Source organism: Acanthopagrus latus, chromosome 11, assembly GCF_904848185.1.
Source record: "Acanthopagrus latus isolate v.2019 chromosome 11, fAcaLat1.1, whole genome shotgun sequence".
NCBI classification, from domain to species: Eukaryota; Metazoa; Chordata; class Actinopteri; order Spariformes; family Sparidae; genus Acanthopagrus; species Acanthopagrus latus.
Genome location: NC_051049.1, coordinates 20,737,860 through 20,876,326, shown reverse-complemented (window position 1 = coordinate 20,876,326; position 138,467 = coordinate 20,737,860). Strand labels below are relative to the sequence as shown.

The window sequence follows — 138,467 nt, the reverse complement described above, 5'->3', positions numbered from 1 at the left end:
ATGGAATCACCTCAATAACACAAATACCATTTTATTTTCTGGTTCTCTGACTTATTCTCCTGCCCGTTACAGGAATGTTTTAATAACCAGGGTCACTGTTCTCACAAGCTTGTAATCATAGAATGACTGATCAATTCACAGAAATACATTCAGAAAAAAAACAACTTATCAGCACAGACAAACTCTGATGATAGACAAACTCTGATGATAGAGAGTGATGCCAAAGTTGCCTTTTTTCTGCTGGACTTGAAAAAGTAACATTAAGGACTACAACCATGGATGTTTTTTCTCCAACTGAGGATATAAAATGCATATATAAAACAAAGGGCAGCTCTGCAGGTCATCATTACATTATGTGACATACTGTATATGTAACGAGTTGGGCACGTACAGTACCGTCTTGTCTTTGACTCTGTGTGTGAAGGTCGAGGGGCTGCATTTCACTGACCTACACATTCAAAACAAGAAAGTAAGCGTCACAGCACACAAACAGAACCAGCAACTGTGTTTAGGACCTGAGACAACAAATTATTAGCAATTATCAACTTAAAACCTGACATGATGTCTAGGCTTTGTGCACAGAGAAAATTAAGAGATTCAGCTCAGACAATTTCAGTTGCAAAAATATTCACAGTTCAAACATTAGGAAGAACGTTACATTGCACAGCAGCAGCTTTGAATAAACAATCAGCCTATCTTCTTGCAGTCAGGCTGTCTCCAAAAGTGTCCCGTGCCAGGCCAACAGTTTAAGGCTGCAAAAGCCTCTACTTGCATACAAGCCCCCAGCAAGAGCACCAGACTTTGAAGCCAACTTTTGTAGCGACCAAACTGTGAAATTACAATCAATGTTACAGCAATGTAATGCTAAATTGATGGACTGCTCTTTTAACTCATTGCATCATTGAGTCAAATGAAGATTTTTCTGTTAATACCCTCGAATTCTCAGTCTATATTTGTTGTCGATTGCTGGTAAAAATCTATGTACATGATCAGTGAACTCAAGTGGGTCAGTGCCAGTGCTTCTCGTGCGGTGGTGGCCGGCGGCAGCTCCCAGTTGACCCCAGTTCCTGCCACCTGCAAGGCGTCACGTAACTCCAGTCTCGGATCACGGCCTCTACACCGGATCTGGTTCCAGAGAGGTCCAGAAGCGGTCAGAGGGAAAACACTCACTGAAGTCTCCTGATCTTCTCCCACACCAGGGCCCACGGCCTGCTCATGCTCATTACACACACACAAAGCAAAATGTGCTCCCCTGCTCTATCTCATAGACCAGGACCTGAGCATGCCACACATTGATGCACAATGGAATAATAACACTCACCCTCAGGCAACTGACATTGAGGAAAACAAATAATGTGCACACACAATTAGGTCATTTTCATGCCATGGCGGGCCACGTCTCTGGCGGGGAATCGTACGCCTGGTCTTTTGAAGTACAAGACAAAGATTATGAGATTGGGGAAGAACTGTCTATCAGGTTCAGTTGAGATGACAACTGATGCACATGACTTAATTAATTTAATGTCCTCGCTTCTGTCTGTGGTTTTGTGTTTAAAACTCGAGTCGTCCAGCGTGACGGGAGAAAGTTAATGTGCTCTCTCCATCAGTTGTGAGAAATATGTGAATGGATGGGAAAATGTAGCTTGTCATTGTCTGTGACTAGAAGGGATGACACCCTGCGGTCTGATTAACCACTCTGTGCTGCTGGTCACGTCAACATTCTTCCACCGTGTTTGTATTGGAGCGGGTCCCCTAGAAAAATAGCTTTCCTCCTCTGTTGCGCTGCCAGCCAATACTGCTGACACAAGGTTTCCTGCAGGCTGTTGGACAGAGCGCTAAGCTTCACACCTCATATACAGTAAAAATGTCTTCATGCATCGTTTCCTGGCAATGTGTAAATCAGCAAGTGGAAAGCTTTAGGGACGTGCAGCCACCTTAAGGGTCCTTTCCTCTTCTATACACGGCATGTTGCATGTGTTGTTAGTAATTCAAAAATCAACAGAACGTAATATTAACCCTCATGTTGTGTTCCGGTCAAATCTGACCGTGTGTGAAAAATGTACTTATATTGATCAGACTGACCTAAGAGTCCATGACTTTGTCCACAAAGAGGATTTCAACACACAAAATAAATAGTATTTATTTACATACAATTTTGTGTATTTTATTAAACTTTCGTACACTCTTGGTGTTCCCGGTCAAAAATGACCAGTCATTAGAAATGAATGGGGGAGACTACATTTAGTGTAAAAAACTGATCTCAGGTACATCCTCATTTGTCATATGGACACACACACACATGCCAACACACACACACACGCACACACACGCACACACGCACACATGCGCGCACACACACACACACACACACACACACGCACACACGCACACATGCGCACGCGCGCGCACACACACACACACACACACACACACACACACACACACACACACACACACACACACACACACACACACCTTGGGTCCCAGGCAACCACCATGGGAACCTTAGCCCAGTAGAGTCTCTCTCCCGCGGGAACATCACCTGTTCTCATAAAGTTGCAGCATTGTTTCAATAATATTGAACTTTTCTCACAGCTTTGGTAGCCTATATAAATGCTTTTTTGAGGCCTTGCTCACAGTTCATTGTGTGGCAGCACCATGGCATGTCGATATACCATAAGTGAGGATATTGATTACATATGTGATCACCACACTGGTGAGGAGGAGAGAGGCCAGGAAACTGGCAGTGAGGACACTCCTGTGTCCTGCTGTCCAAAGAAAAGGAAACATGTGCTCTGATGACAACTCTGCACAGGGATGCTGCTGTGATCACCAGGGAGGACAAGAAACCCAAGAAAGCCATCCTGGATTACAACAAGAACAAAGGCAGAGTTGACAACCTTGATAAGGTATGTTGATTTTTATTTTTCATGTACATCTTTCTATCATCAGATTGTTTGAACTGCACTAAAAAAGTAAGACTTGGTTTTGGTGGAGTACACATTACATTTATGAACAACACTGAGTCAGTTCTTTCCATTTCAATATGATACATGAGGTATCATTTGAATATATTCATGATTTTATCTACTTTGTGCACATTTGCAGGTTACTGGCACATACTCTTGTCAGAGGAAGACACGTTGGCCCATGGTGGTGATATTCAACATGTTAGACGTGTCAACATACAACACATTCGTGCTGTGGATGGAGCTCAATCCAAGATGGAAGCAGGGGAAAAACATCTGATAGAGTGATGAATATTGTAATGTTGTTGTTCTTGTTAGTTGTTCTTTAATGTATTAAGACATTGATCTTGTAATATTGTGAAATTGTTTTGGGATAATTTCCATTATACACAAATAAAATATTCCGGTCACTTTTGACCGGGAACACGACTGGTGTTACTTTATGTGACTATATAAAAAAATGAAATGGTTTCAAAACAAATGTCCTTGGTAAATTTGACCCAAAGTAGTCTGTGATAAACAATATACTATGTTTCATCTGATTATTTTCTTATAGTCAAAATAATCCAGAAATTATGCTTTTTAGAACTCGAATTCAAGATGTATACGGTCAGATCAGTGAGGTATATAGGCCATAAATAACAAATAGAAGTTCAAAACTTGTAATGTTCACAAGAACTGAAGTTGATAAAAAGATCTAACACAACAAATAGTGATAATTATGTATTTTTACAGTTTTTATGATGAGTTTAAATGGAACGGTCATTTTCGACCGGCAACACAAAATTGTTTAACATGAAACGAACACAACATGAGGGTTAAAAACAGAAGCAGTGCACAGAAACTGTTGCTGGTAATTTGTGTTGTGGTGTTACTTAACAACACTCTTACTTTGCCCTCAGGAATAAAGACAGATCATCATCTAATTATCAGACCTACCCCGAAATAGAAAGTGAAGGGTTCACTGAGAATCCATGATCTGCTCCTCTTCGGTGATTTATCTCACTGCAGCGTATCTGCGAACCAGGAGCTCATACCATGCTGCCATTCAGCATGCAAATCTCCTCAGCACAAGAGTCTACATGTTTTATCTGATATACTGAAACGCAAGGGCTCAGAGTGCTTTGTGTGTGTATGTGTGTGTGTACTGTAATAAAAGGCATTTTTATCAGTTCTTATGAAAGTGCCATAAAATGACTCCATATAGCTTGTTCAGCAAAATCCAAGTCTCCACAAGACCTGAGATCACAAATTGATTTGATGTTACCACCAGTGATGAGCAGTCAAGCTCATGCTCGAACTTCAGACAGGTTGCGGGTTAAAAAAAGGTGTAAAGGACATCTCCTCAAGTCAATTAAGGATCTTTGGGCTTCTAGGGATTTTTTATGGGGTTTTTAAGGTTGTTCCTTAAAACACCCTGCTTTCCATCAGCATGAGGCTGAGAAGATAATGACTGAATTTTTGGTTTGAACTCATCCTTTAAAAGAGGTCGCTGACTCTGCAAGCCACAGCTCCTCTGGCAGGACACTTCAGCGCTCTGACTGCAAAAGCCCCGCCACCTTTTGTCTCGAGCCGGGTCTCAGGAACAGTCATTAAAGCCCTGGCCCAGGATCTGAGGCTGCGCCCTGGCTCACAGGGATGCAGCAACTCAGCAGTGTAGCTGGGAGCTTAACTGTGAAGTGCGTTAAGTCAAATCTGACAATCAATGCTAAATCTGAGCGGCAACCAGTGAAGAGAGGCTAAGTCTTCTATTATGAAAAGTTTAAAGCTGAACAGTTGTGTTTCGTAAGCTGAAAGCATGGGATCACTGAATAAAATGTAGCACAATAATCTAACCAAGATGAAATAAAGGCATGGATGGCATAACTAGTCTCATATCACGCCTACATTCAAATATCTGTGGGATGTGGGAGGTTAAGCAAACTCTGATTTCTTAACAGCAGTCTGTTACTGACTTTCAGAGGAGGAACAAAGAAGTCAGTCTGCCATCATGGGTAAATCTATGTTGGATTGCCCCCAACACTTTTACAGAAAACTGATACTCTTCTTCTAAACTGCTTTATTTTAACCAGTTTTTACCACCTGAACTGCTATGTCTTCACTCAGGAAGGAAAAACGTGTCTGCTCGTGAGGTATCTATCAAACGAGTTTTTGGGAAAAAGGAACAATCACAATGGAAACAAATGAAGTGAAAATGACAACAGCCTCACAGCTGATTTATGAGAGACGCGCTCCATTTCCTGGAAGCATTTGTTAGTGTCAAACATTGAAGTCAGTTGGCATCAAAATAGTACATCAAAACAACAGTGCAGCTTTGACTAAGAATTTTTAAATAACCCAAGACAAAACACAGACTGAAGAAGTAAAACATCAGTGAAAAAATACTGAAACAGGAACACACTTTATGTATGCTATATGAGATCAAAAGAGTCAAGATCAGCCACTTAGTTCAGTGTGAATATCGCTACTACAGCACATTCTGCGAATGATAAACTGTTAGTGAACATACATGTAACCTGCAAGTATAATGCACACTAGCAAGTAACTGAAACCGTAAACTAATTTTCAAGTATTAAGTTTAAGTGTCTGAGGTCATTACTGTGACAATAACTTATAATACAAGGAATCTTTCAATAAATAGACACAACCACAGACTTTTGTTCTTGATAGCCAGCCATAAATACACAAAATCTCCTATTAAAAAATCTACTGTCCACTTTCTCATATAAATATAGGAAAATAAATATAAAAATAAATAAATAAATAAATACATTTATAATAAAGGGGGGGGGGGGCGGCTGTAGCTCAGCGGGTAGAGCAGGTCGACTAGTGATCGAAAGGTCGCTTGTTCAAATCCCGGCACCGGGCAAGGCTGAGCTGCATGTTGAAGTGTCCTTGAGCAAGACACTGAACCCCACATTGCTCATCAGTGAGGGCCCTGCGATGAGCTGGCGACTTATCCAGGGAGTACCCTGCCCTCGCCCTGAGGCAAGGCTGGGATTGGCTCCAGCAGCAACACCCCGTGACCCCACGGAAAGGGATAAGCGGTTACGGACAATGACATGACATGACATTTATAATAAAGTTAGAGAAAATAATACAAATCAGAGCTCAGTAGTCCTTTCTTTTAGAATGACTGTGGGGTTGATATCACTGCCGCGCGAGTGGGATGTGCTCGAGTTGATGATCATGGAGCCCGTCTCTTTAACATCAGGCACGTGAAAGGATGCCACGGGACAGGGCCCCTTCACGTTATTGCAGACGAGCCTCTGCAGGGAGGCAGTGTTGATGATGTCGAAGCCCACGGTGCCTCCGAACGTGCTCGGCTTCCAGTACTCCGGGGAGCAAATGGGGTTTCCCATCAAGCCTTTGAGGGAGAAAGGGGCCCCCATCTCCACCATTGTTTCTCCAAAGATGGCGTTTTCCCTGGGTTTCTCCACCAGCAGACCCGGGTAGAGCTCCACGGCGTCGATGTGTCCATACATCTCCTCCAGCACTGCGGCCATTTCTTTCTCTCCTGAGGAACATAAGGAAGGGGTTGGATTTAGTTTTGGTCTGGCCTCTCTGTCTCACTCACTCAGCAGCTGCAGAGTTTGCCGCTAGTCTAAATATGAGCTCAGTGTTTTGACTGATCCAGATCCAGCAAATGAAAGATAAACTCAATCTCTCTTCTTGTTTCTGCAACTTCCTTCCTCTTTTTTCTCCAACTTAATATTTCTCTGTCCCCATATATCACAGTTAGTTTTTTAATCAACATTAAGTCCTCCTTTCTTGTGAACTTTTAATCCCCTCCTCTAAAGCAGGAGGCCTCACTTGTCTGTTTATGTCTTGCCCTCTTGTGATGACAATCTGCTTACACTATCTCAAGATGAAATGGACATCTGGTTCTTAAGAGTCATGCAAATGAATTCCTAACCTTTAAAAGCTGCTGGGGAAGAAAAGTGGGTCCAAACCATTTCTTTAACAATAAGTAATCTCTGACATCAGCTTCGCTCTGGGCGTGTTTCTCAAGCTTGCTTTAACTTCCTGAACAATTCTATTAATAACAGAAAACATCATTTGGGCTGAGGCAACATTTCCTTTCACCTCATGTTAATATCAATCTGTTCATTGCTCTTCAACCTTTCACCTGCAAGTATTAGGCCTGGTAAGTCATCTTGACTTTGTCTCACCTGTCATGTCTTCAAAGGAGCTGTAGGGCTTCATGGAGAATCGCTTCCTGTAGGCATTCAGAGACTGGTAGCGCATCTGTCTGCTATTTTCAATGGATTTAATGGCCACGTACATGATAGGTCCTGGGACATTTCGGCCACCGGCGACCTAAACAAATGAATGTAAAGTTAGTAAATCTGCCTCAAAGCGATCACAGTGTTACTAAATCTAAATTGAAATGCTGCGACAACAGCTCAAACCGTTCTTACCCGTCCGGCGATCTGCTTGGAAAAGGACTCCACGAGGTTGCTGATGCCGTGCTCAGTCACGACAGACGTGTTGAAGACGAACTGTTTGTAGTTGTATTCTTTCTCCTCGATGTGGAAAGTGTCAGGCATCAGCGGGTGCCAGTGGTACAGGGTGTTGAACTCGGACGCGATGCGGTTCTGGTACTGGAAGCGCTGGTTGAACAGCAGCTCGGGGTCGAACTTGAGCTTGAAGTTGTAGCCGCTCAGGTGCTGCACGTAGTCCTCGATGACAATCTTGATGGTCTCGCCTGCAGGACAAATGATTCAAGATTTTAATGTAATGTAGTTATGCATTGCTTTTTGTTATTTAGCTTGGATGTTTCAGCTATGATGTATGCGTTTAATGCTAAGAATAAACTTTTGAGTGTCTTAAGAGACATCTTGTGTCTAGCAGAAAGCTTTTTCAATCAGTGAGAAGAAGAGGTCATTTTAATAGTTTCTAAGTATCCATATCAGACTCAAATTATTGTTCTGATTTAATGTAACCGTTTGTAGACGTGCAGTGAAGTCCCGCAATAAAATAAACATTTCCTCTTCCTCACATCTTTCAACACAGCAGCGCTCTAATTCCCCACTGTGTGCAACGTGCTTTGCAAGTAGATGATTACCAAAATAAAAAGTACAACTTCCCCATTTTCTCAATTCCCACGGTAACTTCAATAGCACCATTACAAATGCATCACATGCCTTTCGTGTTATTATGCCTGCTTTCATTTCCCCGGCCAAACGTTTTCAAAACTTTTTTGTGGAGCTGTCAAGCCTCTCGTAAACTCACCGATCAGAATGAGGCGCGTGGTCTGGAAGAGCCTCTCGTCGTCCCAGTCGGGGTGGACCTCCTTCAGCACGTCGCACACCCGGTTGTGTTCCCGCAGCCAGATGGTGGCGTACATCATCAGGCCGGGGACCAGGCCGAATGCCTCGTGGCCGACGGCGAAGCGGTGGGAGTCGGGAACGTGGGGAGGGTAGTGCATTTCTGCGCCAACTTCCTTTACCGTCGGGGGATACATATCTCCGTCCAGGATCTGCAGAGTTATGCAAGAGAGGAAGCAACTGTTAAGACACTTTGTGTGGGCTGAAGTGGTCGGCTGTTTAAAGTGCAGCTGTCTCTGCTCATACCTGGTATCTAAGCTTGCCATCCTTGAAAAGTCTGAGCTTGTGTTGCCTGACCAGGCTGTCTCCGTAAATGTGGCTGAGGTCAACCTGAAAGCACAAAGAGTTTGCGTAGTTAGTAAATCATTCATTCACAGGTTGCCTCTAGTTCCCGACTCAAATCCGACTGTTGCTTGAGATCTGCTGCGCTTACCCCGTGGCCCTGGGCTACAGTGAAAGCAGGTCCTTTCTTCATATCAGATTTGAAGAACTGGTGGGTGAAATGCTGTGCGAAGAATGCAAACATCAGGCTGGTGCCCTGTGGATCCGGGATGAACTCTCTTCTCATGAGAAGCTTCTCAGCCAGTATCTTAGCATCAGGTAGCTCCTTTTTACCTGGGCAGGGGGGGAAATGAACATACAAGATTATAACCCAGGATGAGCACATTTAGGTGACTCTGAGTTATAATGGCAGTTTACTTTCACTGTAAATTCTTAAAGCTTGATCAGGGTAAATTCTGAGAGGAAAAAAAAAAAATGGTTTCGTGTTCTTTAGTTTTGGCTTGCTGGGGCATGTTGTGCTGTGTTCCCTCAGCACAGATCAACTCTCTTAATCTGGCAGAGGGGATCAATTCATTGTGATGTAATGGGGCCAAGGCGCTCTTGCTCAGTATACAAGAATCTGAGAAAACTGGTTCTCCTGAGGCGGTGAAAGCGAACTCACCTTCTACTCCCATAGGGGTTGGGCAATCCTCGGGCACAGGGGGGAGGGTGCGCGTATAGTAGGAAAGGTTGGAATAGGCTTCCCAGCTTTTGTAACCATAATCCGCATTGAAAGTTGGAGGACTATCAATCATGTGGGACCGAGCTAGGGAGAGAGAGAAAAAACACCATTTAGTTATTAGTAAAGGAAAAAAAAAACACTCCCACTGGTTCTGTACAAATTGTTTGATTTGTTACGAAGCAGTCTCCAGAAATTGTTCTCATTTTGCCTTCAGGTAGAAACACTTACATGTCAACACATATCTCATGATGGCATCCCTGAGAAACGAGATGTTGTTGATGATGTTCCAGAAGCCCTTGAAGTGGGTGAGGATGTAGTGGACAGTGTTGGGGGAAGGCTTCAGGGAGATTTTGAGCCAGGTGAGGAACTCAGCTATAAAAAAAAAAAAAAAAAAAAAAAAAGGAAATGAATTATTAAACAAAGCAGGGCGACAAATGCATCGTGATTTTAGTTTCACCTCATGTGAGTCTTTCAGACTTACGCTTTGTGCAGTTTTGTCCAGTGAATCCCGTCCGCGTGCAGTCACACTCGTAATCATCAGCTCCGAGCGCGGTGCAGACGCCCCTGTTCTGGCATGGCTCTGAGCAACATATGTTACCTGTCACAGGTGACAACAGGCGGTTATTAGAGTTCACTTCCTCAGACACCAACACTACTCTCTTAGAAAAAAAGCCTCAAGCATAACGGGATCACACATCCCAGGACAAACCAAGACATAGTTTCAGTGTCATTATAATTCTGAAAAATTATAAAAATCCCTAAACGAATAGAAAACTTAAGACATGTTAAGAAACGGCACTTCTTCCTCTGTCTTCTGTTCAAGCTTTCAGAGTTCTCAGTGTTCTGTTTTCTCGACTTACCGGCTTCGCAGACAAGAAAGCCCAGCGCCGGGAGGAAAACCAAGAATGTGAGTCTGTTCATACTCCAAAGACTTTGTCGGACCGTCCTGTGCTTCCGTTCTCTCTCCTCCGCAGTGTGTCGCTCTGAAGCGCTGAGGGCGTTTGAACGTCGGAACCTGCCAACGGAGCACTTTTATATTGCTGGCAGAACTGACGTCATCGCTTCCAGTTGCAGAGGCGATACTGTCTTATGAGTACAGCCGAACCAAGATAATCGATTTAGTAACGGCCCACTTCGAGGAAAAAACTTTTCTTTCACAATCAATTTTTTTTTTTTTTTTAGTATTTTTTTTAGTTGGATTATGGTTATGTGATGTCAAACGGCTATTTTCTGGCAGTTTGAAATCTTCCCTGGTCCCCTCCTCCTCTCCCTTCTTTCAGTCGAGATCATTTAAATCAGTTCATCACAAAGAGTCTGGAAAACTTTCCCAGTCAGATTTGTCTCTCCGTGAAACAGGCACGTTTTGAAGCATTAATTCACATTATTGCATGTCTCTCAGGTAGGCTGCTGTGGAAATCGGCCAATTTCAAATGAATGTCCGCTCAATGCTTTGATTTTACAGACTCTATTTCCACAAAATGACGACCGTCGTTCAAGATAATTGTAGGCTATAATTTAATTTGACGACAGAGAACTGCCGCCTGTATAATATGTATCTGTATTCATGACATACATAATATAATATGTATATAATATGTCACCTGTATACATATCCATATAAACATGAAGAGGCATTTAACATGTTTGATTTATTTTATTCATGATTAATCACCTGCTAATGCAGTTTCTTTTCGAGAGATGTGGTAAGATGAATATTATTAAAATGTCATGTTTGTGTGAATTATTACTTAAAAGGCGTTCAAAGGCAAGAGACTCCTCACTGAATGAACCCAGTCAAACCCCAGAGAGCCTCCTAATCAATAAAGACTTTAGGCAGGATGACCAGCAGATCAGACCTAAAGGTGAATCTTTGTCCAACATGCTGTCTTTCGACCCAGAGCCACGCTCTTTACTCCCGCCTGTCGGACTCTGTTGCGCACTGGAGCACATTTGGAGAGGTGAGGTGGAGGGGGGAGTCGTCGGCCGCGCGTTCTCCCGCTGAGTTAAAAACTATGACTCTCGTCCGGAGTTTTGCGTAACTCTTTCCCGTCTGCCGTGGATTTAAAACTAATATTTAAAGTTATTTTTGGCGTCTCCGTGTAGTTTGTGTTTGTAAGACTTTCCCACTCAGCTTGAACTCTGCGATCCTCCTCACTGCCGCGAGCGCGTACTGCACATCAGCCGACAAGCACCTCCTCCAGCTCCAGTCCTGCGGTGGTGGAAAAGATATATTCGATCAGCATGACACGTTTTTCAGGATTTGTGAGTTGATTGCGCTTTCCGACTGAGGTATGTTTCCATTCTCCTTTCTTTACAAGCAATAGTGTTGCGTGCTTCTTGCAAAAAAAGGGGGGGAGAGCAGTTTGTAGAGTTAGTTCGGTGCCAGTGGCTTGGCGTCTTCGTGAACACTTTACGCAGCTCAGAATATAAGGAAACTGAAAACGCGCTGTTGCCAGCTCCTAGAGAACAATAACGCATTCTTAATCCAATCGCCAAAAGCCCGAATTTAACGAAAAACGCGACGAGTCAGAGCGAAGAGAGCGGGTTTTGTTGTGTACGAGAGTGGAGTCTTCACGCTCATGAATAATGATCCGATTTCGTGTTTTGGAACAAGGCGAACAATGTGTCGTGTTCTGCGTTTACATAACTGCACACTCAGATCTTACACTACAGACTCTGTTGCCTGACATTATCTGAAGCATTAACAATTATCTGTCATTGACTGTTGTAATCTCACACCATCAGGCCTCGTCAGATCTGACCTTGTTCCGAACAGCGAATAAGAATCAGGCAAAACCTGTTTATACTGGCCCTGTAGCAAGTGCTGAATGAAGCCTAGATTCCGGAGACTGTAATGACCCGTCTCTTTTAGGAAAACCGGTGATTCACGGTGGCATAGTTTAACTTTAGAGTCTCAGGCAGGACATCACTTTTACAGGAGAGTTACTGACTCTAAAAACCTACAATTATCCAGCACAATTTGCATAACGTGTGTCTCTTCCACATGTCGCGTCCCTAGTATGAAAATGTGGAAGCCTCTGGGTTGTGTTGGCACACACACACACACACACACACACACACACACACACACACACACACACACACACACACACACACACACACAGCCTTCGTGCATGCACTCTTTGTGCGCTGCAGAACAAGGGCAGAGTGAACTGGCATTTTCAACAACAACAAAAAAAAGAAAACAAAATTGGACCACTGATCCAAACTACGTGACCAGTCCTGTGAACGCACGGACTCCCTACGTGCGCCCAGTCCCCTCAGTAATGATACGCTTTGGTGAACAGCTGAGAAAAGACTCGCTGACCTTGATGTGCTTTCACCAGCACACACATACACACACACACACACACACACACACACACACACACACACACACACACACACACACACACACACACACACACACACGCTGTTTCTCTCTGCATGCAAATGTCTTATCAGCATATGTGTGTGTTCACCAGAAGCCTCAATGTTGCTAAAAATACCGCCTCTTCTGCAAACACACCATCGTTGCTGAGTCAAATCAGCCGCATTCAACATGAGAGACGCATCTCCTTCTTACTGTCATCTTTCGCTTTCACATGTATGAGGTGCGCTCACACCTGCGCACACATGAAAGGCTGCTACAGGCCCTGTCCTCCTGTCATGGGCTTGTGTCTCACCACACTTCCCCTTGATGCAAAAGGTGTCTCTAATAGCTGAGCTGTGCCTTTTAGAAGAGGTAGCTTCATCCTAACTCAAGAAGTTACAGTAATTATTAAAGGAGACTTTTCATGCATCGTGTAATCTGATTATTTGATTCCGATGATGTCACTCAGTTGCATTGTGGGTAATGTCAATGCAGTCCACAGGTCAAGCATTGTACTTAGGTAACACTTTTGAACTCATTACTGACAGTTTCAAAACAACAAATTGAACCTTACAGGAATATCTCTTTTTATTCCATGCATTCCACTGAGTGACATCGCTAGAGGCAATTTGTCAGATTACATGCAGTGTCCTCTGGAGCCACAAATGGCCCCTTTTGCTACATATGCAGTAGCACTCCCCAGGACCTGTAAACACACTTTATTGTGTACATTTGTTGGAATTACCCTCCAATAGTGTGTTTTAATAGTCTGTTAAAGCGGTACTCCTTAATTTGCACTGATGACACCTTTTTTGTTCCATCTTTCAGGCTTCTACGCTCCAGTTCTTGACTGAGATGTCCTCCTGAGTCCTGTCTTGATAACTGCTTTCCTGAGAAAAACTCAGCTGACAACACAAAATGGCTAACAATATAATCGTGAGTATTGGTTTGATGTCCTGAAGGTGCAGTAAAATGGGGTCAAGCTTAAACAAAGATTGTAATTGATTTAATTATGGTGCAAATTGTTCCATTGCGTGCCTTGGTTTACTGGTGACTCAACAGTACAATAGTATAAATTTGACTGCTATTGCTCCAAAGCAAAAAAACAAACAACTGACGCAGATATCGCAGCAACAGCACAGCTCTTTCCATTACCACTGCAGCAGGTTTCAGGCAGCTAGAGATTTCCATGAGATAATCTATGTGATCGCTGAATTCTAAGTTTAAATCAAAAGTAGGTTACAAACCAGGTACTTGTGTCTCTCATGAATGGTCACACCTCAAAACTACAGTGAGTACTACCAGATGTCAAAAAAGAAAAAATGCAAACCATCTTCTGTTCTTATTCCAACATGTGGGTTCAGTGATGGATATCTACGAAGGACAAAGGCAACACTGTTTGCCTTTAAATACGCCCCTATTTTAACTTCCGACAGTGGAGACAATAGTGAAAACTCTTAACAATATTTGGTCACACTTTAAAATAAAGCCTGCGATTTACAGTGTAATTTCATCGTATCAACCAGGTATCAATAACATACTCACCAAGATTCCTACTGGTACTTAAGTGTAGGTATCGTTGCAGAAAACAAGACTACAGGATGCAAGGGAGAAACATTTTTAGAGGAGAGAAGAAATAAATAATGACTGTTCTTTTGCAAAGGCTGGTTATCTTGCAGGGTACAGTATCAGGAACAAGGTGTGTGTGTGTGTTGTGATGATATAATGTGTTATTTTATGCAGCGATGATTTGCCACCAAAGCTGTGGGGGTTCAGAAAGAAAATTTGAGAATATCCCCCAAAGCATTCTCAAAACAGCTACTGAAAAATACATATAGATTATAGATTATGTTTTCAAAACGATGACAAGTACTCTCACCAATGCTAGAATGATTTAGTTTTAGGTCAGGAACCTAAAAGAGATGGAGAACAAATCTTGAAATGTACCAGTAACAGTAACAACTTCCACAAAATGAGATATTAAAGGTTTTAATGCGCTGATATTGGATCAGTACTTATTATCGGCTGATATGCGAAGTTCATGCATTGGAATAGGTATGTAGAAGGGAAAAAAACACTGATATTGATATTTCATCATGGCAGTTACCAGTTTCCCAAACAGAAATGATGCTATTATAAAGTATACGGTTGTCCCACTTCACCTACATTTAAGTCCCAGCGGGATCTGTATTTTATTGGTACTTGATCCATACAACAAAATGACACTTTAAATCATAAGTTTTGCTGAAACTCGGGACAACAGTTTAATGTAGACCTGCCAAAAGTCAAGATATTCTCATACCCACATTTGTCATGCGTCATGGGTTATTGTCTAGATACCCTTGTGATTTGTGTTTGTAATCTCTGTTATCGCTGTGGTGGGACTGATTTTCCCACGCAAGATGAGGAAGCCAAACCGAGCTTTGTGAATGTTGTGCTACAGGTGGAACAGCAATTTTCTCACAAGTTCACCGTGACAGTGGTTCGAGCTGAGAGTGTCACCAAGGGAGCGCTGGGTGACCTGTGTGAGTCTAAATATATCCTCTTTTTTGTCCCTATTCATGTGACTTTAACATAATTAATTACCATGTTGCATGTACTGTATGTAGAACTGAATCAACTGTGTTGTTTGAATGTGGAGAAAATGCCCGTCAGTATAATTTTAAAACAACATGAACTTTTTACAAAAACATGAGCAGGGGGATACTGCGGGATTCCTGCTAATCAGTAACACTGTTGAATGTGCGTGTGCAGTGGACACCCCGGATCCATACGTGGAGCTGTTCATCCCAACTGCCCCAGAGAGCAGAAAAAGGACCAAGCACATAGACAACAACATCAACCCAAAATGGAACGAGACCTTCAGCTTCATATTAGACCCCAACCAACAGAACGTCCTGGAGGTTAGACCTTTATATCACAGTATCATCACAGAAACTATGATCAGACTGTTTTTTCAAAATTGCGTTAACATTCATCATTGTAGAACATCTTGATGACGGGTCGATAGCTGACCTTAAACACATCTTGAACTGTTTTAATCATTCAGCTGCTCATGTTTACTCCACTCAGTTAACATTAATGGACGCCAATTACGTGATGGATGAGACACTTGGAACTGCGTCCTATGACATCACCAAGCTCAGAGTAGGCCAGACGAAGATGGAGTCTTTCCTCATTGGCAAGGTGAGACATTCAAACCCAGCAGGGTCTTTGGTAGTTTCATCATTAAAAAATCATCTTGCACATGCTAAGCACCGACAGGATATTCTTTGCAATTCGAGGTTCCACAAAGGAAACTGAAAAATATGAAGAACAATTGCAAGAAAATATGCAAATGACATGTCATATTATTACAATCCAGTAAATATGTTTATAGATTTGATGAATCCAGAATATAATGTGTGTGTATGGAGATGAGAGTGTGCGAAAACAAGAGCTGGAGAGTTTTGGTGGTTAAAGATGAACAGATGAATTAAGTGATGAAGTTTTAAACAAGTGTAAAACGATTGATTCCATTTTTTCTACATCGAAATATTTGGAAATTGAAAAAAGTTTTAAGTAACCATTACTATCCTCCATACATGTTATTTTATACATTATTGATTTTGTTTGTGACACTATGTGTTTGCCCATTAAATCAGCTCCTTCTTTACTGGACAAATATCATTGTTTTGACAGGCAACCAAAGTATACTTAGAGATGTCGCTGGAGATCTGGTATGTATCCCCATCAGAGTCAAAAACTCATTAGTTTTACATTAAATTTTGGTTTTAAGTAATACTAATTATATATAAATGACTGTGCGTACTGTATGTGTGTAGCAGGTTTAAGAATACTCAGGAATTTACCTGGAGACTTATATTTAGATCAAGTTTCTGACTCAGTAATAAGAGGATACTTGTGTAAGATAATATGAGGTTATAGTGCGTCATAATTCCCATGAGCTCACTGTATAGGGGTAAGTGGGGGGATTTAGAAATCCCACGCATGCCTGAAGGGTTACTAGAAATAGTGAGTAAAATGGTGAGAGTCAATGACTGTGGGTCTGTGCTGGTGTGTTTCACGTCAGGCCACCCCGAGGCTGATCTTATCTGACCTACAGAAAAGTTTCGACAGTGTTATTTACACAGGAAGACCATATCTTCTATCTGCGTTTCAGCAGGAACATAAAACAAGAGTTATGGTGTGCCTTCCCACGATAAATTTGTCTTACTAAACTTTATTTCCATCATACGTTTCTTTCAGTACCAAGCTGGACCTGCGGTTCAGCCTGGCTCTGTGTGACAAGGAGAAGCAGTTCAGACAGACCCGCAGGGAGAGAGTGATGCTGGGCATCAAGAAGCTGCTCGACATGGAGAAGCCTCGTTTCCTCCCCAGCTCTCCTGACGAGGTGGGAACAGAGCTGAAACTGCTTACACTCATTCATTCATGTGCACCAAGAAGTGATAGTTTCATCAAGCACACAGTTTGTGTGACTTTTACCTCACATCATAAAGGGCTGTAGTATTTAATGTTTTTTTTTTTTTGTCTTTCCTGTGTCTACTGTGGGCTGACAGGAAAGCTAAAAATGGATTAAACATTAAAGTTTCAGCATGAATTTTCAGTTTTTTGATAGAGGAAGAGTCAGATGCTATCTAAATATGCTTCTTTGCTTCTTGCTAAGAGTTGCTTGCTGCTATGTGATATGTGTTCATCAAATGCAAAACTAAAGGTTAAAGCTATAAATTTAGCCTGATGCTATGGTTAGCATGAATACTGGAAACAGCTTATTTGGCTATGTCAAAACATTTGGGTTGACCTACATATCTAAAGCTCTCTGTAAACATTTTATGTCTTATTTATCTTTAACAAAAACAACATTTTTATGTTCATTTTTAAATGAAGCAAAGCTACAACCAGCAGCCGTTAGCTTTATAAAGCACCTAATGGTTCTACAATTCCCTAATGAACATGTTATCTCTGATTTGTTTAAAGTACAAAAACAAAGTCCACACAGATGGACTGCAACCAGCAGACATTATGGTATTTGCTAATGTCTGTTGCACAAAGATTGTCTGTTACCATCAAACATAACTGGGCCACCTGTTTCCTCCTGATTCCAGTCTTTATGCCAGCTACATTATGTAGCTATGACACTGAGCGCAGGCTGTCGGTGCTCTGTTTACACTTTTACTGCTAGCCTGCTAGCCTGCTAGCTCGCAGCTCGCCCATGCTGCTGTCAATATAAAGTTGTTTAGCGCGGACGTATTTTTGTACGCTAGCAAATTAGCAATTGTGGCAAACACAAGTTTATGATAATTAGCCTACATATTTTGTTCAGCAAAATAATATTCACAGATGCACACCACTCGAAGCAGAGATCAAATCACTAGAAGTAAAAAGCTAACCCATGGCTATTAACTGACTACACTGCGGTTGCATGACATAAATGTCTCACGACGTAATTGTAAAAACGGACAAGTGGGTAGGTGAGTCTCTGTGTTTTGCATGGCGACATGAAATGTCCATGACAACCTCTGTAGAAAGACACGTAAACTTTACTATTCAATTGGGTGACATTAAATGATGCATTTAATGGCGCAGAACAAAACGTGTAATCATCTTTTAAAGCCTGTGGTGACCACAGACCAGGCATATAACCAATAATCAACTTAAAGACCTCGTAAACTTTCAGCTGAAGGAACCAGATGTGCAACAATGTTAACCGATTTACAAGTTTTAGGATTACAAGCTACACCGCTCCTTTGTCATGTTCAGCTTTTCAAAAGCCTCACCTCCACCCCAACAGCCGCCTGCTGACATTCTTCAAAGTAGAAAAAGTTAATAGGATCTATCCTCGCTCCGCACTGTGCCAAGCTTGGCATTTTCTTGTGGGGAGCAATTCAGTCAGAGTCTAGACGCCAAATACCGATGCAATACATATTTTACACTCATATAATAATACGATGCACATAAGGTAGCTGGCCAATCTTGCTGGAGCCTCTCAACATTGAACACGCATATAGGAATGATGGGTGTGACATGTGTGCGCACTGTGGCATCTCTCATTCTAATACAGATTCACTCTTATGATATGTAACATTTACTTGCGAAGAAGGAAACAAATGCAAATCTTTGAGATCTTTCCGTACTGTAACTCAACTGAGACTTGCTGCCTCGCTAAATTCAGAGCCGTCATGCATTTTTCACACGTTGCGCGCTCAGCTCCTAATAACACTTTGACATTTCTCACACTGGGAAGCAAACTGTTCAGTAAGCCCCCCCAAAAAAGCTCTCCGCTCTGAGCTCAGCGAAGTTTTTATTTTCCTTGCCACTGTGGTTTTGGCTTGATGGCACTGGGGTTGGCTGTCTTCTACAGCCAGACCCGCTCATGTCTGACTTGTACCGGAAGCTCCAGAGGAATGAGATAACCAGCTTCTGCCTGTGACTGCGCTACAGCGGCCCTCGGCTCCCGCTCCAGGAAGATTTTTCGTGGGATTTTATCAGGGTAGTCAGAAGTGACTATGACCCCACCGCAGGGTCTGTTTCTCTGCAGAAAGGAAGCGATGTGTCACAATGAGAATTTTGAAATAGTTGAAAATCCGAAGGCTCAAGTTAAAAATGTTTCAAAGGCGTGATGCAACTGGCATGGCACCCTTACTGGATGGAGGCACAGGAGGGAAGTTACTCAACCTGAAAGAATGAATGCAAGATTCATACTCTAAGCTGTGTAGTATATAATTATAAGATTAAAGATGCCTCTGCCGCCTCCGTCTTCTTCACAGCATGACTCTTTGGTTTGGGCATTACAGGTGCCAGTGATTGCCATAGCGGGCTCAGGAGGTGGTTTCCGTGCCATGGTCGGCTTCTCGGGTGTGATGAAAGCCCTGTTTGAGTCTGGGGTCCTGGATTGTGCCACATACATCGCCGGCCTCTCTGGATCCACTTGGTCAGCTTTTATTTTTTGTTCTCTCCTCTCTTTCTACACCTTCTCTTTCACTGACCCGTTCCTTCCAAAAGACACTTTTTATCTTTCCTCTTTGTTTCTCTGGTCCTTTCTTTCTTTCCGACTGAACCTTAGTGTTGCCGCCTCCCCTCTCTGGCAAACATTTCTGCTTTCCTCTGCTGGTATGAAGCATCCAGCGAGCACCTCTGGTTTATTTCAGTCGCCATCTTCATTTTTACGGAATGACTGAATGGATTTAACTTCCTTACAAGTAAAGTACCCCCTATATAAACATGGCACAACCCCGAGTGACTTTTTTAGCATGTATTTAATGTTCTGACAACATATCACATTGTTTTTTTTTCTCTTTATCAATGTAGGTACATGTCCAGTCTCTACTCTCACCCAGACTTTCCAAATAAAGGCCCAAAGGACATCAACAAGGAGCTGATGAACAGAGTGAGCAGTAACCCGCTGAGGCTGTTGCTCCCCCAACACATCACCAACTACATCCAGGCCCTCTGGACCAAAAAGGCCACAGGACAGCCTGTTACCTTTACCGATATCTTCGGTATGCTCATAGGAGAGACGCTTATACCTGCGGTAAGAGCCTCCTGACAGCTGGGCTTTGTTTTAATGCAGATGGGATTCCTTATTTCTCTGTCTCATTTTTACTCACCACTGTGTCATGTGTGGTCTGACCTCCTTTTTCCCGAGAGTTCATGTTTCATTTCCTCTTTTCTTTTTTTGAACTTTTGACATCCCCGTCAGCTTTTTTCATTGTGTGCGCTATTTCTCTCCTTACTTTCTTTCTCAAAATTCCACGTAACCATGACACGCATGATTTGATGAATTGCTGCCTCCAGTGCCTGCGGAGTGCGAGTGTAAATGATTCACAGACTGTGTTTCCCTCTACCAGAGGATGGACATCAAGCTAAGCAGCATCCAGGAGAAAATAAACCAGGCTCAGAGTCCCCTTCCCCTCTTCACGTGTCTGCACGTCAAGCCAGATGTTTCAGAGCTCATGTTTGCAGGTAGATATGTTGTGTGTCTTGTGTGTGTATCCTCATGTCAAATGATGTCTTCCCTCTACGCCACGTCCCTCCGAGATCTAATTTGCATGTGTAATGAATAACTAGAAATGATCAGATAAGTTTGACTAAATGCAAAATAACCAGTCGTTACTCATGTCTTTATAATACTGCTCTGCAACCACGTAGTGTTGGTGTCGCTACGCATCGGCTGTGCAACCTAATGACGGCCAAGTGACACATCAAGGAACTGAGAAGGGTGCACAAAGGCATGATAGACTCTGGGTTTGTTCCGTGTTGTGTGTACTTCCTCATGGTTGATGAAGCCAGCATAGAAACTGTACACAACGCTTCAGTGGAACAGACATTGCAATAAAAAATACAAAAAAGGAACCAAAAAAAGTCTCCATAACATATCAGTGAGTATACACTATGTGTTGGCTTCAGTGACGAAAACGCTCATATTACATGATGTCCTCTTGAGGAACTCTCTGGAGCTCTTCTTAAAACAATGAGTAGGAGAATGACTGAGCATGTTTTAGCTTTGAGCTGCAATCACAATGAAATCTTCATATTCTCATTCATTGGATGACAATTCACGCTTAATTTGTTCCTGTGTGGTACTTAAAGATATTTTTGTCCACTGTAGTTGGCACGCTAATTAGCTAGCCCTGTCCCACGCTGTCTCTTAATGCCATTTTGTACTGCAAGAGGCGATAGTTTAATAGCCCCCTTTAGTTTCAACTGGGAGATGTAATAACCATAAGTTCACTTCTAAGTCTATCAAGTGAACAAAATAAAGTCACAAAATGTATATAATAATATCCTTACTGAGCAGAAAAATTGTAGCCTCTGTGGAGCACCTCCTTACTCCATCCCCTCTCTTCAAACTGGCACCTGTTGCTCTCAGAGGCTGTGTTTAGTCCCAGTCTGATGTCAAGCCTCGTGCGCTGGGAGGTCAGTAAATTTAGCTCCATTGACTGCAGTGGAAGTTGCTCAATTTTATGTTGAAAGAATGACAAAACATCAAGTTTTGAACTGTGTGTGATCAGACATAAGCCCATGAATCCCAAGAAAATAGTGCTAGTGATATTGAAAGACACAGAGAGAAAATGTAGACAGGGCTGGAATAACCCCTTGTGGGCCCTTTATTTCAGATGACTAATTCTGGTTCGTTTGTTGGTTTTCTAAATTCAATCCAGAAGTCTTTTTTCAGATTTTTTTTTTGAGAAATAAAGCAGACACTGCCACTAGATAGCGCACTTCTAGAGCACCAGCATCTCAGACTAAAACAAATACTAAAACAAATACATACACACAAGGCAACTGACCACACACTGTTCACAAGACTTAAATAAAACTGTAAAATCAGAGAGTGTCGACTGAATATAAATCGAGTACCACACAGTCTATTTCTTGCTCCAAATGTTCAGCTGTAATATGAGAACGTTTCTTACCAGGGCACCATATTGTAAACCAATGTTTGGAGGAGAGAGAGGGACTTACATGCACCGACATGATACCATGCTATCGCTACCAAAACATAGAGCACAGAAGCTTAGATTACAACACAGGGCAGTGAGGAGGAGAATGCCATTTCTCCACTATATCTTTACATTGCAAATAGCTCATGCTAAAAAAAATCAACAGTAATGTTTTTTTGGGGCATGAGGGAACACTTTGCCCAGGTTATTGAAGTGAGAGTAGTCATCTTCTCCAAGGCTGCCAAAAGGAAACATTTTTTATATTCAGTGCCTCTGTTTTTAAAATGTGATTTGATCATTTCTTTCATTTTATTGCAATAACTGTGTTTATCGGTGGTAAATCGTGATCTAGTGCACAAATACACACTGACCACACAGTGAGCAGTGTGGTCAGTGCACTTGGTGACTGTAGTGGCAACACTGGTTCCAAAGACGTGTTATATTCCTTGTGAAAATTAACATTGAGGTTTCCACCCGCAGACTGGGTGGAGTTCAGCCCGTACGAAATTGGAATGGCGAAGTACGGCACCTTCATGACGCCTGACTTGTTTGGAAGCAAGTTCTTCATGGGTACGGCTGTCAAGAAGTACGAGGAAAACCCCCTTCATTTTCTGATGGGTGAGGAAAAACGTTTCTCCTCTACGACACTCACCACAACAGTCTGACCATTTACCGTGAGTGAGGCCTCTAACAGGATTTTTCTACTGTGTCAGGTGTGTGGGGCAGCGCCTTCTCCATTCTGTTCAACAGAGTGCTGGGAGTCAAAGACACAGTTGGTGGCAGCACCATGGAGGAGGAGTTAGGTAATCTTTCTCTGCTTCTCTTTCGACAGTGTGTTTTGTTTGATTGATGAAAAATGTCGCCGCAAGGTTCATTTAGAGGCTGTTGGGTTGCTTTCCATTATATCACAAGATCTTTATGGGCAGATGGAGTTAGCTCAGATGCTCAATTTTTTTTGAGCAAAAATTAAATACACACTATTTCACTTTTGCAGCTTCCATTAAAGAACAGAAGATGTAGTTTGATGACGTCTTGAAGCAGTGTGGAAACTGGGAGTTACAGTAGTGTCGCCTTTGTTGCGCATTGCCAAATGAAAACACATTGGACTTGACACAAGAATTTTTGATTACGATACTTTTAGTCATGTTCGCTGGCATCCGTCTCGGCTCTCTGACGTATCATCAGGCGTTTCCTGTGTTTACCTGCAAGTTATGGTGTCAGGCAACCAGATGAAACACACGATTACCTTGATAAACTCACAGGAGTCCCCCACGGTCTGAGCATTGTTGGAACCAACTCAACAAAGTATACAAGAAAGGTCTCGTGGTTTAAGACACTTTACTGCATATATCTCACATATTACAGCTCTAAGGTCTGGACATCTCTGTTTGGTCAGATTTGAGGTTGAGAGTTCATTTCTGAGCTGCTGATGAAAATCATGTGATATGACTGAAAGCTACCTGACAGCTGCCAAATAGACAATTTGATTATATTTTTACCCCCAAGTGATTAACTTTCAGTCTTTTGCCAGTTGTCGATCAATAAAAAGAATTGAAAATCAAAATAATTCACAATGTCGCAGACTTTTTAATACGTTTGGGGTAATAAATGTACCTGCATTTATGTTAATACAAACACATGTATATAATTAGATTATTCCACGGAAGAAAATTAATTTCAAATGTCCGAAAAATCATCCTAACAGTACATGTGACAATACATGGCATAACAATAATACCATTGTCTATGGTCTGTGGTGATTTCCTGATAAACTATAATGGAACACCCTTCTAATGAAAATAAAAATAAACAACTCAACATTACCTCTGTTCAGTGTGTGTGTGTGTGTGTGTGTGTGTGTGTGTGTGTGTGTGTGTGTGTGTGTGTGTGTGATGTTACCACAGTGATGGGAAAGGTATCAGCTTTTTTATGACTATCCTGACAGCTCATCGAATGTTTGTCTTTGGTTGAACGCATTTGTTTAGGGTGACCTTTAAAACAATCAGACACACTCTGACAATGCTTTGGTTGTCAGAAAGTTCAGAGAACATCTCCACCCAGTTGAAGAATGCATTAGTTTGTCAGTTACATTGCATTGCTCTCGAAGATAAACAATAGGCGGCGAATTCGATAATGTCACATAGCTTCACAAAGCATTGTGTCCCAGCATTGATAAATGGGTTTAATATTCGTGCTTTTTTAAACGGTAACCTGATGAGTGAAGCTGCGTTGTGTCTTACAGAGCAGATCAAACCACAGCACATCGTCGGAGAGGACAGCCTGGACAATGACGAGGAGCCACGCAAAGGTGAGCGAGGATATGCATGATTCACACGAGGTGAAAGCAGACACCACATTGTGCGGTATGAATGCATTTGCTATGGTGCAATACAGATGTGTGACTTAGAAAGTTGTCGGTAAACATTTTGACACAGTGTTAGGTGTGAGAGTAAGTTAACGCCTTCACACTTTTTTTTTTTTTTTTTTGTTTAATTCTCTTGCTAATGTTTCCGTTGGCATCTGCTAGCATGACTCAGTAACTACAGAACAGCCATAGTGGCTACTGAAAGAGTGCTGATGAACTCAGCTTTCACTTTGAACCCCTCTGGTTTAATGATTCTGCTTAGAATTTGTGATTATGATGTACAAGCGGAGTTTTAGGAAGTAAAGTAAGTCTTTGCATGTGTGAGCTTTAGCTGGAAGTGAAATAATGGCAAATTATAAATAGAAAGAGGATGAGAGGAAGGAAGAGGAGTGGCTTGGTAAGATGAGTGACACACTTTTATCATAAGTTTGAATGCTTATTTACACAGAGGCCATAACAAAGATATTTTCATCCATGGAAAAATTTACATATTGTTACCTTTTATGTTGTTAGGGTGATTTTGTTGGCAAGCAGTTGCCTTTTCATGCATCCAGTAGTTACAGAGAACATTATCATTAATTTGGAGTCAATGTAAGTCCAGTATTCACTGTCTTTTTGGTCACCACCAACCACTGAGGGAAACATCTGGCTTTTCACTGAAAACAGCTGCCAGCTGCTGCTGGAAATGATGCTGGATTAGCTGTGGGGGAAAAAAAAACAGGAAAGTTGCAGTTACAGCCAAAAAATGAGACAATAATTGCCCTTGCTGTCTTTCCATGACTCTAAAATAGTTTAAATCTTTTGATAATATGTAGGAACAGAAAACCATCTGAAGGAATACAATTATTAATATACAATAAACCTTTTGAATGTTTTGTGTGCTGGGATTTTTGTCATCTACATGTTTTTTGCTTTGAATTTTTTGGCTTTTAAGTAGCTTCAGTTGATTAATTTGCATTTTAGTTGCAAATTCTCCCAGGTTTCTGACAGACGAAGACTGTTTCCTGAGCCACAGTTAAATTTTTTTGTTACACACAATTTGACGATATTTTTCTCTGTCGTTATCCTGATGCTCAGGTGGGACAGAGAACCAGGAGGCCGAGGACGAGTACCATCGCACGGCTCAGGCTAGCTGGGTTCAGCGAATGTTCACGTCGCTCTTCAGCGACTCCGCTTTATTCAACACAAGAGAGGGCCGAGCCGGGAAGGTGCCTGAATATGTTCATTCACACAAAACCGTGAAATTGCACAGAAACCCTGCATGTGCTCCAGCTGCATTCTCATTGCACTTTTCCTATATTCAAATTCATAACAGTGTGCATTTTTTTTTCTGTCCATAATCAATCGCACTTTGTTCCCAGGTTCATAATTTCATGCTGGGCCTGAACCTGAACACCAACATGCCATTCTCACCAGTCAGTGAGGTCACGTGCCAGGCCACCACACCTGATGAGGAGGTGGACGCCGTCACTGGTAAGATGGACAAATGATTGTCAGAACTCATTGCTTCTGGAATTGATTTTGGCATCAGTAAAGGAAATGAAAAATAGCACAGGACAATATGTTTACACATTGCAGTTTTGATTCTCAGACTGCAGAATACGATAGGTGGACTAGCTGGGCCACTCGGGTAAAAGGAGGAAAGCTTTTTGTGCCGCGGCCCCAAGGGGTGCCCATGGAGAGCCACAAAAATCATATTTATAATTATATAAGCAACTGAGATTTAGAGCCAAAATACTCTCAATACTTGTACTCAATGTCGAAATATCAAAAGTGCTCCCTGGGCAGAGAGATTCACTGGTACTGATTCACTGAGCCACATGACCTGCACATGTATCGAGATGCCAGTACAGGAGCAGAAAAAGATGAAACTGACAAGGGCTTTATACCTTCAGGCTTTTTTTTTTTTTACGTCAGATCGGAAAGCTGCACTCAGAAACCTAACGTTACAGCTAACGTTGCTAGCCAAGAGATAGCTAGCGTCAGTGAAGGAGTCTCCACTGCCTTTGAGAACGAGGACGTCGATGATCGTGAAAACGTTTTGTGTGTATTAATGCATCTGAGAGAGAAAACGAGAGAGAGAGAGTATTTTCTGTTGGGCGGGCTTTTTGTTTACTGATATGAAAGGTGCGGTTCGAACAATTTTCAAATACCGAAATACCCAGCCCTGCTTCCACTGAACATGTACTGTAGGTGAGTCACTTGCCAGTTAAAAGTGTCAGGTCGGGTCATGTGGAACAAAGACTTAGGAGCCGACAAAGGAAATGTCTAGATTATGTTCTTGCATCATATATTTCATGCAGTGTTATTTTCTCAGATCCAGACGAGTTTGATCGTATTTACGAGCCTCTGGACGTGAAGAGCAAGAAGATCCACATAGTGGACAGCGGCCTGACCTACAACCTCCCCTACCCTCTCATCCTGCGGCAGCAGCGAGGCGTCGACCTCATCATCTCCTTTGACTTCTCTGCACGACCCAGCGACTCCAGCCCGCCATTCAAGGTCAGCTTCTGACTCTTTTTACAGTGATAAACTGTGAAAAATGACCCGTATTAGCAGGGAACCATGAGCTAATGTTTCCTCATTTGTGAATGTGTGCCGCAGGAACTTCTGTTGGCAGAAAAGTGGGCTCGAATGAACAAGCTCCCATTCCCCAAGATCGACCCCAAAGTCTTTGACCGCGAGGGCCTGAAGGAATGCTACATCTTCAAACCAAAAAAAGGCGAAAAGAACTGCCCGACCGTCATCCACTTTGTCCTGGTTAACATCAACTTCAGGACATTCAAGGCACCTGGTAAGTATGTGCATATGTTTAGAGTTCCACAGCATGTCTGAGAAGGAAAATATGCCAAGGCTATTTATCTTATTATTCTAATAATGCTGGTTTACCGTCCGGGTGCATGAGGCCCCTCTTCCTCGAAATTGCTCACTGGAATTCAACCGTATTCAGTCAGCAGACAGTTTTTTCCGTTAAGCATGAAGTTGGGCCCCTCATCCGAGTGACCCCAGTAAAATAAAAAATTCTGCTCGGGGTCACTGTGGTCTCATGGTGGGAATGGTGTGTCTGACTAAGAGCGTGCCGGCAGTTCACTGAGTGTGAGTGTGTGCAGACGTGGACCACAGTGTGTTCAGTGTTTTATGACCCGCTCGGGTGAATTATGGTTCCTTCAGGAGCCAGGTGCTGATAGGGAATCTCTCGTTCCAGTGGGAGAGCTCTGTATGTAAACAGGCCATATATCATGAGCCATACAAAGACATACTCACACCGCTTATGTACATCTCTGCCCCTGCCTCTTTACATTCAGTAGATCATCATCCCACATGCTTCCGCAGTCTGTTTATGGATGTTACATTAGCTTTTTGCACTCAAACCAAAAGACATCAGGAGGAAATGATACCATAAATGGACTTCCTGTTGTTTCCCTACTATATGCTTGCATTTTCCATACTTCTCCCTGCATGTGGCCCCTCAGCTATACAGGAAACTACATTTTTGACATCAGAAATAGTCCACGTATTAATACAGAGGAACGTTTAAAGGAACTACTTAAAGTTTGAGTAGAAAAGCAGAAATATACTGTACCATATAGTACAAAAACAAAGCTAACTCACCATTTATATTGGCTTAAAAGCCAAACCGGTAAGGAATAAAACTTACCTTCACAAAACAATCTCATCTATCAATTAAATCCAAACCATTTTTTTGGATTGTTTCCTAGGTCACGAGTGAACTTCGATACTTATCCATGGACCTGGAAAAAAAATAGAAATTGGAAAAACTCACAGACAGGGAAACTCTAGCTGCATATAACATGACGTGAAGTCTCCAAAAAACCTGATACATAGGCCTTGAGCTGCTCTTAATGAGATCAACTCAACATTTATCTTACTCTTTTGTCTCTAATATCAACTCTGTTTTCATCCCTGTAGAGTTAACTTATTGGGTTGCTTGTTTTATTTCTTAACAGGTGTTCCTCGAGAGACCGAGAAAGAGAAAGAGTTGGCTGATTTTGACATCTTTGATGACCCAGAGTCACCATTCTCCACTTTTAACTTCCAATACTCCAACGAGGCCTTCACCAGACTCCACGACCTGATGGAGTTCAACACACTCAACAACCTGGAGGTCAGTTCTGCCCCTCTGATTTGTCTACAGGATGCAAAGTGTATGTAGATAAGGCTGCTTACCTCAAACAACAGGAAACAGTAGTGATGTAAGTTGCAGTTTGTAAAACAGATGAAGGGGTTAAAAAGTGACTCAGAACTTGTGAAGTGGTTTCCCTTAACGCCTCCAGTCATTCATTTTTAATCTTGATTCATTCTGTGTGGTCACTACACATATATCAGATTATTGGGCAACATCAAACATTCCAAATCCCAAAGGCCCGACTAAGACCGGAAAATGCAAGTCCTGTCTAGCTTACAGTAGGTGTGTTACTATGAGAGGTCCTACTGACTTTCACTCACTGTATCTGAGTCACTTCCCTACTGAGAAAGGATTTAATTGTTATGCAACTTCTTTGATTACCAGGTAGGTCATTTGGGCGAGACAGATTTATACTTTCTGTATAATTCTCTGAAACGTTTTGGCAGAAGCACTAACAAGTTGAAAATACACATTCCAGCTTGATGTCACATCCATCAAGTTGCATTGATATGTGAAAGAAATCTTCCCAGCGACACCAAAGTGATTCATTTAGTGTTAATTCGGTACACTCCTCTGCACAAGACTTCCAGCGAGTTTTGGCATCCTGCTCTGTTTTATATTTAAAGTGGTATCACTCGGTATCGGGATGTCAGACAGTCCACCACTTTAGTAACGATAGCAACAGTAATGATAAAATATAAATATATCAAATGAAAGAGGATCAAAACTCAGAGCGAGATTAAAGATCCTCCTTTTCTTTACATTTTTTTTAAAGACTTTTTTTTTTTTTTTTAAATAAAGTGATGTTGGAAGAAACATGACTGAAAAACAAAGGTGTGAATCCAATCAAACATCCAAATGTCAACAGCTTGAACCTGAATCCTGGATGTTGAGGTGAAGAGGTCTCTGTAACAACGCTCACACATCACTCTCTGATTTCACGTCGCTTGGTTAGAGACCCGTTAGTCCATCATAAACCTAACCCTGGGTTTGCATGCCTCTTAACCCAACTCGCTTCCTCCCTCCGGTGGGCCTGTTGGTCAAGTTGGATGGTCAGAAGAAGCCATGGGCAGTAACCATGTCTAAGCCTGCTGCTCTAAATCTAGAAACTGTGTTTTATTCTCCAATGGTGATAAATGCATTTCTGTCATAGATAAAACTTGCTCCAGCAATAAAGCAGCAAAAAAAAGTGAAGAAACTTAAATGCTGTGAAACTGACGGAGCTACTCATCGCTGCACCACATTGATGACACAATACAGTCTGGGGCTTAGGATTTAATCCCCTGTATTTTTTCCCTCTAGGTGATCAAAGAAGCCATCAAAGAGTGCATCGTGGCCAGGAAGGAGAATCCCTCGTGCCTCTCCCAGCCCTTCTCCCTCAGTGAGATCCCGAAAAGGAAGTTTCTCAATAGAGATCCTCGAGTAAAACCCTGGAATCATTTGGGAAAGGATACCCAGTAGCCTGATCTAAGACTATTGATAAAGCAGATTATTTTGTAGATTTTGTCTGAAAGTAAATCATTTTCTTTTTGGAAAATGCTACCGTGTCGATCCCTTTTCTGTATTTTTTTAACCATACTTTAAGTTGTGTAACGAACCTTCACGGTTACTTGTAGAAGCATTATAATTGCATTCACATACAATGGATAGAGAATCTCCATCTGGTTTCATGAGCAGGATGTGGCTGCTGGGAAAAACTGTTGACCACAAACACCTGACGTCCGCCTTTCCCTGCCACACCTATGAAACACTGCAGCGTGACTGGATCGATACAGCAACCTTCGGCTCTGTTGCAAAACAACAGGAGGTTGTTTGTGAGCGTTTTTTTTTTTTTTTCTTTTTTGCTCCTGATAGTAACTGAGACTCTTAACGTGCGCTCTCTCTTGGTTGTTCACATTTGAAAGAAATGTCACTTTTCTGCGTTTCTCCTCCGGTTGCCACATTCACGCTTCATGCGGAAACCTTGTGGCTCCAGCTCATGCGGTCTAGAGACAGAGCTGCATTTGCACCTTCCCCGCAGCCATGCTGTTACTGAGTTTTGCATGGAGCTCTGTGAATGCACTGTGAGAAGCCTCGACTGTACTGCACTCTGAACCATATTTAACACGCGACTGCGGAGCATCCAAAAAAATGTGTTTTTTCACTCACCGGATAGCTCGTCTAAACATGTAATCGTGTTCGAAAACATGGAGGAGAAGCTTGTAACCATTGGTTTTGTTTAATGACAACTCCTACACACGCCAAGTGCGCCCCGTCTGGATACCTCAAACATCTCAGTGATGTTTCTCCACCTACAGAGAAGGAGCACTCCCTGCTCCCCTGGAGGGAGTGTCTCATATCAAAGCCACCATGTTGGAAAAACAAAACTTGATACCATAGTAACGTTCTGCTCTCCCCCTCTCTCTATCTTTCTCTCTCTCCACTGGGATAAAGGTGTGTTTAGTTTCCTGTCCATGTTCTTTCAGGCTGCCATATAAGATACAGCCACAAGTTTGTTTTTCACCCCCCACCCCCTGCAAACCCAACTTGCAGCAGGACTCCTCGAGCAGCCCCCGCACAGCAGAGTGGAGCGTAGGTCAGAGCGAGGGGAAGCTGGGCGTATCACAAGACCTGCTCACAGCTGAAAACGGTGGCTCTCAGCGGCACTCAGTGGAATTTTACACACTACACCTACACCTGCAGCAGTGGAAGCCTGGAATCTGACACACTACACCTATACCTGCAGGGGCCCAAAGGCTGCACACAGAACAGTGGAATTTTACACTGAAGCACCTCCGGCCCTATACGCTCAGGTTTTGTGTTCTGTGGTCTTGCTGCAGGGATTCACGACCAGTGAACCTTTGCAACTTGCCTATATGGTTATTATTTTTGTTCCCTGCAAGATCATTTGTATGTTTTTGCATGTTTTCCGTGCCTTAACAGCATTCTCTTTGTGTTTGGGGAAAACATTTACTCTGTTTTCATTTATTTAATACCACTCTTGTGTCTTAAGTTGAGTGAGCTGTCCGTACTTTTTGAGCCAAAACCAGAAGTAGATAACGAGTGCAAAGTGGCGCCTATTAAGTCTAATAGGAATTGCTCGCCTTGCGGGTTTGCTCGCTGGTTATGCGGCCCAGCGAATGCACGCAAGGAGAATTTCACCTGCTGGCCCCGCCTGTTGTTTTCTGCTCTGCCGTTAGACTTTACATTGTGATGACATCATGTTTCTTCTTTTTTTTTTAAATCACTTTGCTTGGCTCAAGCTAGGTTGTAAGAATATAAAAACTTCATAGATCAAAAATGTATAACAGAAATAGTCCATACATTAGTCTTGTTTGCAGTTTGAGATGTGCTGTCAGCAGTTTTACAGAAGTGTCTGATAACGGTGCTCTTTGGGAAAAATGCTTATTGGACTGCGAGGGAAGTTTTCCCTGCAATACCGTGAGCGGCCTCTAGGCAAAATTGAAAGTAAGGCTGAGTGGCGCCCTTGTATCTGGTTCCCATAATATAATTCAGGCTACATTCATTAGCTCAGCATAAAGACCGCTAACAGGGACCAGCTAGCCGAGCTTTGTCCAAATGTACAAAAGCTGAAAATGGTTAGCAATAAAAACAAGATGAAACCTGTGAGGAGCTTTAGAGGTGCTGACAGGCAGATTTTCTAAACTTTGGAGACATCCAGTCTGGCTGTGTCCTTTTGTCTTCAGTCTTTAAGCTAAGCTAAGCTAGCCAGCCGCTGGCTACAATAGATAGGGGTGACAGTAGAATCAACTGTTTGTGCAAAAAAACACGCACAAGCATATCTCCCAAAATGTTGAAATACTCAAAGATTACGCAAAGAAACAAGCATGGATCATTTTATGAAGACGTCTGGTCGAACTCTCTGAGCTATCCTGTTACATTTGTTTTCGTAGCATATGGTTAGTTGACGTAGAAGCACACAAGCTGTAGAAATTTTGTTTTTCTCATGCTCTTTTGAGATGTTACATTGTGATGATCTTTGATAATGTTTACAAATGTGTCAGATGCTAAACAGTCAGTTCTAGGGAATCAAGACATGTATAGAACTACTCCTCTGGTCATTAACTGTTTGTATTATAACTGGCAAAGCATGCCATGCGTAATATAATGTTTATGTGCATCTTACAAGGACCATAATAAATGAGAGAACTTACCTTGTGTGTAATGTCAAATATTTAACACCCTTCCTTCTTCCTTGAGACCCCCCGCCTGAAATAATGACGCTGCTGAGGAAAAAAGTGCTGGGTCACAGCTACAACATTTTCTGTTCCCTCTCTTTTTTTTTAAATAGATATCAAATGTAAGTTTTAGTCCGTGTTAGACTGTAACTGTGTCCACAGAGATGAGAAATTTGAGTGTTTGTTTCCTGGCTGTCTGACTGACAAGTCATCATATCACTTTCAAGAGACATATTTTGCCCCCAGTGATGTTATTTCATAACAACATCCGCAAATGAATACCTGAAACACAGTATGTCTTTGTGTCCTGTTTAGAGCCGTAATATTACAAATATAAAGAGTCATAAAGGTGCAAATATAAAGATATCAATAATTAAGGTCGAGTGTTAAGAAGTATGTTTACTCAAACTTAACTTGAGTATTTCCATTTTGAGCTAGATTGTACTTTTACTACACTACAGCTCAGAGAAGAATATTGTACTTTTTCCATCCATCCATCATCTGTACACATTATATGTACGCCGCTTAACGATCTGCAGGGTCGCGGGGGGGCTGGAGCCTATCCCAGCTGACTTAGGGCGAAGGCAGGGGACACCCTGGACAGGTCGCCAGTCTATCGCAGGGCTTATTGTACTTTTTACTTCACTATTTCACAACTTTAGATTAAATGCTTTAATTGAGTTGTCATGACTCACACATGTGGTGTTTGACAATTTAATAGATCATTTTTCAAGTCGATAAAGTCGCAGTTTGTCATAAATCTAATGAAATATAAGGCTGTGAAAATACGTAATAATAAAAACTACACAGCCAACAGTCGCATTAGTGACGTCGTCCTGTTGAAAGGTCACCGGAACTTAAACATTGTGGAGCTGCTCCGGTGTATTAGCAGCTTGTAGAACTGGCCATCTTCCCTTTTATGTAATTTCAGTTGTCAGTATGAGTTGGCGGCCATGTTGGTGTTGGTGACGTATGTTGTGCCAGACAATGTAATTCACTGAGCGGTTTAACACAAAACCATTTGATATTTTACTTTATCTACAACAAAATGTGACTCTATTGACCCGAAAAATCATCTTTTAAATTGACAGATGTCATATGTGCAGATCATTTCACAGTTCAAACTGGTCAAAAAATTGTTTGTCTCTCTCCATCCACCACCATACACAGTATTTCTGAAACAGGCTCCCACTGGGGTCCACCAGGAGGGGCGTGACCGCGTCTCTCCACTGCCTAAGTCGACTCCATGTAGAAATTGGCATTTTAATGCGATTTGGCACCCCTCACAGACGCTGAGTGTAACACCACTGTCGTAAACACAAATCCAGGGTCTGTCACAACTTGTCAGTCGTAATGTAGGTGCTGACTACAACCAAAACTCATCACATCATGACAACGTTATGTGTTGGTAACTTGTCGAAGTAAACATGTATGTAACGCCGTGATGCTACACTCTTGCTGAAGTTACAGAGCGCAGAAACAAGTTATAGGGGGACCGAGGGTCGGAGACCGAGGCACCATTCGCCCTGTCACAAGACACTGCACCCTCAGAATCATTTTGAAGCCGTCGCTTTAAGGTCTAAAAAGTACAAGTACTCTAAGTACAGCATTCGATTCAAAGCGTTTCCTCATATCAGGGTCCTCCTACACCGTCTATACTTTGACTGAAGTAAAAGTTCTGAGTACCTCCCCTGACTCACATCAGTTACACGGGATCAAAAATCTTTGGTGATTATGTTTCCGTCGCTGCATTCATTGTCCCAAGTATGCATTGCGTCACAGCGTGTCGCAATCATGTGATTACTGCACGATTACTGAGAGAAATCCAGAGGGAAAGAGACTAAACAAACTGCAGAAAGGTCAGTTTTACTAGCACTGAGGAGGAGTACCCAGCCTTGGAAAGTAGTTGCTTAATGTCTGCAGAGGGGAGAGAATAACGCTGATAATGTTGTTAAAGTTATCTTGGTTTTGGTTGGGAGGCCACAAATTTGTAAACCTAACCTGTTTGAAAGATTAGGGCGATGACAAGGCAAGCAGAGTCCAACAAAGAGACGCAACTGGCTGCCTTAGGGAACGTTGAGGTTGAAGGATTCTTTTGCGCTTGACTCATACCGTGTCAAAAAGTCTTCAGTTTCCTTCAGTTTTTGTCATTCTTTTCAAAATATGTTTCCATTAAGAGTAAGAAATGTCTGTTCTAAAGTAAATTTAAAAAATAGTCAGGTTCAGTGTGCTCTCTAATGGTTAATTAGCTAAAATGATAAAATAACAATGATAATAAATAAATAACAGACAGGGGTATCCTGCTAAATCTTTGGTTGTCTGTCAGTATCTAAGATTTCTGGTGCCTCCACAAAACAATGGTGGTGAGGGGGATTTTGTTTCTGTTGTGTGTTTCCAGCTTCCTTCTCTCTTCTTGAGAAACCATGTCACTGTCAAGGACGGGCTTTTCTGGAAGTTGTTTCTGTGGAAACTTCTGAATCTTGTTTTTCAAACTCGATGGGAACGTTTCCACAACAACTTCAGTCCATTGTGTTGTGGCTGAGACAGATCCAAACCAGTTAAATCAAAACTAGATGCCAGTAGAGTCAATAATAATAATTTAAAAAATGAATCAGTATTAGGTTTAATCTTGCATCATATCCTTCAGTCAGGAGTCTGTTTCATTTTAAAAGCACTTTTTCATTAACATGTTATTGTTGTTTAGTTTGTTGGGTAGAATTTTTGGTGGGGCTTTTGAGTTTTGGAGTGGAAGCAGAAATCTCAGGGTTGATACACAAAAATGACATAAAACAAAACTTTTCATCCTTACCTCGAGTTTTGTAGTTTTCTTAACTGATTTTGACATTTTGAGCACCACTGATAATATTTCTACTCATCTCTATGGGGATAGAGACCTGTACACTCATGTTAAATTCTGCAATTTATGCATAACAAAGACTTTATCTTATTATATTTTATTGTTGATAGCTAAATCAACTATAGCTTTGGCCATATTACGTCTTAATTTTGTCATGACTTATCGTATTTCATTCAAAAAATCTTTTCGATCTTCTCGATGGAGGCAATTGCCTTCTTGTCTTGTTTATAAATGGTTGAATCTTTGTGTTTCGGAAACAAAAGATTCTGTCATAGCTTGCTGTGAAACACAGATTTCTTTTTATTTCAAAAATAGTGAGATTCAATTAAAATGTTAATATCAACAAAACATTGTATTTCAAACCTCGAGTTTGATTTGGACTTAAATCTCACTAAAACTTAAATCTACTGAGCTTTAATTCCAGCTACAGCAAGTCTCCTCATCTGCCAAAACCATCTGCATGGATGGACACAACTACAGGTAATCGAGAAAAATGTGATTTGGTTGAACTGTACCTTTAAACGCAGGTGAAATTGTGCATTTCATATGCCATGAATTCAACTTTTCGTGTCTTTAATTGGCAGTTCTTTTTTTTTAGCACCACTCCAGGCAGGACCCTTAGGGTGCCTTGTCGTGTCACCTCATATGATGACAGCCTGAGACATCACGTTATCTTAACCTCAGCGTGCTGCTGTGACGATACAAAAACAACAAACCCAAAGCACTTTCACCTCCAGAGAGCAGGAAGCCACACACAGCTTCTCCCGGCCTGCAGACCTGCTCCAACGCAGCACCCGCTAATTCATTACATTCCCCAATTAAGTCATCATCCAAGAGCAATATTCCTCTCATGTGAAAGTACTAATTATGTGCTTAGGATACTTTGCTATGGTGTTAGGCCTTTTTTCTCTGGCACGGAAGCACCTGGCCCAGCGCCCCGCACATCTCGAGTCCGCAGATGGCTCCTGAGAGGCTTCATGTGCCTGTCTGTCTTGGTGTGCAGCGTACAGAAGGAGGGGAAAGTGAAATATTGAAAATTTCCAGGGCTTGCTAATTTGCACATTCACGTGAGGGTCATGTATGTGCCTGCATCCTCGCCTTTTGATGTGCTGAGTCATTCACATAGCACAGACGGGTTGGGGCACTCCACAAAGCTCGCAGTGAGGACACTCATGACCAACGCACGCAAGGCTTTTTTTTTTTTTCTGTTTTAGCGCGCGTGTGTGTGTATGTGTGTGTGTGCAGGGGGTTTGAATAAGAATCTTCTGTGTCACGGTCAACCACTCGTGCTATTATGTTATTCAACTTTACATTTCCATACAAAGTTCCAGTGCAGGGAGCAGCACATTCTCACACTTTTCTGAAACAGACCAGTTGCCGCCTTCCCCGGTCACTTCTGTCAGATGTGTGCGTGCGTGTGTGTGTCTGTGTGTGTGTGTGTGTGTGTGTGTGTGTGTGTGTGTGTGTGTGTGTGTGTGTGTGTGTGTGTGTGTGTGTTGAAAGGAATGGGAGGCCCTCAATGGGAAATACATTAACTGCTGTTATCCTTTCTCCTCCTGAGGCAGGGGGCCAGCAGTCTAGACAGCACAGATAAGGAAATTAAAAATTCCACTTCCAATAAAAAAAAAAGAAAAAAAGAGGCATCGTTGAAGCAGAGGTGTGTCCCACTTGCCTCACTTCCCAGAAATGGCCCGTGTGTGCGTTATGAGCTAGTTTCTATTGGTCAGGATCCACACCGATGAATTGTGTCCCCCGTTACCCATGGCAACATCACAGGACTCCCAGCCAGAGTTTAACATGAGCTCATGAGTTCAAGGAGGAGACCATTGGAAGGCGCCGGAGCTGTGCAGGCATTTGTCTTCTTGCAGCTCGACAAGCGGAGACGTCTGTTTGTGTTTATTCGAAAGTCTGATTCAGATAAAGATGCGTGTGTGAGTGAGCGACGTGGAAAGTGTGTCCGACTTCCTGGAGAGAGAGAGAGAGAGAAAAATGCACTTTTCATGTGACGCAGAAGAAACGCTGACGTCAACGGAGCTGATGCGGTGGTCTGTGGGATGACTGGCAGGTTAAATGAATGTTAAATGATTACAGTGCTGTGAAGTGGTCAGTAGACAAAGTGACTCAACACACACGCACAGTTTGGACTCCAGCCGTTAAAAAAAACACATTTAATCAGTGGACAGTGGAGCGGTTGCATGTGGGTCCCATCAGAGTGCTCTTACACATTCTTGCATTACCCCTGTGTGTGTGTGTGTGTGTGTGTGTGTGTGTGTGTGTGTGTGTGTGTGTGTGTGTGTGTGTGTGTGTGTGTGTGTGTGTGTGTGTGTGTATGTGTTTGCATTGTTTAGTTTGTGCCAAGCACCAACAACTCCGGAGGTGGGCAGTTTCAGGAGAGGCTCTGTGAATGAAAGTGAACACTTTTACATTAGTTACCAGAGGATCAACAGAATATTCAAAATACATGACTTACTTTGGGATATTTTTTACTGCTAAAAAATCCTAAATGGCCTTAGGATGGAGCATTTTTATGTATTTCTTGAAATCTAAAGTTATGCCAAACAGTAATCTAAGGCCATCTTGGCTCGACCGTAGAGTCATGAAGTGCGAGGGAGGGGTGAGGGTCTCAGGGGAGGCCCACGGTCTCTCTTACTTCATTCCTGAAACCTTCCTCCATATCACAGTCAAGCTGAATGACACCATGTGGAAATCTTTATATGGATCATCATCATGATGGTTTTCAGTCGTACATTTCAGCATCATTTTACTCTTTGCTCTCAATGTGTCTGAAATTTGTTCCGGCGCAGAAAGTTTTATAGGAGTTTTTCCATTCTTTTTACACATTACACAATTCCTAATGATCCTCTTAAAATAACTTCTTAAAAACCTTTACAGAAATTTATTGTTTAGCTTGCAGTTTTGTCTTGGAATGATTTAGGCAGTATTTTATTGGATGTAACTAATTTGACAATAAACTTGGAGTGAAATACATTTTTCTGACTCACATTTGTGTGTTTTGTGACTGCATTTTACATGTCATTTTTTCATTTATTTAAAATTCAATTATTTAGTAATATATCAGTTTTTGTTGTGTTTATTTGTCATTGTCAGAGTTTTTTTTACACAAACAGTAAACTTTGCTAATGACCCATCAGTGGTTGTTGAAATGATTTATTTGTGTTTGAGAAACTTGCCTAATTTTAAGGCTAAGTTTTCGTATTTTTTGTGTGTTTAAAATATAATAGACAGAAGAACTACGGATCACAATGGACCAGAATAACACATAAATCCTACGATAAATAACATTAGTGATTTGTTAGCATTTGTTGTTCTTGAACTAAGCTACGATATCTTGTCCTTAAATTCCCTGTCTGGAAGAGTTTTCAAAGACGGCAAAGTGTGTGCTTTGGTAAGTAATTAAGCTTATGCATTTGTGATCACAGTTCATATAAAATAAATACATTTATAAATGCAAGGTGATAAACCAAAGTCACATCCTTGGTAATAACTGAGAGATTCCTTTCAAATACACCACATCAAAATCAAACTACTGCGAAAATCTATTAAAAAATGAAATACATTGAGAATGTTGTTGTAGTTTTATATGTCTGGATGAATGACGTAGGTTCTAAAACAATAAATAAATATAAATAAACAATAAAACAATATTTAGGTAATTATTTACAGAGATACAATTTGCAGAAAATAAAGTTTTAATGGAGGAAAATTAAGAACATTTTTTATGCATGCTCTTTTAAAAAAAAAATAGTATTTGACATAAATATTCATCAGATATGTGTGTTTGTTTACAAATATGTGTTCTTGCTTTCAGTCATTTTTCATCATTATTTATAAACTGTTGTAAATTAAATTGCCAGATTCATTCTTTCTTTCTTTCGTTCTTTCTTGTCAGACAGGTTGGTCATCTTCACCTTCCTTTTGATAAAATCAAACATGGCCTGCACTCCCTCAGATATCATGTTGTACAGATATGATATTCGTATTTGTATCAGCCTGAAGGCTTCTTGACCTCTCCCGACACATCTGTTACTGTTTTTTAATAACCTGATTTATCTGATTTTATCAAGTAAAGCATAGACATTTTTATTTATCTTATTATTTATGTATTTCATATATTCATATTTTATTTCATGTCGTTTTATTGGTTATGTCTTTCTGGCTCCATAAAATGTGTTCACTATGACGACACAGTAAAACGGTTAATTTAGTCAGTATGCTGCGTTCACGGACAGTGGTTTCATCTCTTGTGTTTGATCGCCCTCTAGCGGCCAGAAACATGCAGTACCGACAGCGGGCTGCAGTGTCAGATTTCGTCCACCAGGAGGCGATGTCGGGTAAAACGGAAGCACAAACCGCACAGAGAAAAAAAGGGTGAGGAAGTCAGGAAGCAGCCCGCCTGTGAGGTGACAGCCGCGTCGAAGAAAAGCGCTGTAAAGCAAAAAAAGCAAAAAGGCCGGACTCGAGCTTCAACTCTGGTCCCTTTCGGTTAAGTATAAAACGCCCAAACCGCCGCCGACATGTCGAAGAGCACCATGTCCGCCCGCTTCAGGCGAGTGGACGTGGACGAGTACGACGAGAACAAATTCGTGGACGAGGAGGACGGAGGAGAAAACCAGCTGGGTCCCGACGAGGCAGAGGTGGACTCCCTCATCAGGCAATATCCTTTACGATGATTAGCTAGCCTGCGTGTTAGCATGCGCGACCTGCTGATGAGAACAACAGTCTGAGCGTGTTCAGGCCGGCGCTTTATCCGCTGGTTCACTCTTTTCTGCCTGCGTGTGTTTGCTGCTGCTGCTGGCTGTTTCAATGGGCGTTCAGCGACTAGGCCGGTTACTGTCCAGACTTGCCTGACAGTCACATTCCAGGGATGTCAGCCCCAACACAGAGGCGACTGTTAGCTAGTTTTACGTTTGTGTAATACAAGTTCAGCATTTTATCTTCTAAAACATTTTATTAACCACAGTGACTCCAACTACTCTCAACTTTATCTTGATTTTGGTACCTGAGCTCAGTAAGGGTGTTGCAGAAGCAGAGGATTGTTTCCGGAGCAGGAAACCTGTTTTCTCATTAATCCAACTCTCATATTTTAGTGTATATATGCGTGTAAAGAGGCTTTTGCTGTGTTGGAGACAGTGTGCAGTCTCATATGCCTTATAAGGCACGAAACTGCTCCACTTCCTCATTGAATAGGAACAGTCACCTCCCACCTGATGTTGCAGTGGGGGAGACTTAAAGGACAAGTTCACATTTTTATCCAGTCCCTTCCTGTATGCTCAGTATATGAGCACGAGCACAGTACTGCAACTATGAAAGGTACTTGCCTGCATTAAATAGCTTCTGCTGAATTTCTAGCGGATGTTTTTGCTAGGTGCAGAAAGGTAAACAGACTGAGGGGCCAAAAGCACCACTCGCAAATACCTGCTGTATACATTGTTATACAACAACAACAAAATCCCAGCTAAAACATTACTGTGATTCTTTTTGTTTTTTCTTGCTAAAAACCTCTGGAGAGCCAAATTAAATCTTTTGAGCTTCAGCCCAAGGGCCCCTCTTAATGCTGCCCTTTGTGAGAGTGTGGAATGTGGTTTTTGTCAAGTTGCATAAAGATATAGGGGTCGACCGATACAACCTTTTCAGGGCCAGTTGCGATTGTTAGAAATCAAGGACACTGAAAAACGAATTGGGGTTGATATTCATTTGCAGTAAAAAAAACAACAAAACAAAACAAAACAACAAGCAATGATTGAATAAATCTACGTAGATTTGACTTAAGTGCTGTTCTTAAGTCCGATTTTTAGGGACTTTACTTTCCTCTTTCTGCTGCTTTATATACTTCATCAACATCCTACCTCATACTTCCTCTCCACCACATTCATTTGATAAATTTAGTTACTAGTTACTTTGCAGAATCATATAATTAAGTGTGTATAGGCTGTTAATTGTGACATTTTACCAATCAGATATGCTTGTGGGCGGGACAATATGAGAGAGGATGCTGATTCAGAGTGAAAGTATCACATTTTTTATTTATTTTTTAAAATTATTTATTTATTTATTTATTTTTTAGCGGCAATCAGACAGAAAGATTGCCCATACAGATAATTGGAAAAATGCCGAATACTGGGTAGTAGTCAGAAGCTAATACATTAACACAGACATTTGGGAAGCCTTGCCACTGGTCTCATGAATTATATTTGGTCACATTTGTCCCCTGCTGTGCTGCGTTGCATCCTTAACCCTCCCTGCACAGGAAATCTGATGGAGGCTCTACACGCAGTTCTGAAGAACCCACCAATCAACACAAAGAACCAGAACGTCAAGGTGGGCTTGGTTTTTAACTCACTGACTTACTTGAGAACATTTGTGAGAAGAGGGTCCTTGGACACATGCAGTATAGTAGAGATATTCTCCGTCTGATGCACATGTAGTAGCAGAGCTTGTGTATTGTCAGAGGAGAAAGCAACAAAAATCTTGGTCCAGTTTAGGTCAGGAACAAGTTTTGCTTTAACTTTTATGAAGTGCAAGTTTGTTTGACTTCATTGCTCATATATATCTAACAAATTGGCAGTGCTATAGAGGTCTCGAACTAGCTTGTAATTAACTGAACTCTGTAACAACACTTCTCTTCCCGTTTCTTTTCTTTCAGGATCGTGCAGAGGGTTTGGTGCTGAAGGTGCTCAGCGCCTTTAAGAGCAGCGACATTGAGAAAGGGGTTCAGTCCCTCGATAAGAACGGCGTGGACCTGCTGATGAAATACATCTACAAAGGCTTCGAGAAGCCGTCGGAAAACAGCAGCGCAGTCCTGCTGCAGTGGCATGAAAAGGTAAATAGTTACACCTCACTGGGGGAAATGTTTCCTGAACATCCTCCAGTCATAGTTTTTATTTTTAATGCCCCTGCATCTGTGCACGGTAACATTACATATACATGTAGCTTCACATCACTTGTGTTACTGTATAAATTATAAATGTGGTTGTTTGTGCATCATTTTTACTTTTATTCTTGTGCAAACCTTAATCATATGTTCTAAACAGAAGTAATTAACAAGGATTGATGACTGATCTGGTTAATATTGTCAGTCTTGGCTCTGATGGCATCTGATGACATCAGTGCATCCCTCAGTGGGTTTGGGATAGACAGATAAAACTGACTTGACACGAGGGAGAAGCTGACATTTGAGATGATAGTGATGAGAAGGTTTTAAATGTAGGTCTTATGTCCAAAGACATGGCCTTTTTTGTAAATGTGGATAATTGAGGATGTGTTAGAAATATAAAAGTCACTGATGTTGTTTCCTCTGTAGCTTCAGATAAAAATAAAACACATGTTTGGAGTCCTGTTGAGACTGTAAAGAATCTGTTTCTGTTGTGAAAACCAGCCTGACTGTATTTCTCCTCCTGTGTCTGCAGGCTCTGGCAGCTGGAGGAGTGGGCAGCATCGTCAGGGTGCTTACAGCGAGAAAGACTGTCTAAAAGAGGAAGCAGAGGATCAGTCCACTCCACATCACCAACAGATACAGGAGGACTGCCTCAGTACTGTACTGTTCATGTAACCTAACAGATAGCATAGTGACTAAAGAACGACTCATTTTTAACCTGGTGTTGGGTCCTGCTGTATAGGCCAGACTGGAGAAAAGTAAATCAAATGTGGGTCACATCAGGTTAAAAAAAGGGTTTTCTTCTTTCTCTCTATGCACGATCACAGCCTACTAAATTGTATTCCTCACAGGGTGCTACAGATGACTTCACATGTCCGTGCTGCGTCCCTGATCTATTAACAGAACGCCCCACATCTCTTCACGTCACTCCTGTACAGTCTGCTCTCACGCTGTACACCAGTGGTTCCCAAAGGACCTCTCCATGCCTCAGAAAATCATAGGACATGTGATGAGAAGTCCAAAAAGGTTTGGGAACCACTGCTATACACAGTACGTACACACACATAGACAAACACAACAGACTCCATTTCTCGCTGCGTATCCTCCGCTGACTTCCACGCAGACGGTTTCAGCTTTGCTTCTCTCAGGAAAACTCTGTGTTTGTTTTATCCGTCGTTCTCTCGTGTTCTCTCAGCAGCAGAGACTTCCTGGTGGAATGAAAGCCTGACTCTCTGTCAGTAAATCCCCTCATTGCCTCTCGATATTACACTTTAGCTGCGGGAGGCTCCTGAAAAGCACAGTCACAGATGGAGGGTGGTGGATTTGCTCCCGGGGGTCGCCACGCTTCCTGAGGAGTGGGGGTGGGGGCGGTGTCATCCATCCATCCTCTCAGCACTGCCTGCTGCCCCAGTTAAGGATTATTACCCACGATGCATCTCCACCACTGCTCTATTAATCCCGTTGTACTGTTCCTCATATTGTTTCTCCCTGCTACTGTACTGGTTCTGTTCCTAGGCGCTGCTCTCAGAAAAATGAGGCTCCTTTCTCCAGTTGCTTTTTTATTTTGGTGTTCCACAGAAAATTAATCTCGGATTAAATGTCCTCCAATCCCTACTTAATGAAAATTAAAACCACTGCTTAAAAGGTTTGACAATACTGGGAGAGACTAAAAGAAGATGATGAATATTTGTGTGTCTGCAAATGGAGAGTGAATTTAATGTGATTTAACAAAAAAATATATTGTTTGCATGATCCCACTTTTGAGAGTTTTCGCAAACATTTCATACCAGTCTTCAGTACATGTTAATGGTTAATGTCTCCTCTGGAAAAAACATTTTTTCATTTTTGCATTTATTTTTTATTGAACCCAAGTTTAAATTGACACTTGATCATTAAAACAAATCTCCACACATCCTGATCTGTCTGGCAGTATGAAGCTATTCTAGATCGAGAAGGAAAACTGGAAGGGTCAGAAAGTTTTATCTGCCTCATCAGGTAGATTACATCTATTGCCAAATGATTTATCTTTCTTTTACTGGAAATGATGTAGCTTATGTTGATGATTTAGTTGCCATTGTGTGTTCTAACAACAAAGTGGTGGAGTTATGACTTTAAACAGTTTAAATGAAACAAAAAACAAAATAAAATGTGTTGCGGTTCAAAACGTCGCTCTTAAAAATCGAGCAACCTTTCTCCTCAGACTTAGTGACGTATGCGTAGTGATGAAGAGGAATTCAGTTCTAGCTTCACGTTATGTTCCTCATCTACGATCGAACGCTTTCAATGAATTTCTCTATCGATGTTGCTTTTTTTTTTTTTTTCTAAAACACAGTGGTCACCACAGTTGTGTTTTACTCATCAGTTGATATTTAGGCATGACTGTTTCATGTCTGAATACTGTCATCAGTGATGATGCATCCAGACATTAGACTCCTTTTTCTAATGCAGTATCGTCTAGTTTTACATGAAAACAAGAAGACCAGTCTGGTTTCTTCCTCTGCTTCATGTGTTCCTGGTCAGAGGCTCTCTTCTCAGCGAGGGCGAGAAGACGAGGGAGCATACCAAACTGATGTACAAACTGCCTTACTCAATATTCCTTTTTTATGTTTGTTCTTTTTTTGAAAAAAATAAAAGGTATGAATGCTGATCATTACTTTGTTGTGACTCTGACACAAACACACATGCACTCACACACACACGTATGGTGAATACAAGCCAGGCCCTTTATGAACCACTCTTAGATCTCCAGCCACACCACTAAATGCCACTAAATCTTACAAAGCAGAACTTTGAGGGAAAACTTTGCATATCAGTCCCTAAAAACCCTGAGAATAACACCTTCTGGGACATGTTTTAGAGTGTACGTTATCAGGAATTAATGGATGATGTTGTGCAGACAGTTGGTTCAACAACAAACACATTCAGAAAACGACAGGACAGACACAAGGTAAATCCTTTGCTCTAACTGGCTAATCCATAGTATCACCAAAGATTACACTTTGATGTAAGTAGCCTGAAAAATGTGTCTTGTTTCTGTCATTAAAATATGTGTGGCTCGTCAGAGTAATCTTCTTAGTTGTATAATCCCGACCCAGATGTGACATGTTTGCTGTCATGTGCAGTAGTGCTGCAGACACACATTATGCTCATTTTCAGTGTATATTCATTTATTACATTTTTATTACAAAATGGATACAATAAGTACAGTATTACAATACATTATGAGAAAAACAAAACATATGTACAAGTCATAAAAATAAAATACATCTTGGTATCAACTATAGGATGGAGCAGTGTGGCACATTGATGATGTAATCAGTGTAATGTGTGGATAGGGTTTCTATGCGATGCACTAGTGTGTATGACAGGCCACTACCTGAGGATGTACAACATGTGACTCTCAAGTTTCCTAACGCCAAAATGAGCACCGTATCTGAACAGTCACACTTTAGTGACTGATGACACAAAGGGCCAAACAAAGGTGGGAACTGCCCGTTTTTCTCGTTCAAGCACTTCCCAATAAGTTAATAATAGTTAGATGTAAATAAAAAGGCTCGTTAAGATTTCTTGAGTAGGGTTTAAGCCTACTTTCTGAGCCAGAGGTTGATGCTTTGGCTTTCAGGAGCACAATCTTGTTGATCTCATAAATAAATCTGAAGGGGCCAGGGGAAAATAACAAAGCAAAATATCAAAACATTTCAATTAAATTGTCCTGACAGACTGACGCGAGGGTTCCAGGGATTTAAGCCAATAAATAGCCAGTTTCATCCAAGTCTCCTGTTAACCTCCAGTGGCCTCTTTCCACTTTGAGTTTGCTTCCTTGTGTCTTCAGGGCTGTGTGCACTCACCGGCCTCTCTCACACTCAACACAAAGTCTTTTTTTCTCAGTATTTTTTACTGATGTGGCAACATTTCCAAAACCTGTATCTGCTCACTCGTCTATCTCAGTGGTGCCACATGTGGAGGACACAAAGTCATCAGCGCACCTTTGTCTCGTGTCATTTAAAGTGCTCTCAGTACGGGTAGGCAGAGACGGCGATGTAGACGATGAAGGTCGTCTGGTACTCGATGCCTCCGTCTTCACTGTAGGAGAGGGCTCGGACCTTCATGCGGTACGTGTGGGGCTCTCGTAGCGCCCGTGTGGTGAACAGCACTCCCTTCAGGTTCTCATCTCGCAGGGCGAAAGGTAACGTGACGTCCTCGTCCACCACTAAGAAGGAGGTTCTGGGGTGCATGACTCCGTCCTGCGTGTAGGCCACCAGTCTGATGAGGTCCTGGTTGGCAGCGATGCCGAAGGGGAGAGACAGCAGCTTGTACTCCAAGGCGTAAGGGCTCAGGGCACACTCCAGGTCATTTGGTGGGCAGTTCTTTAAGCAAAACCTAGAACATAGACAACAGATTTGAATGCAGTATAGTGTGGAGAAGCAGAAAAACAAAATGTTTTGTCTAAAATAGAGTACTTTATTACTTAAAGGGATTGCAATGTCTACCTAGTGTATATAAGGTTTATTTTTTAGCAAATTACTTCCAAACCAAAACTGTAGATTACAAGCTTCCTTGTGTAAGAAGAGTATGGTACATACGTCTATAGTCTTGGTTTTTAGAAAAAGAAAATAATGTATACACAGTGTAGGTGAAAGGAATTCAGTTTGTTACATCTGACATTTCCATATAGGATGTCTAGGTAAACCAAAGATGTGGTTGTCAACTGAGGAAACAGCCCCAATGATCCCTGTTTTTCTGTTCTGCTGGGGTGGCAACAAGAGTCTGAACACCAATTGTCCCCAAACGTCTGTACCAAAAAAAACAAACAAAGCGTGTTTCCTTGTTTTAACAAACAACCACATGCTAAGAAAAAGAACAAGGAGACTTGTGTGCAGTGTATAGGGATTGTAGAAAAAAAGCCCAAAATGTGAAAGTGAACAGAGCAGAGGAAAAAGTTAGCGGTGTGTATATGTTGTCCATCTGTCTGAGATATGTATGTTATAGGTCACAGTGCGTCAGTCACTAAATGCTGCAACTCCTCTGTTGTTTCCCAACTGCTGGAATAGTGAACAGGTTCACCCCTGAAGCTTCCAATGGTTCCACGAGTTATATACCAACAGTGCTTCGCTTGAAACCAGGCTTTGGTTTGTGGTCACATTTTTTTTGGCTTTGTTGTGTTAATCCCAACTGTGATTTAAGAGCAGTTCTGTGAAGGTTTACCCTGTGGCTGGATCCCTCTGGTAGTTTGGCGGACAGGGTGTGTCGATACACTGGTAACTTCCTCTCATGTTAAAGCACATCCGGTTCGCTCCACACTGGATGTTCTGCTCCAGGCACTCGTCGACATCTGTACATACAGCAAACGGCTCGACATTATAACAGTACATGTTACAATTAGGTGATGGTGACGGGAGGACACAAGAAGTAGCTGGGGGCTCTCACCTTGACACGTCTTTCCATTGGTCATGAGGCGGTAACCAGCAGGACAGAGACACCTGTGGCTGCCCGGTGTGTTCATACACTCATGCTGACAGGCATCCCTCACCTCACACTCATTGATGTCTGTTAGTGTCACATAGATGCAGACACACACAGAATGAGAGAGAGAAAGAGAAAATCATCAGACACATTTTTGAAGGACAGTTTTGGATTTTAGAAGTGGGGTTGTAGGGGGTATTTATCCATATTCAGTGCATTACCTGCAATGCAGCCTGACTGTGTTTCAACACGTTATAATAACACAAACTAACTAACCTGTCGAGGCAGCAACTCCTGTGTTCAGTGGAATGAATTATTTGGGTTTTTTTTTTATCAAGAGAGTCTGGTGGCTTTCCCTGTCATCAGGACAGTCTGATGGTAAAGCTGTGAAATATTCTGTATTTGTTTGTTTCCTACACAGGTACTCAAGCTACTTCTCCACACTGACTGCATGCTGACTGCCAGCTACTGTAAGTAATACACTGACCTCATACAACCCCATTTGAAAAAAACAAAACAAACTAGCATCTGGGAGGCAAAAAGAGACAGTTTCTCTATTAACTTCCATCCTCTCCCTCATCTCAACCCTGCCTGTCCTCCATAGTTACCGAAGCAGGAGCCACCTCTGGACTCAAACCCCTGCTGACAAGCAAGGAAGCCCTGCTGTGAGGAATTTATAGAGGTGTCTCTACGACTCCGGCTCCTCAAACGCCCCCTTTCGTTGGCTGTGTAGGAGTTGAAGCTCTGAGAGGCCAAGTTGTGGTACACCTGCTGGTAGGAGCGCTCAGAAGACGACTGTGAACTTCGGTAGCCGTATGAGTAACTTTCATAGCTGGGCAGACGCTCCAGACCAGCACAGGATTTGCCATCACCCAGCAGGTGGCGCCCCGGTGGGCAGGTGCACTTGAAGCTGCCAGGTGTGTTGATGCACTGGTGGGCACAGGGCTGTGGCAGCCGCTCACACTCATTTATGTCTGCCCTCAGCACAAAGAAAGACCAGCACCAAGAAAAGACAAAAAAGTGGTAGATAGAAAGAAGGAAGGAGGGAGAAAAAGGTGCAAAAGTAATGAAGAAGAAATGAAAAAAATGAGATGGTGCAGGTCATGAAAATAGAGGAATGAGATGAGAATGAGAGGAAACAAAGGGTAAATGTCAATTACCCCACTGTACAACAATACATTTCCATGAAAATGTATTGGGTCTATAAAAATATTTAGTCTGAATGAGAGAATGTTGTCCTCTCATATCATATAAAAGAAGAGCTTCAAATTTAATTCTCACTCTAGTTAATATTTTCTAGAGGAAATGATATCAAATATAATACCAACGTACAATGTTAATGATGTCACAAGGGGAACATTGAGTGAATGCCATTACAAAGCAACTCCAGGGTATAGCCAGATCCAAACATAGAGGTAACAGTTTGAAAAGTCAGAATTGGAAGAAAGTGAAAGGAAACAGAGTGACAGACAGAGCTGTGAGGTTGTGGTGCTGGTCTTTTTATGGTTGATGTTTCAAAGAGGGACACACTTTCGTTTCCCTTCCTCAGTGATCCTTTCTTGCCCTTTATCTTACATCTTTATGTACGGTACGTAAGTCGACGTCAAGCTTCGGAGGACCTGATACCATGCATTGAATCTTTGCAGGGCCTTTGTGCTTCATGTTAAGAGTTAGTCAGCAGTTTTATTTGCAGCATTTTAGAGATGTAAGCAAGCACTGGTGGGGCATGAATGTCTGTACTACATTGCAGCTGACAGCAGAGTTATTTTAGACTTAAAACAGGAGTGAGTCACTGACACAAAGAGAGAAGTTTGCTGGCAGAAGCAAGCAAGCTGAAGGGAAGCGTGAGTTAAGAGCGGTGCAAAATGTTTCACTTTTTCATTGCTTAACATGCTGTATGCTTTAGCAAATATCCACAACTAAACAGCTTTACACACCATCACCTGTCTGATAATGGCAAATGAAGCCCTTTATATTTAATAAAATACTGGACTGTGTTTAATTTTTGAGAATGTTTTGCCTGTTGAGATGACAGGATAAGAGGGGTGAACATACCGACACAGGGACGTCCCACCCCCTGAGATCTGTAGCCACGTGGACAGGTGCAGTGGTAGCTACCTCTGGTATTCTCACAGATCTGATTGTATCGGCATAGATGAGTTCCATCTCTGCACTCATCGATGTCTACAAGAAGGCCACACATGAAAAATGTAATCACAGTGGAAAATATCTCCCAGTTAGTTTTTTTTTAAATTCATTTATTAGTAATTCAGTAAATACTACATACACAGAAATACTGTGAGTACTCACCTACACATGTCCCATTAGCACCTTTGGTCATACCATTGGGGCACAGATCAATACAGGTGTACCCCCCGCGTGTGTTTTTACACTGCTGATCTGATCGGCAAACCCTCTGTCTGCACTCGTTAATATCTGGTGATGACAGAGAGAAGAGAGGAGGTTAAATCCAGAGCTAGCTTTGAGGACATTATTTCAGGCGTGGCCAAAACTAGCAGCCTTTTACTCTGAATAACATATATAACACATATAAAGCTTTATATGAATTATTTGGCTGCATCACCTATACAGCGTCGATTCCTGATTTGGAAGCCTGGCTCGCAAGCACATCGGTAGCTGCCAATCGTGTTCAGACAGTGTTGATTGCACGGATTGGACTCCTGACACTCGTTCACGTCTGAGCAATAAAGAAGACAGCTGTCAAAGTTTGTTTTAAGCAACAGTTATAACAAAGGCTCAATAAAGCTTGTTGATGTACCTGTGCAGCTGAGACCATCCATTGTCCTCCTGAAGCCCCGCCCACAGCGCATGACACATCGGTAAGAGCCAATTGTGTTCTCACAGTCCTGTCCATCGTGGCACACGTTCCCGCCCAGTGAACACTCATCAATGTCTATGAGAACGAAGAGCCTTTAATTATTTAAGCCTGTCTGTGTAATAGTGATGCTGACAGCAATGAGTCTGACTGGTGTATGAGTCTGCGTCGTATACCCTGACAGGTTCTGCCGTCAGCTGAGATGGTGAGGCCCCGGGGACACGAGCAGTAGTAGGTGCCCATGGCGTTGTGGCAGGCATGAGAGCAGGGGTTACCCACCTCACACTCGTTCTCATCTGAAGCACGTAAAGAAGCATAAACAACAACAACATTTCTAACAACCAGAGTAGACTTAACAACACAATAGCAGTGTTTTTAGTCTAAACACATCTGAAGCTAACTTTTGACATTTTTGCAATAAAAAGGGAAATACGAATTAGGTATGATTGAAGCATATATGTAGGCTAGAGTAGCAGACTATGCAAAGTGTACATTGGTGAGATGATGGCAGTATAGGCTACGTAATGCATGGCTGTGATAAACAGAGTAGCATAAGTAGAATTCGCAAACTGTAAACGAAACCAGCTGTTTACAGACAGCCAATAAACCTCAAAAATCAAAACCAAAAATAAAACAAATCCTTGGTGGGAATTAATCTGGAAATGAGAATTTTATAGAAATATCTGGGGAGAGTCTACAGCACACAGAGCTTCCCAATTTGCCAATAGAAACATGCCTCAATGGTAAAGTTCTGCTGTTGGACACACTCTCAAATCATTTATAGTCCACTCACAGTGTCTTTAAAACCAACTTAACTGACTCTCACTGAGGTATATGACTCTCATATGGTACAATGAACAGTACCTGCACAAAAGGGTCCAGCAGACACCAATGTGAATCCCTGAGGACACTGGTTACTGCGATCTCCTGCAATCAAGTGAACATTTCATCATTAAATCTAGATTACATTTACAACATAAACATGCACAGAAAAGGAGATTAGATTTAAAAGGCTGACTTGATGATGAAGCAATAACATAGGAAAACACACTTGATATTACGTTAGTTGCATTGTTCATTTAATCTTGTGTCTATGGTTAAAATATCATTCCCACATTCAGATCTTTCACAGACCAGTATTCTCACCCTTAGAGATACTAGCTTGGATGCTATACTCCAACATCTCCTCCAGGGGGTGGTAGAGAGCGCTGATGGCTGTAGCGTGCAGCATCTCTACAAGGTAGGGCATCTTGCCCTTGGACAAATCGTAGGAGATGGTGTGGTTCCAGGAGTAGGGCACGCTCTCCCTGTCGATGCTGAACATGCGGGTAGACAGTGCGTACAACTGGCCAGGGCCCGTCTGGATGTAGTCCTCTGTGTAGTCCTGAGTCCATCAAAGTGTACATGTGAGACACAGCATTCTGACACGTTTCAGCTCATTTTCTAGAAATCATGGATACTATAATTGATATGTGATTTTGGGTAAAAAGGCTAAAATAGTAATACCTATAACTACCAAAAGGACACACTAATAATCTGCATATCTTATTTATTTACCTTGATGCTGATGTCAGAATGTGAGGGCAGCTGCAGGATGTGTCCGTTCACCACGATGTCCAGTAACAGTGCTCCATCTGAGTCCAGACCTCTGGCAATGTGGGTCATCCTCAGGATCTCACCTATCATGTTCCAATTACGCCACAGATGTTCGCATTAAAATCATCACATCAACATTTTTGCTATTTTACAAATAGATTAAACCCACACAGTGTATTTATATAAATAGCTGTATAATAACAAAAATGCACTAAGGTAAGTTTAAATATATACACTGCCAGTGCCTTTATTTCTAAACATAATCCATTTTTCCCTTTTTTCAGTTAAATTTTCGTTCTTCCTGGTCATTTTCTTGAAGGTGAAACACACCCTTATGCTGCTGCACTAAACTGAATTTCATCTACAATGCACAGCTTATCTTATCTTAACTCTGTAAATGTCCATAGTGTTGCACACACATATGATGCCATTCTTCTCTTGAAATCATGATGTTCAGTTCCTCTTCCCACTTAAGTAATACATAAAATATAAAGTTGAGCCTGATTTTCTAGTAATCCTCAATGTTTTCTGATATATGAAAAAGGCCTGTCCATTCTTACCTGTGGCAAACTCCACCTGTGTCTCTCGCCTGAAGACGCCTCCTGTTAGTGTGTAGCCATTGACAGCCTCTCCTACTTCCTGTGCAGTGGTCCAGTAGATGGGGTTCAGGATTGAGATGAGTTTTCTCATTGCAGGACCTTGAAATAAAAGGATGAAAATTAGCGGATTTCAGGTATTATGAGATTTATTAAGAATGTTCAGAAGAATAAAATCTAAAAGTAGAAGACTTAAACATGAAACGGCTGAAAAGCTGACCTAATGTCCGTGGTACATTAGTAATAGTCGCCTTAGTGATTCTGCCGCCGGTCTTGCTGTCTGTGATGGTGGCATTAAGGATAGCAATGCCAAACTCGATATCATTGATGTTCCCTATGATGCTCCCTCGTGCCTTCTGAGGCCCACCTGACAAAAAGAGAAGGTATTTGAGATTGCTTCCAGCGCTGCGCTCGACTGCACAAATAAACAATGTATATATATGTATGTATATACAAATATATACATACACACAGACACAGACACACAGACACAGACACAGACACACACACACACACAGACACACACACACACACACCAAAATGTCTTACCTGGGCAGGCCTGGGTGTTACACCTAGACAGCTGGGAGGAGTCTCCTGGACATGGCCGACCACTGTTGCTAGGGGATGGACTGTTACAGAGACGGACACGGGTCCTCTCTCCTCCCCCGCAGGATGCAGAGCACTCTCCCCACGGCTGCCATGAACCCCAGTTACCATCAACTGCAAACATTTAGCCCAAAAACGCAGAATAAATACACAGTTTGTGGGGTGAAAGAAAACACGCTGCTATCTTTCACTTTACAAAGTGATTTTTTTCTGTCTTGGCCCATGTTACTCACCCTATACATGTGGTGAATTAAATGTGAAGTGCTTGAAAGGTTAGTTATTTTCATTCAGGGCATCTACTTTTACACTAAAAGGAGCCTCTATACTTCTAGACTTGTTAGACCCTGACACAGTCTCAGACATGCTGACTCACCAGGACAGTTGGCTGTGCTGCATCGCTGTATCTGTGTATCTGAACCTGCACATGCTCTCCCACCATTGGCAGGTCTGGGGTTGTCACATGTCCTGTAGCGCCTCATCTGACCTCCATTGCATGTTTTGCTGCAGCTGCCCCAGCTGCTCCACGGACCCCAGTTACCACTGACTGAAAGAGAGAAAGTCAACAGGTACAGTCATGGGAAGAAACCAAGATGCAAGACAGATATTTTTTAAAGACATAGATGACCAGATATATACATATAATGATATATAATAGTTAAGATCCTGAATTTGTAAAGTTTATCTAGTGAGTATAAAAGTGAATGTGACTCACTGGGGCAGGGGTCACTGTTACAGAAGTCAATGTGCACGTCGTTGCCTTCACACTGCCTGCCACCATTTTGGGGGGCGGGGTTGGCACAGAGGCGCCTTCGCTGTCTGGTCCCGCCTCCACATGAAACACTGCAGGCTCCCCAGCTCACCCAGGATGACCACTTTCCATCCACTGGAGGAAACGAAAAAAGAAGAAGCAGGAGCATCAGTGACTTTGAAACTGTAGGAATCAAATTTGAATGGAGAGTAAAATCCTGGCGTCCTCACCTGGACAAGGTCTCTCCTTGCACACTTGTGTTTGGGTGTCTGAGCCCTCACACTGCGGTCCATCGAATGCTGGAGGAGGGTTGTTGCACAGACGGATTCTGGACTGCGTACCCTTACCACAGGTTTCACTGCATGGGCTCCATGGTAGCCAAGACCCCCAGTTACCTGCCACTGCAGGACCATAAACAGATAAGTCAACAAAAATAACAATTTTAAGGTACGCGACTTGAGTTTTGCCAGTTGACATTTATTTGATAGCTATACATTGAAGTTAGTTTACTGATAATGATTTTATACACAAAAATATATGTAAAGATCTTATCATTTATCAATATCATTTGTCATTAAAGGTTAGAATACATAAAGTAGTTAGAATCTGCATTAAAACAACCTTTAAAGGTGTCATACACATTAATATAAAATATACAACATAACACACAATTTTCTGTCCTAAGTATATTTTACTGATTATACTCATGTACTTGTAAATGAATAAGATAATAAATACTGGACATTTACTTGTAACAGAATATTTTCATACTGTGGCATCACTGATGTTACTTGAAAATGTATCCTTTACTCACCTGGACAGGGTCTGACACTGCACATGATGACCTCCACTGCCTTCCCCTCACATGGCCTCCCTCCATGCTGAGCTGGAGGCTTACTGCAGGTCCGGATCCTGGTTCTGTTGCCCTGACCGCAGGTACGAGAGCACTCCTCCCAGAGAGACCACTCTGACCAGTTACCATCCACTGTGGGAACAAAAGGATGTTTGCACATAATCACCTTTACAAGTACTGAAAGAACAGTGTGAATTGTCTGCATTTGATTCTTCAAAGCACACTCACCTGGACAGGGCTTTCCCTGACAACTACGAGTCTCTGCATTTGATCCCGCACAATGACGCCCTCCATTGGCAGGTAGAGGATTGTTACACTGTCTCAGCCTCTTCTGGGACCCGACACCACAGGACACACTGCAAGGACCCCACTCTGCCCACTCTGAGTAGCCTCCATGAACTGGAAAACAAATGAATGCATGTTGACACACCATGTATTTAGACATTTGAGCAGAATAATTGTTTGTTTTTGTTTTCTTCTTTCTCCACTTAGTGAAACTTGATTTTGAGAAAGATGCATTTTGCCATGCTTTCTTGTTAATTTAAACAACACTTACTACAGGTTCAAATGGAAGTTGCCTAAAATATGTTTCTAATACTGTTCTGTATGTCCAGCTCACCTTGTACAGTAAGAGTGACCCTGACCAGCACCGATCCTAGCAGATTTCTGGCCACACATTCATATTCAGCCGTGTCCTCCTTCTGAGCACTGCTGATCCTGAGTGAACCGTTGGACAGGGTGGAGAAGCGGTCATTGCCTAAGAGGGGGCGGCCCTGGCGCGACCACTCCACCATGGGGGTAGGCTCACCCTCTGCCTGACAGTTGAGCACAACTGTGGTGCCAGCATCCACCACCGTATCCACTGGCTCCACTATGATGGTGGGTGCACCTGGAAGAAAGGTAGAGCCATAAAATTTTACACATCAAAAGCAATAGTTTATGTCATCAACTGCCAGATTGTATGCTTAATAGGGCTTTACACTCAAACAGACACTTACTCTGCAAAGTAAGCGTGACACTCCTTTCTACCACTCCAGCGTCATTAGTTGCAACACACATGTAGTTGCCTGCATCTTCACTCTGTGTGAAATTCATTGAAAAACACATATCAGTATTATATTCAAGTAAGTTTTTACATACTTAGGTCCTTGACATAACATAAAAACTGTTTATTAACATCCTGCTGACAATATTTGTTCATCTTGGAATATTTAAATAAAATCTTTAATGTACTGCACCTTTCAAAGACTCAATCAAAACATAGAGATTAATCTTAGGCCACCTTTAACTTTTCATTAGCATACACATAAGATTGTCTCACTCTCATGTTTTTCCTACCACTGTGCCATAGATGGCCAGAGAACCGTTGTCCAGCTGACGGATGCGGTTGTTGATCTGGATGTTGATTCCATTCTTGCTCCACCGGATGGTGGGCAAGGGGTCTCCACGAACCTCACAGTTCAGGATGGCATTACCACCTAGAGGCTCAATACGATTGGAGTGAAGATCCCCGTCAATGATAGGAGGCTCTGGAGACAGACAGAAGAATTTCTTGAGACATTATGGATACATAAATTGTTTGGTTGGAGTCATGAGTAAAGATGTTGTGTATAAAATGTTGTACAGTATTTATCAGCAATATTTAATATTTTTACAACAGTGTTTTAATATTAACATTTATATCTGCTTATAACAACATTAAAATGTGTTATAAATCATTTATCGTATGTTTAAATACTGATTAGAACTGCTCAACCACTGGAATTAAAGTGTTATAAGTTACATAAATAAAATAACTTTGAATCAAATAGCGGGTGTTTTTACCTTTGACATAGACAAATCCCAGTGACTTGATGGTTCCTACATTGTTTTCTGCCATGCAGGTGTAGGTGCCAGAGTCGTCTTTGCTCACTCTCTCTATCACCAGCTCACTGTGGCCATTCACATGATCGTAATGAACTAAACATTGATAAAAGACAGTAAGAAAAGAAACACAGTGTATATGACTCACTGCTAGATAAAAACCCATTGATTTTTGACTTTTCAGTAACTACTTTTTGACACAAATCTATGAATGTTCCTCATCATTGTAGAGCTTGATGTATACCTGGCATGACGTTGTTGTTGAAGGCCCATGTAATTTTAGGTGGGGGGATGCCACTGACTCCACAGGCCAGCAGGAGGCGCTCTCCCTTGTTGAGGGCCACATCTCCGAGTAGCTCAGTGAAGACAGGGTGAGTGTGAACAGACAGGGTCACCGTCCAGCTGTCCTGTCCAACTGCATTTGTCGCTATGCAGGTATAACTGCCTGCATCGTCAGGCTAATACAGGGTGAGGGAAGGTGAGGAGAGAGAAACATCTTTAAATAAATCTTTCTGACACTACATGCAGCCAAGCAAAGTTCACTGTCCGGCAGAGTACAGACATAAACAAACAGAAGGAAGACTTGTTTGTCTTTAATTCTCTTACCTGAGCGATGTCTACAACCAGCTCTCCAGAAGGGAGGATTGTGTACTCCCCTGTGCTTTCAGTGAGTGGAATACCATCTCTCTCCCAGGTCAGGCTGGGCTGAGGGACACCCTCCGCCACACACACCAGCTGAGCCTGGCTGTTTTCCACCACTGCTACCTCATGCTCTCCACTACGTATGGATGGTGGGACTGCAAAGAAGGGAGACTTAATTTTTCATGATTTTATTAATTTTAAAACATTAGTCTAGTTATGGTTTTGTGTAACATAAAGCACATATTTTAAGGTAGCCTTTAAGCTATACATAAAAGACATATAAAATATTGAGTGTTGTTCAATGTTTAAACCTACTCTGTACAGTGAGGCTCATCTCGAGGTTGACAGTGCCCGCTGCATTGGCAGCAGTGCAGGTGTATCGTCCAGTGTCACTTGGCTGGATGAAGGCGATCTGCAGGGATCCTGAGCTGAGCACCCGTTGGCGTACAGACTCAATGAGTGACTGCCCATCTTTATGCCATGTGACAGACGGGAGAGGGAAGCCGTCAGCTTGGCATTGTAACGTCACAGAGGAGTCCAGAGGTGCCAAGTACTGTTGAGTCTCTGAGTTGATCACTGGAGGGACTACAGGACACAGGATACAGAAACATCACATGCAGTCGAAACATTTAGAATCTATATTGAAATCATTACCAAATTTTGAAACAAATATGAAAGGTTGGAAATTGGAAGGCATAACTTAGCACTGAATTGTTATTGTAACATAATACACTAGACAGTATGCTGTTCTTTAGTATTACATATTAAGTCTGTTACTTAAGTTAACCCTACCTTGTACTCTGAGTTTAGTCTTGCCCAGTGCAGTGCCTGCAGGGTTTTGAGCCACACATATGTAAGTTCCAGAGTCTGACACAGAGGCCTTAGAGATCTGCAGACTTCCATTAGGCAGCACAGTGAAACCTCCACCTGACATGAAACAAGAGATGATGAGTGATGATGATATAGTACTGATAACTTATGATTACACACACACACACATACACACACACGCACGTGCACACAAGCTTAATTACCTGTGGTGGGTATATTGATGCCTTCCTTCTGCCAGGTGATGGTGGGTCTGGGCGAGCCTGTGGCCCTGCAGGGTAGAGTGATGGGGTTATTCAGGATCACATCCAGGGTGGACGGATGAGACTGGATCACTGGGAGCTCTGAGGAGAGGGATCGGAAAGGTATGACGCTCAGAAAGGTCTCGAGAAAGTTAAAAAGATAAAGTAAAAGCAGGTCAGAGTCATAAAGGATTTTTTTCTCAAGATGCTCTCACCCTGCACTGTGAGATGGACGTGGCGGTTGGTAGAGCCTGCAGCATTCTTGGCCGTGCACGAGTAGCGTCCTGCATGACTGAGCTCAGCTGAGGTGATTTCTATCGGGCCTGCGACAGATAAACAAACACCATCAACATAATTAATAAAGTTCACCAACGATGCCAATTATGAATTAAAACAGGTCCTCTATAAATACGTGCAAAGTAACCAGATACATCTGACACTAAGTATTATCTGAAATCCAGTATTAGATGACACACATCAGTGACTTTGTGGTTAGATATTTTGCTAGTTATTTAAGTAATTTTAGAGAAGGTTTGGACAGTTGTACAAAATATAAGGTGTGTTCTGGATGATATGCACTATGATTCAGACCTGTGGACAGGATGCTGTAGCCCTGCCCCTCTTTGGGGAGCCTCATGCCATCTTTACTCCAGTGGATTGAGGGTTCTGGGACACCAGATGCAGTACAGGCAATGACCACTGGGGACAGTCTGGTTACAACAAGCTCTGTGGGTTCATCAGCTATAGATGGGGGGACTAGAGTGACACAAATTACAACATGTCATGAGAATTTCTGGTTTGCTGGTGATGGTTGATTGTTTAGAAAGAATGAAAAACGTTTCTCACCGTGGACAGTGAGGTTGATGGATCTAGAGTCTTTTCCTGCCTCATTAGAGACGACACATTCATACACTGCTGTGTCCTCCACTGTGGGTGCTATGACTACCAGGGAGCCTGATGACAGTAATCTGTAAATAATAATAAAATTAGCACTTGAAAGCGGTGTCACTCTGTCCACCCTCTTAGAGGACTGCTTTTTAAAAAAAGGTTAATCTTACAATGAATGACTTCACTAGTTCAGTAGTTTTGGTTTTGTCTTTTTGTTTTAAATCTTGAATAAGGAAACAGAGAGGGAGAAAACCTGGATCAACCTGTACATATTCTGGTTCTGGTCAGTATTGATGGCTCGACCATTTTTCATCCAGTTGACGGTGGGTTTGGGGATGCCGGTGGCCTCGCAGGACAAAGTGGTCTGTACGTTGACTGTAACTGTTACACTGGTGCGGCTGTCAGCGATGGAAGGAGGGACTAAAAAATAAGAACAGTGGAATGTAAATTTACCGTTTGACTCTGATTGTGGGTGACTGAGTCAATATTAAGATATTCGTGAGTTTTGTTTATCTAGAGTGCCACCCACGACCCACCATATACTTGCAGATCCACTCTCTTGCGTTGTGTCCCGGCCTCATTGGTTGCCATGCACAGGTAGCGACCAGTGTCGGTCACCTGAGCAGAGTGGATGTGTAAAGACCCATCCTCTGCAAATGTGTACCTGCACATGTTTGTACAAACTGGGTAAGACACAGCATTAAGCAAATAGCAATAATTAAATATCAGATCTTCTTATATCATTTAAAGTACCGGTATGCAGATTTACTACCCTGAAAACCATAGATATCTATCATATTAAACTGCACATACAATTGTTGTATCGTAATAAAATTAATATCAATTTGAGACACATCATTGTGATGTGACATGTGAACTTACCTGGGGCTGTTTCCAGCCAATATAGCACCATGTTTCCTCCATGTTACACGAGGTGGTGGAACTCCACTTACAATACACTCAAGTACTGCTGGCTTGTTGTTGTGCACTGACACTGTCTGGGGGCCTTCCATGATGGTTGGTGCCACTGAGGGAATAGATATATGACAGATATATAGGTTTTTACTAGTTTGTTGCCAGGCAATGAATTCATCTCTTTACTAAAACAAAAAAGTATAATAATCATAATAATAATAATAATAATAATAATAATAAAGTGTTGTGTATAAAGGATGTAACTGTACCGTTGACAGACAGGTTAAACTGTCGTGTGGTCTTTCCAGCAATGTTGCTGGCCACACATGTATACTGAGCTCTGTCGCCGAGCTCAGCCATGTTGATCTGTAAGTAGCGTCCACCAGACAGAACACGCACACGGGCAGAGGCCTACACAAAAAGGAAAAAGGAATTTGTGATTAGTTTTGAGCAAAATTTATAGAATAGTGTCAATAAAAGTTTGTTTGTTTGATTCCTGACCTGTAATGGTTGGCCATCTTTGAGCCAGGCCAGAGTTGGAGGTGGAACAGCGTCAGATTTGCACTCCAGAGTCACCTGTCTGTTCTGCAGCACGGACACATCCTGAGGTGTGCTCTCACCCGCAATGTTAGGGGGGACTGTTAGAGGAAAACCAGAAAGAGACAGGCACTGACATACAGTAGATTTTATAGCTCAAGATCATCTCACTTTATTGGTTTTTAATTGTCCAGATATGCATGGTAGGAGAAATATAAAACATTTTATTTGATCATTAAGTGCAGATTTAAGCTATTTTCCTTTCAGCCATAGATTGTTTCCTTTCTGTTATGTACATTCAGTGCACACTGCATATCTGTTACCCACCATGCACTCGAACCAGGAACTCCTTGTCATCATCCCCTGCTGGGCTGTTGGCTAAGCAGCTGTATCTGCCTGTGTCCTCCAGCTGAGGAAAAAAAAACTCTGTGTCTCAGTATGAAAACAATGGAAAAAGACATAGAATACACAGTATGTAATGAAAGGGTCATTTTAATGTTTTCATAGAAAATAATTCTAAATTGAATTTAAATCTAATATTTGAGAAATGGGATTTCAATACACCAAACCCTGGTGACCTACCTGTGCTGATGCTACACGTAGCACCTCTCCTCCCCGCAGGAGGCGCAGGCTGTTGGTCTGCGGGAGTGGGCGTCCGTCCTTTAGCCAGGTCAGAGAGGGGGCAGGGATACCTGAGGCCTCACAATGAAGCTCCAGGACATTATTCACCACAACAGATACTTCTGCTGGTACACCAGAGCCATTGATGCTTGGAGGGTCTGACAAACAAAACAAACAAAATGTATTTTCTCAACCATGAATCAAAAGCTGAAGCTGGATAAAAAAAAGTTATAATCTGCTTTGACTCACCCAGGACTTTCAGGTTAAAATGACGGCTAGCTTGACCAGCAGTATTGTTAGCCACGCAGGTGTAGCGTCCTGTATCATTGACCTGAGCCTGGATGATTTGCACAGTTGTATTCAGGTTGAGCAGTTTGAGGTGGGGGTCAGGAGTTAGAGTCACGCCTTCTTTGAGCCAGGACACAGTGGGGGTTGGTGTCCCATCAGCGATACACAGCAGAGAAGCCAAGTTTCCTCTGACTACAGTCACATCTTCTGTACTCCCTGCTCCATCCAGACCAGGAGGGACTGAAGAGCGAAACAAAAGATGTAGTCGATTATTATTCATTGCCCTGAGAATGTTGTTGATATATTCTTCAGATTTTACAAGCGAGTAATGTTTTCAGACTCACCGTGCACCTGCAGGTTGTAATGTCTGTTGTCTACACCTGCTCTGTTTGATGCGATGCAGGTATAAGTGCCACTGTCAGACACCTGGGTTCGTGTAATTCTGAAGGATGCAAAAAACACAACAAATAAGTAGCCCGTTTTAACTCTAAAATAACTAACAATAGACAAAAGAATGCTGCCTAATTGTGCATTCATTGTTTTTTTTTCTTTCTCTCTCTGTTATTATTCACATAATAAGTCATTTCAGCCAAACATAAAGGGAGAAAGCCTGCTTAGAATAGTGGAAAATCCTTTTAAAATGATTTGTTTGTGTGTTTGTGCGTTCTCGACTATCAAGATCTTTTAAACAGCATGGCGTACACACACGAAACTTTCTAATGCAACTAATTACAATAAAATAGATTTAGGCAGGGTGAATTTCAATACTGATTTCATAGGGTTTTAAAAAGAGAATTAATTAAAACATACTTGCATAAGTAAATTAAGTGCTAAAAATGTTAAAACACTAAGATGTCTTTGCAAATTTTCCAGATAAAGTATAAAACAGAAATTTTACCCTAATTTAACACACAATTTTGCGATAATTTAATCTTGTGTGTGTGAAAAATGCTAACCAGCATCACCCTCACATAAGATTCACAGGAAGTCGTTCTTAAAGCAGCACCATGTGTTACAAACTCTTCTTGAGCCCTGTCCACTGACCTACCGGAGCACCTGTCCAGCAGAAAGAAGCCGAATGTGGGAAGAAACAGGCAGAGGGAGGCCATTTCTGAGCCAGTTGAGCTGCGGAGGAGGTGAGCCTGTAGCGACACACTCAATGTTGACAGAACTGTCCAGAACTGTGGTCAACTGGTCAACTGTGTCATTATTGCCGTCTATTACAGGAGGCACTGAAAAAGTCAATGAACAAGAAAATCAGTGACAAAAAAACAAACTCCTCATGCAATCAAGAAAAATCTTCAGACTGTTTGCACTGGATGACACATGAAAAAAAAATGTGTACACAATTTAAACCCACCATAAACATTCAGATTGAATATTCTGTCCTCTTCTCCTGCAGTGTTGGTGGCCACACAGGTATACTTGCCACTATCAGTGGTGTGTGCTCCAGTCACAGTGAGTGTGCTGCCATCCGGACTGATCCTGAACACAAAGGCAGCATTGCATCATCATCATAATCATTGCACTAAAATTTCCAGTATGTTTTGTTCTTTTTCTGTGGCAAGCATTACCTGAGCCCTGTGTTTGTCATGTTGGTGATGACTTCTCCATCCTTCAACCACTGGATGGTCGGAGTCGGGGTTCCTCTGGCTCGACAGACCAGCTGGATGCTTTCATTCAGCAGGACCCCCATTTCACTGGGTAGCTCTGCTCCAGAGATACTGGGAGGGACTAAGAGACAATTAGGGGTTTCAGCACAATCCTCTGAATATCATGAGAAACTGTGAATTGGTAAATATATGTATTTGTATGATAACAGAAAAGACTGACAAGATTACAACATTACAACAAAAATCTGCCATAATATTCTATAGGTCCTTTCTGGGAACAGGCTCTGCATGTGCATGTACCTTGAATGGTGAGGTGGTAGCTCTTGCGTGCCTTGCCCTCTACATTGGAGGCCACACACGTGTAAGTGCCACTGTCAGAAAGCTGTGACCGTGCGATCTGCAGCTTGCTTCCTCCGGAGAAGATGTGCATCTCCAGAGACTCTGAGTTCTCTATAGAAACATTACGTTTATAGATTTAGTATAAATGAAGTGAGAACAACAAAGCTTGTGTACTTAGTTATAAGTGATTATGATCTGTTCCCTTTGCCTGATCCATACTTATTCATGTTTTTGTCCTGTGTAAACTTGAAAAGAAACAACATAGAGAAACAAGATAGAGTTGCATAATGAATATCCTTTTGCAGAACTTTTAATATTAAAAGGACTTGAAGTACATTTTGTTTAAACCTATACTCATGAATACCTATGGATCGTCCATTCTTCAACCAAAGGAGGCTGGGAGGAGGGATCCCAGTAGCATCACAGGCCAGGGTGACTGGGTTACTGATGGTTTCCACAACACTCTCTTCTGCTGGACCATCAATACTTGGAGGTACTAAAGCGAGATAAAGAGAGAAACAACACGTTTCCTTTAATATTATATTTTAAGTGTCTAGCATTGTTTGAAATATTATGTGAAAGCATGAGTGTTAGTTTTATGAGTTTTCAGATTTTTGATGTAATACCATAGATATTCAAGTGGAAGTTCTTGTCAACTTGTCCAGCAACGTTGGTGGCCATGCAAACATACTGTCCAGTATCAGACACCTGAGGAACAGAATAGACATATAAGGAAAATGTAAAACAAACATTAAAAACAATAGCCAGTGATCCAGTGTTCCTACGTTCTTTCCATACTTAAGCACTTTTAATAGTTTTCAAACTTCTCCAGGACCTTAGGAGCAAATGCAATGCATTTTGCAATGCCAATCTGTTTTTTTAATTTTAAAATAAAGTATTCTGAATATCATGAATTCATGTCCGGCATTTGCTGGCCGGCCCCCGTTAAATTCAGTCTTGATCATTTTTTTTTTTTCACTTCCTATTATAAGGGGTGGCTGTAGCTCAGCGGGTAGAGCAGGTCGACTAGTGATCGGAAGGTCACTGGTTCAAATCCCAGCTCCGGTCAGGGCTGAGCTGCATGTTGAAGTGTCCTTGAGCGAGATACTAAACCCCACATTGCTCACTAGTGAGGGCCCTGCGATGAACTGGCGACTTATCCAGGGAGTACCCTGGAGTAGCCTTGTCTCAGGGAGTGCCAATCCCAGCCTGCAACACCCCGCAACCCCATGGAAAGGGATAAGCGGTTCGGACAATGACATGACATGACATGACGCTTCCTATTATTGGAACAAAGGGCTGTGTGAGGCTGGTCTGTCGGTTGCTTTTATTTGAGCTTTATTTCTTTATCGAAAAATGTAACTGCTAATGTCAGTCTGGTAGAGATATTTCATGAAAGTAGCGAAGTTACAATTTCAAGAAGTTTCAAGTACTTTGTCGTACAAACCCTGGTTATCAACCCAAAGCAAGACGAACCTGTGTGATCTATATGGTAGCTCATCATACTATATGATATTGTGACTCATCATTCAGCCATGTAGTTGGTATGTACACACACTATGCTGTCATAAATGTGTGGCAGCTTTTCCCTGCAGTTATATTTTTGGAAAATCCTTACAGGGTTAATACATTTACTCATGTTGCTTGTGAAGTGGTAGCTACTTTGGCTGAGAGAAATACAAGACTGTCTCTTACAAAAACGAAGAAAAAAGACATCCCGACAATGGCCGTACTGTCTGACTTGATGTACGATCACTGAAAGATGTTGCTGAAAAGATAGAAATTACAGAGAAAAGAAAAGACAACACAGCACACGTTCATCTCTGACCTCTGAGCCTTTGATCTCCAGCATCTGTCCTTCTGCCAGAATGCGCAGGTTGGCTGATTCTGTCACCACCCTGCCGTTCTTGTACCAGGTGATGGTAGGTGGAGGTACAGCATTCGACTCACACTCAAGAGTTACTGATTTACCAACAAGCACGTTCACCACCACAGGGGAGTCCCCGCTGCTGTCCCGGATACTTGGAGGAACTGGAAGGCAAACGTTTAATGTCAGGCCAAACTCAGGTGCTCATTGTACAGTGCACACAGAGGGGAAGTAGACTCACCAAAGACTGTGAGGTAGATGTGTTTGTAGGCCTCTCCTGCTGCGTTCATTGCCACACAGATGTACTTTCCTCCGTCAGACACTTTTGCTTTCATAATCTGTAGTGTGCGACCACCTGCAGGCACAAAAGGACACACACACATTCAGGATCTACTGTAATTATGCAGTTTGTTATCAGTTGATAATGGCATGCTTATAACTAGATATAATTTCAAAGCAAAATGGCTTCAGTTGTCAAAGACTGCTCAGTACTTGTCCTGCTCATGGTGACCAGAGGTTGCAGTACCTGGCATGATGAGGGCATTGGTGTTGGCCTGAATGGGGCCTCTGTCGTTTAGCCAGCTCAAGGTGGGAGGAGGGAAACCAACAGCTTCACAAGAAAGAGACACAAAGTTGTTCACCACCACAGTCACAGTCTCAGGACTCAGGCCAATAATGGTGGGAGGCACTGAAAGGAAAATCATAACACACATTCAGGAGAGAAAACAATATTTTTTGCTATTTTAAAGTGAAGAAAATCAAGAGAAGTGAAGAAAGCAGTGCTTAATTCTTCATCTAGTTCATCGTTTCACAAATTACTAAAATAAGGCAATAAACAATGTACTGTAAATGCAATTTACTGATTTACATGTGACTTACCATGCACATTAAGGTTAAAGGATTTTTCTGCACTTCCAGCCACATTGTCAGCCACACACACATAGCGCCCTGTGTCCGATACTTGAGCAGTCAACACCTGATGATTGGGAGAGATGGAGAAATAGAGAATCAGGTAAGAACACAGATCATACAACAAAGGATTTTATGTTTCTGGTCACTAGAGTAGGGACGAGTGTCTTAATTAAGACATGAATGAGTATGTGAGTAAATCACTTTCTACATTTGTAGCTTCACATATTTCTAGAATCTTACACAGAGATGAGTAACTTTAAAATGGACTTGGTTTAAATATGAGATCCACATAAAGCACTAAGCTTGTGTCCAATTTGCCAAGCGGCCTTTCGTGTTATTTCAATAAATCCCTTGAGGACAAAAGGAATTTTTGCTTAGACCACAACTATAAATTAAATATCTGTAAAACTGTTGACATTGGGTTGTGTACGTAGATCTTATAGTATATCCATGGTTGAGAGCAACTGTCTGTGCTTCCTTGTTCTTACCTGAAGTGTTCGTCCATTAGACAGAATTCTATGTGGCCCATCAGAGCTGACTGGCTGACTGTCCTTAAACCAAGTGATCTTGGGGGCGGGGTTTCCATCTGCGTGACACTCCAGTTGCGTAGTTTTGTTTACAAACACTGTGACCTCATCAGGCAAATCGCTGTCTGCTCCCCTTATGATAGGTGGCACTGTTGTAGGGCAGAAATTTGACATGAGAAACCTTTTCTCTTTGTCAAAGTGACTGATACTTGTACCACAAAGAAAAGTGTTTTTACTCACATAATACTCTGACATCATACTGAATGGAGTCTTCTCCAGCTTCGTTGACAGCCACACATGTGTACCTGCCTGAGTCATCAGCCTGTGCTCTGGGAATCTGTAACACTCGCCCACCTGAGAACAAAACTCATTAGAAGGAATTCATTCTCTGGCTTGTTCCCTCTCTTTCTTTCAGTTTTCTTTTTCGATCTCACCTGGCAAGATCAGAACTTTGTCAGTGGAAGTCATCAGCTGTCCATCTTTGTACCAGGTGAGTGTTGGAGGGGGGACTGCATTCGTCTCACAATAGAGAGAGATGGGATTGTTGAGTATGACGTCTCGAACATCCCCTCCAAAGCCTGGGGAAGATGTAGTATCTCCAAATCCACCAGGCCTGTTGAAATTAGGTGGAACTGAATAGGGGAAAAGAAAAAAGAAGAAAAATATTTATGTGCCTCTCTGAGCGAGCATTTCCAGAAACTCTTAAGTGTCAAGATGATTGATCTCCTAATTCAAAGGATGTTGACTTTAAATGTGAATGGTATTATTATAAATGCACAACCATCTTAATATTTCAATAAAAATGCAGAAACAACAGAAAGAGAATTCTCTTTGAGCCCAGGAAATGCACAAATACTCTCAGTTAACACATTAACATCAGTCAACCCAGTTCACCTTGTATATTTACATCAAAGTCCTTCTCATCCTCTCCAGCTATATTAGTGGCTACACAGGTATAGCGGCCCGTGTCTGACACCTGAGCATGCTTGATCTGAACAATACGACCGTTGGCTGTTATGGACACATGGTCATCTGCCCGCAAGATCTGTGGAGAAAGAATACATGAGAGAGGAGAATCGGAGCAGCTTTTACAGATTCTGCCATAATCTCCCATGCCATCCAATCAGATTTCTACCTGTCCATCCTTGTACCACTCCAGTGCTGGGGTAGGAAAAGCCTGAGCTGCACACTCCAGGGTCAGTGTGCTGTTGACCTTTATCTTGACCTCTTTGGGGGCCAGTCCTTCCCCTGGGATATCGTTCTTATTGATCTGAGGGGGAACTGGAGTCAGGACACATGTTTTAGATGTGGGGTGTCTTGATTTCTCACCATCTCAGCCACTATTAGATGACCTGAATATGGTTCAGGCCTTCTGTGTGTTTATCGCAGCTGTAAGCTTTCTTAGTTGTTAACTCCATTATCCAAACAGACCGCAGCACTCTGCTGACCACCTGCTGCTAGTTAACAGTTAACTATGTCTCCTATTACATTCTTCTCCTGCTTACGTCCGATGGAAGATCTTTGTTCATCCCAAACACATTTTCTGTCATCCCCAGGACAAGGGGACACCATTAGTTTCGAGCGCTGACAAAGCTATATATAGTTAGGTTTACATGATAGTTTCACAGGAGTTTACACAGAGATTTGCCAAATAAAATGCTCTATACCATATTATGATTCATTTTCTTTTCTGGCGAGGAAAAATACAGAATGTTTACAAAGATGCAGGCATCTCACCGTAAACCTTGACTTCATAGTGCTTCAGTGTCTCTCCAGCCTCATTAGTGGCCACACAGGTATATCTCCCTGCATCCTCCTCTTTGGCATTGAGAATCTGAAGTGTCCGCCCACCTGTGAAAGCATGAGTGTTGAATGGCTACGGATGTGCATACCGTATTCTATTCAGCTTGACTCTGGTTATGTGCATCTCAAACCTGGAAGGACTCGAACATTGCGACTGGACTCAAATGGAGTGCCATCCTTGAGCCAGGTGATGAGGGCAGGAGGGTAGGATTGGACCTCACATACCAGAGAGGTGGGGCTGCTCAGAGTTACTGTCACCTCCTCTGCAGAACCATCAGGACCTGAACCAGCAATAGTGGGAGAAACTGCCCAAAATAGGAAGGAAGCAGAGAGTAAATTCTTCTCAAATAGTTTGATTACTTCCAGAAATTAGTGGATTCAGTGAATTGTGAAAGGTCACGTTAATACCTAGGACATTGAGATTGAAGTGTCGGCTGCGATCCCCTGCACTGTTAGATGCCAGGCAGCTGTATCGGCCAGTGTCTGCAACCTGAGCCAAAGAGATCTGGAGGAAACGGCCATGAGACAGAACTTGGTGGCGTCTGTCTGGCACCAACAGCTGTCCATCCTTCAGCCATTTAATTTCTGGTACAGGGTTACCTGGGAAATTATGAGATGAGATTTATGGCAACAAACAGTGATTACTATGCCTTTAATTTAATTTTGATGAAGACAGCTTTTATTTGAGAGCAGGTGCAGGGTACCTACAGGTATCAGATAAAGTATAAAGGCATGCAGTATACTTTTACTTTGATGAAAACAAATAAAAAGATGAATCTTTTATATTAGATCAAATACTTGTGGCAATTTATATTTCACAAACTTGAATTTGAGACCTCTAAGGCCAAATATTTATACAATTTAAAGACATTTAAAGACTTTTTAAAGCCCAGCAGACACCCTGATATCATTTTGATATCAATGCAGAGATGTAATACATGATGTTGTTACCTGATGCCTCACAGGTGAGAGTTATGTTGTGTTTCTCCTTGACTTTAGTTTCCATAACAGTTCCCTCATCCACAATGCTTGGTGGAACTGTTGAATTAGACTGAAAATCAATTACAGGGTTCTCACTGTTCTCACAGTAAATCATATGTTTATCACATCTATTCAGAATGATGTTAAATCAATGGACCTAAGTATAAATGCAAAATGGCTTTTAAAGAGTATTTTAATGATTATAGAGAAGTCAGTCCTGACATTTAACAAAAAGTAAATGAAAATACAAGATGTTTGTTATCTCTTTACCGAGGATGTCAAGGTTAAAGTTTTTTCTTTCCTCTCCGGCGCTGTTAGAAACAATGCAGGTGTACCTCCCTGCATCGTCTATTGCAGCAGGCATCAGACGCAGGCTCCGGCCACCTGGAGATTAAATTTGCCAATTATCATCATTTATCTGTTGTCATCATGGAATGTTTCCAAAAGCTATGTCAGCATAAACCTGCTGTTTTTTTTTTTTTTTTTACAAAAGGGAAACACGGACGTGTTAACAACATTTCAAGCCTATTGAAGGTAAATCACCCCTCTCTGAAAACTGGGATCAATTAACATAAAAAATGTAGACTCTTGAGGCTCACAGCTGTTAAAACATTTACGAACCACTTCAACCTGATACAAGATTGATGGAATCTGTCTTTGAAAACAACTTTGTCTGAACAGGGTTCATAATAATCTCCTGAGAAAACGATGTACTCTGCAGTGAACTCAAATAACCTGACACACCTTAATAAGAGCCTCTTCCTCTGACCACCAACACAAGCTCTTCGTTTTGTCAGTTGGTCAGTTTTTTAAACAATTACATTTAATTGGTGGCCAAATAATCCCCCATTATGCCGAGCTTCTCTACTCAAAATGTAGAGAAGTTAAAAACCAAATGAGCCAACTTGGCGGAGTGTGGTACTTTTAGTTTCTGCATAAACACTCTATGTAGTATGCTTGACTTCAGGGGCCACAGTTTAATTTGAAAGCACCCAATATATCTTGTTAAATGTTTAAAAACACAATTCAAAGCAATTGCTCCCGTTTGTCTTCTTCCACAAACCTCTGCCTGTTGAGTTTGGCCCCAGTTGCAATGATCCTATTACACTGAATTACTGGTGATGTATTGCAACTGCTTGGCTTTTAAAACCCAGCTGGAAACAAAACAGTTCCAGTTCCTCCTTCGAAAATTTTGACTATCAGTTATATTCTTGGAGGCTCGCTTTCCTTTAGTCTGTTTCTTCATGAACTGGACACTAAACTAAGTACAAATCTAAATGACCTATAAAGATCTTTTGAGGAAGCTTAAAAAAGTTGAAATATCGCATATTTTGTAAGTTTTGTAACATGGATTCATCAAAGGTCAAACAGGAACTCACCCGAGAGGACGCGTACTGAGCTGGAAGCTTTGATTGGACGACCGTCCTTCAGCCAGGTGATGGCAGGAAGAGGGATGCCTGAAGCCTCGCAGCTCAGAGCAACTGGGTTCTTCACCACAACACTCACATTTTCTGGCACCTCCACTTGACCAATTATACTAGGTGGGACTGGAAAGAGAGTGAATGGAACAGAAACAAAACTTTAGACGTTGAGACTCTCTGACCAGAAGATAACAACAAAAAAGATTAAGGCAAAAAAAAGGGTTATGAAACATTTGAGACTGCATACCATGTACACTGATGTCATGCTTGCTGTCGGTCTGTCCTGCCACATTAACAGCGATGCAGGTGTAGCGTCCTGTGTCTGACACCTTAGCATCTTTAATCTGCAACAGCCTTCCCTCGTTCAGAACCTTGGCACTATGCAGGCCTGTGATGGGCCGCCCATCTTTCAGCCATGTGACTGCTGGTCTTGGCACGCCCTCTGCTGCACACTGCAGAGTCACATCACCTCCTTTTGTCACAGTAATGTCATCGCTGTCACCCTCGCTGATTCTAATGGAAGGGCGAACTGAAGAAAATCAAGTGAGAAGGTGCACATGCTCGCCAAAAGTATAAGCATACATTTTTCAAACTGTCAGTGTAAATTTGAGTGGATCAAGGATTTACATTATGTTGCATTTCATTTAAATTTGATAAAGCTTTGGTGTTGAAAAACAATAAATAATCAACACTTTCTTTTGACTGTTTCTTCCTCTTTTATGATTTTCGACACACAGTTAACACTGGATTTATCTGATATCGCCTTGATGGTGTCATTCCTACAAAATCATAGATAATGTTGCTCCAGGACCATGATGTCAACTGACAGTATTATTTTTACACTTAATTAACTTATCATTTTGTTTTTTTTCTGTTTTCTGTTTTTTTTTGTCACAGTTTTCAGGTTAAGGCAACCAATTTATTTAGTATCACAATGTCAACCACGTGTTAGAAAAGCTAATTCCTTCCATGTGCATATTTTTTCTTGTCTTTTTCCAGAGTCGCAAAGGCATGACATCACATTAACATGATTGGTCAGGTAACTGTCCAATAACTGTCTAATTGTAAATGGCAGATAGTAACAGTAACTATGATGTTGATGTGGGAACAACAGCAGCACAGTGATGTCAGATCATGCACTGTTCCCTTCTGAACTAAAGGAAAATTGATAACAGGAAAGACTTTGGTCACTAGATACATACCATAAACCTGCAGGCTGTACTCTTTGGAGGTGATGCCCGCAGCGCTGGAGGCTGTGCAGGTGTACGAGGCTGTATCTGTCCTCTCAGCACTGGAGATCTGCAGCTGGCGACCGCCTGAGAGAACCCTGAGTCGCTGGTCTGATTTGAGCTGAGAACCTGGGACAAACAAACCACAGGTTAGTTGTGGTGTTTCAACTTGTCACCCACATTTTATTCAGTGCATCATTTCAATCAATATAGCATAAATATTTTGCTACTTTTGTAGTTTTGTTTGTCTCTGTCTGTTACAAACTAAAATCCACTTACCATCCTTCCTCCACGTGAGACTGGGGGGCGGTATGCCACTAGACTCACACACTAGAGTGATGAGACTTCCTTCAATCACAGTCAGGGGAGACACCTCCTCCGACCCACGGATACTCGGAGAAACTGTAATAATGACAGAACACCAAGAGGAGGCGCACACATCTCATTCAAGATACATGCTGCTTCATTTCACAGAAGTTAAATCAAAACTTAACATGTGAGAGGAGAATAAAAATGTAAATAAGTTCCCAGAAAATGTTTATAACAAAATGTACATCACTCTTTGACATACATTTAACCACAATGCTCAGCCATTGCTGCTGTCATAAAACACTGGCTCTGTTTATACACAGGTAATTAAGATAGTGAGCCCAGTCAATCTTCCACAGACTTGCATAAACAAGTTGTTTTAATGTTTTACTTCACAAAATCAAATCTGTTTAAAAAACACAAACTCACTCTATGAACAGAATAACAGACAAATAGAGCCAAAAAATTAAAAATAAACTCACCCCAGACATTGAGGTTATAGTTCTTCTCTGTTTTGCCGGCAACATTGGTGGCTTCACAAGAATACCTGCCTGAGTCCTGCACCTGGGCACTATCGATCTAACATTCAGATTCATAGACAAATCATGAGAAAACGTTAACAACACACTGTTACTTTAAACTCTGTCAGTTTTACGATTTCTAGCTCTGGCAGTACCTTGAGCACACTCCCATCAACTGAGACTGTCAAACCAGGCTTCCTGAAGAGTGGGCGGCCATCTTTGCGCCAGGAGAGGGTTGGTGGAGGGATGGCATCGCTCTGGCAGTGCAGCTCCACTGGACGGCTGAGCATCACTGTGGCATTCACCTCCTCACCTTTGATGTTAGGTGGCACTGTAGAAGGTATGAAGGCAAGCTACAGATTATTATAGTTGCAACATTTAGCCAATTAATCTATCGGAGTATAAAAAGAAAATGGCAACTATTCATTAATTCTTAAAGCACAAAATGTTAAACATCTCCTGGTTTCAGCTTCTTGAATGTGAGGATGTGCTGTGTTTCTTTGTCATTTATGATAAAAAGAGTTTTGGGGTTTTGGACTACTGGTTAGACAAAAGAAGAAATCTGAATTTTTGGGCATTTTTCAAAATGTTGATTGGCAAATTTTTATAAAAATAAAAAGCAGGTTAACTGACAATGATAATAGTCCTACAGATTATATATCTGCTCTGAAAAGTGAATCATCTATACAAATAAGACACTAAATGAGGTACTAGACCTTGAAAGTTTGCCTGTTAAGTCATTCTAAATGCTGCACACTCTTCATATTACCTCATCACCAAACAGAATAATTGCTTCCTGGGATGCACATGCTCTGTTAAATTGGGCATCTGGTGCTCTTTACAGACTAATTCTATCTTGGGCTATGACAGCACCAGTTTAACATTTTGTTTGTGCTTTTAACAGAGTACCCTCGTTTCCAAAAAGATCCTGAAACCTTATCTAAATTGCTGCCACGCACACATGCATATGCATAATGGCACGTGAGCAAAATAAATCCCGTATGATTGTCTTTGTTCCCTCCTGACTATTTAAGTGATCACAACTGAATGTGAAAAGTTCATATAACTTGTATGAATGCTGGACATAATTCTAATGTGGAGCAAACACCAAAACACACATCTCTGAGCAACAAAGAGTCATTACCAACTTTGGTGCAACACAGAATGCCTCCACCTAATATACGACAATGTCTCTCTTTTAACAGCAGACTACACTCCCTAAATATACTACCTCAAGTGGGAATTTTAATCATCTCTGCTTATATTTATTACATTTTTTTTAAGAGACAGTCTCCCTTTTTCAGTGAATCTGACTTTTCTGGTAAATATTCATGCTGACCAGTTTCCCCTTCATTATGATTACTGGACAGAGCACAAGTCACTGGGTAAGCCCAGAAACAGGCCTTCAGCTCAGTATTTGGCCAGACACAGGAAGCTGCTACAGAATGGTAGCAATTACCACAACAAATCTGCCCTTTTTCTCTGGACAAGCTCTTTCTGATCCCTCAAAGGAAATGCATGCCATGTAGATGTTTGTATACTGCATACATATGTTCAAACAGACATACAGGGACAGACACACACAAACCCAACCTTTATGATCCCCTACATGTAAACTACTCGTCTCTGTGTCATTTGCTTTGATTAGACTTGTATAACAACTGAGCTGCCATCAAGCTCAGCTCTGTGTAGGAAACTGACAAGGTTTATTGAAAGGCTAAACTCAGTCGAGTCATATTTCCTCTGCATGCACATGTTTTGCTCAAGGCCTTTTTCGAATATTGTTTCAGTACGTCAATTCGTGTTTCATGCCGGATCTGGTGCTCTGTTGAAAGACATTACAGAGACATTAAAGTAAACAGGAAGACTTTGTCCTGAGGAGAAGGCCTGACCATAAGTTATTTTCTTTTAACAGTGCCTTACAAACACCTGCCTCATAAAGCTAATGTTTTATGACTTTAATACTGAAATTCATGCGCATTCAAGGCCTTCCCAAAAAAACCACCAAGGTCTGACTTATTTGCAATGTACTGCAGAATTTTTTACATCATTGTTGGCTGATAAAATGTTTAATCTGAGCTCAAACAGCAAGCAAAAGAGAGTCAGGCTGCAATTTATGTTCCTGTCAGCTTACTGATAAATTGGTTCATCACTTAAGTTAAATCCTGCTATTTAGGATTTTATATATTATTCAATAGACTCATAATTCTCATGTGATCTCATATTTCTATGGCTAAACATGGTTTTGGCATTAATGGACAACTGTTTGGCAACTTTTAAAAAATTCTAGTGAACTGTGCCTTAGTGCAACCAAACATCTGTAAAAACATTAACAATAAAACTATATTACAATGTCATTTTCTAAACGCAAAGTAGCTGTATGTATATATGTTGTACGTGTACAGAGTAACCGCATGTATACAGATATATGTCTAATACAGGCAGGAAACAATGAGTTATGTATGTTGATTTACTCACCATAAACCCTCAGGTCGTACTCTCTTTGTTGTTCTCCTCCGGCGTTGACAGCCACACAGGTGTACCTGCCTGTATCACTAACCAGTGCACTGTTCAGAGACAGCACTCTGCCACCAGACAATACCTAAGAGAGACATAAACCAGTAAAACATCAGGTCATAGCCTACAGAATAATAACATGTCTCTCAGACACGTTTCATATTACTTTTTGTTTTAAAATAAATCAAATGGAGGAGACACTAGGCTATATTTTTCCTCTTAACAAACTTATATAATGATAGAGACACAAGGTTAAGATATTCTGTATATTTCCACAGTCTCGTTTTTGAGCATAAACTACTTAATTTAAGCATGAATTAGTTAATTTTAAACTGATTAATAGGTACCTGTATGCCGTGTGATACACTTGCCACAGGGCTGCCATCTTTGAGCCATGTGAGGCTTGGTAAAGGAACCCCGGTGGCCTCACACTCCAGCCTGGCAGGTTCATTCACCACAACTGCTACTGTACCCCCTCGGCTGGAGATGACTGGAGGCACTGTAAGAATAAAAAAACAGAAAATGCAGTTGAAATGGTATATTTTTTCATGTATATTCATGGTTTCATCAAAGAATAATCAAATCTCTGTTTAATGTACAGTATGTCATATACAAAGTCACTTACCGAACACCTGCAGACTGTGGGAAATCTCAGCAACACCTGCCAGGTTGACAGCGACACATCTGTAGATGCCAGCATCAGACAGCTGAGCCCGTTCAATCTCCAACACCTGGCCGCGCTTCAGCATAGTCACCCCTGCCGCACTTGTCAGTGGTCGGCCATCTTTGTACCAGGTGATAGCTGAGAAACAAAGGTAGTAAACGAGAAAAACAGGCATGAAAATTACGTTTAAATGACATCACTCAGAATCTGTTCCATTATTATCAGAAAAGTGTGTGTGCAAAACCAACAGTGAACATGTGCTCATGAAAGTTGTTACTACTGCTATCCAGTAACTACTACCCGCTTCTACGCTGAAATGAAGAGTGCAGTGGTGTCTAGTCAAAAATTGAGATATATTATAAGTCTGAAATCCAACAATGTCTTGCAGAGCCTTTGCAACTGACATCATTTTTGGTACTCGCATCTACAGTAAAGCACCAGGACAGTGCGCCAAGCAGTTTAAGTTAAAGATCTGACAGGTTTGTAAGACATACAGACCAGAGACATGTATTTTAACTTATTACCATTTAATGCTTCAAAATTAACTAGTAGACATTGAATTGTTTTAATTGTTGAATAATCTAAAGAGAGACAAAGCATAGATGCTCAAGGACATGATCTTTGTGTTTTGTGTAATAGACCTTAAAATTCATTGCTAAAACATTTTTTCCCATGTGACATTCACAGATATCAGATTATTGGAATGAAACACCTGCTGTGAAACGCAGAAACGTCCCAAGAAGAAGAAAAAAAAAAAGAGTGTTCAATTACATTGGAATGTGATGGCTTATCTACACTGAACTTGTACACTGGAAAATAAGGCAGATGGGGAGAGTGAAACTGCCTGTAGGGAGACATCAGAGATCAATTTTCTGCTGTTCCATTAATGGTGAAAGATAAGGAAAGTAGCAGTACAGCCAATTTCAGCTCAACAGTCAGAATGAACTATGCCCTGGAGCCTGTAAAAGCACAGCAAGAAGGAGGAAGATGTTTGTGAGCCATCTTACCAGGTAATGGGCTGCCTGTGGCCTTGCACTCGAGCTCAGTGGGAAAGCCTGATAGGATGGTCTGGTTGATGATCTCTCCAGAGTGGGGGATACTGGGAGGCTCTGAGGGTAATGCAAAGTATTACACACAAGAGCAACAATTTATCAGGTGATAGTCTTCTATCTCCACCTAGTCCCCTGACACAGAACGTAAGTATATATGATACGAACCAGGCAATGAGTGAGACAAGGGACTGAAACACGCAGAGAGAGTGCTGTGTGTATCTTTAAGTTACCATGGACACTGAGCCGTATGTGCTGTTGGGCTTCACCAGCTGCATTGGTGGCCAGACAGGTGTATCTCCCTGAATCCTCTAGTCGTGCCTCTTTGACCTTCAGCGTTCTGCCTGCAGGCTCCAGCTGTGACAGACACAAGCACAAGCAAACACATGGCACAGACAATTCAGACTGACAACTGCTTTTCATTTAAATATGAGCATCAAAGTACAATCTACATGCCTGAAGAATTAGTCAGAGAAATATTTTTTGCTGTTTCACAAGTTCATTCTTAAGAACAGTATATTTCTACTTCAGTCAAAAACACTTACACAAAGGAATTGACCTTTTATAGCCACTGGTTAAACATTTAGATTTAGCGAACAAAGGCTATGCTGTTTGAGGGAGCTCTCAATGAATCCAACCACCAAAGAGGATTTCCCTAATGCATCTTATTAAACACATACATGACATTGAATCTCAATAAAATACTACAGTAGGAGGAGCTTGGGATGGTGGAGGGAGCTGTAGTAGCAACAGTGTTGGCAAGAGTGTGATCATCAGAATAGCAATGATAAACTGAAGTACAGTGTACATTCAGTGGACCTGCATGGATATGATTTGATGTTCCATGCCACAGCTGTGCATTGGCAGTGATTCAAATACTCAATAACAGTTCTGACTCATGTAATATTTGATTACTTTCAAAGAGCTTTCAGTGCTCTTTACGATTCAGCAGCATATGTCTGCATGTGTTTGGCTGAAGCTGTGGTAAGTCGTATCAAAAATGAATGTATTACTATTCAGTCAATAAGGGAACCAACCTGAAGGTGCCCCTGTGTTGTATCCACAGGTCGACCATCTTTAAGCCAGGTAATGCTGGGAGGAGGGATGCCACTGGAGATGCACTCAAGACTGATGGACTTGTGGAGAACCACTGACCGTTCAGCAGGCCCAGTGGTGCGAATGGATGGAGGAACTAAAGGGATGAAGAGGAAACAGTTGTTTACTTAAATCACTTTACAACATCAATTTTGGAAAAAGGGAAATTACAAAAAGGCAGAAAGTATTATTTACCCAAACTAGGAGCGTCCCTGTGGCTTGCATTTAAAGCATACATTAAATTTATTGCAATTATAGTAGATGAAAAACTATACATCATAGTCATTTGTTGCCATAAAACATTTAATCTACTGCAAATCAAATGATAAAGCCTTTTCATATTTTACCTTGAACCACCACATTGAAGTCCCGCTCATGGTCTCCGGCTTCATTAGTGGCCACACACTGAAAACGAGCTGTATCAGAGACCTGAGCGCGGGAAACGACCAGCCGCCGACCACTGGCTGCCACCCGCAATCCCTCACCCTGTCTGACTGGTTTTCCATCTTTATACCACCTGGAAAATAATTGTTGTAAACATAAACATGCACGCAAGTATATTTAAATCTGTGTGCATAAGATGGAGATCTTACGTGATGACAGGTGCAGGTGTTCCAGTGGCTTGACACTCCAGCTCCAGAGGGCTGTTGATTATGACCGTGCTGTCTGTCATGTCATCAGCTCCATCAATGAAAGGAGGAACTATAATTGGAAAAAAAATAAAAATTCTGTTAAGTATTCAAGTATAATGTAATGCAAAGGACTGTGAAACAACCACAATATTTATCTATAATTTAAACTTCAGGCTGAAAAACCATCATGTAGTAAATTCAAGAATAAAATTAATTGCATCATAGTGTGAATAAACACTGAAAGTGTTATTCCAGTACTTTATTTATTCAGCTGATGCTCACAATATCAGAAAGGATCAGTATAAATGTTACAAGGAATGTAAATAGAAAAGGATTAGCAGAAATTCTGGTATCTGCGAGTTCTTTTGAGTTCATCAGTCAGACATGCTGAGCTACGGTACATTGGCAGGTGTCTGTTTCCCATGTGGAATGCACACATGGTGTACATAGCAACAGCGTCAGCAGAATCCCACAAAATCAGCTCTGGTTTCACATGAGTTGTCGTGGCCGAGTGGTTAAGGCGATGGACTAGAAATCCATTGGGGTCTCCCCGCGCAGGTTCGAATCCTGCCGACAACGGCACAGTGTTTTTTCTAGCTGTCACAAACTGACAGAATAAGCCAAGCATGGAGGGAGGTGATCAAGTGTTTAAGTTTGCTCAGACCGAAATACAGGCAAAGTCACACTGTTGTTCAAGAAGCATTGTCAAAGTCCTAAATGAACATACGTAAAAGCAAATCAATTTTCCAGTAATATCAGTTATCTTGAAGAATCACAGAGCCATACTGAGAGTGCTTTTCAGGATAGTCTCTGATTTATGATAGCTCTGGCCACATACCTCTGTGCATTACAAAATGGCTTTGGTAACCATAAGCAAGATAATTCTGAAACCAATGGCCTGGCTCTTAGCAGCTACTGTATAAAACACTTGTGACTGGGTGGCCATTTATTGAAACAACCTTCTGTGAAGTCTTTTCTTTGATGTGTTTTTATCTGGCAAGGGCTGAATCAAATGTTTGGCTTTAGTTGGCTTTTGAACTTGCAGAGGTGAAAGAAAAGTTGAGCTGCTGTTCAAATGCTATTCAGGGAGACAAATCAATCTTTACTTTCAATAATAAGAGCAGTTGGAGTCAAATGGAATTGAGGTCCACCAAAGAAATCATGGTGGAAAGAACAGTCAGGACAGCCAAGGCCTTTAGCTGATCATATTCTCACAATATTCATGCACATGAACAAGCCAGTCTCTAAGAGTTAGATTTTAGAAAATGTAAGAAGGTACAATATGCATTTTTTGATGCATGAATACAGCCACTTATTTTCTCACAAGTCTGATTAGTTTGGGTCTAAAGACAAAAAATGTGGAATGAGTGTGTGTTTGTGATGCACACTTTATCATTGTGTTGCTATACCTAAAACTCTGACGTCGTATTTGACCTCCTTCTCCCCAGCGATGCTTGTAGCGACACAGACATACCGTCCTGAGTCTGACACCGTGGCTGAGAGGATTTCTATTTTCCCCCCCTGCTCAAGAACGCGGACACTTTCACCATCACGGACAGGAACTCCATCCTTCAGCCAGGTGAGGGAGGGAGGAGGGTGTCCCCCGGCCTCACACTCCAGGATCAGAGGCTTGCTGAGGACCACTTTCCTCTCAGTTGGCCCGTCATCACCCCCCGCAATGGTAGGAGGCACTAGGGGGGAGGGATACATTAAAAAGGAACAGAACAAAAGGAGGGTTTTAAAGCCTTGAGGACTTTTCTACATGACTGACATCTTATTCACATCTCACGCTCAAGGCTTTCATCAGCCAACAACATGTAAAACTGTTTCATGCTTTAAATCCTCCACTCTGAATCCATTTTTGTGCTCTTCAAGGATCAAGATTTTTTTTATATTAAATTATTTGCCAACTATCCACAGCTGTTTGAAATTATTCTTGACTGCTATAAATGTCTTTCAGCTTTGTGAGTGAAGTCAAATGCCTTAAAGCTCTGATTAATACAATAATAAGCTTCAGAGCTCAGCACATATGAAAAAGATTGCAAATGCGGAGAAAATGGGAGCTTTAGTTCAGTAACTTACTTACTTCCTACAATTTGACAGCCTGAATTAATGTCAAAATGTGCTCTAGATTTTTCAAAAACACATTGTTAAGACCTGTTATTAAAAGCTTTGGTTTCAGACTGACAGCACAGGGAAACAGAAACGTGTGCAGATCATCACTTATTGGGTTCTTACAGTAGATATCCAGTTCATAGGTCTTCTCAGCGCTACCAGCCACACTGGTCACCTTGCAGGTGTACTGGCCTGCGTCTGATGCTTGTGCCCGAGGGATCTTCAGGTAGTGACCTCGCTCCATGTACTGAGCCTGTCGGTTGGAAAGGATAGCTTCTCCATTTCGGTACCAGGTGATGGTGGGAAGTGGCACTCCACGGGCCTCACACTCCAGTGTTAGCATTGTGTCCAGCAGGGCTGTGACCTCTGTGGTTAAGTTCCCACCTTTGATGGATGGAGGTACTGGAATAATGAAACAAAATTGCAGAAAATTGTAATTCAGCTGTAGATACATACATACTGTAGATTTACAGCATAGAGAGTAGTAGGCTTTATACATAGGAGCTGATTGCATAAGATCTGTCTCAATCCAAACTCACCATACACACTGAGGTTGAAGTCCTTGGACTGTTTGCCAGCTGTATTCATGACACTACACTGGTAGCGCGCCTTATCCCCAAGACGGGCACTTTTTATCTTCAAAACCTGACCCTTGTTGGTCACCTCCAGGTTTGGATCACCTAGAAACACCAGTCTAGAAACAAAAGTTTAATCAGTTTTTTTCTAGTTGTTTGTTCATTCTGTGGACAGCAAATACTGAATTTAACTGAACTGAACACTGTTTGCACCTTCTTGTTGCTATGTTGTACGTTACGTTAAGCTGTTAAACAGCTGCAGCTTTATCCGGGTTTAGACAGAAAAACTAGTTGTTTAGGGTGAGCAAAAGATCATGGTCTGTAAGATTGCAACAAACACAGCACAAAAATTCCACAGAGAGGATGAAGACAAGATGGGTGGATGACTCAAACACAAGACTGTTACACAGGAGACCATTGTTCATTTCCTGTGTAAAGTCAAGTTATTACTACCAATAACAGAGTTTCTTTCTCTTTTCTGCCATTCTTGAATATCCCATGACTATCAAAGGAAACAGATACAGATCCAATGTTTGTAGAACCAATCACATTGTTATCTTGTGCATACTAATTAGGTAGATTTAACATGTTCTGATCCAGGAACATGGCCTAAATGTGTAGCTCCTAATAGCAGAAGTCACTTACTTCCTGTCCTTGTACCAGTTGATTGTTGGAAAGGGCACTCCTTTCACCTTGCACTCAAGACTGATTTCCTGTTTGACAATGGCTGAAACATCTTGAGGAGTGCCTGATCCTTCAATGGTTGGGGGAACTGGGACACAAAGCAAGAGTATCATTGTGTATCAGCTGACTCATCAAGAAACTGATTAAATGACAATGCTACCTTCATTATTGTGGAGTTAATTCTAAGTTCTGTTTGTTTACATTTCTGTACACAGATGTTTCCTTATTATTCTTGGAGTTTCCATACACAAATGCTCTACTCACCCAGTATATCCAGGAAGAAGTCCTTTTCTGTGCTGCCAGCGATGTTGATGGCTTTACAGCTGTAGCTGCCAGCATCTGCTGTAGCTGCCTTCAGTAGTCTCAGGGTTTTTCCCATATCAAGAATCTGGATGCTGTTACTGGCAACTAACTGTAAATCAACATAAATAAATGAAATGAAACACAAAGGGAAAAACAACAGCATATGTTGGAGTTTAGGGAATACTGTCTGATAGTGATTATGGGGCAAATTGTAAGAGATCACAGTAAAATGGTTTAAACAAAAAAAATCTGTGTGAAAGTCAAGACCTGTTCAGTTGAGTGATATAATTAAAGAAGTATACAAAACATGGAACGTCTTAAATTGTTGCTCAGAGCAATGTATCTTTGCTGAGATTGCTCATAATTAGCAGACTGAAGTAAGGGCTCTGATTTTTCCATCTGCAGGATAAATTAGCAAAGCAGCTGAAGCGTGTGCTAACTCTCTGTTCTCACATCAATTCATCATAATCATTTTGAGATTACAAGCGTTGCCCGTGCAGCCACCATTGCTGGCTAGTCTTTCAGACACACACACACACAAACACACACACACCATGGTGGTTTAAGGTCTGTTCTCTTGGAAAGTATAGCCTCTGATCAGAGCTAATTTGTTTTTTATGAGAACTTTCACTAATAAATGACAGGAAAGGTCATTATAATTCATCATTACTTGGATTTGAAGCTTTGTGATCCAGTGGTTGTGGAGGACTTACTAAACCACAGTTTAAGTATAGGTTAGGCAAATTATAAGGCACCATGTTACACAATCTGTCTGACTAAGTCTTTGATGTGTGTCTGCTTTTAAAATAAGAAACATTTGATCTACTTCTTATAGTTTCACCTTTACATGAAATATGTGTTAACAACTTATTCAAACGGAGTTCACCTACAGGAGTCCCATCTTTGTACCAGGTGACGACAGGCGTAGGACTTCCTGTGACATCACACACCAAGCTGGTGGACTGGCTCAGGACCAAGGACACATTTTCTGGAGTTTCACCGTCACGGAAATCTGGGGGCACTGTGGGGGTGTCAAAGAGGATTATTAAGCTTTAAGTGTTAATTTCCACAGAATCAGAGTAGGGAAACTATGCAACTCTGATTCCATAATTCAACATAATCAAGTTTTGTAAATATATGCTTATTAATTTTTGGGAAATTGTAAGATTTAAGGTAATGTTTTAGTGAAGTGCACATCAAATGACTTTGGTCAATCACCATTGACTTTGAGCTGGTATTTCCTCTCAGTGGATCCGGCATCATTGACAGCAGCACAGACGTACTCTCCATTATCCAGTGGTGACACTGAGGCCAGAATCAGCAGTGTACCATCCTCCAGGATAGACACACCTGGCTCATTACCCGTCAGTTCCTGGCCATTACGCAACCACCGAATCACTGGCTTAGGAAGACCTGATGGAGAGAAGAAGAGGAAGTACGTGTTACACTGAAATGGTCATTACTTGTGAAAATATAGTATACACTATAGCTAACTTCTTCTCACAAAATGTTACTTTGAACTTGAACAGATCATACCTAAGTGTTATTTTCCTACTTATTTTAAACAAAATGCTCAGCAATCTTCTTTATCATAGTTTCAGATTCTGGGTTACCTTTGGCAGGGCAGGGGAATGCTATGCGCTGGTTTGCAACTCTCTCCTGCAGAGGACTATTGAAAGGGGGCTCCAATACCTCGACCACAGGAGGCACTGAAAACACATAAACACATAATCAATGACAAATGCACACTATTAAGCATCTGTAACAGTTTTAGTATGCATCTTTAAAAAGCTTCACTGTCTTGAATTAGTGGTCATACAGCAGATGCCTAATGCATACAGTAATGTTTTTTCAATAATTTAGAATTGCTTATATATGCTGCAATGACAAGGAATACAAAAAACTAAATACTAAACAAACAAGAGAGCCAGAATTTTGGTTTAATCCGACTTTAACAGACAGACACAACTCTGAAAACATTTCAACACATGTAAGTATAATGAACACAGTGGGATCCAGTTTGATCAAGACATCAACTGAAAACCAACCCTGCACCAGAAGCTGAACTCGAGCCTCATCTCTGCCTGCAGTGCTGGTCGCTGTGCAGGTGTAGGTTCCTTCGTCATTCAGCCCCACATTTCTCAATGCCAGGCTGCCATCAGGCGATACAGGGTACCTCTGACCATTCCTTGTCCAGGTGAGGGTGGGTTCTGGGACCCCTCGCACCATACAGGGCAGCTCCACAGGGTGACCAACTTGTACCTTCATGACCCTGGGACCAGCCTGGATCCTTGGGGGCACTGCAGGCAGATGACAGACAACCAGATTCAAGGATTAATTTAACAACTGTATTATATGTTGCAACTTGCTTATCAGGCTTCCTTGATAATATCAGTATTAAATATTTGTTAGTGTTTGTGATCTTACTTACCCAAAACACTCAGCTCAATGGATTGTGTTAGGTTACCAGCAATATTTGAGGCAACACACACATAAAGTCCACTGTCTGATACCCTGGTCTCCAAGATCTTCATCGAGCCTGAGGGAAGCTGAGTGTGCCTGGAAGGAGCACATACACAAACAGCAATGACAGTTTGAGTCTTGCAAAGCTTCCAAATGCAAAACAAGTACAGACACTCTTTTGCTTCTGTCATTTCTGTCAACGGATACTCCAGTAATTCTTACTAATCCACCATCAACCACAATTATAGCCACTGTGGAAGGCGCACAGTAGGTAGAACAGATCACAGAGAAGAATATGATTACCCAGTCATCCTATAAAACTGCAAACTATACCCTGAGGCTATGAGTTCTACTACTTTATAGGAAGGATAATATAATTTTACCACAGGCAGATTTACAGTTAAGAGACAATACTATTCATTGGCTGTTGTAAGTGGTTTCCAGTGTGTTTTACCTGGGAGAGAAAGGCGAGATGAGCTGCCTCTCCTTAGCCCAGCTGATGGTTGGAGGTGGAACACTGTTGACCTCACACGGCAAAATGGCATCCTCACCCTCAATCACTGACATTCTCATTGGCCCTGATGATCCTCCAGCACCACCAGCATTGGCTCTAGGACGGACTGAATATACGTACACAGGCATGCAAACACAGAATCAGTTGCAAACAAAGGGTTAACTAAAAAAAAAAAAAAAAAATGACGAAAAAAAGAGATTTTAATTTTCAAGTTGGTGCCAATACCAGTAGAGTGTTGGTATTGTTCCTTCCTTTCCTACTGCTCAATGTGCATTGAGATGAATGTATGAATGTATGTGTGTGTTGGAAACCAGCTGTGTAAGTTCACTTAAAAGTGTCTATTTTCTGAAAACCGCCACCAAATCCTCCATCGCTTCCAATGCAGAGATGATCGGAGAGGTTGACCAGTAGCAAAAGTGAAACTGACGGTAAAGTGGAGACAATGAAGAGCGAAGCATAGCCAATTGTTATCAAATGTGGGCATGACTATGAGCACCTGTGCACTGTCATAAAAAATTTGGCTTCAAGAATAAAAAACATTAGTCATTAGTTAAAAAACCATTAAGCTAAAATGGAGGATATCAGATAACATTTTATTCTCATTTTCAGGTTCATAGGCTAGCGAGGTGACCACATGGCTGTGACATTTCAACTTTTAGGAAGTCCTGAGGGCTCATTTGAAGGCACAGTTTCTGTATAGGTGTGTATTATTCAGTGCCTTGAGTCAGTCTTTCACAGTATTCATGTAGTACCTACATCTGATTTATAATCAATAATAGATGCAATATGTGACCTTTTTCTTTCAAATCCAACACAGTGACATGACTTGAAATGTAGTATTCCAGCTGTAGAGTCCAGCTTCTAGACTTCTTTGTAATGATCACAGTAATCAAACTAATGTCTCAAAATGTATTTAGTATTAATCCAATTATGTAAGATGCCACATAAAGCTCCTTCATCTTTGCAGAGACTTTAGCTGGTGATGAGGTTTACCGTAGACTGTGAGCTGGACCTTCCTTGAGGCATAGCCGGCAGCATTGGTAGCTGTACAGATGAACTCTCCAGTCTCATTTCCAGAGGGGGAGGTGATGAGGAGGCTGCCGTCAGAATCCAGGGAGAAGGCTGGACCACCCACATACACCAGCTCCCCACCCTACAAAACAAATCACAGCAGGGAAGGGCAGGGGCCAGAGTTTGTTTCATTAACTCAGCTTTATTAACAGTTGACACTGAAGTCCAAGAAAGAGGTAGGTTGTGTGGTTTGACCTGCAAAATGTTCCTGAATTTATGATTTGATTTTCCTCTGTGCTGTTAAATAAAAGGGCTGTGAATAAAAATTCTAACAGTTATACAATCAAACTAAGAACCCAAACACGAAGCAAATGTGATGTCAGACGTGAACTTGACATGACTGATGTTACAGAGAAGAGCAAAGGAATCAGAGGGAATCACATCTTCACAGCTGCTGCAAAACTTAGCAGGGTCTGGTTTCATGTGTCCCTGTAGCCCTGTTCACTTTAACAGCATCGCTTTTACAACTCCGAGAAACTAGTGTAAAAGATGGAAAAGAGGGAGGCACTGTCCTCATACACTGGCCTATAGTACACACTTAGACGCAAAAGTGCACATGTAGAGACTGAGCACACTGTACAGGCCAATGGTCACAAGTAAAGCTGATTCCATGGAGCAGCACATGAGGCACACACATGTACCTGAAGACAGGCATTTTTCAAGCATGTGCCAGAGAATTTCAATAAAGTATTGTGTTAAAAATACATACAAACCGTTTGACCCCCCAAAACACAGGGACCTGTTCCCTTGTAGTTAAGGAACACAGCTTCAAGCTGAGCTTATCACTGCTCAAAATGACAGGTAGTGTTTTAGTGCATGAGTGAAAGTTTCTAAATGAAACATCATAAAATGCCTCGCTGATGAGATCTGGCCAAAATCTGATCTTGGTTATTTTACCTTTGACCTGCATTCTTTTTCTTTATTCAACTCCATACTTTAAAGAGATAAATTGAAAGCCCACTGTGGCACTGAAATAGCACACCACTGCGAGTACTGCCTCTTTTTTTATTTTGGCTTACTTCAAAGAGGTATTGCCAGTACATACCTTGGCCCAGGTGATCTCTGGGGTGGGTACTCCACTGGCCCGACAGGGTAGAGTGATGGGTGTGCCCTCGATTGTGCTGAACACCTGAGGGCCATACTGAATGGTGGGAATCACTGGAAACATTAATTAAAACACAGTTAGTCCAATATGTGTTTTTGTGCACAGATACGTTCATCAAGTATTTTGTGCTGTGCATATACTGTGCATTTGATAAAGGCCTGTACCTAAATGAGCATACAGCATTAAAGTGGCACTATGTAGTTTTACGGAAAGAGATTCCATCTAGGAATTTTAATATTTACAATATTAATGACGTAATACAACAAACTCTTTTATTCTATTAATTTTTTCCAAAAGTGAAAAAAACAGCTGCTCTCAGAGGAAATTAAGGTCCACAGAACACTGTTTGAAGCTAAAAAGGTGGCAGGGTCTGCCAAAGTAAACCGTATGAATCAGTGTTGTCATTGAACGTCAGTTTGTTGATTCACTTTATTTAGTCATGAAAACAAAGTGAGTTTGTTTATTTAGTTTGTTCAGAGAAAACTCTTTTAATGAAGGTCTTTCTCTTTGGAAATGTATCCTCCAAAACTACGTAATGCACCTTCAAGTACAGATATTCTTCCCTTTATTGTCCATCCCCTCTCCCTTCCCTATTTGTTCTGTTTTTGCTTGTTATGATCCCAGGAATCTGCAAAAAAGATCAGCACTCTCTCTCTTCTTGGAAATGAAAAATGCGATTGAGCTAAACAAAGAAAATCACAGACAGTGTACACAATATGAGCCAGTATTGCACGGTGGTCCTTTATCTGCACTGTGCACGTGCTTCGCATTATATAGGTTGTGTGGAAAGTATTTCTAATAGATTACAGCAAATTGACAATACTCTGACCTACATAGTGTAAATGTCCGGTGCTCTGTGCATGTACGTCTAAAAAGGACTGACCTAATTTCAAGCACTGAGGGAACCAGTGTTTTTATGTCCATGCTGCAGACGATTCCTATTTAAGTTGGTAGAACCTGGCAATGACTGACAGCAGTGCAAATGGAGAACACATTTTTCCCCTCACACTGTGCTCTAAACTCTGCCATTACCTTCAGCTGCTGCTGGTTTTAATGCAACCTCAAAGATAATCCTATTCATGAGGTTAAGAGTCTTCTGCAGTGTGAAGGAGACAATAGAGAGAAATAAGTGACCGAGGGTGCATTTCATAAAAAGATTTACAACAGGCCTTTGTAAAAGGAGATCTTTCTAAATCTTCATATCAGAGAAATGAAACATGGGAATCAAAGGTCCAGTGTGTAGGATATATAGTGCAGCAGAAATGGATTATAACATTTGTAAGTTTGTTTTATTTTAGTAGTGTATAATGACCTGAAACGAAGAATCATTTTCATTACCATATATTGAGCCTTTTATATCTACAGAGGAAGTGGGTTCTCTTCAAGGGAATTTACCATGTTTCTATGTAGGCCCAGAAAGGACAAACCAAACACTGGCTCTAGAGAGGGCCTTTTGTGGGTTTATTTTGCATTGTAAGCAGCCACTGCAGGGGAAGGAGATGAGAGCACAGATATATTAAGGAGAACTGAATCCAGCATTGCAGGCGAGGCCTATGAACTTCATTCCTATGAAAGATGCTCATCAGTGCATAAAGTCAAAAAGACATTTCTTGTTAAAAAATAAATAACTCAAATGAGTGCATATGCCTCAGAGCTGGTTAATTTCCAGTTTAGAATGGGGATAGAAATAATTCATTGTACGGCTCTTGTAGACTAGACAAATGTTTTCGGACAGAACAAATCAAATTCTGGTGGTGAAACGAGTCATTACGTAGTGATTGTGGTTAAAATAATTGTAGCCACTGTTTTACGGCTGCTTCTGTCACAACGCACGTCTATGGGAGAAAGTCTATTTTGGGCGAGTGTATGTCAGGTGATGTTGTCCTGACATGGATTTAGCCACTATGTCAAATTAGCTTCAAAGCTCAGTGCTCTTCCTGGGGGCTTGAGGGCAACCAGAAACCTTAATGTTGGATGCCAGTACATTGTACACAAAGGGCCTTCTACCATAGTTTAGTTTTACCAAGTGTCGGTGTATAAACAGCACCTTGGATTGTTTCAATGTTTCAATCCTCAGAATACAACTTCAACATTTATGATGACATGCGTTCAAATGTATGTTTTTATACCCTACCGTAGACATTGACACTGGTGGTATGGTTAGTGGCCCCAACAACGTTTTCAGCCAAACAGGTGTAGTCACCCGCATCGTCCAGCCGGACTCTCTCAATATGCAGACTGCCATCCTTCCTCACTGTCACATACTGGTCTGAGGTCACCTGAAAGTTTTGTAGGTCAAACGGGCTCAAATGAAATCAAGTTGTTTAACTGAGGTGCAAAGAAAATATGAAAGACATCTAAAGAAAATAAATGTCCTCTCTGTGTCCTCACCAAGCCGTAGTCATGCAGCCACTGCCTCTCAGGCAGAGGATTCCCAGCCAGCAGCACACAGGGCAAAGTCACCTGCTGGTCCTCGATCACACTGAGCACAGTTGGACTCATCGCAATGACCGGCGACACTGCAAATATCAACCAGACAGTTATACAGGACTTATGTCAAAGGTCAAATACCTTTGTGTGTCTGTCAGCATACAATCGAAAGACCAACCCAAATAATCTAACATGTCCCAGATAGTCATATAATGCATTACATTTCACAAATGTTTCAAATTTGGCGTTTGACCCAACTAAGAATGGTTGTATTTATTTTCTGAAATATTTTCTGACAAAAATAATAAACTAAAGATCAAAGGACTTTACCACAAGCAAAACTAAAAAGAAGCACATGTGCTAGTTTTTGACTATTACAGTATGATGTGAAGGGAACGCTTGGTTGCTATAAACACATTCACAATCCAGCATATACAGTATATATTTTCCACAGCTGCTAGAAGTATTAATACACGCCTTTCTTCCCTCATTCAGACATACATCTACACAACACGTACACCATCACACAAACTTAATGACATGTGACATCACATGGGTTGGTTGTTCACACAGATGATGCTGACATCATCTGTGGGGGGTGCGATAAACGACAGGGTGTTGTCAGGAATTGAACGACCACCCTCACTGGCCTGGGAACACAACCTCATACACATGCACATACACATACATGGAGGGGATATGCCAACTGAATTTCTCTCTATGTCCACTATTGTCCAATAGACTGGATGTGTGTTTCTCCTGAGACAACATTGCCAGTAGGGAAATGGGGCAGTGGGGCAGTAATAAATGTCATCTGGTTTGGTCTGTGGTTTCTAACCTTTGGCCCACATAATAGGAGCTTAGTGTGTTTCCACTGTAGAGAAAGCGGTGAAACAGAAACAGTGGTTAACAAGGCACATGTGTTCAAACACACCCACTGAAATGTGCTAATGAACTCACACTCACGTGTAAAGACTGAAACAGAAAGGCACACATCCACAAGGACATGCAGACAGATGTAGACACTCAAAGTTACTGTATGTTGTTTTTAGAAAAAAAACTAGACATGGAAAGTCCATATGATCTTTGATTAGAGGTACGCAAAGAGGAATGTGAGAGTGTGTGAGAGTGCGTCTGCACTTTTTGCTCTTTGAAGTGCAAAAGCATTTCACAGTGGACACAGCAGACAGGGCTGTCTGAGCGCTGTCCCAGTTCAGCTGCACTTCTCTATTCCTTCACATTCCACCAAAGTTATTGCACGCAAAAACATGTTTTATTTCCCACTGGCAATTATTAAGTTAATGAATCTATGAATCGTAAAATAATACGTGCAATCAGGAAAATATTTTAATTCATGCTGCTTTTCTAAAATAACTGCCGTGCAGAGAGTCAGAGAGGCTGAGTCTTCAAATCTTGCACTTACCCAGTCCAGTCACAGTAATTCTGGCCTGGGTCTCGATCTTGCCAAAGTGGTTGTGAGCCTCACAGACATAAACTGCCTCATCCTCTACCCACAGGCCTGAGAGAAAAATGGATATTTAGGCATGAATCAAAAGTATTTCCATGTGTGATCTGTATACAAATAGACCACTAAATAACTCACCGGTGATCTGCAGACCTCCCTTGCTCTGTGTAATAGTGCCATGAGCGCGATTCCTGTTGTGAAGGGGAAGTCCATCCTCTCTCCTCCAGTTGACCTGGGGTTCAGGGTGACCTTGGACGAGGCACACCAGGGTCACATTGGAGCCAATTTCAACAGCCACATCTGAGGGTTCTCGGGTGAACTTGGGAGCCGCTGGAGCGATCAAGGTTGAAGATGGCAAAGGTCAAAAGGGGGATACACATCCATCTGTATTGCATTCCACAGACAATCAAGCTGTCCATCATGTTAACTCAGGTGGTTAACTGTAGATTTAAGAACCAGATGTTTTAAACTTTGTGTAATGTGAAGCCTCCAAAGTGCTTTTATTAAATAAAACTTAATTTAAAATATTTACAGTACATTAATAAATATTGATAAAAATATGTGTATCAATTTGTCACGTTTCCTGACAGTGGTGCTGTCTCTATTTGCTCACCTTTCAGCCAATCTCATGCCCCATGTTAGCATGCTCAACTGCTGTCAGAATTAGCTGCTTAGCGCCTGTTAGCTAGGGCAATGAGAAATGTCCCCCCCACAAAAGTAATTCTGAATCAACTATCTAGTGCTGCTGTACATGAAAACAGTTAACAGACACCAAATATAACATCTTATTTATCATTACAAAGATACACATGCTACTAACTTAGCTGGCTAACTAGCTAGGTGGTTCTGTGACCTTTATCTGTCAGTTAGCATCTAAGTAAAAAAGACATTGTTAGCAGCAGCAGTCAGCCAATTAACTCAGAGTTACCTCTGTAGTGTTTTAATTCTTAAAATGTGCCTCAGAGAAGACACACAGCTCAGTAAAGTAAAAGAGACAGGCTTTCGGTGTGGTAGCACAAGCCAACAGGGGCTAGCTAACAATGCTAACACAGACTCTTCACTGTAGAGTCTACGTCTAAGACGTACAGGTTAGCTCAAACGCCAGCCTAGTAAAGCTTGCAGCTTAAAAACTACAGAAGTTTAGTTACCTCGCCTTTGTGTTGTGTTTATTTACAGCAGCAGCCTCTTGTTGGTTGATTCAGAGTAATGTCATACTGTTCCTCTGGCTAACAAGAGCTAAATTTGGTAGCAGGTGTCAATGCTTTTACCTTAAGAAAAGGCATAGGCAGTGTTTGGCTATATGGTGAGAGAGAGCTTACTACACCACTATTGGGAAAGGTGACATGAAATAAAATATGTCAAAAAACTCAACATAAAATATGCTATCAAGATATTTTATTATTATTGTGTCATTTAGTTAAAAATTATATCCAACAATCAAATTAAGAAAACGATAGTAAAATAACTTTTAATTATCATGAGTTGAGATTTGAGATACCAGGTTAATAAATATACTTTATAATAATGATTTACTCATATGGTGATTTATTTAATAATGTCTATTTATTTTTTTGTAATTCATACTTTGTGGTTCTAAATCTGTGTTTCACACTTGAAGTGTATCTATATATGCAGTGTCCACAGCATTCTTTAAAGCCTTCTCAGTGTACATTGTTTTGTGTTCTGTGTGTGTACGTCATGGCATGGATGCTGACACACCTCTGTGTAACCTTGTTTACAGGTAAACCAGACACTGTTACCTTCTGTTCTTGCTCTGGCTAAGACATCGTTCATTAACAGCACCAAAGCAGCCTTTGTATTACTTTACACAGTAGTATGCTATACACTGTGAAACACAACAGCCAATTCATTTATAGTTTAGGGTTCTAAATTCTCTCTTTCTCCCCGCCATAGAGATATATAAGACAGTTCAGCTCATTAAATACAGTACAAAGATTCTTCTTTAGGAGACGTGTGTGTGTATGCATAATAAAGACATTTTGCCTCTGAGCTAGCTTCTAAAAGAGGCTTAACATTACTATAGAAAGCTGGAATCTAACTTGTCTCTCTGAGAAAGTGTTACTGTGAGAAGTTAATGTTTGACACTAGGGTTTTCTTTGGTCATATTCTACTGAGTAGAAATAAGTAATCATTTAAAACAGATTTTGTGGTCCAAAGACAGAAGCAAAGACCCATCTATCTTGGAATATGGACAGAACAGCAAGTTTGGGACTCACAAGTAGTTATAATATTGTCGTGGTTTCACAAAGTTAAGTAATTCTCACCTCCGACATCGAGAGAGATCTCTCCTGACGAGGTGCCGGCAGCATTGACAGCTACACAGCTATAAGTTCCAGCATCAACCTCCTGAGTCTCCTTGATGGTTAGTGTTCCTCCTAACATGTCCACGTCCAAGAGGGATGAAGAACGCAGCTGGACATCACCTAGAAATTAAAGCAAAAGTGGTGCATGGTCAACTTGGTTATTTGGAAAATTAGATGTGTTTTTAATAGTTTTTGTATTATTTCCTTCCACTCCTAAGGTGCTACCTTTGTACCACCAGATCTCGGGCTGAGGGGTTCCAGTCGCCGAACAGGCCATCACTGTGGTTTCCCCAATGCCAATGAGAATATCACTCAATGCCACTGTCACCACAGGAGATTCTACAGAAAGGGAATTGTTGTACAATAGACAGAACATCTTTTTGTTAGGGATGGCACATGAAAGTGCAGTAGGCCTACATAGTGTAAGACCTGTCCAGAGTGTATGACCTTCCTCTCACAACCCTCTAGGATAAGCAAATACAGCTAATGGATGGATGGATGTGCTCTGTGACACTCACCGATGTAAGTGAGGATGGAAGTCATTGTGTCTGTCCCAGCCTGGTTGCTGGCCAGGCAGCCATACACTCCTCCATCCTTTTTCTCCAAGTTTCTAATGATCAAGGTGCCATCAGGAGTCATCCTGTGTCTGAACCCACAAGATACACAATGCCGTATTTTCACAGTGTTCGCGGTGAACAGGTAAAATAGTGATTCTGATTGATGGATATCATGTAACACCAGCACCAGCTTTAATAGTAGTTTTCAGCTTTCAGATTCATTATAACCAGCTGAGGAACCCCGTCTTCAGTTCTATTAAAATGGTTGACACTGTCAAATGTCCACATTGTAAAATTAAGTTACAAAAAAGTTTGAAGTCTATTCATGTTAGAGGAGACGTACTCACCTGCTGGATGCCATCATGAACATGTCATTATGGGTCCAGACCAGACGGGGTGGAGGGTAGCCACTGGCCGAGCATCTGATCCTTGCGTCCTCTCCTGTTGTATAGGTTTGATTCCGAGGCTCTACTGAAACCCTGGGCACCTCTAGAGAAATTGTCAAATCAATCAGGAATCAGTATTCTGTCTAATTTATTCACGCATTGGCTGCATTCAATCAATCAATCAATTAATCACTTACCCTCTTTGACACTGTAAAGGTAAGAATGAAAGCCAAAATAAATGCGTGACTTTAATTTGGGTCTTCTGTCCTCAATAAATTATTTCCAACATGTAGGACAGGAGTGTATTTGGCTTTAAGAAATTTCAGATAAAAATCTTTACAAAATCTTTCCTTGATACATCAAATTTCTTCCATGGATTGAGACTCAGCCATACATTTTTACTGTCACTATAGCGGGCGGAGTGATGGCTGTTACAACATCTATTAATGTTTCACAGCATATCTTTCACCATCATTTCCTCTTTATTGGTGAAACATGGAGGAATATTGAATCCAGACCCGGAGAACCTGTAGAATCTGAAAAGATTTTCCAATTGATTTATGATGTGCAACTCAGCCCGTGAAGGGCGTGTTTTCTCTTTTCTATTCCCACGGCTACAATCATCCTCAGAGCCTCTGACCTTTCCACCGTGTATTTAAATACAGTGTGAGAACTAGTAGTCAGAATGGATGGACAGAACATTTCCAAAACTACAAAAAAACAAAAAAACAAAAAAAAATCCTATTTGTGTCTAACACTGACACCCAGTAACATCTGGCTTTTGTCTTCAGTGGGAAATGGTACAAGCTACATTCATTCCTGCTCTGATGTGATGGAAACAGGACACCTGGGTGGACACTCAATCATTTCTACCCTTTTCCAGCGTGATGCTGTGACGCTCACTGAAGTTAAGGACATTGGCACACACACAGTTTCCAATGCACTCAGTTGGTGTTCAGTTTGACAGAGAAACTAAAGTGAAACATATAATTGAGTAACCTCCTGAACATCGTCACTGGCCTCCAAGCTGCTTTCTACTGTTGCCTGTCTAATGTGACATATCAGAAATAGAACAGAAAAGCCAACTTGACCACTGTCAGTTGAAAAGGAGTCAATAATCTTTTTTTTTTTTTTTTTTTTTTTTTTAGCAGATTTAAAACACTATTTTTGGTGTAAAAACTCCATTAAAAAATCTGTACATTTTAGTGAGTTGGTGAGTTAGAAGACACTTTCTAAACTTAGTAGGATGCTGTCGAAGACAAATTACAAATCATTATCGCCTTCTTGTAGATTCGGCAAATGTTACGCATTTAGCTCTTTCTTTGTGTAAAAAGCATTGTGTCCGTTTGTCCCAGTGAAGTGACGTGTTTATTTGCATATTGAGCAGGAAAGTGTTGATCCGAACACAAGTAGTCACTGGAGACAAGTTAATACCAGACGTGGACTGACGGAGCTGTCCACTTGTGATTGCCACTTGGGACGACCGTTATTACCAGGCCTGAAAAGGATGACAGAGGGGCCAGTAGTCAAGTTCAGAAGGTTGAACAGACACACATGAATACAGTAGGTGTGAAGGAATGTATAGAGTTTTGTACTTATGCCTCAACTTCAATCATCAGTGATTCCACTTTTGAAAGATATACTGCACATTTACCAAACGCTACAGGCAACACTTTTGATATATCACAACCTTGACTTGAAACAAATTGAAATACCTCAACTTGCCATTATCTTAATCTTAGAGGCGCCTGAGGCTATGCTATGATGATGGTATGACCCAGATAAGGACAAAGGTAATGGTGTCAGAACAACTGTCGTGCCCCTCTCTGTGTTTAGAGGCTCTCTCCTCACATCGAGGTCACCCTGCCCTCAGCGGGGTAAGGACACCACTGAGTTCAGGAACAAGGAGGCTCCTGAGAGGGAACACACATTCTTCTACCCTGACTCAGCAGCAGCCGCAGGAAGAAGCCTGTCTTTAGCACTCCCTTCATCACCTGTTCCGTCTGTCCCTCTTTCTTCCTCCCTCACTCATCTGAATCCACTCCCACCCACACAATCCTCCGATCTTGACTTCCCCTCTCCTCTGTCTCTATCCAGATCATACTTCATCTCTTCAACAATCCGCAGCGGAGTTTACCGGTTGTTTTTAAAGATTCCCTTGCACGCTGAAACAGCAGGAAAACAGCTACATATCTCGACCTATTAATTTACTTTGTTTGGCAAACAACAAAGCTGTGTATCCCATCCAACATAATGGTGAAGATTGTTAAGTTAGCGCTGGTTCAGCCTCCTTTCTCTTCCCTTTTTCTCCCTAACAAACTGTGTGACAATGTTGTTGTTGTCAATTAAATATTTATCTGTTTCTGTCCTCCGACTACTGAACAATCAGAAGAAAAGATATTTGACTGATGTTGGAATATGGATACATAGCATCTGTTATACTGATGTTTGAGGACATTGATTCATGTGACCAAAGCAGGGAAATTGTAGTGGTCTTAGAGTGGACATGCATTCAGTTCCACTGTGTTCGGTCCAAATGTTGTAAAATGTCAGCAAGTGTGACTCACTTCAAAGTGGGACTTATAAGTAGAAGGGGACTGACCAGGGGGTAATTAGGTAACCCCCAGGGCTTGCTAACAGCTGTTTAAGAGAGAAAGAGATGAGGCAAGAAAAAAAAAGAAAAGAAGTGGCAGTAAGAAACTAGGTGAAGAAAAGAATGAAAAGGAAAGATGTGAGGTGACATTAAAGAGAAAAATATCCAGTCAAACTAGGGAAAACTTCTTTGGGCCAACGTAATGTATCACTCAGTGAGATGAGCCAAATGACAGAGTTCCCCTTCAAAGGTGTCTGCAGCTCTGGTGTGACATCTGCAACTTTTCAATCTGTGTCACTGCACTCACCTTGCAGAGACAATACAGCTCATCCAGCATAATATAGAAAGAGTCTCGGCAACATCCCAAACAGAAGTTATTTACACCCTCTGCTCATGGTCAAGCTTGTGCAGCCACATCAGACGGGTTATCCTCCAACGATTTTCACTTGGCAGCTACTCTGCGATTTTGGCTTAAAATAGGGTGTATATATCATCTTTTCAATTTCTGTTTTGAAACAAGTCCCTATCTGCTTCTGTTATTTAGGAGAATGCTGCAACGCTGATTTGCTGTGAAGCTCCGGAAATGTTTTGTTGACTACAGATGACAAATGATGTGAAGAGATCTGCATGGAGTGAGAAGATAATAACAACACTTTCGTTTTCTGGGTAAACTTATCCTTTAAGGTGAGGTGAAACGATTACTTTTTAAACATTTTTTAAACAGAATGCATGACATGTTTGGCTTCATACCATAAAGATCTGGCGGGACACAGACAAGGAGGAATTCCAGCAGCATAAGGTCTTTGAATTAACTTCATCTGGGACTGATGGTTCATTTGGACATAAACATAAAAACATAATTTGCTGCTCTCACTTGCTTTCTTTCAATGCTCTGTAGCTCCTGGGTTTTTTTTTCCCTCAATGGGTTCTGGCTGAAATCAACTGCTAATGACAGGTTTTAGTGACTCTATTACATCGCCATTTCCTGGCCAGGCCCAGCCCGATGCTCTGCGGTGCTGGCCGGATAGCCAGCAATACTCTCTTCCATCTGCACAACAAAGTGTTCCTGATTCTGTGTCAGTAAAGTGTTAGGAACAGCACTGTGACAGCTGTGCAGAGGTGGAAAACTCTACTTTAGCGCTGCCTGAGAGTCAGGCATAAATAATTTTCACACGTCCCGTAAAGCATTACAGTGAATTATAGGGAGCTGGGGAGGGAAGAGGGGCTCATGTATTTGGGAAGGAGTCTGTGTTTGCCAAGAGTCTTGTTCCTCCGCGGTGTAAATCACACAGAAGAAGCATTCACACATACAGAAGACAAACACGATTAAAGATCAGCCCAGTTGGAAGCGGACGCGTGTTTCAGTAGCTTGTTTCCAACGTAAATCTATCACAAATTTCTGATTTTTACACCACTGAATCATAAAAATGGATGCAGGTACCACACACGCTCCTCACCTTGCACGGTGAGGTAGATTCGCTCTGCCGTCACCCCTCCTTCGTTTATAGCGATGCACTCGTACCAGCCAGAATGATCCGGGGTCACAAAGGACATCTGAAGCGAGAGGTTGGTCAGGACGTGCACCCCTGGGTCCAGACGGGCATCGTGGCCTCCTCTCAGCCAGGTGAGGTTGAAGTTGACCGTGCTGACAACGTGGCAGGTGAGGACAGCATGGGAGCCAGGAGACACAGTAACATTACCCTCGACTGTGATGGCTGGAGGCGGCTCTGCAGGAACAAGACCATAATGTTGTTGGCAGCTGCCAGGAACTTTACATCATAATAAAAGCTAATTCCTGTTTAGAGCAAGAGGGTAGTTTTTTCCAACCAGTGTTGACGTCTATAGAAATCGTGCCATCCTACTTTCAGTCAATGAATAAAGTCCTCTGGATTATGAAAAAAAATCGTGACAAGGTCACAAAGTTGACCTGGAGACTACAGAAATCCTGTATTATATTTGCATTATGGAAAATGTAGGATCCATGATTTTTACTCGTGGTTAAAGGACAAGATGTCTCTGTAGCTGTCATCCAGGGTGAACTTCCACCATCTGCCTCAGCCCTTATTGATGTCTGTCTAACCTTCATCTAATGCATTTCTGATTAACACACCCTATTAGAAATCATGTTAATCATATTTCTCTCTCTTGCTATTACTGTCTTTACTCTCATCACAGAGCCAAAAACACTCGTCCCTCGAGCCTCGTGTGCTGTCAATCAATTCTGTCAGGCTTGAGCCCGAGCTGAACAGTAAAAAGGGGAAGGGAGGGACAAAGAGAGAGAAAGAGAGGAGAGGCAGCAGAGGCTTTGGCTCTGATAGAAGGAGGATGCTGGGGATTTCAGTACAGCTCATTGGGATTAGGATGACATAAATGTGGAGCTGATGTGTGTTTCTGTGTGTAAAGTGTGAAATGCCATCCTGTTCAGTGGATATGTAAGAAAGGCTGGTTTGTGGGTGAGGACAATTAATTCAACTACTATTTCAGAGACGTCATAAGGGGCAGAAGCTGGACGAACTAAGTCATCTCTGCACTTTTGCACTATGAACACAATGGGCGAAGTTTCAATAAGGAGTTTACACTTAACATTGCACAGATCCCTGCCTGGCTCCCTCTCTCTCCTTTTTCTGTTTCATAAAATGTCTTTCAACGACCTCTCACTCTCTTTTTCTCCACACTCCACCTTCTTCCTCTCTGCTTGCCATTCATCAAGTTGATGAGGCTCCAGTGGATTTCACCAAAGCAGGAAGTTTTTTGGAAAGCAAAATTTGGACAGGGAGACTTTTACTGAGTGCACTGGGGCTCAGGTGCTGTCAGGTCTGGTGTCTCATAATGGAAAGGGCCCAGACTGAAAAATAAAGGCACTCCTGAGTATTTTACAGGCAGAGAATATTTTTTTTTGCTTTGGCCAGAGGAGAGACCAAAGGTATAACTCATCAAATGATCCCACTGGTTTATCTGTGCTCAAAGCTTTGATGATCACGATGATCGCAAAATCATCACCCCAGTAATTTACTGCTACATCGTAAATCAGATTATAAATTGTTACACATTTATTATCTCTTATGTCAACGTGTAAGTATTTCAAAGCTTGAGCTTTTGACTGTACGGGATGCACACATTTAATGGCGTCCTCCTCTGTTGAGTTGTGATGTTAGCTAGCTTAGCCAGCTCAGTAAGTTTGCCTTTCTCCCAGGACAAGATGTAAACGGACATCTTCTGCATGGCGACACGGTTGGTGGGTGTAGATCATGAGAAAGCAAATAGCTCCTACATGGCACACTGCTTAAAACAAAGTCTGTGGATTATCTTGAGTAATTGCTGTTGAGTTTTTCAAATGTTTTTTTTTTTTTTGCCGTTTTTAGCCCCATCAGCCAAGCACCATCTAGTTCCATTATATTCGAGAAAAGGCAGACATCCTTGCGGCCGAAGTCAAAGCAAACCTCACTAACTCACAGTAGAGCAATCTAGATGGGGAAAAAAAAGGACGAAAGGTGAGAGGAGGAATATGTGTTTTTTTGATTTTGGGCTAAAATGTCCCTTTAAGCTCAGATGTTGTCATGAAACTGTGCACTTGACTCACACACAACAATCACCGTCCTGTTTTGTCTTGGTGCACGGCCTGGAACTTATTTACAACTTTACATGCATTCTCATCTTACATCGTCTATTCAGGCCACTGCTTTACAAACTGGGCACAAAAAAAAAAAAAAATTCTATAAACCCCATGACATGATTGCTGTGAGGCATGGATAACAACGTCATGCTAGGCTCAAATTTTCCATAAAACTGCATTAATTCTAACGTCGTGCAAGTTCTCTGCAAGGGAGCCGCAGCAAGAGGTCTTGAACCTTTGCCGACACCAACTAGTGCTTAGGTTCCAACCTTACTGTATGGCCGTAAGTGCTGTAAGTGTATGTGTGTGAGCCTGTGTGTAAATCTACTAAGCATGACATAAACTTGCTGCACCATTTCACTCGAGGTATTTTGGGTCTTAAGTGTAATTTTCGAAACATGGTACAGGACATTTAAGTCACTTTCAGTCTGGATTCTGTTTTTTACGTTTTAAGTATTTAAAAAAAAACATCAGGCTGGAGGTGTTTGACTGACAGCAGGTGTCGAGCTGGCGGGTGCCAGTTTGGCACCGTAGGGAATGAGAGACAGGAAACAAAATTGCGCTGTACCCTACAGGTCACTGGCCATATCAGCAAGCTTCCGGACAAGTCTTGTGCTTATGTTTATAAGTTTGATAAGAGGAGACCTTAGCAGAAAGGCCACTGTAGCTGTTGCTCAGAGTGTAGGGCTCTTGTCGCAGGTTAGTGTCTGGCTCAGTGTGAGCATCGGCTCGGCTAGAACACTGACGTTAGCTATTATGCAAGATCTGATCGGTAGTGAGCAGGTCCGATGTATGCTCTACCAGACAGAAAGGCAATTTAATTTCAGTTGGACAACAAACTGCCCACTGCCCTTCAAGTCGATCCATCACAGACCAATTACACTTGTTGACATTTATAATGCTTGCCAGCCCCTGAGCATTCCTGTGTGACAGTCCTGGCTCACTGCACATCGTGATGGAGGGTAGCTCACCATGAGATAAACTGCAGCTTTACAGTCCATTGACAAAAGTCAACACTGTTGTCTATGTAGTGAGTCGTTCAGATATGCTGACCCTTGTGTGTTAACTAAAATTAACAACAGAATAAAGAAATTTTTTTGCCCCGAGAGGGATTAATAAACTTTTTCTTCTTCAGCTAATTTTTATCAAGAATATGGTTAATCATATATTCATCACTGCTCACGATTGAAATTATAGTACACAACAGTTTAAGACCTTTGCATTTGTGCGTTCCGTTGGAATCATGAATTTAAATGTGTCAAGCTGAAGCAGAGAAGTTGGACCCAAATGCAACAAGACAGCAGGCAGAGAGTGCAATGGTTTCGTTCTCTGTCACCGCAACACAACAGACAAGCAAACATAAAGAAACAATCAGGGAAACACAAAGACAGGCTCAGGGATACTGAGCAACAACAGGACCGCTGAAACTCAGCAGAGGACTTAACACGGACTGCGAACAAAAGACTGGATTTAAATACAAACTGCATTAACGAGGGGATGAGGTGCAGGTGGAGGAAGGCACACAGGTGACAGGGCTGAGCTAATTAAACAGGTACAAGACAGGTGTGGTGGGAAAATTAGGCTGGTGGGGAGCGAAACAAGAAAACAGGAGAGAAAAACAAAAAAAAAAAAACCTAGGAAATAACCAGAACACACATAAGGTGAAACTAAAATGACATGACCACGACAAAATGAATAATTCCATAACAAATCAAATATGTCAAATAAGTTGCCTGTCATCACTCTGTACATGTTAAATGAGTCTCTGTGTGTTCTTACCTGACACATCCAGGAAGGTGCGAGCTCTTCCAGTCCCAGCACTGCTGATAGCAATACACTCATAGTAGCCCTCGTCCTTCAGAGTTACCTGGGGTATTTCCCACGATGCATTGGCAGACTCACTAGAATCAACAAGATGAACATTCACTACATCTACCAACAAGTGTTGAGAATAAAGATGAATCCATTCATTCTGCTACTAGCTCATCCCTGGTGAAAATCCAGTGGGTTTTAGCCTTAACGGACAACCCAAACTCAAAATGAATGGGAGGATTGGCATTTTCCCCTAAACCCCTTAAAGCATAATATGTAACTTATGACAGTAGGTTTATAAATAAAACTGACTTTAAAGACTGTCTGTGAACTGACACACATCATCTCCTCGGCCCAGCTCACCTGAAGAGTTGGTCCACCCCAAGTCGCCTCCCCTCCCTGCTAAAACGCAGAGTGAACGGGATCAAGCTGTCAGCCTGGCATCTTACAGCCCCCCTCTGGAGGTAGTATCCAGGAGTTTTAGCTGGCATCAGCACCTTAGGGGCATCTGAAAGAGATGCACAGGAAATGAGCAAACAAAGTTAATCACTCAGTCAGTTAACCAATCAAATGACTAAATCTAAACATGGATGGCATCCTTCATCACTGACCGGGTATGATGCTGGAGAATGAAACGCTGGACACTCTCTGGAACAGGAAACCGTCCAGGTCATACCCTGTCACCCTGAGGAAGAAGGCCTCGTTGGGTGGAATGAACTCAGTGATGTTCCAGAGGCTGTACGGCTGCCGCCCAGGGTAGAAGCGGATCGGCAAAGTTTTGATCACTACGCCCGTGACTGACACGAGCTCAAGCCTGTCAGCCCGAGCTGGGGGTAAAAGCCCGGTGGTGTTCAGGAGGATGTGGGTGGGAATACCTGGAAAGTGGGTATAATATATACTGTACACTTTGCTGTAAAGCTGAAAAGATCTAAGTGAATATAACAGGTGACAGTGATAACAGACAACAGCTGTGGAGTTTTTTTGTAAGGTTGACCGCGCTGACCTTGAACTGGCCGACTGGAGGTCTTTTTGAAGTCCATGGTGGGCTTCCTGGAAAACCCAGCTCGGAAGTCGATGGTGCTGAGACCTGAGATACGAACTGAGTGTCTTCCTTCACTAGAGGTCTGTGTCAGAGAAAGGAGACATTTAGACAAATGTCCAGGTCACTAGTTGTGTGTCTGATAATGTGACTCAGAACCCCTGGCTAGTACATCTGTTTTTCTAGCTATATCCTCATAAAGTCAGGATTAGGCCATTTTTTTTTCACAATAGCATCAGGCGAATCATAGAGATTAGGTAGGTATTGAGTGTCCTCTTCAGTTCCCAAACCACAACCACTGACGAGCAGATCTGCATCAACGAACAAACCAACAGAGGAATGAAGCCAACTGGACAGCTATGCTGTTTGGACAAATGACTTCATGTGGCTGTTCCTTGGGTAACATGTTGTAAATATTGTCGCGTTATTGCTGACATGGCGGATATGGAGCTTAACTAACATTATCAGCAAAGTGTGATGGAATAGCAGTTTTGACATTATGTCAAAGACATCTGCGTATTGTTTTGCAGTGATATCTACCGAAGTTATCATGCTAACCAGCTGGCCACTTTGTACCTAAAGATGTGAAAGTCCAATAACAAACTACACAAGCACTCCTGTGGTGCTCCAAGCCACCAGTTCGGGCAGAGTTAGCTAAAACGACTGCTAGCTGCACGATCAAGTGAGCTAGCTAGCAATCACAGCAGCTACGGTTAGCAGCAGTTAGCAGAGGCTACTCTGGTGAAATGCTGCCCCCTGTTTGTTTGGAATACAAATTCAACAGGTGGCCAAATCGTGCATAACATGCTTTAATGAGATTCCAGTATGTTTAAGTGCATTTTCAAGAGTTTTAAGAATATTTCAATGATAATGATTTTATGATTAAGGGAATAAGATTGTGAATGGCGGTTATGTTGGACAGGGTCATCGTGACACAATGTTAATACCTTCCCAAGCCTAATCTGTGGTATTCCATGTTTCTACCAGACTGATTTGGTCAAAGTAGTTTTATACAACTCAAGAAAACAAAACAGATTTTTCAAAGGCAACACTGAGTGGTCTAAATGACAGACACAGACACACTGGGACCGTTGTGTAACAGCCTTTTGTATGCCAACCATCCCTGCAGGTCCAGACAAGCCGCTCTGAAGCAAGTCAAAGCTGACTGTCAAATGCCTCACACCCGAGCTTATAAAACATCCACAATTCAGAGATGACCCATTCAGTCTGACATTCACACTTTAATTACAGAAACACGGCCTCTGTAATCAAAGAGTGGCTAATGGCTCATGTGCTCCTCATCATGTGGAGGTCTTTTGAAGCTTTGAGAGAGACACAGACAGAGTAATTACAATGAAATATAGGTTGGTGAGAGGTGGAAACTCCTCACCTAAGGTGTCACAGACACTTACTCATAATGCAGAGTGAGGCTTGCAAACCTAAACTGTCATTTGCAATTGCCTGAAATGAAAGATAATGTGCGGATTTGCAGCATTTTACAGTTCGACCTGATACAAACTTGAATTCGCTGGAGCAAGAACACTACCAGACAGGATGGTGCAGTGCATGTAGGCAGACGGATACAAAGAAACTGGAGGTTAAATGGCTCAAACAATGAGGTAACTCCAGGACAAAGGGAATCCTGCACAGCCTTAAATGCTAATGCCTGCCATCACGCAAAACAATACAAGTTGTGGTCATCAAACCTGCCCTAATGGCCACCACGGAGCTATCCCGGGTCATTAGTTGGTTGTAAATGAGGCCATAATTAGGGGAGGGGTCCTTAAAAGGTCATGCTCTTACCAAAGACAAGAACAGTCCCTGTCATTAAAACAGCTCATTTCCCAATTTTACACCCACCCGGACGGATTGACCAGCACAAGTCTTGGAGATACCCACACTCTGAAGTGAGACAACTGATACAGATTTTTACATTAAAGACCAAATTATATAAATGTTTAAAACACCCATGGTTTGTTTTGCACATTAACATGATGTGAACATAAGATTTGTTCAACATTTTTTTCCAAAATACACAAATCTAAATAATCTGAGGTTCCTTAAGGATTACTCTATATAACATTGTATTGAAAGTCTTCATTGTGTTATGCAAAGCACTCTGAATTGTCTTTGTTTTGTACGTATCCATCCATGTGAGCCCACTATCTACACTCCACAGCAACATCCAATTAAAGTCAGATTAAAAGGGATCAAATTCCTTTTTCGCACACAAACTATATAGCCTGCAGGCTATGGTCCTGACACTGGGGTGTCACAGGCCATTAGCCATACTGAAACCCAGCGTGGCAGAACACTGAAATCCCCCGAAAGCATTCATCCGCATTTCGTAAGATGTCCTGGGAAACAACATCTACAGATAAGAGGGAGATATTTTTAGTCCGCAGGGCCGTTACAGCGGTGTGGGGGACAGACGAAGGAAAAGGCAGCGTCCAAGAGGAGAAATGGTAAAAAACAAACTCTGTTCTCTCTCTAAAGAGAGAAAACAGAAAGATACTCCTGTGCGTCTCTGCAGGAGAGCATTAGAGGAGTTAATGTGTTTGGATGAAGATGCACAAGAGACTCGTGAAGAGAAGAAGCAACGTAGGACAGAGATGAGACCGGAGGATGCGATCACTCTTTTGTCTGTTAGATTTCCCTCATCACTTATCTGAGCGCTGTCCATCAACATATTAACTCGCAAAGAAAGGAAAGCCCTCGATCGAAACCTTCTGTTAGGGTGTTTAAACGGATGTTAAACAGAACACGCAGTGATGCAGAATTATGAGCGTCTTTAAATCCCAAAGTTTCATTTAAGTAACCCCAGTGGAGAATACTGAGTGTTACGAAGCCAAAAAATCAAATCTAAACAATCGATCAAAAGTTGCACAAGGTCTTCCAGAGGTAAGAAAACGTATCAGGGAGTGTTTTCAGTCTCCATTACACAGGAGGGGAAAATAAGGCCAGCAATGCAACAGTTAGAAATGTCGATCTGCTGCCAGGTTTTCCTGTGCGAACAGAGAAAAGGCTCCATACAGTCCGCTGGTGTTTAGTGTCAGACCACAGCATGAGATTAACCTGTGGGTTAAGTGGAGACACAGCTGGAAAAGCCTTGTTTCATCTCATACAGTAAATCCACCTCCTCAAGTTCAAAAACAAAAATGCAATGCCGGCTGAACGCACGCTCGACATCCGTGTTACCTTTTTTTGAGACAGCTCTCTCTATCTTGACAAACGAATGCACGCAATTATAAACTTTAAATACGGTGGTTCTCCTGTAATGACCCGTGGGGGATTAGAGGGGCATTAAAAGCCATGAGAAGAATAGAGAAGGAGAAGAAAAACAGACTGTTGTTGTATGCTGTAATCTGTGTATCAAGATTGAGCTGGGCGAGCCGACAGGACAGAACAGGACAGGACAGGGATGTGACTTTTTGACGACAGGTTACTTGTTCGAGCCACCACTCGGAGTTTGAAAAAGCCGCTAGCAGTGGTTAGCGACTATCTTAAAGAAGAGGAAGAACAACAAACAAAAACATAGGTGGGGAGACAACAAGGTCCAGGAGCTCTTGGAAACTGTCACACTGCAAGTCAACACTACTGCGTTTTACATCATGATCATCACGCTTCTTCTGCATCTGTTTTTTTTTTGGTTCAGTGTCAGCATGAGGAAGGGTCTTCGTTGCTGCAGTCTTTTTCCATCTTTGTCAATCTTCAAAAAGGGCTTTTGAGAGTTAACACAGGGCTGACAGTTTTTCATCTGATCTCTTCCACTCTAAATCTAACACATAACACAGCTATGCAGAGATGAGGGAGAGCGCCCCAGCAGGAGTGCACAGAGAACACAGGGGCCATCGAGGCCCCTTCAACAAATCACTCAGGTAAAAATGCTTGTCATTTTCCAACATCTGGCACTGACAGGGCGGGCAGTCAAACGGGTGACCTTTTTTGCATTACCTCGACAGCAGGGTGGAAACAGATTCAACTCACACAACAGCAAAGGTACCCCCGGACAAAAATGTAGCAGTCTGTGTTGACAGCACGGCCTTGAACATGCTTTATCTCCATCTACCAGGCCTGTCTTAAAAATCATCTCAGCGCTCAAGTGTGTCTTTGTGATCATGTTTTTGTTTGCTCGGAGATGCTTTCACCAGACGTCACGCATGCTAAATTGATTACATATCACTGTATCTCAACACGCTGATATATTACTGCAGTAATTCAACTTAAGAACCTTCCTCGAGGGCACAGCTCCCTCCCGGTGTGTGAGTTGTAACCTCGTTCCAAGCTTACACCACTGAACCATTTGCAGTAAGTCTTTATGAAAGAGCGCTCAGCTCTGGGAACTGTTGGGAGAAGTAATTTACACACATTCTCAGGTAAAGAATGAATTGTTTACCTTGATAGACCACATCCCAGGCTGTGGGTCCTTGATGTTGACAACTTTGGCAGAGTTGGGAATGTGCAGGAGCTCCGTCAGGCCATCACTCTTCCCCACCAGCTTCCCTAAAGGCCAGCCGCGAACACAGACCCAATTATTCATCTTCTCTGCAGCTTTACTGGTGCAAATAAAAGTGCTCAACACATCTTAGTTATATTGATGTGAGATGTTAAATTATAAAGATGCAGATTATTGTCCAATCCAGGATGATCAAAGAGAAAAAAAATAGGTTTGTTTTTGGTGCAATTGCTTTAACTGTTCCTGGTCTGTGTGCTGTACTCTTCCACAGCTAGATTCCCTGGTTACAACCCAGTTGCTGGAATAAAATGTTGGCAAATCACAGACACATTAAATGTCTACGGTACCTGTGTATGATGTCAGCATTTTTACAACATGAGGTGAGGTGACATATTTCAGATTACATCTATATAAGATGATTTTCTCTAGATGGTTCACCAGACGGCGGTTTGAGATCACTGGTATTTTTTTAGCAAGACACTGTTACATCTTGCAGCCATTCCTCTGGCAACAAAGCTTGATATTTAAACCCAAACTTTTTTGTAACCTTAACCAAGGAGTTTTTGTGCCTAAACCTGACCAGATCTTAACCACAGTGGTGTTGCAACATAAAAAGTGAAACGACTGTGTTTGCAGAGAGCTTAATTTCCCAAATAAGTCAAATTTCCTCCTCTTCATCTGTTTGTTGATGTAGAGAGTGTGCAACCAAAACCTGAAGATTTTACTCAGTGTGAAGCTACTTAAAGGATTGCCTGCTTTTTAAAATCCACTGCACCTGCACTGTAAGTGTCTCAATGCTCATTGTCATTGTTCAAACCATTATATGTCCAAGCAACATAAGTGACCCCGAAACGAGAATTGTTTCTTACAGTGAAATTTTCAGTTTTCAATTTTCAAGTATTTTCAAGTTATGTTTGTGCACTCAATTTTTTATTTATTCATTTTTTTCTACTTCCACCACCATCCATAATTATGCCACATTTTAAAGAATGACTAAAAAAATCCTACAGATAATCCTTTAAATGTACGGTAACACTTCTCTTACCCTGTGGGTTTATTATCTCAATGTTGGGTGCTGGGCCGCTGAGGGCCACAGTGACTTCCTTGAGGCTGGGGTCAAAAGGCATCTGCCAGGTGTTGCTGACCCCGCTGAAGTGATCTGTGGACAGCAGGTGGACCTTGGATGACTGCACCGCCTCCTCCACCCATTTCAGAACCTACAGGAGAGGAAAGAAAATATGAAAAATGCATTGTTTATCATTTATAGTGTGGAAAATGATGGTATACAAGCTCGATAAGGTAACAAATATGCGCGCACGCACGCACGCACGCGCACATTTACCCACTCAGCTGCATACGAGGTCAACCCCTCAACATGTGCAAAGCTTTCATCAGGAAGTCATGCTCCCTCATGTGCTGCCCCCCTGTTCCCCCGTGTCCCTACGGAGAACTCACGGCTACTGTGTGAGACCCAGACACGACTTAACCCAGACTTTGGAAAGGAGCAGGCATTTAAGATGTGAGAGTAATAATATAAAGTACATTCTTTTCAAAAAAGCCCCAGGACAAATCTGGGTGCACGGAGAAAAAAAGAAATGAATCAACTGAATTGTAATGAAACAGTACATCTTCTAGATTCACTGTCAGTGTGAATTTGTTTCTGTGGTATAAGCACTGCAAAAACAAAACAAACCATGTTCGGGATATTTGATACTTGTGTTCCTCAAAACTATGCTTAATTTCTAATTTACTTTGCTGCTCCCTCTGAATCTGCCCTTGTGGCACTATAAAAGGGATGGTGGACGTAATCGTGCAAATATTTTCAGTGAAAATGAGCTCATGAGCAAATTTAACAGAAAGACAAAGCAAGAGAGAAAGAGAAGATGATTACATAAATATTAATATTGAAACAGTTCTTACTGATGAGTGGATAAAAGAACAAAGAGTGTTAAAAATCCAGAATTTCTTGCTCCCTCAGCACGGACTCTTATCTTACAGTAATAAAACAGCAATACTATTCAGACTTTGACTCACTGCCCAGTCCAAGACTGATGATTTACGCTTCTTGGAAAGGTTCAAAAGAGCTGAGGTATGCATCAATCAATTAAATGTTTCCTGCACATTTGATCTGGAGTCCAGACTAGAATGTGGGCACAGCAAAAGACACGAGAGAGGCTGTAAAACCTTCTACTGACATTTAATTTACACAGCTTCGAGGTACAATCGAGGCAAAGCTGAAATGATTTCAGCACTGTGACCAAAGAACATCTTTCGAAACAATAAAGTTTTTATCCTGACTCTGAAACTTGAACATTTGTACTCGCAAAGAAGCAAAGAGAGAGTTCAGCACATGCACGTACCTCGTTGACCTGTTTCTTGTCTAGATGGAAGACCTGCCCGGAGCTGGTGGAGGCGATCTCTTCGTAAGCCTTGTAGCCAATGTGAGTCCTATCATCACAGTCCCCTGTCAGCACAAACACCACCTACACACATATGCGCACATTCAAAGATCTGATCTCTTTACATATAAACCTTATACACTGAATGATTTGTAACTACAATATCCAAACCTGTGACTGTTTCTGCTGGATGAGCTGCAGGACTTCGTGGGTCAGCTTGTAATCTTTGGAACGGGCGTCTGTAAAAACGTAAATGAAGGACCCTGGCAAGGAAATCTCCAAGGCAATCTTGATGGCACCAATGCTCATCTCGGGACAGTCCCCTCCACCCTGAGGAACAGAGGGGTATCGTCAGCAAAAGGTATGAGTGTAAATATGTTTGTCTGAGTTTGTGAGCCATTTCTTTGATTTGTCAGTCAAAAACGTTGTACACCTGCACAGTCTAATGCAATCTAATACAACATCCCTGCCATAACATCTCTCTTTAAGAAGCTCATGATCATCTGTTTTTATGAACAGAACTGCTACAGCTCTGTGGTGTCTGCAGTCGTAAGCAGAACTGGTTTCCTCTGGACAGATACAATAAAAAAACTATCTTTGTTGTTTTGGCTGTTGTTTATTGCTGAATTCTCTATTTTTTGTTGAATATAATTTGACCTTGCTTAAACCTAACCTGCAAAAAAGCCAACGTAGATAAACAAATAAGAAATGTTCAACACGTAGAGGAATAAGATTCAAATTACATTCAAACAGAGAGGAAATGATGCGCATTGTTTGCTGTATTTCTACACCACTTTCAAAAATAATCAGTTTGATCCATCTTTGTCATCAACTGACTGTCCACTAACTCTGTTTCTGTCTTGTTGGTAGGGTCAAAGACACATGTTCTCTGGAGCAGCCCAGCAGACATATTTCTGTGTGTCTGAGGGGTTCAGTGGTTACCCATGATGCATCAACCATCAAGATTAGTAACATCTGGATTGGAGTGACCCATGATTTCAGGCCAAGGGGGGGGGGCACTTTTGTTGCCTAACATCTTCACCCGTACACACAATAGCCCTAATGTCAGAAGAATTTCAATTTCAAGAAAATGTCAATTCCAAAGAGTATCTTTCCATCCACTCCGGCCAAAAGCTCTTCAGGGGTTGTGCAGGTGAAGAGGTGAGGGGAGGAAAAACAGACGCAGGAATGAAGCAGCAAGTCAGAGGAAACTGGATCTCTTCCATGCTACACACAACACGCTCGCACTCCAGATTAGGAGCAGCCCACGCCAAGGATGCACTGACAGTGGCCAAGTCTCTTTCTTCAAAGGACAGACCTCTGAGTACGACTCGTCTCTGTGTCCGTCCCTCTGTCATTCTTTGACATGAAGAGTACAAGTTTTGCAAGTTTCCTGTTTTTCCTCAAGTATTACAAAACAGGATTCATGCACGACTTCTTTTCTCTGTCCAAGTGATTACACAAATACTCGAACTTGGCAGAAGTCTGTTTAGCATTCTAGCCATTGTATGTTTTTGTTTGTAATGGTGCAGGAAGGCAAATATACATATGGTCTGAAGACGTTTTGTTTTGGGGTTTTTTTTAAAGCAAGGTCAACATTAGACCAGTGCCTTGGAGCTTTAGGGCCCCTCGCTACATTATATGAATGAAAAAAAAAGTAAAAAGTTTAAAGTCACAAATTTCTTTCATCATTCAACGTGGACTGATTGATCGGTCATGGTTTTAAAAAGCTAACGAACGTTCCAGCCCAGACGTCACTGTCTGCTGCTCTTATCAAGGCCAGATGACCTTGTGCTACTGCTGCTGATTCCTTGGATTGATGAATGTGATCTCTCCGTCTGAACTCACCTGAACGTACAGCTCTCTCAGCTCATACTGGAACTTCTTGGGGTCCGTTGTGATTGTTACAGGTCCGATCTCTGCAAGAAAACAACAGCAGAAAGAGGCTCTGTGATTAATAGGGCCACAGACCGGAGCGTCAGATAAATAACTGAGAGCATTTTTGTTTCTCTTCAGCCAAATATTGGTTTTGGCAGATGTGTATGGACATCCAGAGAAAAATGTCACAATATGGACTGCAGTGAGGAAAAACTTCAGGAAGGGTGATATATTTAAGGGGTAGAAGGAAAGAAGGAAATGTGATGACAATTCAAAAGACACATTGATAAACATATAAAAGAAATGACAAGGAAGAAGGCAGATCGGACATAATGATGACAAAGATCTGAAGGTCATAAGAGAGGAGAGCTGTGGAAGACTTTTGAGACCAGATAGATACATTTCTACTTGTACATCTGGAGCAGAAACGGGGGAAAATGATAGTATGTCCATACTGTCAATGGGTAGAAAAATGAAGAGGAGCAAGGAAAAAAAAAATTATGCGATGTCAGTTCATGCATGATCGGATGCATTTAAGTTTACCAAGTTTTTCTGAAAGCAGTCGAGCATGACGGGCACTGTTGTTCCACTGGGATTACACATGCTCTCATTTGTGAGCAACACGATGATCTTTGTAAATAACTGAATAGAATAGAATAGAATAGAATACACACTAAATATGACATATGACAGACCTTCAGCTGGATAGAGTTTTATAGTATGTCTGCAACTACGAAAACAATTTCCACTAAACTTGGATGGAGGACAGGTCTCAGCCCAGTCCACTAACTGATGTAGAGCCGTTTAAAGGGACAGATCCAGGAACGTTTTCTCACTTTTTTTAACATTGTGAGGTAGGGTGGTTTTTAAACATTTTTGTTAATTTCAAAAGGTTTTTGCACGGATCTTGAAAAACAGAATATTTAGCTGATATGAAGCAGATCCAACAAAAAATCTAGATCTAGAAAATGTAAATATGTTTTACGTGATATTGGACTAGGCTTGGTTGAATTACAGGGTACTGTTAGGCCTCTGTGGAAGTGTGTGCCCTACTGAGTGCCATCTGCCATGTATTTGTTTGTCTTACCTAACCACACAGATCCATCAGGCCAAGTATATTCATATAGCGAGAAAATAACAAAATACACATTCGGCTTAGTTGGAAGATTTAACTATCGTTTAATCAGCCAAAATACCAAGTCCAATTTGACATGTTCCAATGATTTGATGTGTCCAACCAGTGAGTCCAATCTTAATATTCAGCTTTCTACAGTGAGACATGGAAAAACCTCCAATTCTCACATGTGAGAAACCTGAAACAGGGAATCTTTTTTATTATTTCAGAAAGATGACTAACAAGACTCATTGACTGACAAAATAGCTGCAGATCTATTTTCTGTCAAGTGACCTATGTATCTAGTTTGTTGTGTGTTATGCTTGATGCCTGTGACATTTTGCTTTTATTTACAGAAATCAATACATTACTTTAATTTTCATGTATCAGCACCCACGTTCATTAAAGGTCCTTTTCGTAAGTTGATTTTTTATTCTTATTTCCAATTGCTCAAATAATGATGCACTGGGTTTCCCAATTTACTGAAAACTAGGATGGGTTTGTCGCCTTCCCAAAGTGTCAGTTATTGATGATTGATATTGACTCAATTTTTTTTTTTTTTTTCACAAAAAGCCCCTTTGATTAAAATACTTCTTACTGATATGGAGCTCTGACACAGAGTTACCAGTACTTTACAGATATGACATTAAAGATCAAAGCGCAGATCTTGATCTCGTCACTGGCAAATATCTTTTCTTGCTATGTGTCCAGTGTAATCGCTCCAGTGCTGTCATGAGATTATGAGAACAGTAGGGAAACATCATCATTGTGACATCCATCTTGTCTTTTATAGTGCCATTAAAGAAAGGACTGACGCCGCTTTGTGACAACACGGCCTGCGCTCTGTACCTCTGCCAGTGTGGGTAGTCGCCGCTGTTTCTCGGCTTACTTTGTTCTATCCGTTAATGAGCTGCTAAGCCCCTTCTTGAGTAAAACTGTGTGACTTCAGCCACTGCAGCTGTGCTGAGGAATGAGCCTGATGAGGGGCTGCACACACACTCAGGTACACACACACACTCATACACACACACCGCTCTGCACATGCAAGCAGATTGGAAAACAAGGTTTCCCTTGTTGAAGAGAGGTAATTTCAAAGGATCCCTGACTTTTGAAACAGGACACAGTTTGAAGCGTTTTACAGTCTGAGTGCTGAGCCTCATTAAACACACTTATCACTGAGAACTTTCTATTCCTCTGTCTCAGCTGTTTGGTTTTTTTAAAGTAAACACATTTAAGGTTTTTGAATTTGACATTACTTTGTTCAAGGAGGCATCAGAAGCACTTTCTCTCTAGTCATTTCAACCAGCATCACTTTACATTTCCTCTGGAGAAACACTCCACAAGCACATTCATTTTCTACAATAACATACACAAAGAAGTCAAAAGCCTTTTTTCCAAATTATCCAGATTTTGGCATCCGTGTAAATTCTCATGGTGGAGGGCAGGAACATTCGCAGCGATCAGAGACACTTTTTAAAACTAACATGGAAATGTGTCTGGCTGCTATGAACGGAACATGGATCCCCAGCCAAAGTTTTCAGAGATGGAAAAACTGACATCTCTTTCCTTGTGGGAGAAGTTCCCATGGCTGTTGTAGTATTCTTTTGACCATTTTGGCTATGGTGCCCCTAACCACAGTCACCCTCTTTGCACCAGCACTGTGGAAAACCAAAGCTAATAGTCATGACCTCCAAACAGTATGAGATGACATAAAGCCCGTCAAACTCTGTGTCGATCTTTGACATCTCAAGATAAAGAGAACACTGCTGTTCATTGTTATTCTCTCTCTAAATGTGCATTTATCCACATGTAGAAACCAGAGCATGAGTACTATTCATGCCTGGGAGCTTCCAAGCTCTTGCAGTCCACCAGAACTGTTGGGGGTTAAGTGTCTTCCCCAAGAGCACCTCAGGCATTGTGGTTAAGAGAAGGGAAATCATTACTGCTTCGTTTTCAATGTTCTCCCTGCAGGTCTGGCGACTCAAACCAATGTTCCCTTGTACTAAGAAGCCTTTATGGTAGAGCCTGACAGATGTGCAGTTTTATATATTTATACAAGGGAGTAAAACATCTGATATACTGGCCAAGATACACACATTTTTTGCAGTGAAACCCCTCATATGTGGTTATCAAACACTTTTGCTGCATGATGCAGGCTATTTGACAGCTTAACAATAAACTTTATTGTCCCCAGTGAACTGGAACAATAAACTTCACTTGGAATTTAATAATCATAACGCCCCAGGCATTTCCTTGTGTTTACACCAAACATAAAGCAAGTTTTTTTTTTAATGTGACATATATACAAAGCCAGTGCAAAGCAAATACACAAGCAGAAAATGTTCAGCTTGAGCGGAAAAGTTGTCCGTGTCACGGGGCTTTGCGGAGAGTTGCGTGGTTTGGATCTAACGGAGCAGCGAGACAGAGCCACCGCTAAGCCTTGAGAGCTGGCGAGCTCTGGAGGAGGGCAGAGTCTGGGTTTCTGGAGGAATAAACACCCGCAGTAATACTCAACTCTGCTCTGATCCAGAGCCATTTGGCAGCGGGAGGAGAGCTTGGAGCTTAGAGTCTGCTGACTGGAGGGGAAATGTACTTCAATTAATGAATGCTCAGCGAGGAGAGGGGAAGAGACTGGAGGGAAAGGCCATTGTTGAGCCCTCATTCCCCGAGTGTCAAATACCGATGCTCTGGGTCGGCAATGCACAGCATTGTAAGTGAACTGTTTTTTTTTTTGTTTTTTTTTTGTTTTTTTTTAAACACAGATGATGTTTGACCAGAATCCTCCCCATTCGTCTGCCACATTGAAATCTTCCAGGACACGTGGACCGGCACTAACTGAGAGTCGGCTACACATGTAGGAGAAATGTTCACACGGCGTTCTGGCCACAACACAGGAAATAGCTGTAATGCTTTTTTCTGTGATGAAAAGAAACACATAAATGGCATGAACATGGCCAAGTGGATGAAATCAGAGTGGAAGAATGCTCTAAAGTCTGACAAAGAAGGAAGAACAAAGGAGAGAAAATGACCAAATCAAACAAACCTCAAAATGACGAGATGAGCTGATGGTTGTTGACACAGGTGGACTCGAAATAAACATACAAAACAAATAGCTGCAGCCACCACCTCGATATTCCCCGCGGCATTCACCCGTGACGCCGGCAGTGAAGGCATACATCTGCAAATCACGTGCGAGCTTAAACACTCACAGAAAGCTCTAATGGGATGGAACAAACTGGGCAACTGTCCAGCGGCAAACTTAGTTTCACCTCCACTGACATTAGGGCTTAAAGTAATTTGCTGGGAGTCTCTCATGCATTCACTGTGGAGTGAGTTTGTCTTTCCTTACAACATCAGCAGCGAGGAATTCCAAGGCCAATGCACTGAAAGGTCACAGCCGGTAACGTCTTCCAACCAAATAAATTCAGAATTTTGGCAGCAATAAATAAGACAAGACAGCTTCTCAAGCTGCTTCGGTGCCTAACAGACAATTGAAGGAGACATTGTTCTGTGAACCTCTGACATTTCTTCAAAGCTGTGCCCATGATATGATGTGGCAATTTGGGAAAGTTATGCTCTTTATGTGCTCTGTGTTTGTTGATGGCAGTTTATGTAGCAGCGGCAGCAAACCCATTTACCTTCTGCAACCTTTGTTTCCATTTTATCAGTCCTGAAGGCAAAGACCGACTTCTTCCCAACTCATAATCACTCTGTTTATAGAGGTCTAATCATAAGCTCAAGGAAACCAATGCTGTGGCAATATAGACCAACAGGAACCCCTAAACTGAACCTCCTGCTCATCGTTACCAGTAGTTGCACAGGCAAAAGAGGGCTTCAACTCTTCAAGGACACGTTTGCCCAAAAATGAAAATTCAGTCATTATCTGCTGATGTCTGATGACGTTTCGTAGTCCGCAAAACATTTCTGCAGCTTCACAGTATTCTCCGAAGCAACTGAAGTAGATGGAGGCTTCAATCATGAATAAATAACTGAAAAACACATAAAATGGCGATCCAAAACTCCTGAAGCCCCGTGATCCCAAATTGATTCTAAAAGGTGTTATTTACACCCTGTTTAAAGCCAAATTCTTTGCTGTAGCTGCTAAGTTGAAAGTGTTAAAATTGGGAGCATAAAAGCTGTATAACATCTTTTCACACCATATTAAGATCTCATGGGCTCCTGATCCTTTGCTTAAGCCATAAATAGCTGTATGGGGCCATTTAATGTTCCTTTATGGCTGTTTTTTACATTCTAAAATAATCTCCATTTTGCGGAGTGCAAAGCCTTACCTCACTTTTCCTCAGCATTGGGCTGAGTAGATAATGACAGAATTTTCGTTTTTGGCAAACTGTTCCTTTAACTTTTTCCCTCTTTCACTGGCACCGGTCAATACACGGTTCAAGATTTTTATTGCCAAAACTGCCAAACTGATTTCAACGCGTGTCGGTATGTTACAAGCGCAAGTGCTTCACTCAAACTATGGTCCTGTCATAGAAGTTTCCCTGTCCAACAAAATCCAACAGGTTACACAACGTGTAGCTGTTACAACACTTAACAGCAGCAGAGGCTGTAAACACACACACACACTGCTTTCTGTCATTCTGCTGACTCAGGGCAAAACCTTGCCAGAACGAGAGTGGCTGTCATCCTGACCGTCAGCTATGGGGCATAATTCACTTAATCAGCCCCACTGAGAAAACACATGTGAAACAGCACACGGTGCAATTAGTGTGCCTCGGTGAGGAAAGTGTCCCGCGCTATACATACTGCACACAAAGGAGCAAAATTGTGTGCAGACGTTCGGTCTATGTGAGGTAAGGCACGCAAGGCCACTTATGCTCTTGACGTATAAGCGCACATACAAACACAAACAAATACGCTGCAGATCAAAGGTCAACGACACAGTGCTCTGTAATTACCTCAGTGTGAGCAGCCATCACTCTTAATAAAGCGCACATATGCTGTGTGTCCTTTGGGAACCACCAACTTTCTTTCTTTCTTTCTTAATTGCTCACTCTCCTCTTCTTCCAGTGCTCTTAAACTCCTAACTTGATTTATTTTTAACTTTTTCCCCCTTTACTTTCTTTTAAATGTGACTTCCTTTCTTGCTTGTCTTTCTGGCAGAGATCTAAATCCCTAATTAAATTTGCTCAAATTGGCCAGCTTTGCTCAGACACCGGTGGTGAAATCACCCTGGAAGATTTTCCCAAACAGGAAATTGCAGCCTTGTGAAAGATTAATTCCTGCTTTATACCAAAAATCATAATGTGTTGCCTTTTTAAAATGGAATAGCATACTGAAGAGCAATCTCACGGGATAATAAACTCTATTTAGAGTTATTTTTTCAGTCTTAAAAACATCGCATTTTGGGTTGATGTGAGCTGATTGTAATAGAATGTCCACTTCTACTCTTTCTTCCAGATTGGATTGGAAGTTTTTCAGTCACCAGGCTGCAAAATCCGCGCTCAATCTTGCCTCTTCCTTTCTCTCGTCATTTCTTTACTTCATTTCTTCACGCCATTTTTCTTTCTGCTCCTTATTACAGTGCCTCTCTTCTTTTCTTCCTTGCTCTGGCTCTTTCAAACTGCATCTTTTACCCTGTTTGACTTCACCAGCTGCCATCTAATGGTTGAGGTTTCGCCCCGAGCTACAGAGCTGACAACAGGCTCGATTTCAAACCACCACAAACTGAACTTGTGATGGAAACTTCTCCGAACGACCAACAGCGAGAGAGAGAGCGAGCAGGACCACCAGGCAGCAAAAAAGCTCTGCTCGCTGCAGCACTGCGTCTATGCATTCTCTCGCTTCACCGAAACCGGATCCGTCTCAAGACGATGTGCCACAACACCGCAGATCTCTATTAATGGCCCTCATGAGTTCAAATGATCACACAAAAGCCACTCACACACAAACACATAGTGAGACACGACTGATGTAATTCCTCCCAGATGCATGGCTTGATGAGGAGCACGTGACAAGAGACTGACTGCAGATCTGAACCCCCCCGCCAGTCATCCATCTGACATGACAACTCGTGCCGGAGACGAAAAACAGAGGAGGATGCGAGTCTTAATCAAGAGCGTGCCGTGCCGTATGTGTGGTTCATGCGACCAAAGAAAAATGGCGACCTCACAGCAAACAGGTATCTCCTGCCTGCATCTGTACTGTATATGTTCAAGTGTGTACAAGCCACTCAGGTGTATGAGGTGCTTATAAAGTCAGTTTATCACCTGCAGTAGATGGCGATCAGCATACGCCCAGTTTTAAGCAGTGGCCAACGCTGAGCAATGTTCTGCTGTCGACAGATTCAACAGCAAAACGTGTAAGACAATTAAAATAAATCTGCATCACTTGAGCTGTGTTCACTATCTTCTCAATATTTTGACCGCCTCACCTTTCTGATAAACAACCCTTTCCATTGCTAAACTGATATTCCTCAATGCTCTCTCCAAAGCCGCCAGACTCTTTTAACAATAACAGCGGTAGACAAAACATGGAAGTTGCTGGTTTACCGCTGCCTCGGTCAGTTAGTCTGCTCGTGTTACTGTGTTTTAAAGGGTTAGTGTGGATTCATAAGAGTCACAAAATAATACTCTGGTAGTCTGGAGAGGACATTATAAGGGCTTCAGCTGTAAGTCAGAAGGGGTTATCTGACGCCCCTGTCAGTACATTGCTTATGGTAGCTTCTGCAAATTTCTCTACATTCAACAGTTGTGTTGCCTGTAGCAGAAATATCAGCACTGGAGAAGAAAAGCACGAGATTTCAATGAAGAGCAGCAGACTTTTAAACGATTACAGCCAATTGGATCTCTCGATAATCCGACCGTACCAGCCAGATCGCCCAAAGGAGGATGAGAGTCTGACTTTTCCTTGTTTCATCTTTATCTATCACTGTCACTCAATCACGTTTCCTTCTGCTTCTGACTCTTAAACTGCTGCAACAGTCCCCCATCTCATCTTATGACACTGTTCATTTTGTATGCCAAATATTACATAATGGCCTGATATGTGCCTTCTTGATGAGGTGTGCTTCACCTGAACCAAGTTCAAACTCACATTGTACTAATCCCAAAATTACAATCTACTGAACCTGAGCAGTTTCAGACCATAGATCGGTATTAAACGGCGTCATCCCTTCAATGTTCTTGACAGCAGTAATTCACTGAAATGATCCGAGGAAATAACGTGTGCTGGAGGTTTGAAAAAAAAAAAAGGGCTAAATATCTGTCAACTCAGGCCATCTGTGCGCATTATCGAACACGGTTGTCATAAAAAATTATCCAAGAGTCATAAATTAATAACAGCCAGAACAGTTAAGCAATTGAAAGATGATTTCAACTTGTTACAGATTTCTTTTTTGATGCTCAGTTTACATCTGGTCTGGGTAAGAGCCTTCGTGGACCCAGCGAAGACGTCTTTTCCGGGGGATCCACATAAGCATTATCACATGTTGGCAGTCAAAGCTTTTAGTCTAATTCTCACCACAAACTCTACATGACTATATGACCGAATGTGACGTGTAGACTTGAGGATTTTCTACAAAGAAAAACATAAAAGAGAGAGTTGAATGTAATCTGCGTGTGTGGCTGGGCAACCGCCTAGACTGTGTGTCTGAACACCAGCCGCACGGGAAGAACACAGACGAATACGAAAGGAAGAAGGCGTCAAAACTAAGTGAATAATTTATTACTCCAAAACAAGACAGTGGACCATTTGGTGTGGCTTTGTACTTTTGTGCTCTTTTATACTACGTACTATCTGCATGCAAAGAGGTGTTGAGAAACCTTTGTGCATGTCGTTGCATTTATTTTCCATATATAGAATTTGTGCTTCATTAGAAAACAGGGCATGTATTCGAAAGAACTGTCTGTAAGCACAGTGCATGTCATGCTGTACAGATTGTGAAGCCCTCTGAGGCACATTAGTCATTCGGGGTTGTAGAGCCCCAGCAGCTCAGGTGGTTGGGCAGTCGTCTCTGGTTCTGAGGCTCCGTCCTCGCTGCAGAGGCCCGAAGGTTCCAGTCTGACCTGTGGCCCTTTGCGTGCCCCCTCTCTTTCATCCCACTTCCTGTCAAATCTCAATGCTGTCCCAACAATAGAACCACGAAAAGGCTCAAAAAATAAAATATTTGGGTAGAGGCAAGATGTTTGTTCTCCTGAACAGGATTCCAAGAAAAGCGCCACAGGGAGTGATGAGTTATGGATTTCTGCGACCCCGTCTGGCAATCTGACCTTTGACTTTACGTGTTCTCAGTCGTGCCCTTGAACCCTGTGATCTGTAAACGGTCTGTACAGGGCAAACAATACATAAATCCATCTGCAGCACGTTAGTTTACCATTTAATACTATTTCAGGATTTTATTTTAGTTTTATGAAATAGTGAGTTGAGTTTTTGAGCGCTACAAGCATCTGTTTTATTTTGGTAAATTAAAACATTGTAGCCGATGCTTATGAATGATGCATTTGCATTGAGGTTAAGGATCAGTTGTGTGAACCGGAGCCGGAAACTTTTTATTCTGCTCATAGGTCGATAGGCAGCACAGACAGACAAACTCCTTCCGTGTTTGCCTTTCACAATAAAAGTCCCGCACATACCAGTATACACCTAAATGCTTATAGGCATTATATTCAGCTAACAACGTGTTACTTCAACACTTATTTGATAGTCAGTATATGCATGTGTATGCTTTTAATTAAGATTAAAGATAGGAAAGCAAAATCTACCACGAAAATAACCATCAGTGCATCTCTATATGATGCTATCTTTCTTTTTTTGAAAACAGCTGATTGCAGGACGCACAGTGCTGAGGTAACGTATGTATCTGAGGCAATGTAAGTTTACAAATGTCGATACGATGATGGTAAAACAAAGTAAACTTGCACAGGCATTAAGACTAACTATAAGGTCTGTATGGAAACAGCTGATCACAACTAATTAGAACTTTCTATTACTGTACTTGGTTTAAGTTACCATGCTGAGGATTTTGAATTTTGAGCCACAGCACTTTTGGAAAGCAGCTGTTTCTCGACTACCTCTCTCTCTCTCTCTCTCTCTCTCTCTCTCTCTCTCTCTCTGCACTGCTGACTTTTCTGACCAGTGTGGAATTTCCATCTGCCAGAAGCTGGGTGTATCAAGACTGACCCAACACAATCATCACTTATTTGCAGCCAACAATTAGGCGGCCTATGTCCATTATTTTTAGACACAAACTTGTCTTCAAGCAAATGTTGTACCCATGAACAATACTGCGTAAAAACTGAAGGAATGTGACCGACAGGAGGAGGTCTGCTCTGATTTATAATCATTGTTGTCAGAACTGTGTCATCAATTTTCTGCTCAGCACCTTTCTCACTTCTTACACACTCATTTCTCTCTGCTCCTGGACTTTAACATTTTTCGGTTTCCATCAGCACTGATTGATAGTTTCTGGGTCAACCTGTGATAAATCTTCTCAACTTCTTATCTCCTCTCAAAAATGTAGAACTTAAAAAACAAACAAATGGTGGTCATAAGTCCCACTGACAGCTTACAAAACTGACCCGATCCCCTAACGGGTTGGGTTGTGCAACATCTCGCTTACCCATGATGCATCCCAGTGAAGGTGTTAGACAGATGCTCATTGTATTGCCTTGATGACATATTAAGGATGAGAGGCAGGGCTGGAGCAGGGGATGAAACAGACAAAGCTGCGGCTTAGAGAGGCATCAGGTAGTGCTGGCTCTGAATGCCTCTCACTGAAAGGGCAAAAACTGGCAGCAACACACTGAGAACATTGTTACGTCTCTACATATGGTATCCATTGTAGAAATAAAAGCCAAAACCCCAGACTTGGCTGAAGCTGTGTCTATGATTCACCAACAGGAACAAAAAAAGGATTTCACAATTAAATGTGGCCTTTTAATTGCGTTAATTTGGCACCAGAGAATTGATTAAAAAAGTGATTAAAGATCACCGCAAAATTGCACCGCGTGTATTTTATGAGCGATGGTGAAATCCCTGAGTGCTCAAAAGTGGCCGGGTGGTGTTTTCTGTTTAGTGTGCCTCCTTTGTTTTACTGAGGAAATTCTAATTGTGCGTGCTGAAGCAGACAGAGAAACCTCAGATGCAGCGGATCAGAGCTGCCGACCACACACAGATGTCTGAGGAGGTGATTTCCACGGAGCACGAGAGCGCCTTCAGAACGGATCCAATGTGTTGTTAAAGATGTGAATCAAAAATTTAAATTATGCATTTTTACATGGAGAAGAAGATTATTTTAGCCTTTTGAGGTTTCCAAGACAGGTGACCACGAGCTCAGCATGTACTTGCCATCAGGTTGACACGGAACAACAGGTTCATCAGTACGAGCTCAGGTTTCACACTGAATGATGCTGGACGCGAGTTAACATGTGCATGTTGTTCTGTAATGTTTACGTGGCACAGTAAGGGTTTTTAGAACACAGAAAGTGCGCTATGGCCTAGAAAATGTTGGAAAAGACTAGTCTAAGGTGGTTTTCATGATAGATGACTTCCCCCTACACATGCCTATCAGAGGGACCGGGCAGGGGGCACTGACAGCCTGACCTTCAGCCTTGCAGCCTGTAATTCAGATTTCCTAAACACTTGTCTGCTTCAGACACATAAAAAACAAACAGGCCTCCGTGTCAATCAAATTTCTGCCTTGTTGTTTCATCTCTAATTTCACCTTCACCCCCTCTATTCTGGTGCACACACATGGACAATTGAACATAAACTTAAGTAAACTTCGGCAGTGCGCATCAGGTTTGTCTTGAAGAGGCGACATCCATGTGGAAAGAGAAGAAATGTGAAGAAGAGAAGACCTAACAAAGGAAAAGAACTTACCTGCAAAAGCGAGTAGCGAAGAGGCAAAATGCATCAAGCAACCACACCCTGCACACAGGTATAATGTGTTCTTGCTTGATCATGATTACAGCAAACATCGCAGAACAGAGCTCTTGGAAATGTTGAAGTGCTGTTAAAAATCTCCTTTAGATCGACTCATGAGCTGATCTATTTATATGAAACATATAATACTCTTAATGTGACTGAAAATGTCCTGCCACGTATGGCTATAAACCTGCCGTAATAAGATCATTAAACTTTTACAAGGATGGTATAACCGGCTTTGTCTATTTAATCTGACGCTGTAGACAGAACTTAATGGACGCAGCAACAATTGCTTTTTTTTTTGGCACCAACACTGACATATTATCACCTTATAAAGTTCTTCTGGTGAGCATGTTAGCAAACAGTTTCCTATTTCCATATGCAGCAGATACATCAGCTGTGTCCTCAGCTAACTGACATACAGTAGAGAGGCCAACTCACGCCCCTTCCGATGGACCAACATTTCAGAAAAAATATGTACGTTAGGCCAGACACAAAGACCTTTTTCCTTACTGGCTGCCACTAACCCTAACCAGTACATTACCACTATACCTAACCCATGGCACAATTCAAATGTGATAAAAAGTTTATCTGTCTCCCCCCACTGAATAATGCCCAAATTTGTCTTCCGAAATAAGGTCCCATGGGGAACACCTGAAGGGTCCAATGTTCATTCTGCTTTGCCGCTGTTTTGGTCTCGACTGACTGCTGAGGGAAATATCTGTCGTTTGAGAAGCTAAATGCTTCATTAAGTGTGCCAGCTAGTTGCTAACTTTGCTCGTCTGCCATCTAGAGCAAGGGAGTTAGCGTGCAGTGAGTTAACAAAGCATTTTTGTGGAAAGAGCTGCCTGTTAACGTTGGAAACAAAGCCGATGAGAGTGGTGAGGGCGAAACCAAAAGTGCAGGCAGTGAAACCAAAAGAAAGAGATGAAAGAGGCCAAAAGTTTGTCTCTATAAAACTCAAAAACAGTGTCCTCTATCTGTTTTGGTGAGGAAGCACGTCACTTCAATATTAACGGTTCGAGAACACATGTCACTCTGACCACACCAGCCAAGCTGCTGAAACTTAACATGTGTTGCAACTGAAGTGCACATAAACAGCTTACACAGTAAAGCAAATGAGGTCATGCCATACCAAGCCATGGGAGTGTTCAACTTTGGAACCAGATCTTTTATGGACGTAAATCTAATGTGATCCAAATGAGTTCTCCAGACCTCAGAAGTATGATGTAAAACAATGAAATTGTGAATCTGTGCTAAGAGGTGCTTTGGGGAAAATGTTTCCTAATAAGAGCGTCTAGACTTCGATCTGTAGAGTCTAAATTGACTATAAAAATCACTGATTTGGGGAAAGCCCTCGTGGAAGGGGCAACAGTAAAAGTGCTGAGGTTGCTGGTTTATTATCATTATGAGTAATAAAGCACTAAAAATGCTGACTGGCAGATGCTAATATACAACATAATGTACATGTGTTCTGCAGTTGGTATAGCTGGCAATGAGCAGCTGGAAACAATCCACTTGGTTTCCACTTGAAAGAGTGGCGTGGGACCCAAACTTTTGTCGTGGGCCCACAAAAATGAGCCAGTGTGTTATTCGTAAGACATTTGTGACTGCCATGTGACTCCAGCCACTACACAGCTAGCAGTGGCAGCTGTCATCAGAATCACCTGACTTGCTTCGGGTGCTCAGCTAAGATAAATGGAGAGACTGGCTACTTGTGCTGGGATAGGTCAGGTAAACATGTCTGCCCCAGAACAGGAAAAACGCATTGTAGACATGCTGCAAACACACTGCAAGTTCTACAAACACGCAAAAGAGAGTTAAACTTCTCACATTTTGAATAACACTAATATGTCTATTTTGATCCAGAAAACTAAGTTGGGTCGGACCGATTATCAGCCTGGCCGATTATCAGGGCGAGTATTCAGCATTTCTTCTGATAAATGGTATCAACAGGTTTTTTGTCCAGCTGCCAATAAAACAAATTAATTCAAAAAGATGTGATACTTTGACTTTGATGCAGCATCCTTATTCTGCCTGCAGCCAGCTGTGGTCTCACCAAATGTCCCACCCACAGCACTTTCTGATTGGCTGCACGTCACATATAATGGTCTGTCAACACTGAATAGTCAATCCAGTGACTAACAACCAAAGTTATCAAATAAATGTAGTGGAGTGGATGAATAAGGTGGCAAAAATGGAAATACCTGAGAAAAGTACCTCAAAATCGTTTTTTAAGCACAGTACTTGAGTAAAATTGTAATTAGCTACTTTCCATCACTGCATATTCCCAATTCTGACCCAATTAATTAAAATAAACAGAACTACTTTGATAATGTATTCATTTGTTAGCGCATTGAGAGTCAAACTCTAAATCAAGCTTCTTCAGCGTGAGTGTTTTCAAGTTTCTTTACTCCTTGATGACAATAAACTAAATATATTTGGATATTCCGGCGTCACTGAGTTGCATCTTTAGTCATCTCTCACAGTTTATTGGCCAAAACAAATCAATTAACTGAAAAAAAAAATTCAATAGCCTCATCAACAATGAAAAAAAATCATTTCAGTCTCGATCACAATACTGCGAGACAGGATTTGGTCCTTCCGATGTTCACGTCTCCGTGCTCAGACAGAAAAACAAGCCACAAGAGGTCAATAGGATATTGATGGGAGCCCAGACAGTGTTGTCAAAGAGCCCTGAAGGTCACGACCAGGTCGCAGGAGCCCCCTCAGGACCTCAGGGTGAGGCTCAGAATTCAACAGAGGTTGGAAAACAAATCCTCGAGGGAAACAGACCCAACACGGAGGAGAGCAGAAACGTTTGACAGAATGCTTCTTGAACGGGTCGCTGATGTCAAGCGGTGCATCCAAAGGTCAACCACCTGTGACTTTTCTAAACAACAGCAACATCTCTTAGTCATTAGCCTGTGGCTCGCTCAAGCTGTCATACATACATTAGCAAACAGGGAGCAGAGTGGACGCGGGTAAAGTATTCCTGTCGCGGTCCTCAGGTATGTGCTGCCTTCCAAGATGAAAGGGGGATGACCTCTGTGCAAAGCTAAACGCAGTTGAAGCTGTTAAGAGCTGAGAGCACCTCGGGGCACTTCAGAAGGTGCGTGTACAGTCCTAAAAAATTAAAGGCCATTTTAATATTCCAGGGCAGGTCTATTAGAACATGAAACACACAGACACACATTGTAGTCTGCCACACTCCTCCTCTAATTCTCCCCCCAAAAAACCCCTCCACCTCTCTCTTTTGGCATTCCTGCCTAATAGCATCATTATTGACTGTGTCCAGCTAAACGCAGGCTCCTTGTAATCTCACACAGCCGGGGCGGTTCAGACATAAAACTGCTGCTCTGGAAAAGAAGGAAACAAAGGGGAGAACGGGACGGCGGAACAGGACGCCGCGCACCAACAAAAGGAGCTCGGAGATGAGTGCCTTTGATCATGCAGAGGAGGCAGAAGCTATCCCTTCATCTCCTCCCATCACTCAGCGACCCAGGGCTTTGGTCCAAAGTTGAAGTAAACTGGCAAGGAAGAGGGTAGCCATCAACTCAGCGTGACCAATCTACAGAGCACATCGCTGAAACAAACACTAGATACCAATCAAACAGAAGCAGAACTCGTCGGTGATTGATTTCGCTTTTGGAGCGCCAGAATCTGAGCCTCAACTTCTTTGGTTGAGCATTCTGGCAGATGTCACAGTCTAACTCGGCCTCTCTCTGTTTGGCTTGCACCTCCACTCAAACACATCCAGTGCTGTCAGAAAGTATCTGGACCTAGATAAGTTTCCCTGGTTTGGCTCGGTTCTCCAGCCCACTGGATTTGGAATGAAACAATTACTACTACAGCTAGAAGGGTAGGTGGAGAGCGCCGACCTCCGCATAGGCCAGTAGTCCACTCTGCTGTGATAGGCAAATCTACAAGCACAAGCTTAATCATCAATATTATGAAGTGCGACTGTTTTCCCCTCAATTATCTGGTGGAGCTGATTGCAACCAACTCTGTCTCCCATCAGTATGAAGCTTGAGCAACAACATGTGTCAGCATCTGCAGAGGGTTAATGATGGTGATGGTGAAGAGTCACCGTCTTCTCACTATTGACCTTTTCTACCATCTTCTGGATTGTTGTTAACAAACTTGGTTCTTCCTTGGCCTATGCTTTACCCTTCAACCAAGTGTTGTGAAATTTGGGTGAGTAGTCTTTCCATGATCCTGCTAAAGGATAAACAAGCCAACTTGACCACAAACCTCCTTAATTACTAGTGCTGACAGTCAGTAGGCATCAAACTGAATGCTTGTCAGACTTGTCAAATGAGGCCACTTGGTCAGCGGCCTTAAGCTTCAAACTATGACGTGCTACTTATGCTGTGTAGACCTCAGGCACAGAAAAGTGCACTGGTATGGTCATCCAAGTCAGAAACTCGGGCAAGATCTAACATGAACACACATGACGTAACAGCACACTTATTCAACAGTTACTTTTACCTCTTCATCAATTTTTTGTGTTTGTTTCTGAATCGTCACATCACAACTGACAAGTTGTCATTTTCACTTTCATTCACTTAATCTGGGATCAACAGCAATCTTTGACTCAAAAAATTGCGACCTCCGGCTTGCAGGGGAATGCACCCCAATGAGGGATCTGCTGTCAAGTCAGGCAAAAAAAAAAAAAACAACAACTTGCGACATCCAGCTGGACTTGTCAAAATGAAGCTTGCTCATAAACATGTAATAGATTATGACTTTTCACCCTGGAAAGCGTCCAAAACATCAAATATAATGACCCAAGTTAAGCTTACGTAACTTGACTTTAAAATCTGCGCTGCACCGAGTCAGAGCGTAAACATTATTCGAAAACCATTTTACTGGCGTGCATGGCTAACAAACCAAAAGTTGCGCTGTCTTAACATCTTCTGACTGCACTGAATGTGTGCGACCGTGGTGAGAGTGTTGGTCCCCCCCCCCACCTCCCCGACCCAAGGCAAGGAGCTCTGACCCATCTCAGCTTCAGCTAATTAAACACTCACACAAACACGTACAAGATACATACAAACACATCCTCTCACAGCGAGGTACTATTTACAAGGACGAGCATGTGTGTGTGTGGACGTCAGCAGAGTCGTGAAGGATCTCAGTGGGCACTAGAGACACGTGTAGACACGCACACGTAGAGATTCCTCATGTGCGGTTGATTGTAAAACCGCACAACTGGACTTTAATTCCGGGTTAACCGTGATGTGAAACACTTGTGTTTCTCTCAAATAAAGAGAGAGTCTGCTTGGAATACACCATTAACTTCTCAGACTGGATTCTTCAGTGACAGATTATTCGTTGTTCTCTGGACTGTCGTTCAAGAAGTGAGATGCTCATGTTATTTCAACAGTCGAGGTGGTTTTTACATCGGAGCTCTCATTAAGTGAATGGCATTTTTAAATGAAACAATAACACAACGGGGGAGCCGAAGATTCGGCCCGACCACTGGAGTGCTTTCAGACTGTAGTGTTAAATACACAACCCCTGTGCCTCAGTAAAGTGACTTGTGAAGTATCCTCTTGCTTTCTTTCTTTCTCTCCCTGCAGGATGGAGGAAAGGAGGGGGGGGGCTTCCTGACTGATCTTCCCACACAAGCCTGACCCCAATATCCAGGCATCCTCCTGACACTCTCGCTTCACACACACACACACACACACACACACACACACACACACACACACACACACACACACACACAGACCGAGGGAAACACAGATACACAAACACACACTCTAATGTTTACCGTGTCAGATTGCAGTGTAAATAGAGGGGAAGCTCCGGCCTCTGATTTAAAGGGAGCCAAATCAAACAGGAGGGACTGCGTTATCGCGCTGGGTCGGATGGAAAGCGGAGAAAATGGATCCGCGTCAGAATAAAAACGAGCCCTAAATAAAAGTTCCTATAAAAACAAAACTGATCCTCTCAGAGGGTCTGGGATATTGTCAGAGAAGGACAGAAAGGGGCAGAACAACATTTGGGGAAATGTTCAGCTACCCCTGCTTGCAGTGTGCTGTGCTAACCATTCCTCTATTCCCCTGGGGGGGGGTTGGAGAACACATTCTGACATCCTCGTAAACATTTAAAGAAGCAATCGAACGTCACTCAGTGGTGAGGGACAAGCACAAAGAGAAGAGAATCACACTGAGGAGAATCCTGTAATTACTTTCAAGCAGGGGTAACATTTGCTATGAATCAATCCTTGAAGTCAGACGCACATTGTAATCACAGAGCTCTCTCACTATAACTCCTGCTTCATCCAATATACAGTGCATCACATCTCCTTCATCATCTGCTAATGATCTAAGATTTCCATCCCCCACGAGGCTCACAGCTATGAGTTCATCATTTGTTACATGTGTGTATACTGAGCACAGTTCTTCCTTGGATATAATTATCATTCTAAGCACACAGAGTTGCAGCCTGAATCTGTGATTGAGGAATTGAGCTTCATAAGAATGTGTGACATGCTGAAGTTGAGCAGAGGAGGAAAAACATCTGGAATAAGAATCTGACTCTTCACCCCACAGATCACCTCGGTCGATTTATCTTGTTCCTTCTCGCTCAGATCTCTTGGATCCGTTCGGTTCTGCAGTCGCTAAGAGCAATCAAGTTCAACTGAGTACATTTTGAAAGGGATCTATCATAAAGTGACGAGGCGCGAGCAGAACCTAGGTCAGATTTTGGCAACCTTGTAAACAAATACTACAAAACTGCGGTAAAAAATGACAGGGCTCCGAACTAAATTTTATCAGTGGTTGCACTTTTTTTATTTAGGTGCACCTAATAAAACATATAAATGTATTTTTAACCCATTATTTAAATGATTGTAAACATGAATAAAGGTGCAAATGCATGTTTTTCTTTATCTAAACAAGAGCACATGCAAAACTGGTACACTGGTGCCACCAGTGAAAAAGTCTAGTCTGGGGATGGTTCATGATTTTTAGATGTTCCAATAGTTGTTAAATATGTGGATATTTCACGCCACGTTTTCATAATTGAAATCAATTTGATTTCCTTAGCCCAAAATCACACTCACATTGCCTCAGTCGGCTTTACATTTGGTGCAGGGAACAACATCCTCTGTCCTGAGACCCTCAATTTGAGTAAGGAAAAATTATCATTACCGTTATTCTAAGATGCTACAGCACATACAGAAAGCAGATCTTCAAATAACTGAGTGATTGTCTACTAGTTCATTTTTGCTTGAAATTCTCATCCCTAGTTAAGTCGACTTTTTTTGGGGGTGCATGTTCAACCAAAACGCCCTGGACAACATTTACTGTAATAAGTTGTACCGTAGAATGCTTAAACAAGCACTATGTAACTTTGAAGAAGAGATTTGAATAAGAGGACAAAATATCTTCTTTGATTTATTTCTTAACGCCTGGATGGACAAACTCTTTTTGTTTTCATGACTGAGTAAACTGACCTTAAAGCACAACCTTATTTTCCTCTGAGAACAGCCCGTTTATCTGACTTATCTGAGTTTGTATCATCACCTCATTATTTCTTCTCCCAAACTACATAATGCTTCTTTAAAAAAGCCACTACTGAGTGCAGCAAACACCCTGATCTTCTCCCACTTGTCTCTCACTTCTGCCCGCCACTGTTGACTTTTACAAGGTCTCTTGGGCACGTCCTCTTTCTGTCGATGGAGCGTTCTCGCAGGTGGACATCTAACAAATCAGCACACAAACCCCCCGTGACGTGGCGTGACGGCAGCCTTTGATGGTGTTTTTGCAGGCAGGTAGGTGACCTCTGCTCCCTCTCAGAAAACAGTAATTATGGAGCTTTAACAGCCTTACTCCAAGCCTCTCCATCACCACAACTTTCAAAGTGAACTTAAATAAAGCTGAGGTTGTGACGGCTGAGGTGGATATTGCATGGAAAATAATTTTGTTTACTTTAAGGACTGCACTGCCAAACCCACGTCCCACTGACCAGGAAGACTCAGATCTTACCCCAGTGTATGTTATTTAACTCTGACTTTTTTTTTTTTTTAAACATGACTGTGTTTCTGCACCTCTGACCTACAAGCCCGGAATACTGTTAGCTAGCCCAGTGATATATTGTCCAGGCATTAGCTGTGGAGAATGAGAGAGCAACATGGGGTGATGATAATCATCAAGCTGCACTGCAAACCTAAAGCCACACACACTAACCCTGGCGGAATGCTAATGATAGTGACCGCCAGTGCAGAACATCTGTGTGCGGAGACAGGATCCCCCAGAGTCCCTCCTCTGGAGGTGTGAGGAGCATTAGGCATTCAGAGGGCGGACTGTGAGCAAACCTCCACATTTCTCACTTTTCTGCGTGCTTTTGTTGTCACTGCGGGGAGAAAACTCCAAATAATGCGCAAAGTGTGCAGAAGTAAACGTTGCAACAACAACAACAACAACAACAACAACAACAAAGAGACATAAGTATCAGAAAAAGTGCTCGGTCTCACTCCACACATTCTGCCGATATTACCTGGATCGTGGAAGGGCACCAAAGCAAAGTTATACAGCGGTCTCTTCGGTCTGCTCAGGGATGTTTCCAGGATCTTGGACGCGCCCTCGATGACCTGGACCAGGTCGTCGTACATGGAGCCGGTCACATCGAAGACGAACGCCAGGGTGGATGCGCCCTCCGGGATGTCCTCCTTCGTGGCCCCGGGCCCTGAGTCTTGTTGCCCGGCGGAAAACGCCACCGACAGCGCAAGGGACAGCAACACCAACGTGCTGCTCATTTCAGAGCCGAGATGCTCCTCAGGCAAAGTTCTGGAGTTTTTTGTTTGTGTTTTTTTTTTTTTTCTTTTTCTTTTTTTTCACGCCAGTCGGAACTTCAGGGTGAGCCTCGATATGAAGGTAGAGACATCGGGCTCCCTAAGAAAAAAAAAAAAAAGTTGATTTTGAAGACCTTAAAGAAGGCACCAGAATAATAAAAAGAAAGTCGCTCGTCCCCGTGCGCGTCTTTGGTTTGTGGTGCGGTTCGAGTCGCAGCCTCTCACCTCTCTGTGAACTGAACCTCTGCGGTCCCAGCAGCTGCAGCAGCGCCTGTTGTCTGCAGAGTCAGGAGCCCTTGTTCAGCTCTGTCATACAAAGACCACCTCTCAGCTGGCCAGACAGCCTCCGAGGCGCACACTGCCCCATGCACAAGAGCCGCGCTCTGATTGGACGACAGGTTTTGGGGGACCGTGTGCGTAATTTACGCTCGACTAAGAGCTGCTGCTGCCCTGTCATCTTTTCTTGCTTCACGATCAAATGTCTGCTATCTGCTGTCACTCATGATGGAATGATTGATTTATATGCATAACTGTCATTGATTAGTTTGGTTTTTTTTTAATTTAAGAAACAGGAATATGAGTTGATTAGGTTGTAATTATTAGATGGTAGGTTAATGTCGAAATATTGTGATCCATTAGAAGGACACAACATTCGAAATGCTGAATTTCTCTGTAAGACAAGCTGCTATGAGACCAAGACAATCAGTATGCAGCTCTTAAATGATTTTGAGCTCTTTATTGTCATCTAGTGGTTGTAGTCTGACCCCACAATCAACTGCATGCAGCAGAAATACACTGAAAATGCACTGAATGCATGGTCTGCTGTACTCAAAGGAGAGCAGTATGTAGTTTGAGAGAAGAAATGAAAAGAGTGTGTTAAGTAATTAATGTAACTATCCACGTAAAATCCACGTAAACCATCACAACCTCAGCTTTATTTACGTTCAGTTTGGATGTATTGGTGATGGAGAGGCTTGGAGTAAGGTTGTCACAGCTCTATAATTACTGTGTTCTGAGAGGGAGCAGAGGTCACCTACCTGCCTGCAAAAACACCATCAAAGGCTGCCGTCACGCCACGTCACAGGGGATTTGTGTGCTGCGAGAACGCTCCATTGTTTATTTAGTTTATTCAGTCATGAAAAGGACAAGAGTTTATTTAGTTTGTTTAGGCATAAAAACAAAATCAGTGAGTGTAGATCTCTCTTTTCTGATAAAGGATTTCTCCGACTGCACCTTTATGAAATTTAGTAAGGATAAACGTACATCGCTGTTGTAAAATGTCTTGTTATGTACATTTTGTAAGTTGAATTAAAAAAAATGTGGCAAAAAGGACACAACTCCAACAGCAAAACATCATGAACAAAATGAACGTTTCTTTTTGTTTTTATACATGATTAAAAATGACATGGGACCAACGCACTAACACTGATCATTAAGTTTAAATCACAGCTATGTGGAGGTGAGGTGGTCGAGCTGCAGCTGTGGGAGAGAGAGAGAGAGAGAGAGAGAGAGAGAGAGGTGGAGCGGGGGCTCAGGAGAGCAGTGCCAGGTGAGTGACTGGCAAAACTGGCACCTGTTTGCTAATCACTGGTCTCCATTTAAATCCAGTAGTGTGCTGGACCTCAGATGTGAGATGCACGGGAGAGCAGCTGGAGGCAGCTGTGGACGAGACACACAAGCCGCGATCGATCCCTTCAAAGTGCATTACCGTGTGTTGGTTGTTACTGAGTGGTTTAGCTGAATAAAGAGGGGCTTCATCCAGAACTGTGTGTGTGCCGCTTGCCGAGATTACCCACGGTAGCACGGGAAAGGCTGCAGGCTGTATGAAAAGTTAAAATCTATTTATACCTCAGTGCAATACAGCAGTGCCTGGGGTGCTTTTCATTGGCTGCGAGCAGTTCAACTGAAGAGACATTTTTTGGTTGATTTTGATAACTGTTTGAAAGATATGATTATCTGATATTTCAGATGAAACACCAACAACCAAAGATTACAGAAAGCACCAAAAATGATTTATGTTATGACCTTTAAGAACCTTTAATCCTTTTGTTGGGAACGACTAGGCTAAACCAGCTAAATGTAAAATAAATAAATAAATAAATAAATAAAAATAGAATTTTATCTTTACTTATATGACCAACCACAACTGTAAAAATCTTCCTGACACATTGGTGGGTCAGTGTAAGAATCTGTTAATATACCATAACACAGACAGTACCTTTGATGCCTTACATGTACATGTTGTTAATAACATTGTTGATAGAATATTTGAATGCAAGAGTTTTACTTGTTATGGAGTAATTTTGCTTTTTTCCACTGGTAATTTTACTTAACCTCTTCCCCTGTTTGGGCCATTGAGCAGGTGTAGTTACACGAGACACGTATCAGACAACAATACCTTTGAAAGCCAGTGTTTTCATGATGAAACCATCTACTCACTTTGTAATATTCTCAGCAGTCTCTTCTCTAATCATTTCAGCCCTCAGTTGCCCAAAATATCCCTCCTGTCACACCTGTTGGACTAAAAGACTCAAATGTGAATTTCCCGTGGACTTTTTCGGTAATGTGGTCTCCATCTCATCGTTACCCCTTGTTCTGCTTTAACGTGAGAGATGACTCATATTTAGCTGGTGGGGTGTAGGCCTCCCACTGCCTCCTGACTGGGTCACCTCCTCGAAACACCCAATTATCAAGCGAAATCTGATCAGCCTCAGTCTTTCTGAGAGGGTTAGGTTCTCCACAGCAGACTTACGATCGCAGGAGAAGCACAGGTGTTATTAATAAGATTAATGAGAACTTCCCTCCATTACATATGCTAGCTGACTGCGGTGACCATTAGTGTTACTAGGAACACCTGTGTCCGCTGTGAGGCAGGTCTACACCGGCACCCTGGAACAAGAGCACCTAAACGTAACCAAGCCAAAACTCAGATGCTGCTGAGGACAATGTTCAAGTTCCTGTTGATGATGGTTTAATATTCAACTGTGTTCAAGTTGCAGGGTTCTTCTGTGTATGATGATGAAACGCCAAAGAGAGGTCTGGAAACTGTGTCCCTGCACATCTGCATGTACAATCTAAGTTGTGTCATATTATCTAAGGCATTGAGCTTTCGACCGCTGGGGGTTCAGGAGTCTCACAGCCTGAGGAATGAAGCAGCTCGGTGGTCTGGTGGTACGACAGCAGGATGAAGGCTGTGGCCGCGGTGGGCGTCGTCTTTACGCAGACACCGCTGCAACAGAAAACGTAGACGTCTTTGACCTTACGTCAAAACTCTTTTTTCACGTACTGTTGGTAATTGTACATAATATTCTGAATGCTTTGAACTAAAATTCTCAACTATTGCACCTTTTTAAAACAACATTTAACCAGTGATGTCCCGTCAATGTGTTGCTGAATCCCTGAATGAATTGTGAGTAAATGAATGTCAAAACAAGAAAAAGTTTTGGGAGAGAATGAGTGGGAAGATCATGTCTTGATCAGTAAAGCACAGAATACATCTAAGTTTGGAATTATCTGTACATTGATTATAAATTTAACTTGAGGCAATGTTATGTTATGGCTATTAGATTTTTTTTTGCTTCTATACCTTCAAAAATATCATATAAATCCAATAAATCCAAAAAGATTCCAGTAGCTGGTTTTCCCTGCGGACATTTCTTCACCCCTCACTCTTCTTGATCACTGCCGCAAAACATGTACATATTCTGGCACTAGGTGGAGCTAGTACACCAGTCATGACTCATATTGCTCTTGTTGCAGTGCTTAATAAAACTCCAATCAGGGCCATTTTCAGTGGATTGGAACGTAAGGACAATGTTGGAAAGTATTAAAGAATCTTTTTAAGTAGTTAACAATTAAAAATAAAACAGAGAACTAATGAAGATCACAGTTGTAGTCTTTTTTTTTTTCTTCTTCAAATACATGGCTCAGTGAAGAGGTTGGCATTGCCACAGTCAGATTTTTTTTACTAGAGGGTGTGTGTGGAAAGTTTCACAGGAACATTCAAATAAGAATTCAAACCTCTCCGACCAAGACGCACTCACATGATGTAAGAGGAGTGCATCCGCTGGTGAGAGCTTTGCATGTCAAACAAATCGGGCGGCTGAAGCTTTTTGAAAAGGCAGCGTGGTAAACCCAGCATGCGGGCAGTGATTGCACAACTTGTCTCAGCATAAATAAATCATATCTTTTCCAAGCTGAAATAACAGCTCGGAGACTCGTCCTGTTCCCTGACAAGTTCGTGCGGGAAATGAAAATAACTGAGGGTGTTGTTAGCCGACTCAATCACACACTAATTTCACATCATTTGATAAT

The 138,467-nt window shown here is 41.9% G+C and overlaps 4 protein-coding genes, 3 long non-coding RNA genes and 1 other non-coding gene across 8 annotated transcripts; 5 read left to right on the top strand and 3 right to left on the bottom strand.

The window, feature by feature from the left end:
* Positions 1-2,431: 2,431 nt before the first annotated feature.
* On the top strand, positions 2,432-5,337 carry LOC119028660. Its single transcript, XR_005077776.1, has 2 exons — positions 2,432-2,909; positions 3,109-5,337. It is a non-coding gene; the product is annotated as an uncharacterized LOC119028660 (long non-coding RNA).
* Positions 5,338-5,954: 617 nt separating this feature from the next.
* ptgs2b (prostaglandin-endoperoxide synthase 2b) lies at positions 5,955-10,223 on the bottom strand. The gene is made up of 10 exons (XM_037114887.1): positions 10,163-10,223; positions 9,784-9,900; positions 9,531-9,674; positions 9,243-9,386; positions 8,733-8,914; positions 8,546-8,629; positions 8,205-8,451; positions 7,391-7,677; positions 7,142-7,289; positions 5,955-6,486 (listed from the first exon to the last, which is right to left on the bottom strand). The coding sequence occupies exons 1-10, from the start codon at positions 10,221-10,223 to the stop codon at positions 6,074-6,076; spliced, it is 1,827 nt and encodes a 608-aa protein (XP_036970782.1). The 3' UTR covers positions 5,955-6,073.
* A 591-nt stretch (positions 10,224-10,814) lies between these two features.
* On the top strand, positions 10,815-32,784 carry pla2g4ab (phospholipase A2, group IVAb (cytosolic, calcium-dependent)). Its single transcript, XM_037114886.1, has 19 exons — positions 10,815-11,591; positions 13,504-13,611; positions 15,119-15,200; positions 15,430-15,578; positions 15,748-15,861; positions 16,357-16,394; positions 16,924-17,068; positions 19,470-19,606; positions 19,984-20,206; positions 20,523-20,637; positions 22,599-22,736; positions 22,832-22,921; positions 24,361-24,426; positions 25,561-25,691; positions 25,845-25,956; positions 26,801-26,985; positions 27,088-27,277; positions 28,452-28,609; positions 29,933-32,784. The coding sequence occupies exons 2-19, from the start codon at positions 13,594-13,596 to the stop codon at positions 30,089-30,091; spliced, it is 2,250 nt and encodes a 749-aa protein (XP_036970781.1). The 5' UTR covers positions 10,815-11,591; positions 13,504-13,593; the 3' UTR covers positions 30,092-32,784.
* Positions 32,785-40,023: 7,239 nt separating this feature from the next.
* On the top strand, positions 40,024-45,213 carry arpc5b (actin related protein 2/3 complex, subunit 5B). The gene is made up of 4 exons (XM_037114014.1): positions 40,024-40,340; positions 41,932-42,004; positions 42,330-42,506; positions 43,093-45,213. Exons 1-4 carry the CDS (start codon positions 40,201-40,203, stop codon positions 43,153-43,155), a joined length of 453 nt encoding a protein of 150 aa, XP_036969909.1. The 5' UTR covers positions 40,024-40,200; the 3' UTR covers positions 43,156-45,213.
* Positions 45,214-45,718: 505 nt separating this feature from the next.
* On the bottom strand, positions 45,719-134,441 carry hmcn1 (hemicentin 1). Its single transcript, XM_037114013.1, has 108 exons — positions 134,379-134,441; positions 133,859-134,253; positions 113,314-113,384; positions 111,637-111,795; positions 111,427-111,549; positions 110,112-110,283; positions 109,007-109,113; positions 104,575-104,695; positions 104,183-104,446; positions 103,935-104,079; positions 103,539-103,660; positions 99,604-99,873; positions 95,515-95,656; positions 95,129-95,256; positions 94,836-94,949; positions 94,572-94,730; positions 92,425-92,616; positions 92,245-92,340; positions 90,783-90,910; positions 90,526-90,670; positions 88,332-88,444; positions 87,209-87,368; positions 86,156-86,321; positions 85,670-85,797; positions 85,287-85,538; positions 84,852-84,947; positions 84,457-84,651; positions 84,129-84,259; positions 83,200-83,347; positions 82,897-83,023; positions 82,216-82,370; positions 81,800-82,078; positions 80,971-81,252; positions 79,523-79,631; positions 79,277-79,446; positions 78,872-79,026; positions 78,068-78,191; positions 77,793-77,894; positions 76,747-76,923; positions 76,469-76,620; positions 76,083-76,206; positions 73,760-73,935; positions 73,566-73,662; positions 73,054-73,176; positions 72,748-72,903; positions 71,793-72,074; positions 71,504-71,671; positions 70,395-70,508; positions 70,095-70,181; positions 69,552-69,743; positions 69,275-69,448; positions 69,078-69,191; positions 68,476-68,621; positions 68,235-68,385; positions 67,775-67,972; positions 67,581-67,694; positions 67,302-67,489; positions 66,781-66,877; positions 66,428-66,589; positions 66,143-66,256; positions 65,863-66,065; positions 64,661-64,742; positions 64,399-64,530; positions 63,996-64,145; positions 63,657-63,816; positions 63,443-63,567; positions 63,131-63,314; positions 62,427-62,524; positions 62,044-62,322; positions 61,756-61,952; positions 61,501-61,582; positions 61,138-61,274; positions 60,906-61,047; positions 60,604-60,748; positions 60,258-60,385; positions 59,985-60,141; positions 59,680-59,801; positions 59,425-59,589; positions 59,049-59,156; positions 58,798-58,935; positions 58,556-58,690; positions 58,079-58,348; positions 57,728-57,918; positions 57,366-57,579; positions 57,083-57,217; positions 56,597-56,787; positions 56,257-56,338; positions 55,878-56,147; positions 55,487-55,657; positions 55,220-55,390; positions 54,636-54,806; positions 54,370-54,540; positions 54,031-54,201; positions 53,601-53,771; positions 53,272-53,418; positions 53,016-53,153; positions 52,417-52,538; positions 52,006-52,243; positions 51,724-51,786; positions 51,036-51,155; positions 50,803-50,937; positions 50,608-50,721; positions 50,334-50,459; positions 50,079-50,207; positions 48,632-48,997; positions 47,988-48,107; positions 47,766-47,892; positions 45,719-46,940 (listed from the first exon to the last, which is right to left on the bottom strand). The coding sequence occupies exons 2-108, from the start codon at positions 134,115-134,117 to the stop codon at positions 46,574-46,576; spliced, it is 16,875 nt and encodes a 5,624-aa protein (XP_036969908.1). The 5' UTR covers positions 134,118-134,253; positions 134,379-134,441; the 3' UTR covers positions 45,719-46,573.
* trnas-aga lies at positions 80,059-80,140 on the top strand. Its single transcript has one exon. It is a non-coding gene; the product is annotated as a tRNA-Ser (tRNA).
* A 1,079-nt stretch (positions 134,442-135,520) lies between the features above and the next one.
* LOC119028255 lies at positions 135,521-136,801 on the bottom strand. The gene is made up of 2 exons (XR_005077637.1): positions 136,593-136,801; positions 135,521-135,812 (listed from the first exon to the last, which is right to left on the bottom strand). It is a non-coding gene; the product is annotated as an uncharacterized LOC119028255 (long non-coding RNA).
* Positions 136,802-136,973: 172 nt separating this feature from the next.
* On the top strand, positions 136,974-137,786 carry LOC119028254. Its single transcript, XR_005077636.1, has 2 exons — positions 136,974-137,063; positions 137,147-137,786. It is a non-coding gene; the product is annotated as an uncharacterized LOC119028254 (long non-coding RNA).
* Positions 137,787-138,467: the final 681 nt, after the last annotated feature.

Coding starts and splice junctions, on each gene's coding strand:
- ptgs2b (XM_037114887.1), bottom strand. CDS start 10,223: ATGAACAGACTCACATTCTTGGTTTTCCTCCCGGCGCTGGGCTTTCTT. Junction 8,630..8,732: donor CTGTAGCCCAGGGCCACGGG/GTAAGCGCAGCA, acceptor TTGTGCTTTCAG/GTTGACCTCAGCCACATTTA. Junction 7,678..8,204: donor CACGCGCCTCATTCTGATCG/GTGAGTTTACGA, acceptor TTTGTCCTGCAG/GCGAGACCATCAAGATTGTC.
- pla2g4ab (XM_037114886.1), top strand. Junction 19,607..19,983: donor GGCCTCTCTGGATCCACTTG/GTCAGCTTTTAT, acceptor TTATCAATGTAG/GTACATGTCCAGTCTCTACT. Junction 25,957..26,800: donor GGAGGTGGACGCCGTCACTG/GTAAGATGGACA, acceptor TTATTTTCTCAG/ATCCAGACGAGTTTGATCGT.
- arpc5b (XM_037114014.1), top strand. CDS start 40,201: ATGTCGAAGAGCACCATGTCCGCCCGCTTCAGGCGAGTGGACGTGGAC. Junction 40,341..41,931: donor GTGGACTCCCTCATCAGGCA/ATATCCTTTACG, acceptor CCCTCCCTGCAC/AGGAAATCTGATGGAGGCTC. Junction 42,507..43,092: donor TGCTGCAGTGGCATGAAAAG/GTAAATAGTTAC, acceptor CTGTGTCTGCAG/GCTCTGGCAGCTGGAGGAGT.
- hmcn1 (XM_037114013.1), bottom strand. CDS start 134,117: ATGAGCAGCACGTTGGTGTTGCTGTCCCTTGCGCTGTCGGTGGCGTTT. Junction 94,731..94,835: donor CGAGATCTGGTGGTACAAAG/GTAGCACCTTAG, acceptor TTTAATTTCTAG/GTGATGTCCAGCTGCGTTCT. Junction 73,663..73,759: donor TTGATGGGAGTGTGCTCAAG/GTACTGCCAGAG, acceptor TCTGAATGTTAG/ATCGATAGTGCCCAGGTGCA.